The 126,419-nt window shown below is 46.9% G+C and overlaps 18 protein-coding genes across 18 annotated transcripts; 12 read left to right on the top strand and 6 right to left on the bottom strand.

The window, feature by feature from the left end:
- Nucleotides 1-36,641: 36,641 nt before the first annotated feature.
- Nucleotides 36,642-37,761, top strand: HRG_11333 (uncharacterized protein; the record flags this gene model as incomplete). The annotated part of the gene is made up of 4 exons (XM_044869803.1): nucleotides 36,642-36,825; nucleotides 36,894-37,138; nucleotides 37,186-37,508; nucleotides 37,572-37,761. 4 exons carry the CDS (start codon nucleotides 36,642-36,644, stop codon nucleotides 37,759-37,761), a joined length of 942 nt encoding a protein of 313 aa, XP_044715065.1.
- Nucleotides 37,762-44,453: 6,692 nt separating this feature from the next.
- Nucleotides 44,454-45,365, top strand: HRG_11332 (uncharacterized protein; the record flags this gene model as incomplete). Its single annotated transcript, XM_044869802.1, has 1 exon — nucleotides 44,454-45,365. One exon carries the CDS (start codon nucleotides 44,454-44,456, stop codon nucleotides 45,363-45,365), a length of 912 nt encoding a protein of 303 aa, XP_044715064.1.
- A 5,715-nt stretch (nucleotides 45,366-51,080) lies between these two features.
- On the top strand, nucleotides 51,081-52,744 carry HRG_11331 (DDE superfamily endonuclease domain-containing protein; the record flags this gene model as incomplete). Its single annotated transcript, XM_044869801.1, has 5 exons — nucleotides 51,081-51,251; nucleotides 51,297-51,395; nucleotides 51,447-52,139; nucleotides 52,216-52,436; nucleotides 52,519-52,744. 5 exons carry the CDS (start codon nucleotides 51,081-51,083, stop codon nucleotides 52,742-52,744), a joined length of 1,410 nt encoding a protein of 469 aa, XP_044715063.1.
- A 3,357-nt stretch (nucleotides 52,745-56,101) lies between these two features.
- On the top strand, nucleotides 56,102-57,370 carry HRG_11330 (uncharacterized protein; the record flags this gene model as incomplete). Its single annotated transcript, XM_044869800.1, has 1 exon — nucleotides 56,102-57,370. The coding sequence occupies one exon, from the start codon at nucleotides 56,102-56,104 to the stop codon at nucleotides 57,368-57,370; it is 1,269 nt and encodes a 422-aa protein (XP_044715062.1).
- Nucleotides 57,371-57,478: 108 nt separating this feature from the next.
- HRG_11329 (o-methyltransferase domain-containing protein) lies at nucleotides 57,479-58,276 on the bottom strand (the record flags this gene model as incomplete). Its single annotated transcript, XM_044869799.1, has 6 exons — nucleotides 57,479-57,498; nucleotides 57,573-57,584; nucleotides 57,642-57,765; nucleotides 57,817-57,956; nucleotides 58,015-58,192; nucleotides 58,250-58,276. The coding sequence occupies 6 exons, from the start codon at nucleotides 58,274-58,276 to the stop codon at nucleotides 57,479-57,481; spliced, it is 501 nt and encodes a 166-aa protein (XP_044715061.1).
- Nucleotides 58,277-60,400: 2,124 nt separating this feature from the next.
- HRG_11328 (aldo/keto reductase family domain-containing protein) lies at nucleotides 60,401-61,529 on the bottom strand (the record flags this gene model as incomplete). Its single annotated transcript, XM_044869798.1, has 3 exons — nucleotides 60,401-61,120; nucleotides 61,194-61,297; nucleotides 61,487-61,529. 3 exons carry the CDS (start codon nucleotides 61,527-61,529, stop codon nucleotides 60,401-60,403), a joined length of 867 nt encoding a protein of 288 aa, XP_044715060.1.
- A 2,822-nt stretch (nucleotides 61,530-64,351) lies between these two features.
- HRG_11327 (glutathione-dependent formaldehyde-activating enzyme domain-containing protein) lies at nucleotides 64,352-64,645 on the top strand (the record flags this gene model as incomplete). The annotated part of the gene is made up of 1 exon (XM_044869797.1): nucleotides 64,352-64,645. The coding sequence occupies one exon, from the start codon at nucleotides 64,352-64,354 to the stop codon at nucleotides 64,643-64,645; it is 294 nt and encodes a 97-aa protein (XP_044715059.1).
- An 8,710-nt stretch (nucleotides 64,646-73,355) lies between these two features.
- On the top strand, nucleotides 73,356-75,436 carry HRG_11326 (AMP-binding enzyme domain-containing protein; the record flags this gene model as incomplete). The annotated part of the gene is made up of 8 exons (XM_044869796.1): nucleotides 73,356-73,428; nucleotides 73,485-73,537; nucleotides 73,601-73,859; nucleotides 73,923-74,228; nucleotides 74,287-74,486; nucleotides 74,541-75,066; nucleotides 75,148-75,374; nucleotides 75,425-75,436. The coding sequence occupies 8 exons, from the start codon at nucleotides 73,356-73,358 to the stop codon at nucleotides 75,434-75,436; spliced, it is 1,656 nt and encodes a 551-aa protein (XP_044715058.1).
- A 1,857-nt stretch (nucleotides 75,437-77,293) lies between these two features.
- On the bottom strand, nucleotides 77,294-78,919 carry HRG_11325 (transposase-like protein; the record flags this gene model as incomplete). Its single annotated transcript, XM_044869795.1, has 3 exons — nucleotides 77,294-77,739; nucleotides 77,864-78,455; nucleotides 78,530-78,919. The coding sequence occupies 3 exons, from the start codon at nucleotides 78,917-78,919 to the stop codon at nucleotides 77,294-77,296; spliced, it is 1,428 nt and encodes a 475-aa protein (XP_044715057.1).
- A 1,751-nt stretch (nucleotides 78,920-80,670) lies between these two features.
- HRG_11324 (uncharacterized protein) lies at nucleotides 80,671-81,209 on the top strand (the record flags this gene model as incomplete). Its single annotated transcript, XM_044869794.1, has 2 exons — nucleotides 80,671-80,823; nucleotides 80,865-81,209. 2 exons carry the CDS (start codon nucleotides 80,671-80,673, stop codon nucleotides 81,207-81,209), a joined length of 498 nt encoding a protein of 165 aa, XP_044715056.1.
- Nucleotides 81,210-84,006: 2,797 nt separating this feature from the next.
- Nucleotides 84,007-84,594, bottom strand: HRG_11323 (metallo-beta-lactamase superfamily domain-containing protein; the record flags this gene model as incomplete). The annotated part of the gene is made up of 1 exon (XM_044869793.1): nucleotides 84,007-84,594. One exon carries the CDS (start codon nucleotides 84,592-84,594, stop codon nucleotides 84,007-84,009), a length of 588 nt encoding a protein of 195 aa, XP_044715055.1.
- Nucleotides 84,595-85,747: 1,153 nt separating this feature from the next.
- Nucleotides 85,748-86,656, top strand: HRG_11322 (DDE superfamily endonuclease domain-containing protein; the record flags this gene model as incomplete). The annotated part of the gene is made up of 3 exons (XM_044869792.1): nucleotides 85,748-85,964; nucleotides 86,024-86,371; nucleotides 86,517-86,656. 3 exons carry the CDS (start codon nucleotides 85,748-85,750, stop codon nucleotides 86,654-86,656), a joined length of 705 nt encoding a protein of 234 aa, XP_044715054.1.
- A 75-nt stretch (nucleotides 86,657-86,731) lies between these two features.
- Nucleotides 86,732-89,821, bottom strand: HRG_11321 (reverse transcriptase (RNA-dependent DNA polymerase) domain-containing protein; the record flags this gene model as incomplete). Its single annotated transcript, XM_044869791.1, has 11 exons — nucleotides 86,732-87,247; nucleotides 87,506-87,598; nucleotides 87,641-87,805; nucleotides 87,895-88,327; nucleotides 88,395-88,504; nucleotides 88,573-88,904; nucleotides 88,949-89,092; nucleotides 89,159-89,206; nucleotides 89,299-89,345; nucleotides 89,398-89,507; nucleotides 89,651-89,821. 11 exons carry the CDS (start codon nucleotides 89,819-89,821, stop codon nucleotides 86,732-86,734), a joined length of 2,169 nt encoding a protein of 722 aa, XP_044715053.1.
- Nucleotides 89,822-101,002: 11,181 nt separating this feature from the next.
- Nucleotides 101,003-102,705, top strand: HRG_11320 (uncharacterized protein; the record flags this gene model as incomplete). The annotated part of the gene is made up of 7 exons (XM_044869790.1): nucleotides 101,003-101,098; nucleotides 101,150-101,262; nucleotides 101,311-101,477; nucleotides 101,541-101,800; nucleotides 102,173-102,323; nucleotides 102,375-102,479; nucleotides 102,521-102,705. The coding sequence occupies 7 exons, from the start codon at nucleotides 101,003-101,005 to the stop codon at nucleotides 102,703-102,705; spliced, it is 1,077 nt and encodes a 358-aa protein (XP_044715052.1).
- A 2,766-nt stretch (nucleotides 102,706-105,471) lies between these two features.
- On the top strand, nucleotides 105,472-107,178 carry HRG_11319 (Ribonuclease H-like protein; the record flags this gene model as incomplete). The annotated part of the gene is made up of 3 exons (XM_044869789.1): nucleotides 105,472-106,375; nucleotides 106,456-106,650; nucleotides 106,715-107,178. The coding sequence occupies 3 exons, from the start codon at nucleotides 105,472-105,474 to the stop codon at nucleotides 107,176-107,178; spliced, it is 1,563 nt and encodes a 520-aa protein (XP_044715051.1).
- Nucleotides 107,179-107,899: 721 nt separating this feature from the next.
- On the top strand, nucleotides 107,900-110,268 carry HRG_11318 (reverse transcriptase (RNA-dependent DNA polymerase) domain-containing protein; the record flags this gene model as incomplete). Its single annotated transcript, XM_044869788.1, has 5 exons — nucleotides 107,900-108,300; nucleotides 108,365-108,645; nucleotides 108,697-109,223; nucleotides 109,346-109,671; nucleotides 109,746-110,268. 5 exons carry the CDS (start codon nucleotides 107,900-107,902, stop codon nucleotides 110,266-110,268), a joined length of 2,058 nt encoding a protein of 685 aa, XP_044715050.1.
- Nucleotides 110,269-115,629: 5,361 nt separating this feature from the next.
- Nucleotides 115,630-118,552, top strand: HRG_11317 (integrase core domain-containing protein; the record flags this gene model as incomplete). The annotated part of the gene is made up of 2 exons (XM_044869787.1): nucleotides 115,630-116,391; nucleotides 117,113-118,552. The coding sequence occupies 2 exons, from the start codon at nucleotides 115,630-115,632 to the stop codon at nucleotides 118,550-118,552; spliced, it is 2,202 nt and encodes a 733-aa protein (XP_044715049.1).
- Nucleotides 118,553-121,770: 3,218 nt separating this feature from the next.
- HRG_11316 (uncharacterized protein) lies at nucleotides 121,771-122,757 on the bottom strand (the record flags this gene model as incomplete). Its single annotated transcript, XM_044869786.1, has 3 exons — nucleotides 121,771-122,239; nucleotides 122,410-122,581; nucleotides 122,652-122,757. 3 exons carry the CDS (start codon nucleotides 122,755-122,757, stop codon nucleotides 121,771-121,773), a joined length of 747 nt encoding a protein of 248 aa, XP_044715048.1.
- Nucleotides 122,758-126,419: the final 3,662 nt, after the last annotated feature.

The following is a 126,419-nucleotide window of genomic DNA, read 5'->3' as shown; positions in this document are numbered from 1 at the left end:
CTCCTTAATAAAGTCCCCTTTTATTTAGTCCTACTAAAAAGTTAATAACTTTAGTTATATACCTTTATTTATATATAAAGCGACTAAGGTTAAAGTTAAGAGCGGTAAACTTAATTAAATACTCCTTATTATTTAGGCATTTATAGTACTTTATATATTAATCTTTTATATCTTTAATTATCGCGAAGCATAGCCTAATTTCGTAGTTCTTAGAGATATCCCTTAGTAAGAGGGACTAAGGAAGCTAAAAAACACCCGGTATAGAAAAAGGAAGAAGGAGCTAAAAAGAGGTATAGAAAGGAGGGTAGGGGCATAAGTAGCGATAGCTTCCTATAGAGGTAGCGATAGATAAGACGGATATACCGGTAACGGCTAGAAAGGAGGGGAAAAACTAGTAAAAAGCTCGGTAGTTAAAGGGATATTAGTAGCTTCTTTAAGCAGGATCTTTTTTATTAATTAAGATGCTAGACGGGTATAAAGAGGGGCGTTAGATAGAGGAAAGAAAGACAATTAAGAAAATATAATAATCACTCCCCTAACTTTATTACTACTCCTATAAGAATTAAATCCCTCTGCCCTACCTATCCGACCCCTTACTTCTAATTTTACCTTTATGCATTTTATATATACTTCTCGTATCTCTCTTCGCGAGAGTTATAAGCCCGGGAGGAATAGTATTCCTATACCTTCCGGCTACTATAAAAGGCACCTTCTTATATCCTTTTACCCCTCTTACTAGAAAAGCCGATTTTTAACCGACTTTTCTACCCTTCCCCCATAATAATATCGAAAAACGACTCCTCTACCGTCCCTACGGTCCGTAGGACGATTCTTATAAAGCCCTAAGATTAGGATAAGTAGGTAAAGGAGCTACGGGCTCGTGTAGATAGGACTATCTATAATTTAGTCTTCTCTAATAAGTAGGACCCTCTCGAGCCCCCTCTTCGTCCTAGGGCAACGGACTTTATAGAGGGAGCTTCCCTCTTCTCCGAGCTAACCTCCGCATAATAGAGAGCTTTTTCTACTGCCTTAGGTAACTACGAGAGTTACCGTAAGGAATACCTTTATGAGATAAAGCTACTAACTACTACACGTATAGCGATAACGGAATCCGTTAGTACCGTAAAGCTAATTACTCTTTAAGAGGAAGAGACTCCTAGGCAGTAGCTTTTAAAGCTCGAGACCTCGATAGCTCCCTCGAGAGGTTATATAACTAACCGTATTAGGAAGACCTATACGGCCTACCTAGGAGCCTTTTCTACTAGGAACCTACTAGCTTCTTCGTGGCTAGCTAAGTAGGAAGAAATCCTCGAGGAAGCTAACTAATACTTCCTTATAGAAGCTCTTTCTAGCTAGTGGCTACGGGATATATCTCTACTAATAAAGCCTATTAGTAACGGTTACTTAACTATCTTTCGAGAAGCTAGCCGGGAACTAGACGAAGAGGCTGCTAGAGTATAATAGCAAGCAGTCTTATTCCTTCGGGGCTAGCACTCGACCTAGACGGCTCGACCTATAGCTGCTGCAGCCCCTATTGCTACGGCCCCCGCTGCTGCTATTGCGGCTATTGCTCCTTCGGCTCCTCCTCCCTCGAGAGCCTTAACGCCGTCGTTAACTGCAGCTACGGCCCTAGGCCCGGTCCCGGCTCCGTATCTTGCTCCGGGCCCGGCCCCGGTCCCGTTAGTTAGACCGGCCCGACTAGTCCCCTAATAGACCTTTTAGTCCGTTAGTCGAAAAATCAGGGAACTAGTCGAAATCGAACCTCTTCGTTAAAATTAGCAATAAGGGGTAAAAAGGGGGGGTTTTTAAGCAGACCTTCCGGACCGGGACGAGGATTTCTCGAAGAAACAACGTACGAGGAGGAATCGACCTACCTACTAAGCATATAAAAAGCCCTATCGGCTGGAAGACTGCTAGCAGGTCTTTAAGGAAAACCGACTAGAAGGAGTTAACCCTTTAAAGAGACTACGAGAAATAGTATAATAGTCTCTTAAGGAGGACCCCTCGTTATAGAAGAAGATAGACGAGATTCGGGTTACTAAGAAATAGCAACTAACGCCGCTACCCTTATTCGAGCCGTAAATTCAAGGAAAAATCGTTAGTATAGCAAATCCGGCATTCGTCTTCCCTACGGATTAGCAAGACCAACCTGCTTCCCTCGATATCTATAATATACTCTTACGATTCCGGTCCTTTAAGAAGGCACGGAGGGAATACCTTATTGCCGGGGAATTAACCGTACGGATAGAGGGATACGGAAGGGTGAATTTCACGATAAAATTACCTAACGGATCTATATAAATTCTTCGACGAAAAAGGGTAGCTTTTTGCCCTCGATTTTTAACGAGCTTAATTTCCTTCCGCCTTCTTCGAGAGGAAGGAATCTTCTAGGATATAACGTCTAAGCCTATAAGGCTAGTCTAGAAGAATTAGACTATTAAGCTTATCGAGGAGAAATTCGGTTAATTTATTCTCGAATTCCGACCTATCCTTAGGAAGGAACCTCTCGAGAAGTTAGCTTTCCCTGCTAGGAGGAATAGGTCTACTATAAAGGACCCTCTTTTAGCAGCCTAAGGAGACGGCATTCTTTAGCACGCACGACTTAGTTACCCGGGCCCCCTAGCTTTATATAAGCTAGGTCAATAATAAGGCGTACGAATAAGGGGCCTAAAGACCGCCGAATGCAAACACTACGGCTAAGGAAAGACTAGGAGACGAATTTCTAGACGGACCCTAATACGGCCGGACTAGCCGTATAAGGAAATTTAGGTCGACTAGACCGACGTCTCTAGGGATTAGGAAAGCTTCGTTAGGGTAATGTTTTTTATAGACGCTTTTTTAAGGATAGTTTTCCCCTATTTCTTACGGACCTACCTAAGTAAGTATAACTAGTCTGCCCTCCGGGACTTCGTTAACTAGATAAAATCCTACTTTAGCTATAAGGTAAAGAAGATACGGTCTAACGGAGAGCTATTTACGAAGGATATCTTAAATTAGCTTCGAAAAAGGGGCATTTTACCCCTCCTATTAGCACCGAATACCTAGGCCTAGACCGGAGGGGTAGAAAGATCAGGGGGTGCTATAATAGAAAGGGCCTATACGATAAGACTTACTATAAAGCTTCTATACGACCTTTAGAGGGAAGTCGTTAAGACCGCCTATTACCTTCGGAACCGGACCCTAAGGGGACTAAGGGACTATAGGGACCTAGAGACCCTTTTTAAGACCTAAGGAATAGACTAGAAATCCCCCCTCGAGCTCTTTATAAGGAAGAGGGCCTCGCTAGCCTACCTTCGTGCCTACGGCTATAAGGCATATATAATAACTGCCGATATATAGCTAAAAAGGAAGAAGAAAAGAAAGCTTAATCCTAGAGCCTTTATTAGTTACCTCGTTAGGTATAATTCTACGAATATCTTCTAGATCTAGATTCCTCTTCTACGGAAGGTTATTTCGACTAGGGATATAATTTTCGATAAATCTAGCTTTTTCGATAGAAAGAGGGATTAATAGCCCCTCTTACTCTCTTAACGTTAGCTAATTTAGAAGATCTAAATCCCCCCTTCCTAATAGTCTTAAGAAGAGGTCCTAGATAAGGAAATAAAAGAAGAAACCGACGTCGAAGTAGTCGAGGATAACGCTAACTTTAAAGAAGAGGAAGCTACTAGATTAGATAATCTAGACGAAGAAGGAGACTATAGGAAGGCGGTAGAGCTAGAATACGCCTACCTACCTACGCCTCCTCCTACGTAAGAAGAAGATCTAAAAGCAGCTTTTTTAGTTAGTCTTCCTATCTCGACCCCTAAGGGGGTAGGAAAGGCACCTCTCTTAAAGGATTACCCGGCTGCCTTTTTATCCCTGCTTCGAGAAGCAAAGGAAGGTATAGGGCCCGATACGAAAGAAGACTAACCTCTCCCTTATTTCGATCGTTTTTCCGACTTCTACCTAACGCTAATAGAAGACGGTTCCTATAGAGCGTTTATAGTAGGCCGGCTTTTTAAGCCACTATTAGCAAGGAAGGTATATAAAAAAGACCTCCCGGACCTACTAGTAAACTAAAAGCAGCTAGAAAGACACCCCTTTAGAGACTAGTTTTTCTAGGCCTAGAAAGACCACCTAGCCTTATACGAAGAGATAGGGTCTTTTAAAGAGGTCCTTAAGGAAAAGGCAAGAGGAAAATAGGTCCTTAGCTATAAGTAGGTCTTTATCTATAAGACTAATAAACACGGCTTCCTTTAAAAGTATAAGGCCCGGCTAGTTATCTATAGGAACTAGTAGGAAAAAGGGGATTTACCTACTAGGGCAACTACCCTAGCAGGGATATCTTTTCGGACCCTTATAGCTATAGTAGCAGAATTCGACCTCGAGCTCGATTAGATAGATATAGTTAACGCCTTTATTAACTGCCCTCTCGAGGAAGGAGAAGTTATCTATATACGACTTCCTCCTAGTTTCTAATAGCTAGGAAAGGTTCTACGGCTTAGGAAAGCTCTATACGGACTACGAAGATCACCCCTTCTTTAGCAATAGCATTTAATAAGTTCCCTCGAAGCCCTAGGCTTTACGAAAGTCCCTTAGGAACCGTATATAATATAGAAGGGTAAAGTCACGGTCTTCTTTTACGTCGACGATATTATATAGGCCTACCTAAAAGAGGAAGAGGCTGCTACTAGGGAGGCTATACGAGGCCTATAATAAAGGTATAAGATAACTAGGTAAGGGGAGCTAAAGTAGTTCCTAGGGATAAGAATCCTTTAGAATAGGTCCTAACGGACTATCTAGCTTACCTAGGACGCCTATATCGATAAGGTCGCTTATAAATTCCTCCTTAATTCCCTCGATAAGAAGCTTCCCTCTACGCCTATATTAGACGAAGAGCTTTTACGTAATCCGTCCTTTTAAGCTAGGGAGCAAGAGAAATACTAATACTAATAGAAGGTAGGCTCCCTGCTTTTTTTAGCTATTTCTACTAGACCGGATATCTCTTTTACGGTCTCCTAGCTAGCTAGGTATAACTAGAATCCTAGCCCTAGGCATTAAGAAGTAGTAGACAGAGCTATCCTTTATCTCTATTTAACGAGATTATATAGTCTATGCCTAGGAGAGCTAGAAAGGAAGAAATAAGCTACCGAAATCTTCCTTTATTCGAGCGATTCGTCCTTTATAGACAATTCTTTAGATAGAAAGAGCTTATAGGGGTATATTATATCCCTTTTTAAAGGAACTATTGCTTAGAAAGCTTTAAAGCAAGCTACCGTTATAACTTCTAGTACGGAGGCAGAGCTACTAGCTCTTTTAGAAGCGTTAAAGGAAGCGATTTTCCTTAGCCGGCTACTTATTTCTCTACGACTATAAATTCCGACCCCGTTAGCTATATAATACGATAATATATAGACTATACGAATTCTTATAGAAAATAGTAAGTTATCGATATAGCTACGGTATATCGATATCTACTAGTATTAGTTACGCTAAGAGGTCTAAAGGGGACTTATTTCCGTCCGTTAGGTTCTAATAGTATTAATAAAAGCTAACGGTCTTACGAAGCTCCTACTAAAGTAGAAGCTAGCTGTCTTTTTATAGTAAATTAGGCTAGAAGACGTTCGAGAAAAGCTATCCTTAGAAGCCCGCCTTAAGAGTCTACGAGAGGAGCTAATAGTATATACGAGAAGGTAACGTCTATAGCCGAAGAAAAGGAAGAGGTTTTTCCCTTTAAAGGGCCCCCTATTTAATTAGGTTTTTTCCCTTCTAAGAAGGCCCCCCTTTCTTATAGGACTTTCCCCTTTTTAGGCCCCTTTTCCTTAAGTAGGTCTAAAAGAGCCTAGGGACCTAAAAGGGCCCCTGCTTTCCTTAAGTAAAGGGAGAAGTATAGAGCTAAGAACCTCCTTTATACGCTTACTAGCCCGAAGCCGTATTAGCTATACCCTTACTATAAGGGCAGGCTATAGCTAAGGGGGTATATCGCAAAGCGTGGCCTGATTTCGTAGTTCTCGAAGATATCCCTTAGTAAGAGGGACTAAGGAAGCTAAAAAACACCTAGTATAGAAAAAGGAAGAAGGAGCTAAAAAGAGGTGCAGAAAGGAGGGTAGGGGCATAAGTAGCGATAGCTTCCTATAGAGGTAGCGATAGATAAGACGGATATGCTAGCAACGGCTAGAAAGGAGGGGAAAAACCGGTAAAAAGCTTGGTAGTTAAAGGGACATTAGTAGCTTCTTTAAGCAGGATCTTCTTTATTAATTAAGATGCTAGACGGGTATAAAGAGGGGCGTTAGATAGAGGAAAGAAGGATAATTAAGAAAATATAATAATTACTCCCCTACCTTTATTACTGCTCCTATAAGAATTAAATCCCTCTGCCCTACCTATCCGACCCCTTACTTTTAATTTTACCTTCGTGCATTTTATATATACTTCTTATATCTCTCTTTACGAGATTAATAGGTTCCCTTTAGTAGTTAGTATAAACTAATAATAAGTAAGGTAAAGGGTATACCGTGTTCTTAATACCTCTTATTAAGATCTTAATTATTATACTAAGGCTAAAGCTTATAGCCTATTATTTATTAATAGCTTTATAGAGAAAGTTATATATATCGATAATATACTCTTTTTAGCGGGCCTTATTCCTAGTAAATCCGTTTATCTTTTTAACGCCCTTATATATTATCTAAGCGTCTTTAAAGGTAATATCCTATTATTTAATAAGGCCTATTAGTATTAAGTACTAATAATCTCTATAAATATACTAAGGCGGTTACTTTTACTTATAAACGTCTTATTAGTCTTAGTCTATAAACTTTTCCTTATCTTTAGTATAAAAGCGCTCTTTACTACCTTTTACTTTAACTTCGCTATAGTAAGTAAGTAAAATAAAGCTCTTACTCCTAAATAGTAGTATATTAAAGAAGATAGTAGTATTCTTAGGGAGGTCTATAGCTAGGCCTAAGATACTATTTAGGTTCGCCGCTATATTTTAAGAAAGGGTAAAGTAAGTAAAAGAGAGGGAGAAGATAAGATTAAATAATTAAGGTAAGTAGTTCTAAGTTATAATACTAAGAGGCTAAGAGGGTATTATATATATATATAAGAGTTATATTAATAGAGGGGATCGTTATAAGTAGGGAAGCGTATAAAGTATATATAAAAGGAAAAAGAAAAAAGAAAGAAGGAAAGTATAGCGAGAGGAATAAATAGTTATTAAAGCGCGCGGTTATTAGTTACTTTAACTAGCCTCTATAATAGTAAGGTCTTAAGCGTATTTAAGGGTTACGCTTAAATAGCTTCTTTTACTAGTTATCGATTAAAGAGCTATTTAATCTCTACCCTTTTCTTCTCCTCTTTACTCTTTTTATTCCTCTTTTTTCTTTTCTCTCCTTTATCTTCTTTATTTCTTTAGGCCGCTACCTCGTATCTTTTCTTTTTATAACTACCTCTTTTTTCTTATTATATCTTATAAGACCGCTAAACTTAAAACTAAAGAGCTATTAAATATCGTTAACCTTTTTTTAACTACTTTTCTATAACCTTCCCTTATTACTACTACTTATTTTACTTAGAATTATTATACTAAGGTCTTTCCTCTTTATATAAAGTACTTTTAAGTAATAACTATCTAACTTATTTAATCTCGCTTAGCTCGTTCTAACTATCTTCTTTTATAAATCTATAGTTACTTTAAGACCTAGGTCTATAATAGAAATAATATCGGTTATTAAGGGTTTCTAATTTATATAGAAATTGCTTTTTAGTTATAGGTTCTATTAAAAGCTCTTAATATTATTAGGATTAAAGCGCGCGGTCGCTCTCCTCTCTCTTACTTTCTTAAGAGCACGCTAGGTTAGTATAATTAAATCGTCTTCTATACCCTTTATTATAAACGTTAGCTAGTAACCTATATCCTTATAGAAATCACTTATTTATATAGATATTTCTTTTCTTAGCTTAGTTTAAGGTAGTAAGAATACTCTTAAGTAGTTTTAATTACTTTATATAGAACTTATAATCCTTACCTTTATTAAAGGTATATTTAAACTTATTAGATAACTATAACTTTTATTTATAAGTATATTATATTTCCTTTTTATAAGTATATCTCTCTTTTAAGCACTACTAGCGCTTCTTATACTAACTATATCTAGGATTTAACTAAGGCGCCTATTTATAAATAGCAGCACTTCTTTAAATACTATAAGGCTACTTATAACCTTAATAGATTCGCTAACTATATATATAGTTATAATTTCTATACTAACCTTAAGACTAATAAATTTTATAATAAGTATATTAATAATAAGACCGCCCTTTATCTTCTTTATAATATCCTTAATCCTTTTAGTCCTACTAAGGAGTTAAAGGAAAGGGAGGAAATTAACCTTATACTTATTTTACTTAAAAAGAGATTATATAGGTTTAATAAGCTCTTTCTTAAGTAATAATTAAATAGTCTTTAAGTTTACTTTATAGTAGTCTATAATAGGTTTACTAAGAGTAAGTAGCCTTATTTAGTCGCTATCTTTAATAGTAAAAGTTTTTCTCTTAAGGTTATACGCGTTTAATTTAGTAAGTTAAAAATATATTAAAATTTATTTTATAGGCGCGTTTATTTTTACTATAGTAGGTCTCCCTTTTTATAATAGATAATAAACGTCCCTATTTATAGAGTAAAAAATCCTATTTTTAAAGGAGGTAAGTAGTAAGAATATTTATTTTCTTACTTTATTATTTAATTATATCTTTATTTATCTTCTTTAAACTAATAAAAAGTAGGTTATTATTAAGGAAGGGTAGGAAATATTATCTTTATCTACTTAAGGAGCTTTAAGTAGAAAATTTAAAATAATAAGATAGTAGGTAGGGCGCTTATAAATATCTCGGCTATTATAGTCGTCCTTTAATTAAATAGTTAAATAGTACCCTAGTTAACCCTTATAGTATAGTAGTTATATACCTAGGAAGCCTACTAGCTATAACGCTAAAGTCGGTTCGAATCCGGCTAGGGGCATAATTAATTTTTAGTCGGACTAGTAGACTACGCTAACCTACTTATTAATTAGCTAATTAGCGCTTCTAAAAGCGCTTATAAATATACTAGCAGTCTAGCCCCGCTATAAGTAGGCCGGCCCGGACCTCGCCTACCCGGACCTAGCGACGAATTCGTTAGGACCTCCCCCTAACCCCGGTCCGGGCCCCTTAACCGGGAAAATAAAAACCTAGGGCCGATACTAGCAACTTAATAAGTACGGCGCGAAGCCGATACGATAACCCGACTACCGGCCCGGCTAAAGGCCGGCATTAATAAAAAATAGCCCGCTAAGCCTTATAGCGGAAAAATAAGGCAGAGCCTAGGAAGATATTATTATAGGATAAGGTCGGAGATAATTATATAATTAACTATTAATAGTTAACTAAAAACGCTCGTACTACCGATTAACGCTATATACCCCGCGTATATAAAGGGGTTACTTTTTAAGGTTACTTTATAGCGGGGCTAATACGATTCCGACTAACTATAACGATACCTAAGATAGCCGACGTAAGATTCTTATATATTATAACCGCGACCCGGTATAAGGGCGGACTAGCTACGAAAGAGGGGAGGGTTTTCCTCTAGGCACTTTAGTTTTTCCCTCTTATTTAACGTCGAAGTTCTAGATACCTCTAGATAGGTTACTAGTATAATCTTAATAATAAGTACCTTAGTTACTAGTTAGGTTCTAGTATACTTCTTATAATAGTTATAGATTTTTATTTTTACTACCTTTTCCTCCTTAGCTTCTTTTTACCTCCTCTTTTTCTTATTAAATTAGTATCTTTAGGGCTCCTATATAAAGATCCTTTTTTACTTTACTAAGTTATAGTAGCTAAACCTTAATTATATACCTTAGGCCTTTCTTAGGTATCTATAGTTACTTTTCTTTTTCTTCCTAGCTTTAATCCTTCTAAGGTTTATTAAGGAGTTATTATAAATATAGTACTATTTAATCTAAGGCTTCTCTACTTAGTAAGAGTAGTAAATTATCTACTTTATTTATTATTTCTTCTTTCTTTCTCTTATTAAAAGTAATCTTATCTTAGAGTAACTAGTTATCCTTATTAAAGTACTACTAACCTTCCTTATCCTTTTTAATCGCTATACTATCGACTAGGCCTCGGTCGTATATCTAGCACGCTACCGCCTTATATTACGACCACGGTTAGCGGGCCGTAGGAGAGCCGGCTACGTTTACGTAATAAGGCGGCTCGGAATAATAGTTAGGACGAGAAGTCACTTAGGCTTAGCTTACCTAGAGCGTACGTAAGCTAAGTAAGCCTTATATAGATAGATTACTATTTAGGAGCATAGCTTACGAGTAAGCTATAGTAAGCTACGAAGGGGATTACGGCTAGAACCGTAATCTAAGGACAGTCTCTATAGGTATATATAGCCACCTACTTTTACTCCTTTAGATAGATAGCTCTCTAGCTTTTAATATAATATAGATCTTTATTACGATTCTATCTCTAATTCTAATTACCTAGTTATAGTCTACGGTCTATAACCTCTAACTTATTACTAACGTAATATACTTATTATTACTTAGACCACGCCCTATTATATCTACTAATATAAACCCCTCGATAAGTTTATCCCTTAGGAATAACACTAGTCGTTATATATTAAAAGCTCTTATTTAGTATAATACCGCGTTACTCTAAGTAATATCGCAACTATTAATATACCTATATAGTAAACTAGATTAACTAACTCTAGAGCTACTATATCGCCTTAGGATATAATACGCGAGATTATTACCCTTCGATATAAGGTATAGTTACTTAGGAATAGAGGAGGCAATAGATAAGTTAGGGACCTCGGAGAAGCAGTTAAACTAAAATAGCTAGGACTATTTAACGGTACTTATAGCACGCTTCGAGACTTTCTTACCTAACTTAAGGCCTACTATTAGTTTTACCCTACTAAACTCTTAGACCTAGTTAAAAAGGTACTTTACGTAGGAAATTATTTATTTAGAACGGTACTCGCTTAGTTTAGACCTATTATAAGGGATTTTCTCGATAACTAATTAGCGCGACGAGATAATAAGATAGATAAAGTCTTTACTAGTTTCTAAGGATTTAAAGAAGCTATTATAAAGGTATTCGGAATAGCTAACGAGGAACGAGAAGCTAAATAAAAACTTTAAGAACTCCGATAAAGGATCTTAGTATCGGATTATATTACGAAGTTCTATTAAGTTACCTTAAAGCTTAATTAGGACGACGAACCTCTTATATTACGATTCGATAACGGGCTTAAAGAAGAAGTTAAGGACGAGCTCTATAAGGAAAATCGACCTAATAACCTCTTAGACTATATTACTATAGTAGTATAAATCGACGATAGATAGTACGCGTAATACTAAGAAAAGAAATAAGGAAGAGGAAACTAGAACCCTTCTTATAGGAATAACTTTAACCGACGCGCTAACTATAAAAAAAAGCGCGAAACTCCTATTACCTACGCCTATATAACTAACCTAGGTAGGATAGATCTAGATATAATATAGAAAAATAAAGGAAAGTGTTTTAACTATAGGAAACTTAGATATTACTTTAAAGAATATAAATAACCTCGTAAGGAGAAGAAAACCTACTAGGTACTAGCCCTAGAAGGTAAGAAATACCTAAATGCTATTAATAGATAGGAACTAAAGTATAAACTCCTTAGTTAGACTATATACTACGACGATAAATATATAGTATACTTAAGCGATAAAAACGGTATTAGATAGTTCCTAAAGTAACTAAGGAAAACCCTTATAATAATATAGCGAAGGGATCCTAAAATATAGAAATAAGTTAAATTTATTGAACTAAAATACCCCTATCCTAAAGGAGTCTCCTAAGACTAGATTAGGAAGCACGGTAAACGATTCTAGGAAGATATATAAAATAAAAATCGATAATAGCGACGGGCAGTCTATAAATAATATAATAAAGAAGATATAGATATAGCCCTTATACTTACGAAACTTAAATAATAACCTAAAGAGGACTAATAAAGTATCGATAATATAAGCTCTAAAGAATAAGAAATACCTAGAGAAACGGAAGACGAGAACGAACTTATACTACTACCCTTACTACTAAGGGAAAATACTACGATTAAAGAACACGCTCTATACTTCGAAGAATTTAAAGAAATACTTAAAATTAGAACCTAATAAACACCTTAAATTCTTATAGAAAACTAATAAGCTATATTAATTTAGTATTAACCGGTACTACGCGGAGGAGACTACGCTATAGCTATCGCTATAGTTAATACCTTTATAGCTCTATAATAAGAATAGTAACTATAAGGAGAATTTAAAGACGATCTATAAATACTACTTACTTATAAGTACTATAAGTATATTTTATAGATATTATACGTCTACCTAGATTATATAATATACTTCTAGATAAAGGCACGATATAATGCCTTCTTAGTTAGGTTCGAAGGATAAGTACTTTCGAAACCCTACCTAAGTATAGAACTAGACTACTAGAAAATCGATTAACGCTACCTAAACGACTAAGTTATATTATTAGAACCCGATTATAGTATGCTACTTAAATGCCGCAATAATTATAGTTTATTAATAAGATATCTTTCGGAGATATATAAAATCTCTAAATACGCTAAAATAAAGGAATAGTATAGCGCTACTTACTCTAAGGCATTTAAATTATTAATCTTTTAAAGACTTACGTAATAAATTAAATATAATAAAGAAGATTATAACGAATATATATACCTAAACTATAGAGTTTATAAATATAAAAAAGTATAAGTATAGTATAAACGATATAACGGTATACTAAAAGATTATTAGCGATATATATAAAGGCTATAAGCTATATTCGACTAAGGAAAAATCGATATAGAAATACTACGTAAAAAATAAAAAGACGCTAAACGAAAACTTAACCTTTAGTACGAAAACGAATAAAATTGCAAAGTATAGTACGTAATTAACTATAAAGTAGCGTAATATAAACGATATAGCGTTAAGAAATAAGAAATCTTCGATTAGCTATAAGAACTTAGTCTCTTAAGCCCTAATATAATACTACGCGACGAAAATATAAAGAAACGATACTAATAATAAATTAAAGAAGAATACCTAAATAAAATAAATAAAGACTAGGCAAAAAACAAGGTACGCTATCTATAAAAGGGCTATAGACTAGCACGATATAATAAGATCTAAGGACCCTATATATAGTAACGGTAAGCTATAGCGACTAAATAGTATTAGATATCTAAATCGTAGGATATTATATACGTATACTTTTAGACTACGGCGCGATAGGTAATTATATTTTACCTAGAGTCGTTAATCGTTACTAACTTATATAGAGATATAAGAAAGATCTATATAAACTTATAAATATTAAAGGAGAGGCCTTTAACTATAATAACGGAATTATTAATATAGAGATTAATTACCTCGATATTAATATCTAGGGCTATAACGAATAAGTTAACTTTAATATTATAGATATTAAAGAATACGACCTTATATTAGGGCTTCTATAGCTATAGGAGAGCAACCTACTAATTAACTAGAAAACTAGCTAGCTACGTTAGGACAAAGACATAAGTTTCTAGGACTAGTAGATTTAGAAGAAAGTAAGATTTTACGATAATTTAGCTACTAAATAAGATAAAAGAGATAACCGTTTAAGTAAATTATTATAGGCTTTAGCGATATAAACGAAAATAGTAACTAAACTAGTAGATATAATAAAATCGACTAATAAGACCTATATACTAACTAACACGGCTATATAACTTAGTATCCGATATAAATAGAATAAAGGATATAATATAAAGATCTAAAGAGTTATTATTACTTTAAGGAAAGACCTTAAATAAATTAATAAAGAGCTTAAGTTAAGAGAAACTAGCTCTTAAGAGAAAGAATAAAGCCTATAAGATAGAATAAAGAATATCCCTTAGGAATACCGGAAATATAATAAACTCTTTAAGGAAGAACTTAAGATAGTGTTACCCGAATATAGCTAATAAGACCACGAAATTTATCTTAAGGATAGAATAACGCCGACGTTCTATAAAATCTATAACTTAAACGAAAAGCAACTATAATCGCTACGCGACTACCTCGACGAGAATCTATAAAAAGGATATATATAAATATTAATATCCGAAGTAGGCTATTTAGTTATATTTATTCTAAAGAAAAACAGTAAGCTATAACTAATTATCGACTATAGACGCCTAAACGATATTATAATAAAGGACCGAATACTATTACCGCTTATATCGGAACTATAAGATCGATTATACGGTAAAAAATAGTTTATAGCCCTCGATCTTAAAGGCGCTTATAACTTAATATATATAAAAAAGGGATACGAATAGCCTTTAAGACGAAATTCGGACTATTTAAATATCTAGTAATACTATTTAGACTTATAAATATACTAGCTACCTTTTAATAGATAATTAATAATATCCTACGCGAATACTTAGATATCTTTATAGTAGTATACCTAGATAATATCCTAATCTTCTCGGATACCCTAGAAGAATATAAAGAATACGTCTATAAGGTACTCCGCGCACTTTAAAATACAAAGTTACTAGTTAAACTAAAGAAAAGTAAGTTCTATATATAGGAAGTAAACTTCCTTAGATATATAATCTTACTAGGAGAGATATAAATATAATAAGATAAGATTAACTTAGTTAAAGAATAGCTAACGCTAAAGAACGTTAAGGACGTATAAAGTTTCCTAGGATTTATAAATTACTACTAATAATTTATTAAAGATTTCGGAAAGATTATAGTACTACTATACGACTTAACGAAAAAGGAAAAAGAATTTATATAGGACGATAAAGCTAACGAAGCTTTCGAATATATTAAGACTACGATTATATAAGAACTAGTCTTAACTACCTTTAATCTAGAACGATAAATCGAACTTAAAACCGATATATTAGACTTTATTTTAAGAGTATAAATCGGATAAAAAGGCGATAAAGGAAGACTACGACTAATTATATTCTACTCGAAAAAGCTATATAGCGTAGAACTTAATTACCCTATCTATAATAAAGAATTCTTCGTAATTATTTAAGCTTTTAAGGAATTTCGATACTACCTTCTTAGAAGTAAATATAAAGTTAAGGTCTATATAGATTATAAGAATATCTTATACTTTATAATAATATAATAGTTAAACGGACGATAGATCTAATAGGCCGAATACTTATTAGAATTTAACTACGAAATAATCTATAGAAAAGGAATAGAAAACGGTCGAGCTAATGCCTTTAGTCGACGAAGTAACTATAATATAAGAGCACCTATAGCGAAAGGATAGCTCCTAGAAATTAACGAAAACGGGAGCTACTAGTAACGATAGCTAAATATAATATTTAAAGTATAACCTAACGACTCGACTTACTAAAAGATCCTAAAATAGATAAAAGAATATAAAGCACTAAATAGATACGATATAGGATATTTAGAAGTTCTAATATATAAAAATAAAATCTAGATACTACTAGAATTACGAGATAAAGTTATATAAGATATATACGAATATTTAATATATAGATATTAGGGAATCTAAAGAATAATAAAACGGATTAAACGATAATATAACTTCCTATAGCTTAAGGAAGTAGTATAATAAGTTATTAAAGAATATAAACTTTATATATAAAGTAAAGCTAAACGATATAAACTATATAGAGAATTATAACCGCTACTAGTACTAGAGAAACTATAGGATTCGATAGCTTTCGACTATATTATAAAGCTACTACTATTAAAAGAACCTATAACTAACGTTAAGTACGATAGTATATTCGTTATTACCGATAGATTAATAAAGTATAGATATTTTTTACTATATAAAGAAGTAAGTAATATAAAAGAGCTAGTATATATATTCCTACGAATAATTATTAGTAATTACGGACTACTAAACGAGATTATCTCTAATAGAGGAAGTATATTTATAGCTAAGTTTTAGTAAGCTCTTATAGTATAATTAGGGACGAAATATAAGCTTAGTATAGCTTATTACCTATAAATAGATAGATAAACGGAACGACTTAACTAAACGCTTAAATAATATTTACGATGCTATATTAGCTATAAATAAAACAATTAGGTTAAATAGCTACTAATAGCGTAACTAGCTTATAATAGCTTAGTTATAGAAATAACTAAGCTCTTACTAGTATACGCTAATTATAGATATAACCTAGAAGTATTTAAGGTTACTTAATAAGGACTATAAGCGGAACGAGCGATACTATAAGTAGATTAGTATAAGAGTCTTTAACTATTATAGGTGATAGGCTTAGGCCGCGGCCTAAGCCGTGTAGTCACGTGCGGAGGGCCGGATCCCGTAAGTATAGGGGCGGGCCAGCCGCGTATAGAAGAGCTCTATATAGCTTATTAATATTATCCTACGGACGGCACCTACGCATACGCCTCTGCCTACTCCGTGATAGTATAAGCTATTAACTAATAGATCTAATAGATATCTCCCCGGAAAGGGTGCCGCTTCCTTAAGGGAGCACCCCGCTAACCCCTAGGCGGATAGGAAGTATTATAGCTATCCTAAAAGCGATTAGAAGCGCGACGGCTAGCGAGAAGAACGAGGTTCTCGCTATACTAGGGGAGCCGTCTACGAGACCAGCGTTAACCCCTACGACCTTAGCAACACCGGTTACGGCGGCGGCACCACCGATACGGAAGCCGCTTCCTTAGCCGACTTAGGACGGCAAGCCTAAGTCCTTCTACTTCTTCCTTAGCCGGCTATAGACGAAGTTTATAATAGACGAGAAATAGGGCCTAAACGGCTATCGTAATATAGCGTAGTATTCGCTCCTCTATACGCTGCCGGAGCCCTAGATACGGCGGATCTCCGGATTCTAGGATAAAGGCGGCCCTAGAGGCAGACGCGACCCGTAGGAATTCTTCTAACACCTTATATATACGTTCGGCAACGTGTAGGAGCGGGAGAAGGCGTAGGATAGGCTGCGGACCCTTAAGTAAAGGGACGGGCAGACCTTTAGCGAATTCCTCCCCGACTTCGAAGAGACGCTCTCACGAGTAGCGGGAACTACGGTATAGGAAGATAGCGCGAAGCTTATATAGTTACGGAACTCGATTACGCTAGCCCTACGGGAGCTGCTTATCCCCGTAATTATGCCTACTAACTACGGCGAGTACGTAAGCTAGTTAATAAAGGTAGTATAGGGCTACGAGTAGACGCCGCGTTTCTAGAAGCTTCGTAAGCGCACGCCGTATAGCGGTAACGGGATCACCGCCCCTCTATAAGAGGAATAGCCGACTATCGACACTAACGGAGACACCCTAATATCGGCTACCCGCACGGACCGAGCTAAACGCGGTAGGAAGTCGTCTTCGAATATCCCCTATACTGCCCCGCTCTCTAAGCAGCGGGCGAAGTAGGTAACGAGCGAGGAAATCGGGAAAAGGAAGGCTAACGGCCGCTGCCTACGTTACGGCGCGTCTATATACTTTATATTAAAATGCCCCTTCCTTTTAGCTAAGCGGCCTATAGTAGTTCGAGTAGCGAAGATAGAACCGCTCCTTGCCTTAGACGACGAAGAGGACTCCGCTCCCTTAGGCCCGGAGGAAAAAGAGTAGCTCCGGAGTAAAGACGGGCTCTAGAGCCCTAATTACTAGCACTAGCAAAGGAGAAGGAGGAATTATCCGCCTATATAGAAGAGGAGCCTACTTTAATATAGGTTATAGTTAATAACTCCTTGCCCGTCGCCGCCCTTATAGACGAGGGCTGCTAGTGCTACGCCGCAGTTAACGAGGCGCTTATACGAGAGATATAAGTACCGGTAGAAACGATCGCCCTAAGGCGAGTAAAGGGCGCCTTAGGCGCGATAGAGGGTGCGGTAATTAGGGGCATTACGTAGCTAGCTATAGAGGTCGACGGTTACCGTAAGCTTATCGTGGCCTATATAATCCCCTAACTAGAGTTTCCCTTAATCCTTAGGAAACCCTAGTTATTATATACGGAGTTATACTCGGTTCCGTACTAGAAGAAGCTATGGTTTAGGCCTACGCAACGGTAGGTCCGCTATAACGACGGTTCCGTAGGCGTAGGACTAGGCGTGCGAGCTTTATACTCGGCATAAGAAGTCCTTGCCTCTATCTTTATAGGAACCGTGCGACGGTTAGAGCGGGAGGAAGGCCAGGCAGCGGCTAACGCAGCGGTCTGCGCAGTTAGCCTAGCGGACATCGACAAGGCCCTCCGGGCGAAGAAGCTAAAGTCGCCCTCTAAGCTACGGTAGCAGATACCGGAGCGCTTTTACGACCTCCTACCGCTATTCGAGTCCTAGGAAGCGGACAAGCTTAACCCGCATAAGCCGGGGGTAGACTATAAGATTATACTCCGCACCGATAAGAAGGGGCAGGAACTACCCGCACCGTTCGGACCGCTATATAGCATATTATACGCGGAACTACTAGTGCTAAAGAAGACGCTAAGGGACCTCCTAGATAAGGGTTTTATTTAAGTAAGCAGCTCCGAAGTAGGAGCGCCGGTCCTATTCGTGCGTAAACTAGGGGGCGGGATACGGTTCTATTACGACTATAGGGCTCTAAACGCAATTACGAGGCTAGACCGCTACCCCTTACCCTTAATCTTAGATACGCTCTATAACCTTTCAAAGGCGAAGTAGTTTACGAAGCTAGATATAAAACAGGCGTTCTATAAGGTGCGGATCTCGGAGGGTAACGAGTAGAAGACGGCGTTCTATATACGCTACGGCTTATTCGAGTAGCTTATAACGCCCTTTAGCCTCTTAGGAGCGCCCGCTACCTTCTAGCGTTATATTAATAACGTACTTCGGGACTTCCTCGATAAGTTCGCCTCCGTATATATAGATAATATCCTTATCTATATAAGCGGCTCCTACGAGGACTATATACGGAAAGTGCGGAGGGTCCTAGAGCGCCTCTAACTTTATAGGCTCTACCTCGACCCGGATAAGTACGAATTTAAGGTTAAGAGGGTTAAGTACCTAGGCTTTATTATCTACGCTGGCATAGGTATATAGGCGGATCCCGTAAAGATCTAGGCGATTCGGGACTAGGCTGCCCTAACTACGTAGATAGGCGTGCGGAGCTTCCTTAGGTTCGCGAACTACTATAGGATGTTTATTAGGGGCTTCTCCTATATTATAATGCCCCTAAACGAGATTACTGGGAAGCGGACCGCCTTTTGCTAGGGGCCCGTATAGGAAGGAGCGTTCCGTACGCTTAAGGACCTATTCTCTTAAGCCCCGGTGCTGCTCTAGTAGGACTTCGACCGGTCTACGTTAGTTAAAGCGGACTATAGCGGCTAGGCACTTAGAGGAACGCTCTCCTAGGAGGTAAACGGGCGGAAGCAACCGGTAGCGTTCTACTCCCGTAAGCTAACCCTAGCGGGCGAATTACGCTATTTACGATAAGGAGATACTAGCGATTATTAGCTACCTCGAGCAATAGTAAGCGGAGCTCCGGGCTATAAGAGCTTCGAGGTTCTTATAGACTATAGGAACCTCGAGTACTTTATAACCCGCTAGCACCTCTCGGGCGGTAAGCCCGCTAGGCGGAGTATCTCTTACGCTTTAACTTCTCGATTAAGTACCGGCTAGGGCGGGACTCCGTAGTCCTAGATACGCTTTCCCGGAGGGATTAGGACCGGCCGACGGGAGCGGATATCGAGGCCCGGGATCTATAGCTTATCCCGCAAGAAGCGCTACGGACTTATATAGGAGCTTCCCTAGTAGAGGAAGGCGCGGCGCTAACGGATAAGCCTTCCCCTACACCTTCGCCTCGGCCCGGCGAGGAGGGATAGACCGGCCTAGGGGCGCGTGCGGCGCGGGTGTTCTAAGATAAGGTCCTCTAGCGCTTATAGGATAGGATGTCGTCTCTAGACCATACCTACGAGAGCGTGCGCCGCGCCGTTAAGTCCGGCGCTCGATGCCTCGATCCGAAGCTAAAGCTAAAGGTATAAGTAGCCGACTATCACATCGACCTACGGGGGCACCTGCGTTAGCGGGGGAGACTATAGGTGCCGGGCGCGCCGTATACTATAGAAGCTAGGGAGAAGGATAGACCGCCGGAGCTAGATAAACGGAACGAGCTCCGAGGGAAGCTAGTCTAGCTCGTCTATAACTCTAGTATCGTAGGCCACCCGGGTAGGCAGGGCATAGCAGTAGGCCTCGCGAGGGATTTCTACTAGCCCCTCCTATAGTACTACGTTCGCCGCTTCCTCCGTAACTACGATATTTACGGCCGCACTAAGATTTAGAGGGCGTAGCTTAAGGGGCTACTTAAGTAGCTTCCGGTGCCCGACCGGTTCTATACGTATATATAGATAGACTTTATAACGGACCTCCTACTTATAGAGGGCGGCAACCGCTATATATAGGTAATTAAGGACCGACTTAGTAAGTCTATAGTATTAGAGCCGATGCCGTCTATAGATATAAAGTCCTACGTAGAGCGCTTCCTATAGTGCTAGGCCCGCTCGTATAGCTAGCTAGCCTCTATTATAAGCGATAGGGGATCGAATTAAACTAGCCGCTTTTAGCAGCACCTATGCTAGCTGCTTTAGATTACGTAGCTGCTTAGCACGGCATATTACCTATAGACCGACGGAGGGCCCGAGAGGGTTAACTAGGAGGCGTAGGCTTACCTATAGGCCGTCGTAGCCCGCAACTAAGTAGACTAAGACCGTTAGCTCCCCGCGGCCTAACTTACGTTAAATAGTAGACTATATACCTCTATTAGGATAGCCCCTTTCTTTATAACGTATAGCTTCGAACTACCTTTACTAGTTCCCTTTACCGTAGGCATAGTAGCGGAGTAGTATAGTAATTTATTACCGGAGGGCCGCGCCTCCGCGTTCGTACGAAAGCTATAGGAGACCACGGATTATTACTAATCCGCGATAGCCGCCGCGGCGTAAGATTAGGAGCGGCACGCTAATAAGACTAGGGCCCTAGTAGATAGGTTTACGGTAGGAGATAAGGTATAGCTAGACCTCCGTAACTATAGGTCGGCACGGCTAAAGAAGAAGCTTAACTAGCTATACGCGAAGTTTACGGTACGGAGGGTTATTAGCCCGTAGGTTATAGAGCTCGATAGTCTCCTAACGGGGGTCTATAATAAGATTAACGTAGACCTCCTTCGTAGAGCCTCCTTTAACCTACTGCCTAGATAAGAAGCAGCGGACGCCTAACCGCCTATAATCGAGGTAGAGGGAGAGGACGAGTTCGAGGTCGAAGAGATACGGGCCGCGCGCTAGAAAAAGGTCGGTAGGGGGAAACGCCGGGAGGTCCTCGTTAAGTAGCGCGGGTATCTCGACCCTACGTAGGAACCCGCACGTAAGTTTACGGGAACCATAGCCCTCGATAAGTTTAAAGCCTTATTCGGAACGGTAGACGAGAACGACGGACTAGCGGACCACCGATAGTAGCCCGGGCTAGGACTATAAAGTAGGTATAGCAGAGGGGGCAGTTACGGCAATATAGGCAATATAAGCGTAATAGTATGGGCGGAGATAAAAACAGCGTTTATTATAGGGCGGAGCCCCTAGACTACCCGGGCCTATTCCTTATCGTTATTATTATTATTATCTTCGTTATCGTCGTCCTTATCGGCCTCCTCCTTCTTATTAGCGGCGGCGGCGGTCTCTAGGGCGCTAAGGCGGCCCTCTAAGCCTATAAGCTAGTCGGCGGCGGCGGCTCCGGGGGTAGAGGGGCGGCGGCTGGCGGCGGGGGTGGGGGCAGCGGCGGTAGCGGAGGCGGGCACGGCTAAGGGGACCGCCGATAAGGCGACAGAGGTAGTATCCTTAGCGCCGGGTGCGTTAGAGGCGGAAATAGGGGAGCGGAGGAGTAGGACTTACCAGGTATAAGGCCCTATCGCTCGAGGCGCGGAGGTTGCGGTAGGCGGCGGCGGCGGCGGTGGCGCTTAGTAGCCCCGCGCCTGCCCGTGCGAGCCGGCCTTCTAAGCCGACGCCGCAGCGAGCAGGACGGGAGGCGCCGCCTTATAGGCGCGGCCGGCTCGCGCGCACTAGTAGCAGCTGCCGCCGCGGCGGCGCCCGGCCTAGTCGGAGCAGTCGAGCTCCTGCGACGCACAACGTATATAAGGGGCCGAGCGGGCGGCGCCGGCCTATACTTAGCGCTTATACTATAGGAGGTTAGCGGACAACGTCTATTACGCTTGCCTAACTACGGACTTACGGGGGTAGCGGAGACGGAGGCGGGGGGTAGCGGCGGGGACGGCGTCGTTACCTGGGGCGACGTGAGCGAATAGCGTAGTAGAGGCGGCGGCGGCGGCGGTGGGAGCGGTGGCAGCGGCGCGGGCAGGAGCGGCGGCAGCGGCGGAGTCGTCGTCGGCCGCGGCCAGCACGGCGTCGACGAACGACTCCGCACGCTCCGAGAAGGAGGAGGTAGGAGAGGGAGAGGCGGATATATCTATCGCGGAAGTTAGCACGATAGAATACGGCCTCCCGCTCTATAAGGCGCGGAACTTACTAGTTAGAGTTATTATTATTATTAGGGCTATTATTACTGCTACCGCTACTACTACGAGTATATATTAATAGAGCGGCCCGTATAGCTAGGAATAGACTAACGCCCCGGGTAGAGCGGAACTTACCTATTAATACTACTGCTACGGTTAAAGAAGGGAGAGAAGGAAGGGAAGGGGGAAGGGGGGGATGCCGCCTTATATACCCCTTAGTAGAGGATGCTGCCTAAGGTAGAGGGGACGGGCAACCTAAGGCTTACGTAGGTCCGGACTAGCCGCCGGCCACCTAGGGGCGCATATAATAGGTTACGCCCCTATTTAAACGGCCAGCCGGCCGACGAGTATAGAGCCGGGTCCCGGCTGCCTAGGCTAACGGGCGCGGGGATAATAGGGCTAGTAGGGCCGGCCCTATTAACGGGAAAGGGCAGGGAAGAGCCCGCGGCACGGGCCTAATTATACGGGAGCCGTTAATAGGGCAGCGCTGCGCCGCGCTCGAGGGAGGGCATTATATAAGAGTCTTTGACTATTATAGGTAATAGGCTTAGGCCGCGGCCTAAGCCGTATAGTTACGTGCGGAGGGCCGGATCCCGTAAGTATAGGGGCGGGCTAGCCGCGTATAGAAGAGCTCTATATAGCTTATTAACATTATCCTACGGACGGCACCTATGTATACGCCTCTGCTTACTCCGTGATAATTAGCTATAAAAATTATATAAAGAAATATAATAAGAACTTTAATTCGTTAAAGAATAAATATCTACTTACTATAATTAGAAAAGATTATAGGGACTAATCTTTTAAGAGGGAGATATAGTCTACCTTACATAACGAAATATTAAAATAAAACGACTAAGCAATAAATTAGATTTTAAAAAACTTAGACCGTTTAAGGTTAAGAAAACTATTTTAAAAGTTAACTACGAACTTTCGCTACTAATAATAATACGGATATACCCGATATTTTATATCTTATTATTAAAACTAGCGCTATAAAACGCTAAACTATAAGAAAATATTAAAGTCGACGACGATTAAGAATATAAAGTAGAATAAATACTAGATATAAGAAAATAAGGTTAGTAATAAGAATACCTTATTAAGTAAAAGGGATATAGACTAAAGGAAAATACCTAGGAACTACTTAAGCACTTAACCTACTACGGTTCTCTGCTTTAATAGTTCTACTAGTAAAATCTACCCTAGGTATTATAAAATCGCCTAACGAACTAATAGCATTCTAATTAATTATATTAAATCTACCTATAGACTAAATATCGACTACCGCTTTAGATTCTTAGCGCTTAGCCTTATTAAGGTTATTTAAGGAATAAAGGCCCCGACGGACTATCTTAGTACCCTTCGTTTTTAGCTAGCGCTTTTAACGGCGAAGCCGCGCTAAACGAGCTAAGGCTTCGTTTAGGTTAGCTTAAGCTTTTAATATTCGCTCCTTAGCAATTTCTTCTTCTTTATCTAATCGATCGGACTCTAGATTTATTCGGGATACTAGGAAACACGTTAGCTATAAATAATAGGTAGGACAACGAAGTTACCTATAAGAGCTAATCGCTACGCCCGATATATTATAGGAACGACCCCGCTATATATATTCGGTATACTTAGAAGATTTCTCTAGCATTTTATAGCGGAAGCTACGCGACGAATAAAAAGAATATAGTATAACGTCGAAACTAAGACGATTAATAGACTTAGCTAAACGAATGCGCTTAAGGGTCTTACGAGAACGATCCTTCGATATACGACTAAATATACTATTAGCAGTATATCCTAAGGGATAGAAAGGACGAAACGGGGAATATATATACGCGCGATAAGGGTATATTTATATACGACGGCTAAGGTAGTAGTAGGTCTTATAGATAAGACTAAAAGGAGGGGAGACATCGTATTACGACTATAGTTAGCGGGCCGTAGGAGAGCCGGCCACGTTTACGTAATAAGGCGGCTTAGAATAATAGTCGGAACGAGAAGTTACTTAGGCTTAGCTTACCTAGAGCGTACGTAAGCTAAGTAAGCCTTATATAAATAGATTACTATTTAAGAGTATAGCTTACGAGTAAGCTATAGTAAGCTATAAAGGGGATCACGGCTAGAACCATAATCTAAGGATAGTCTCTATAGGTATATATAGCTACCTACTTTTACTCCTTTAGATAGATAGCTCTCTAGCTTTTAATATAATATAGATCTTTATTATAATTCTATCTCTAATTCTAATTACCTAGTTATAGTCTATAGTCTACGACCTCTAACTTATTACTAACGTAATATACTTATTATTGCTTAGACCACGCCCTATTATATCTGCTAATATAAACCCCTTAATAGGTTTATCTTTTAGGAATAATACCGGTCGTTATACCTCGCCCCTATTTTTAAAAAACACCCTTAACGCTTAGTTCTATAACAACGCCCTAGGAGCATCCTATTATACCTAAATTAAGATCCTTTTTAAAACTTATACTTATACTTTAAATAATTCTTTTCTTATCTTTACTTCGTTTTAGTTAATTAGTCGCTAAGTTAAGTATTCTACCTTAAAAGGTAGTACTAGTTCCTATTTATATAGTAGGTAGAAAGCTAATATTCTATAAGACTCTTTAACTACTATTTAGTCTATAAGGATTACTTAGTTAAGGTATTTAATCTACTTACCTTTTTTCTTTATTATTTTTATAAGTACTATTACTAACCTTTAATACTCTTATTTTATTACTATATTCGCCTTTAAATTATATACTAAAGTTTAAATAACTTTAACGCTTATATCCTCTAGGATATATATAAAGTCTTTTTTTATTTTAGGCCCTCTATTAATTATAGTATATAATATTATACTATACTTATAAATAATAAAGAGTATAAATTTAGTTATAGCTCCTATAGTAATTTCTTTAACTAAGGTTACTTCTACCTATTTAGTAAGGTCGTCTTATACTTTTATAAGGTATAAATACCTATAATTAGATAGTATATACTAGCTATTAAAGTAAATCTTACTTATAAGGTAGCTAGGCGCGGTCGCGGTTATAACTTCCTAGGGTCTCTTAGTTATAAAGTATTAGTATTCTTTATAAGAAGAGATTACGCTATAAATATCGTTTTAAAAGCTAGCCTACTAATACTTATTCTTTATAAATATATATATAACTTATCGTCCTTTATATCTTATTTACGCGTAGTACTTTACGATAATCCTTTTCTATTTTTTTAGGTTATCTATAACTAGTATAGGTCCCCTTTCTTTCTTCTTAGGGAGTTACTAAAGCTTTTAATCTTTAATATAGAAATTTAGACTCTTTAAACGTAGCTTCCTATAGTCTTATTTAAAAAGGCCCTCTAACTATTTTAATATTTAAAGAAAGTCTGTAATTATCCTCGATTCCTTTAAGTAGTCCCTTTATAGCTTAGTTCCTTATACTACGTTTAAGTAAAAGTTTATAAATTCTTTAATATCGCCTTTTATTTTCTTATTTAATACGTTAGAATATCCTTTAAGCTTTCTTAAGAGTCTATTAGCTATATTATTCTTCTTACCTTCGACGTATTATATAGTAAAGTTAAAGAGGAAAATATAGCTTATTTAGTAAGTTACTATAGCTCTAAGGATATCTTTAAGGGTACCTTTTAGTTAATTAACTAAGACCTATATATTAGTTTCTAAGATAAAATATATACTATATAGGTATATTCTTAGTCTTTTAAGCGTACTTAATATAGCCTTATACTCCCTCTTTATTATATTATATTTAGTTTCTACTAGTAACTATATTTTACTTTCGAACCTTATAAGGCGCTTCTTTCTATTAATAAATTATATTAAGACTGCCCCTTAGCTAAGTAAATTAGTATTATATATAAAAATAATATCTCCTTTTCTTAAGCTAATATCGAGGGATACTAAAAAGACTAAATTAGTAATAGCTTTCTTAAGGGTAGCTATCGCTTTTACTTATTCGTCTCCTTATTTTTAATAAACTTCTTTCTTTAATAGGTCTATAAAGGGTTTTACTAAGATAGCGAACTATTTAATTTAGATTCGATAGTATCCTACGATACTAAGGAAAGCTTTAATATATATTATATTAAAGTATCTTATTTATTCCTTAATTTTAATAACTTTAGCTTTTATATAGCACCTTTTATTTATTTTATAGATATAATTAATAACTTTAGTTACTTACTAATAGAATTTTAATTTAGCCCTTATAATTATATAATTAAAGAGTTTAATATTAACTAAGACTTTATTAAGGTTAATAAGGTATTTAAAGATAAATCTCCTTACTCTTAGCGCTACCTCTTTATTATTATATATATATTAGGCCCTTTAATACCTATATTATTAAGGAAATTCCTATAAATATTCGGTATAATGTCTTATAGGATTCTTTATAGTATCCTTATAAATTAGCTAACTTAGTTTATAGCCCCTTAAGAGAGTATATATATATATAAGAGGCTAATAAGTATCGCGAATATTATTAAGTTATAGCTTTTAATATTAAGAGGGATTTAATTATAGCCTAAAAAAAAGTCTAGGAGGGAAAGGATCTTATATATTAAGAAGTAGTTACTAAACCTATTTATATTTAGTAGTAGGTTTATATCTCTTATTATAATAGTATTTATATATATAGCGGAATTAACTAAGTATAGTCCTTTATCTTTCTTTATTACTAAGAAAAAGGGGTTCTTATAGGGCCTATACCCTTTATTAAAGACTCTTATTTTTTATTTAATTTTAAGGATATTAATAACTTTCTACTTTATTCCTTTTAAGATTAAGATTAAGGCTACTTACTATACTTTATATTCTATTATCCTAATAACTTATAAGGGGGCTATAGCTAGTATTACGACTATAGTTAGCGGGCTATAGGAGAGCTAGCTATATTTATATAATAAGGCGGCTTAGAATAATAGTTAGGACGAGAAGTTACTTAAGCTTAGCTTACTTAGAGCGTATATAAGCTAAGTAAGCCTTATATAGATAGATTACTACTTAAGAGTATAGCTTATAAATAAGCTATAGTAAGCTATAAAGGGGATTATAGCTAGGACTATAATCTAAGGATAGTCTCTATAGGTATATATAGCTACCTACTTTTATTCTTTTAGATAGATAGCTCTCTAGCTTTTAATATAGATCTTTATTACGATTCTATCTTTAATTTTAATTACTTAGTTATAGTCTAAAGTCTATAACCTCCGACTTATTACTAACGTAATATACTTATTATTACTTAGACCACGCCCTATTATATCTACTAATATAAACCCCTCGATAGGTTTATCCCTTAAGAATAATACCGGTCGTTATATAGGTAAGCTATAAAGGGGATTATAGCTAGGACCGTAATCTAAGGATAGTCTTTATAGGTATATATAGCTACCTACTTTTACTCTTTTAGATAGATAGCTTTCTAGCATTTAATATAGATCTTTATTACGATTCTATCTTTAATTCTAATTACTTAGTTATAGTCTACGATCTACGACCTCTAACTTATTACTAATATAATATACTTATTATTACTTAGACTATACCCTATTATATCTATTAATATAAACCCCTCGATAGGTTTATCCCTTAAGAATAATACTAGTTATTATACGTTAAAAGCTCTTATTTAGTATAATACTATATTACTTTAAGTAATATCGTAACTATTAGTATACCTATATAGTAAGCTAGATTAACTAACTCTAGAGCTACTATATCGCCTTAGGATATAATACGCGAGATTATTACCCTTTAATATAAGGTATAGTTACTTAGGAACGGAGGAGGTAACGGATAAGTTAGGGACCTTAGAGAAGCAATTAAACTATAATAGCTAGGACTATTTAACGGTACTTATAGTATACTTTAAGACTTTCTTACCTAACTTAAGGCCTACTATTAGTTTTACCCTATAAAACTCTTAGACTTAGTTAAAAAGGTACTCTATATAGGAAATTATTTATTTAGAACGGCACTCGCTTAGTTTAGACCTATTATATAGGATTTTCTCGATACCTAACTAGCGCGATAAGATAATAAGATAGATAAAGTCTTTACTAGTTTCTAAGGATTTAAAGAAGCTATTATAAAGGTATTTAGAATAACTAATAAGGAATAAGAAGCTAAATAGAAACTTTAAGAACTTTAATAAAGGATCTTAGTATCGTATTATACTATAAAGTTCTATTAAGTTACCTTAAATCTTAATTATGATAATAAACCTCTTATATTACGATTTTATAATAGGCTTAAAGAAGATATTAAGGACGAGCTTTATAAGGAAAATCGACCTTATAACCTCTCGGACTATATTACTATAGTAGTATAAATCGACGATAGATAATATATATAACGCTAAGAAAAGAAATAAGAAAGAGGAAACTAAAACCCTTCTTATAAGAATAACTTTAACTAACGCGCTAACTATAAAAAGAAGCATAAACCTCTTATTACTTACGCTTATATAACTAACCTAGGTAAGACAGATTTAGATATAATATAGAAAAGTAAAGGAAAGTGTTTTAACTATAGGAAACTTAGATATTACTTTAAAGAATATAAATAACTTAATAAGGAGAAGAAAACCTACTAGGTACTAGCCCTAGAAGGTAAGAAATACTTAAACGCTACTAATAGATAGGAACTAAAGTATAAACTCTTTAATTAGACTATATACTACGATAATAAATATATAATATACTTAAGCGATAAGAACGGTATTAAATAGTTCCTAAAGCTATTAAAGAAGACCCTTATAATAATATAATAAAGGGATCTTAAAATATAGAAATAAGTTAAATTTATAAAACTAAAATACCCCTATCTTAAAGGAGTCTCTTAAAACTAAATTAAGAAGAATAGTAAACGATTTTAGGAAGATATATAAAATAAAAATCGATAATAATAATAAGTAGTCTATAAATAATATAATAAAGAAGATATAGATATAGCTCTTATACTTATAAAACTTAGATAATAACTTAAGGAGGAATAATAAAATATCGATAATATAAGCTTTAAAGAATAAGAAATACTTAAAGAAATAGAAGATAAAAATAAACTTATACTACCCCCCTCGCTACTAAGAGAGAATACTATAATTAGAGAATACGCTTTATACTTTAAAGAATTTAAAGAAATACTTAAAATTAAAACCTAATAAACGCCTTAAATTCTTACGGAAAACTAATAAGCTATATTAGTTCGATATTAACTAGTACTATATAGAGAAGACTATACTATAGCTATCGCTATAGTTAATACCTTTATAGCTTTATAATAAGAATAGTAACTATAAGGAGAATTTAAAGATAATCTATAAATACTACTTACTTATAAGCACTATAAGTATATTTTATAGATATTATACGTTTACCTAGATTATATAATATACTTTTAGATAAAGGTATAATATAATGCTTTCTTAGTTAGGTTTAAAGGATAAGTACTTTTAAAACCCTACCTAAGTATAAAACTAAACTACTAGAAAATCAATTAACGCTACCTAAACGACTAAGTTATATAATTAGAACCTAATTATAGCACGCTACTTAAATACCGCGATAATTATAGTTTATTAACGAGATATCTTTTAGAAATATATAAAATTTATAAATATACTAAAATAAAGGAATAGTATAGCTATACTTACTTTAAAGTATCTAAACTATTAATCTTTTAAAGACTTATATAATATATTAAATATAATAAAGAAGATTATAATAAATATATATACTTAAACTATAGAGTTTATAAATATAAAAAAGTATAAGTATAGTATAAACGATATAATAGTATATTAAATGATTATTAGTAATATATATAAAGGCTATAAGCTATATTTAACTAAGGAAAAATCGATATAGAAATACTATATAAAAAATAGAAAGATACTAAACGAAAATTTAACCTTTAGTATAAAAATAAATAGAATTATAAAGTATAGTATATAATTAACTATAAAGTAGTATAATATAAATAATATAGCGTTAAGAAATAAGAAATCTTTAATTAGCTATAAGAAATTAGTCTCTTAAGCCCCGATATAATACTATATAATAAAAATATAAAGAAACAATATTAATAATAAATTAAAGAAGAATACTTAAATAAAATAAATAAGGACTAGGTAAAAAATAAGGTATACTATCTATAAAAGGGCTATAGACTAGCACGATATAATAAGATCTAAGGACCTTATATATAGTAATAGTAAGCTATAGTAACTAAATAGTATTAAATATCTAAATCGTAGGATATTATATATATATACTTTTAGACTATAATATAATAAGTAATTACGTTTTACCTAGAGTTATTAATCGTTACTAACTTATATAAAGATATAAGAAAGATCTATATAAACTTATAAATATTAAAGGAGAGGCCTTTAACTATAATAACGGAATTATTAATATAGAGATTAATTACCTTAATATTAATATCTAGGGTTATAATAAATAAGTTAACTTTAATATTATAGATATTAAAGAATATAACCTTATATTAAGACTTTTATAGCTATAGGAGAGCAACCTACTAATTAACTAGAAAACTAGCTAGCTATATTAAAATAAAAACGTAAGTTTCTAGGACTAATAGATTTAAGAGAAAGTAAATTTTTATAATAATTTAGCTACTAAATAAGATAAAAGGGATAACCGTTTAAGTAAATTATTATAGGCTTTAACGATATAAATAAAAATAGTAACTAAACTAGCGGATATAATAAAATCGACTAATAAGACCTATATACTAACTAATATAGCTATATAACCTAGCATCTAATATAAATAGAATAAAGGATATAATATAAAGATCTAAAGAGTTATTACTACTCTAAGAAAAAACCTTAAATAAATTAATAAAGAGCTTAAGTTAAGAGAAACTAGCTCTTAAAAGAAAGAATAAAGCTTATAAGATAGAATAAAGAATATCCCCTAAGAATACTAGAAATATAATAAACTCTTTAAGGAAGAACTTAAGATAGGGTTACTTAAATATAGCTAATAGGACCACGAAATTTATCTTAAGGATAGAATAACGCCGACGTTCTATAAGATCTATAACTTAAACGAAAAGTAACTATAAATATTACGCGACTACCTCGATAAGAATCTATAAAAGGGATATTTATAAACGTTAATATCTAAAGTAAGCTACTTAGTTATATTTATTTTAAAGAAAAATAGTAAGCTATAACTAGGTATTAACTATAGACGCTTAAATAATATTATAATAAAAGACCGAATACTATTACTACTTATATCGGAACTATAAGTTTAACTATATAGTAAAAAAAAGTTTATAGCCCTCGATCTTAAAGGCGCCTATAACTTAATATATATAAAAAAGGGATATAAATAGATAATAGCCTTTAGGACGAAATTTAAACTATTTAAATATCTAGTAATACTATTTAGACTTATAAATATACTAGCTACCTTTTAATAAATAATTAATAATATCCTATATAAGTACTTAGATATCTTTATAGTAGTATACCTAGATAATATCTTAATCTTCTTAGATATTATAGAAGAATATAAAGAATACGTTTATAAGGTACTCCACGTACTTTAAAATATAAAGTTACTAGTTAAACTAAAGAAAAGTAAGTTCTATATATAGGAAGTAAACTTCCTTAGATATACGATCTTACTAAGAGAGATATAAATATAATAAAATAAGATTAACTTAGTTAAAGAATAGCTAACGCTAAAGAACGTTAAGGATATATAAAGTTTCCTAGGATTTATAAATTACTACCGACGATTTATTAAAGATTTTAGAAAGATTATAGTACTACTATATAACTTAATAAAAAAGAAAAAAGGATTTATATAGGATAATAAAGCTAACGAAGCTTTTAAATATATTAAGACTATAATTATAAAAGAACTAGTATTAACTACCATTAATCTAAAATAATAAATTAAACTCGAAACCGATATATTAGACTTTACTTTAAGAGTATAAATCGGATAAAAAGATAATAAAGGAAGACTATAACCGATTATATTTTATTCGAAGAAGCTATATAGCATAGAACTTAATTACCCTATCTATAATAAAGAATTCCTTATAATTATTTAAGCTTTTAAGGAATTTTAATACTACCTTCTTAGAAGTAAGTATAAAGTTAAGGTTTATATAAATTATAAAAATATCTTATACTTTATAATAATATAATAGTTAAACGGATAATAGATCTAATAGGCTAAATATCTATTAGAATTTAACTACGAAATAATCTATAGAAAAGGAATAGAAAACGGTCGAGCTAACGCCCTTAGTTAATAAAGCGATTATAATATAGGAGTACCTATAGTAAAAGGATAGCTCCTAGAAATTAACGAAAATAGGAACTACTAGTAACGATAGCTAAATATAATATTTAAAGTATAACTTAATAACTTAATATACTAAAAGATCTTAAAATAGATAAAAGAATATAAAGTATTAAACGGATATCATATAGAATATTTAGAAGTTTTAATATATAAAAATAAAATCTAGATACTACTAAAATTATAAGATAAAGTTATATAAGATATATACGAATATCTAATATATAGATACTAAGGAATCTAAAGAATAATAAAACGGATTAAACGATAATATAACTTCTTATAGCTTAAAGAAGTAATATAATAAGTTATTAAAGAATATAAACTTTATATATAAAGTAAAGCTAAATAATATAAACTATATAGAGAATTATAACCGCTACTAGTATTAGAAAAACTATAGGATTTAATAGCTTTTAACTATATTATAAAGCTACTACCGTTAAAAGAACTTATAACTAACGTTAAGTATAATAGTATATTTATTATTACTAATAGATTAATAAAGTATAGATACTTTTTACTATATAAAGAAGTAAGTAATATAAAAGAGCTAGTATATATATTCCTATAAATAATTATTAGTAATTATAGACTATTAAACGAGATTATCTTTAATAAAGGAAGTATATTTATAGCTAAATTTTAGTAAGCTCTTATAGTATAATTAAGGACGAAATATAAGCTTAGTATAGCTTATTACCTATAAATAGATAGATAAATAAAACGACTTAATTAAACGCTTAAATAATATTTACGATATTATATTAGCTATAAATAAAACGATTAAGTTAAATAGCTATTAATAACGTAACTAGCTTATAATAGCTTAGTTATAGAAATAACTAAGCTCTTACTAGTATACGCTAATTATAGATATAACCTAGAAGTATTTAAGGTTACTTAATAAGGACTATAAGCGGAACGAGCGATACTATAAGTAGATTAGCTACGAAAATTATATAAAGAAATATAATAAGAACTTTAATTTATTAAAGAACGAATATCTACTTACTATAATTAAAAAAGATTATAAGGACTAATCTTTTAAAAGGAAAATATAGTCTACCTTATATAATAAAATATTAAAATAAAATAACTAAGTAATAAATTAGATTTTAAGAAACTTAAGACTATTTAAGGTTAAGAAAACTATTTTAAAAGTTAACTACGAACTTTCGCTACTAATAGTAATACGGATATACCTAATATTTTATATCTTATTATTAGAACTAGCGCTATAAAACGCTAAACTATAGGAAAAAATTAAAGTTAATAATAATTAAGAATATAAAGTAAAATAAATACTAGATATAAGAAAATAAGGTTAGTAATAAGAATACCTTATTAAGTAGAAGGGATATAAACTAAAGGAAAATACCTAGGAACTACTTAAGTACTTAACTTACTATAGTTCTCTACTTTAATAGTTCTATTAGTAAAATCTACCCTAGGTATCGTAAAATCGCCTAATAAACTAATAGTATTCTAATTAACTATATTAAATCTACTTATAGACTAAATATTAACTACCGCTTTAGATTCTTAGCGCTTAGCCTCGTTAAGGTTATTTAAGGAATAAAGGCCCTAATAAACTATCTTAGTACCCTTTATCTTTAGCTAGCGCTTTTAACGGCGAAGCTACGCTAAACGAGCTAAGGCTTTATTTAGGTCGGCTTAAGCTTTTAATATTCGCTCCTTAGTAATTTCTTCTTCTTTATCTAATCGATTAGACTTTAGATTTATTCGGGATACTAAGAAATATATTAGCTATAAATAATAAGTAGGATAACGAAGTTACCTATAAGAGCTAATCGCTATACTTAATATATCGTAGGAACGACCTCGCTATATATATTTAGTATACTTAGAAGATTTCTTTAGTATTTTATAGTAGAAGCCGCGTAATAAATAAAAAGAATATAGTATAACGTCGAAACTAAAACGATTAATAGACTTAGCTAAATAAATACGCTTAAGGGTCTTATAAGAACGATCCTTTAATATACGACTAAATATACTATTAATAGTATATCCTAAGGGATAGAAAGGATAAAATAAGGAATATATATACGCGCGATAAGGGTATATTTATATATAGTAGCTAAGGTAGTAGTAGGTCTTATAGATAAGACTAAAAGGAGGGGAGATATTATATTACGACAATAGTTAGCGGGCTATAGAAGAGCTAGCTATATTTATATAATAAGGCGGCTTAAAATAATAGTTAGGATAAGAAGTTACTTAGGCTTAGCTTACCTAGAGTATATATAAGCTAAGTAAGCCTTATATAAATAGATTATTACTTAAGAGTATAGCTTATAAGTAAGCTATAGTAAGCTATAAAGGGGATTATAGCTAGGACCGTAATCTAAGGATAGTCTTTATAGGTATATATAGCTACCTACTTTTACTCTTTTAAATAGATAGCTTTTTAGCTTTTAATATAGATCTTTATTATAATTCTATCTTTAATTCTAATTACTTAGTTATAGTCTATAGTCTATAACCTCTAACGTAATATACTTATTATTACTTAGACTACGCCCTATTATATCTATTAATATAAACCCCTTAATAGGTTTATCCCTTAGGAATAACACCGGTCGTTATAAAGGGCTATAGCTAGGTTAACTTTACCTTTTTTATAAAGTCCTATAATAACGCTACTTCCTTATTAAATAGAATACTATTAAAGATCTAGATTTCTACCTTTATAAGAAAGCCCTTAAATTATTCGTAAATTACTTTAAGTCTTTCTTATATTAGCCGCTTTCCTTTTTATATACTAAGAATTATCCTATTAAGTATTTTAGGTAGGGTCTAGGCTATATCTTATCTTTAATAGTATTTTATTTAGTCTTCTTTTAGTTAAGGTCCCCTTTTAGTATTAAGCCGTTTAATAAAGTATTATTAATAAGGTTAATCTTATTTACTTTTCTTTTAAAGAGAGTATTAACTCTTAGATTATATAATCTAATAGGTTATTTCCTCTCTATCTTAACTTTAACTTATTAGATCTTTTTAAAATTTCTTTTTAGCTTTAATAAGATTTTTCTTAAATTCTCTTATAGCCTTTATAACTATAACTTTAATAACCTCTTTTACTCTAATAAACTATGAGACGGCGGATTTACCACCCGTTTGGACGGTCTCTGCCACCAAAGGTGGCGGCCAATTTGCCAGGAATCCAGAGCGAGAACGGACAAATGTATCGCCGGGCTCATCCCTCCAAGTATCTCCGATGTACTTGGCATGTCACCCATCATGCTCAGCCCGCAGAGCCACGTCAGGACGCCTCCGCGGCCCGTTTAAGCTCTGTGCCCTTCCGACACCTCTTTCTAGCCTCAAAAGAAGGAGCCACAAAGCGCTCAGAACGGTGGCGTCGCATAGGTCATACTTAAGCTCTTACTCCGCCTCAAATTTTGGTAGCATCTTACCTATTACACAACCAAGCATTACTGTGGAAACTCTTTCCTCTTGCCAGCTCACGGAAAGCCGCATCCCGCTGACTTATACGATCCATTGTCAACCATGACGCGCCGAGCACGCCATTCCGCCATCTCTTACGACTCGGACGCGTCTTACTCCCCCGAGAACGAATTTGACGATGGTGGTCTCTTTGACAAAGTTGAGCCCTTCACTCGGATACGTATGCGGAGGCAACGGATGTAGAGGACTTGAACTTCGATGACGCAGACGGATTCGTCGACGCTGACGTTGAAGACCAAGTCCAGCTCTTCGGTGGCAACGTTCATCCACCTGAGTACTACCGGGAAGCCGTTGAGAAATTCAACGAGACCGCCTACGAAGCTCAAGACTATAGCGACGGTAGTCTACTGCTCCTCGATGCCTGCGACGCACAATGGCGCCAGTACGTCACCAACGACATCATGTCCCTTATGACTCCCAGCCTCTAACATGTAATGGTCCTACCCTCAGGTACTGCGAGGTGCTGGGTTGTGACCCCCAAAAATGTTTGGAGTCTGTCTCGAGTCCAGCTCCTGCGGCTTTTGTATAACTTTTTTGACTGGTCCCTCAACCAGAAGGTCGGTAAGGATGGCAGGAAAAGGCGAGGAACGAGGAAGAGCAGCTCTTTGAGCACATACTGGAAAGTCTTCCGACTCGTCTTCGAGAGAGCCACTGGAGACAAACTCGACCCGAAACTAAATCGGCGTATGCACAAGGTACAGCCCGATCCCTCCGAATAATAGGTCAAAAGGTAACCCTGCAGGTTCTCCGAGACCTCTCCAAAAAACATGACTTGAGCGACCAGAGGCGAGCGAATCGATGCATGACGATCGAAGATCTCAAGGAGCAAATCGAAACGACAATTAGCACGACAAAAAAATCGTTCAGGCTTGGGGAACTTCGGATCCTTGCTGTTCTCTTTCTCCTTCTTCTTGCACCCGCTGGAGCTCGCCCCACATCCATCCTGCGTCTCCGGTTTGGAGACATCCGGCTCGCACTGGTGAAAGACCCAGAAGGTGGACCGCATAATATTTTGATTCGCTTCACCTTAGCCTTCACGAAAACGTACCTCGGTGTCAAAGATGCGTAAGGACGCCAGAAACGCCGTGCTTCATCTGCTCGTAGGATATGGCGCTGACGCGAATCTAGGAAAACATTTCCTCTTCCAGAGACCTTAGCCGACCCTTCCTTGCTACTCAATCCTCACATCTTCCTGCTAGGCATTCTTTTCCGCCATCGCGCGTTCCGAGCAACAAGTCTCAATTCACCCGCACAGCTTGCCAATCTTGATATCCACCCTGAGGAGCGGAGCTACCTCTGCCGCTCAAGGACGATCTAAAGACACATATATATTCCGACGGGCTATGAAAACCTTTACCGGCTATGAGCTATCCCAGGACAAGCCTCTTTCTTACCAGATGATTGCACAATGGATCAGAAGGGTTGGCGAAATATTGGGGTTGGAATACCCCACCATCCCCTACAACTTGCGTTATAATGCGGCCAATGAGTTCGATCGAAGTGGTTCGTCAAGTCCTCCTATCACGATAGCCTTGTTGCTTACTCCAGCTTCAGCCGATATCAGCGAGTCGCTGCGAAATCTTGCTCTAGATCACGCCAATTCGAATCCTTTCAGAAGCACTACCTGGGACGGGAGGTTTGCGCGGATACTTGGGGTATTCTCCGGCGACAAAAACCACAGCAGGCGCTCATAAGGCAGGCCTGCAGCGTCGGCCACTCTATCAGCAAGCGGAGACCCACGGATCTCACAGCTGAACAAATAGCATCCGTGTCTACTGATCCTATCATCAAGCGACTAGAGCAAGACCTTCGGCATCATCGCCCAGGTTCAAAGAAGCACATGGAACTCCGCCGTCGACTGAGGAACGAGAAGCAAAGACTGAAGAGGGTGCTTAAGCAGAAGATTCGAGATGAATGGACTGCCAGACAGGCGGTGGACGACATTCAGGGGCAATTGCAAGGTATTGGGTTTGTCAAACAAGCGACTGTGAACACTCCCATTTGTCCTCAGCGACCGGCTCAAAAGCGATTGGTTGAGGCCCTCGCCGCTCCACTTGGCAACACGCTCGAAGGTCAATATCGACGGAGAGACAATGCTATCGCCGCCATCGTAGCTTATTGTATGGTCGAGGAAGGGCAGACAATCCGCGGCGCTCGAGCGTCGGTCGACTCAACTAGGCCTACTCTCATGAACGAACCGCCTATCAACAGCCCTCAACACACGGCTCTGATGTCCACCTTCATTAAGACAGTCACGGACAGGCCTCGAAGATGCTTCATCTGTGTCGGCAAGGCCCTTGATTTGACATCAGATGATGGGGCCGTGGAGGTTCTCATTCGCGAGTTTTACACTCCTGGAGACCTGTCAAAGCACTTCCGACGCAAGCACTTGTCGAATTTACGCGAGGGCGATGAGATTAGATGTTCGATCTGCGATTTGCCACTGGACCATATGGAGCATCTGCGGAACCATGCTCTACGAATACACGGAACAGTGTCCTAAGCTATGCCTTTTGACCAATCGAAGTTGTTGGTCTGCAAGGTAGCAAATCGAATGTATCGCTTGGTATCTCCACGGTCAACCTGCATCGCGCGAAATCTATGTGTGTGGCTAAAGCAGTCACCTTGTTCTCAACCAGACTTCCCTAATCAGGAGAATATCCTTTCTTTTTAGTATGAGACAAGGAGAACTTACGTTCCTCGAGCTTCAGCCTTCTACCGTAGTTGACGTCCATTTTCGCGCGGTGGTGATAGAGGAACTTTTGCGGTGGAAGTGTTCCAATCGTTCTTACGAGGAATGTCGGGTGTTAGGCTATTAGGTGTTATCAAGGACCACCTGAAAGATCATTATAAGGCCATGTATCAGGACCTATAGTGACCTCACGTGTATGGCTAATTTGGTGCCCATGGAAGTTACCCAACGGCATAAATAGGACCGTTGGGCCGCACCTTTCTAGATCTTCATAACAACTTGTGTACTTGGCTCCTACCTCTTCCAATGTGTATTGGCGTAATCGTCGTTAAACATTAATTCTGTCTTTCGCTTGAACGGCCGTCGGGCCACCTAAAAATCCACACCTAGATAAAAGGCGTGCATGATCGAGCGTCCAGCGTCCTTTGCAACAAACCAATTGTCAAGGACAACCACGTGGGCGGCATCGTATCGGGTCTCAGTCGCGGGAAGTGCATCGATCGTCAATGTGACTAGAACACAACGTAACTAAGGAACGAGCATTCTTGAAAAACGTCAATTTGCTCCTCGAATGTTTGCCTGCTCATTACTTCTTACGGCATGATGGAGGTCAATTGGGCTATCGTGGTGCCTTTAACAGTTACCTAGGGGAGGCACGCAGCTATCTTACTTTTTCCCAGCAAGCTAGCGAGCAACCAGTCTGCCATGAAGGGCTGGCCGCGAGAATCCTCCCGAAGCTTCAGGATACACGCTCCTCAGATCTATTCCAGCCGCGCGACAAAGCAATCATGGTCTACCCTTGAAAGTTCACACTCTATTGTATTTCCATTAGCACCACCTGATCCACCTTGAGTAAGTACGTGCCGAACCTGAGCAGGGACTGAGCTACCCTGAGCAGGGGCTGAGCTACCCTGATCTGCCCTGAGCTGCCTGAGCCGCCTGAGCCTGTCCTGAGCTGCCCTGAGCTGCCCTGGGTTGCCCGCTCCGGCGTGTGGAGCATCGAATAAGCCACTGCCAAGCGGTTGAACGAACATTGTACAGCCGCTGCATTTTTTCGCTGCCGCAATACTTGTGATATCCTGGCTTACACGCGTCGCCAAGTTGTAGCGTATTTAGGAATCTGGTGTACCGGTCTACGCTTCAAAGTCTTCGATGCTGCGCGAAATACATATCGTGTAATTTTTTTCCGGCCCTTCCATAATCTGCAGATACTCCCCCTCTCATGCTCTTTGAACTCTTCAAATAACAAAAATTCGAGATGCGAAATTACAGTATCACGCATCGAGGAGAAAATTAACTTACCAGTTGCTTGCCGTAGGTACATCTCAAGGCTTTGACCGTACCGTACTTGCGTTCTGGCGAAAGGTTTCTACCGCCCTGTCAAGATCAAGACGCTCATTCACGGTGCTGCCTAAAAGGCAGCAAGCAGTTCGTAATGCCATATTAGTGATGGATTCGAACCTTCTAGGTGACATCGTCATCTATGCTGTGTGATGGGTTCTAATAGTGTAAATTACAGCTATGTAGTCCTCGTGCGTTTTACATTCGAGCTGAGGAAAGAAGAAGGAAAGGAAAATAGAAGGACAGAAATCCTCCAACAAAATAGACTAAGCCGTTACTGGAGCAACAGTGCTTAGACCGACAAGGCACTGCCTTGTCCAGCAGGGCCTAGCCCGTTACATGCTGCCTAGGTGGCGACATCGCCACTCAGCCCAAAATTCCAAGTATAAGAAGCCAACTTTTCACCATCACTTAGATAGAGAATCAAGAGTCTTTCGTTGCCCGATACACAGGGGATCTTCTTCCCGATCGTTGTTCAGTCATCCACACCAACCGTGCCCCTTGTTGTGTGACCCTGTCTCTTACGATCTGTGACTGACTGACTCACTCTGTTCCGTCCCGCAGGTCCTAACGGCCATCAGGTGCACAGCCTCTGATGCAGCTTGGCGTCACTTGACCAATCATACGCGCAGCCCAGAGTTATTGATGTTCTAAGCTCCAGTTCTCATTGGTCAAAATCGCTTCTACTAAGAGGACAAGATGACGCCATCCAGACGTGCGCCGTCTCTCGAAACATGCATGAAGTTTGTGCAAAGCCCTCCTGCCCGGCTGAATTCTGCCTCCTCCTGGTAAAAGACCAGCTCAAACGGAAATAATACTGTAGTGTACACTATGTTACATAGTAAGCCAGTCAGGACAATAAAGGAGCACTTCGGCGCTCATTAGCTCCACAGGAGTATGAACTACTCGCGCATGTCCACGACCGTTGCCCACCAGACTTTCTCGCGAAGGAGAGAGCAAAAGTGGGCATAAGAGTGGATAAAAGGACTTTTCGAAGGTCGAGTATCACCCGATCAGATGTTTTTCTTCTATCTCTCCTTCCCCCGTTGCCTCCTTTCCCGTCCAAGCAGCCCCTTTTATATCCCTCCAAGCTTCTCCCAAGTTGATATCCCGTTTTCAGGTATAGTATACATTCTATCAGGAAGAGGGCACTTCTTGCCACTTACTGAAGGCCACGTAAGTCATCTACGTCAGCAACATCAGCTCCATCTCCCCGATCGAATAGCTCTTCTAGCTATGAAATCGATAGTTCAGTCTCTCGAGGTCCCGAGCCAGTAATAGTTATGCCGGACTCCTCAAAGGGTCCCCGTTCGAATAGGAGATCCTCCGGACCCCTAGGAAGAAGAAACAACAGTCTGCAGACTTCCTTCTTACTGGTTTCAAGCTGTATTACCTAGAGAGACCTAGAGACCTCAACTCGTTCGGACCTTCTTCTCGACAGACTTACCTGAGCCTGCTTTTGCCCAATCTAGACGCTATATTCTTGGCTCGGCGGGCGGGGAGGCGGGAAAACCTATGTCGCAGAAGAATCGAAAATGTCTTAACCTTCTTCTGGGCGTAGTTCACAAGCACGTTTCAGATCAACAGACAGTGTTGGAGCCGCCAAAAGCGGCAATTCTGGAGGTTGGGGTAGGTAAATAGCCCTTGCCGCACCTCGAACGTCATCATCGCGGTTTGTGCCCATGTACCTGGAAGTAGTGTCGCTGAAATGCGCCCAAAAAGGACGCGGTTTGGTGACGCAAGTTGTGGCCCCTCACCATTCTCTCGCATACGTCTCCGAGACCCCACATCTCCCACCCTCGCCTTCACTCCTCTTCTCTCTAGCTCTACTTTAAAGTACTTCTGCACTATCCCGCTTCATCGCGCTCCAACCGAGCTGCTGCCACGAGACCCTCCACTACGCCCACCTTCGGGTTTCCCCTCCATATGCCTCTAAACGCAGCCATCTCAAGAAGAGGGCGTAGTGCCTGGTACAACGCAAAATCTGGCAGAAAAAGTGCTAAGAGAGGTGGAAGCACACTGTGGCTGCGGCATAGCAGCTCGTAGAACGAAGACGTCAGGTCATTGCTGTGTACATATTGCAACCATCTCGAGAATGTCGGGTGAAGCAGAAGCGCGATTCGGCCGGCAGTGCAATTTCATGGTTAACTAATCCTTTCTGGGCTGTGGCGGCAGCCATCCGAGAACAGGTGGTAGGATTGATGACCTGCAGCAAAAGATGCAGGACGCTGCTGACCAACGATCTCCATGTGCAGGGCACCCTTCTTGAACGAATCATCACCTATGCATGGCCCTAAACCAGGACCCCCTTAATCGTTCTATGCGCGATATTTATCTTCCATGTGTCTAGCCGTATTAGGCAAGGGCGCCTCACACCTAGCGGTAACTTAGCTATGCGCGTTTCCCCTCTGGAAATGGCGCTGTCGTAAGTCACGATTGGTGAGGCGCACTTACACTATCGACAAACATGTCTGACATAACATAGAGGTGTCGCGAAGCCAGATACTTAGTGTCATCTGAATCATTAGACAGTAGCTCCAACTTTTCGTAACATAAGGCAAAGGCAATTGGCATCCAGAAAGTGAGGTTATCGCGAGATTTAATTACTATAACTAGTAACTTAGTAGTATTGATTACCGTTTGGGACATCCCTATACGAGCAAAAGACGTGCTAGGCTAGAGAAGACTAGATACATAAAGTATCCTGAGTATCCGTACCTGGGGTTGCCTCGAGCTAGTGGCGGTGTGTCACACACAATACGAGTCAGGGGTAAGCTTACAAGTGGGGGTCTAAAGACCCCGCCCTTGGGCTAATGATCGGCTGCAGTGAGATCGTGCTCGAACTACCCTGCCAATTAGTTTGGGCCGCCACGACATGACGGGGGGACAAAGACGAGACAAGGCAAGACAAAATGTGGCGCGACGTGACAGAAAGCGACCCACCTGCGCGCCATCGAGGTCGGCATGACGTCTGCGATGTTGCGTTGCAGCACGTCGGTGCTGTAGTGACCCAAACACCAAACCTTGTTCCCCTCTACTCCGAGCTCATGCAGACCAGGGCAACCATATGTACATACATATATACATACATAAATACAAGATATATATGCATGTACGTATGCACAAACATGCCTCGGGGCCGGCACGTTAAACCTTGCCATGGACAGCACGTGGCGATCGCGGCCCTGACCACCATCTCGCCGTGACGCCTAAGCCATCATCATAGAAGTCACTTGATGAACTTATCCGCGAGGCATACCACACAGACGAGCTCTCCCAGGACATGATCGCTGCGTTACACGACCCAGAGACCCGACGATGGCCGGAGAATATACGCAAGCTCCTACGATGCGATATGTCTGAGTGCCAATTGGTTGACGGAAGGATCTTTTTCCGCAAACGCCTCTTTATCCCGAACGCCCCCAACCTCCGCCTCGAAGTCGTCCACAGGTCTCACAGCAGCGGCCCTGCCGGTCACCCAGGCAGGATAAAAACCCTAGACCTGTTGAACCGGACCTACTGGTGGCCTGGGATTTCACAATTCACCGCTACGTTTGTTAAAGACTGCGCCCTCTGCCTCCGCACGAAAACCCCCCGCTCGTCCCCGCCCGGATTCCTGAAGCCCCTTGAACTGCCTGTTCGCCCGTGGGCGGATATCTCTATCGATTATGTCACAACGCTTCCGAAATGCCTCCGAAACGGCAAGACGTACGAGAATGTCCTTGTTGTAGTTGATCGTCTCACAAAGATGCGTCACTTCATCCCAGTTACTGGCCTTTCTACAGAGGAACTGGTAGAAGCATTTGTTCAGACTGTCTATAGGCTGCACGGCGCCCTGACACAATCGTCTCCGATAGAGGACCCAGTTCGTTTCAGACTTCTGGAAACGCCTAAGCACACGCCTTAATACGACCCTGAGACCAAGCTCTGCATGGCACCCTGAGACTGACGGTCAGACTGAGATCGTTAACGCCGCAATGAACAAGTATCTCAGAGGATTTGTGAGCTTCACACAGGACGACTGGGTGGATTGGCTACCCCTTGCCGAGTTTGCAACAAACAATCAAGTAAACGAGACCACTGGCATCTCCCCGTTCTTCGCAAACTACGGATTCAACCCACGCCTAGGAATTGAACCTCCCGGACCCCAGCCCTCAACCCTCTCACCGCTGGCAAAGAAGGAGTTCCTACGCGCAGACGCAATTGCAGGACGTTTTGACCGTATTCTCACGCAGCTCAAGGCCCTAGCCCGCATCTCACAGCAACGGTACGAAGATAATGCTAACACAAGGCGCGATGAGGGCCCCCTGTTTCAAAAAGGCGATATGGTAATAGTATCCCTTGAAAACATGAAAACCAACAGGCCAAAGAAGAAGTGGGATGACAAGTGGGATGGACCCTACCCAGTTCTTGAAGCCTACCGCGGTGCGGTCGTTGTAGACCTGCCTCAGCATATCCGAGTCAATAAGTCTTTCCACACGTCAAAAGTACGCCTTTGGCACCCTGAGTCGATACCAGGCCAAGCCCAGATCAACGCCGATGAACGACGCAATGTTGCTGGCCGCGTCGCGGAACGAGACGACGACGGCAACATTGAGGAAAAATGGGAATTCGAGAAGATCCTAGACGTACACGACGAGGATCCCGAGCATGGACTGACCTACCTGATAAAATGGAAGCACCACGACGAGCCAACCTGGCAGCCGGAGGATGACCTGAAGGGATGCGAGGGAGCCGTAAACGCTTCCACGAACGAAACCCAGAAAAGCCTGGCCCCTGCTTGGGCAACAGACGCCCCGCACGGCCACGCCGAAGTCGCCCCGCACTGCGCCCTAACGATGCTTGTCTTTTCAACTGGTTTGACGATTTGGGGACCAAATCGATTTTAGAGGAGTACTGTCACAGTACCCATCACGTATCACGTGTCATGTCACGTGCTACGCCTTATATACACGTAGACCTCCTGGCTACTAGTTCTTCCTCTCTTCATAGATCAACAAGGTTATCTGGCCACTTCCTGGTGCCGTGACACTTACTTCTATTCAATTCTGTCTGACAGCTCTCAACATACATATATACATAGTGTTGCACTGTCACACTGGCACATCAGTATCTACAAGCCTCACCAACCTTCCTTTTGCCTACGCTTTACACAGCCACAACCCAACAGCTGGGTTAGAGGCATATTCGGCCGTATACCAGCCAAGGCTCATTTGGTCTTCCAGTCAACCTAGGCTAATGCAGGCAATTAACCTTCCTTTGCCTACGCTTTACACAGCCACAACCCAACAGCTGGGTTATTCATTCACTTCCACTGTTCTTCTATCTATATAAGATCATCTACACTCCCTCTCTAGATAGAAGAATCAAGAGCTTTATTCCACTCAAGATCAATGCTTGCTGCCCATCTCGTACTGCAATAGTTATGAGCCCGGTTTGCACAACTGGGTGATTATATTATTTTCACGGTATCGCTTCCACTTCGCATCATCACGCGACGACAAGATGGCTCAATCATCTGATCACGAGAGCTCTTCCAAGGTCATCATTCTCAACGGACCTTGTGACTGGAAACAATGGATTTCCGTCATCCAGAAATTCGCCACATCTCATAACATCTGGGAGTTTGTGGACCCTGCGAATGACGACAAATCAACCATTGTAAGGCCATCAGAGCCTACACACATCCAGGTGAACGCCCAAGCATCTGATCTTGGTGCTCTAACCTCAGAAGAATTCCGTCGATTGGAATATCTTCACACATCATACCGATCTAGGCTCCAAACCTATCGGGACAACACGAAGGCCCTCGCCAGCCTTCAAGAACACATCGTCAAGCATATCGGCAATTACTACAGCACAATTGCTGACGAACATGACGTTGCCAAGCAACTATCTCTCCTCCAAGCCAGAGTCGCACCGACTGACTGGGCCCTTGAGAGAAGTCTTGGAACGTTACCGAGCCGTTCTTCGAGCCCCTGACAGGTCCGAGATTGAGACCTGGGTCACGAAGTGGCAGAAGACCCTCACCGAAGCCAAGAAACTAGGGCTCCCTGACACACAGGGTCTCCGCCCTACTCAAGACTTTCTTCAGGCAGTCTCATCCATCAACGAACCATTCACTGACTACTGGATCAACAAAATGGAGGATGAAGCTGTCACCGGAAAACCCGACTGGAAGGACCACTTCCCAGACGGCATTAAAATCTCTGAGATCTTCGAACGCGCCCACCGCATTAAGAATGCCGGTTCCAAGGGCAACAATGATAAAGGCGGAGCATTTCCAGCTGGCTTCCAAGGCCGTGACAAAGATGGGAAGCAGAAGCCTACTTCAGACGATGAGAAGAAGGAGAACCGTTGCGTTTGTGGTAACAAATTCCACTCAATCAATAAATGTTTCTACCTCGACAAAACGATCAGACCAGAAGGATGGGTCCCTCATGAACCCGCCCTCAAGAAGATCAGAGATAAGCTTGAGTCCAACATTGATTTGAAACGCAAAGTTGATACTATCTTGGACCGCACTGGCACTCTCCTGGAGTCGGACAAGAAGGAAGAACCCCTCAAAGGTGCAGCATTTGCAGGACTTCCGATGGAAGAAGCATCTGATCACGAGCCTGCCCCTACGCCGGATTCATTCCCTACTCCACTCACTCATCGCACGAGCTTTTCAACTTTAAAGGCTCCATATCCTCTTCGAGACTCATTTATCCTGGATTCCGGATCCGATACGCACATCTGCAATAACGAATCCCGGTTTTCCAACTACGTTCCCCTTGATCAACCAGAAGAACTTTTCGCAGGCGACTCACAGCTATGTATTCTTGGTTACGGCACTGTAATGCTACGTATCACAGGTGGGCTATTTCAGCTCAACAACGTGGCATACATCCCGAACTTCCATACCAACGTTGCCTCGCTCGACCTCTTCATTCAAAAGGGATACAATTGGGATCCTGCTTCAGGAAAGGTATTCAAGCAAGATGACGGTACAATCATATGCATCACAAAGCGTGTGCATCGTCAGCCCGTTCTTGAGTACAATGAACTCCCAAAATCATCATTTGCAGCCTCTTCAAGCCCGCGCACATTGCAGTCAGCAGAAGCCAGCCTTTGGCACAAGCGACTAGGCCACTTGAACGCTGATGCACTTCAACACGCTGTTGAAAACACTCTCGGATGCAAGATCAAAGGCCCATTGCAATTTGACTGCGAAGCTTGCTCCCCTAGGCAAAGCAAAACGGCTTGTTTCGAGACGGAAACCACAGACGAAGGCGCCGCGACCCTTCTGGAGAATCTACATAGATATCTTCAGTCATCACCCTTCCTTCAACGGGAAGAGAGCCGCCCTTTTGGTCACAGACGATTTTACAGGCATGATTTTCGTCTATCCTCTCAACGACACCACGCAAGAGTCCCTCATGGGTGCTCTCAAAGCATTCGCTGCCTTCATTTTCCGTCAATGGAAGCTACAAGTCTGCATCATCCACAGGGACAACGATCCTGGGCTACAGACAGCCTACGATGAATGGATCACACACGAAGGCATCAAGGATGAGCCTTCTGCTCCCTACACACCCGCACAGAATGGATCAGCTGAACGATCTGGGGGGGTAATATCCACCAAGTCTCGCACTATGCAAATAGGAGCGAATCTTCCCCATGATTTGTGGCCAGAAACTTGGAACGCCGCAGCCTTCCTTCACAACAGATCGCCCCAGCAATCCTCTGACTGGAAAACCCCGTTCGAGAAGCTTCATCAATGGCTCCTTGACGAAAAGAAGGATACAGGATACCTTCAGGGTCACATCAAGCCAGACACCACCTTCCTCAAAGCATATGGTTGTAAAGCCTATCCTTTGACAGTTCGGGCTCTAAACAACACCCAGAAGAAGGATCTTAAGACCTCTCCTCACGCCGAAGTCGGCTACCTTGTCGGCTACGATTCTACTAACATCTTCCGCATTTGGATTCCTTCCCGAGATGAAATCAGACGAGTTCGTGATGTCAAATTCACTGAGGACTCTTTCTACGACCCGGACCTATCAGAACCATCTGATCAGGAGCATTCACGTCTAGAAGTTCAACTTCCAGCTCATATTGAAGACGAATCTGACTACGAGGAAATCAGCGAAAATATCACTCAGACCCCTGAATCGCCTACTGAAGTTCAGCCCGATGACACCATCGTGGTTCAAACCGATGAACCATTTGATCATAAGGACACGGATCAGAATCCCTATCCATCTCCTGCTCCCACGAGAGATTCTCCACCAGATTCTCTTCAACTCACACCACTAAGTCGGCAGCCAGCAGCCGCAGCGCCGCAACCTCGCAGGTCACAAAGACCCCCACAACCTCGAAAGCACGGAGCATTCTCAGCTCTCACAACAGGACGCTTTCATAGCAGCTTCTTTCTCGGCAGAGAAGAAAAGCTTCATCAAAGATCCTTCCTCCTGAACCCAAGACCTGGAGAGACCTCAAGAATCATCCCTTTGGACCACAGTTCAAAGAAGCCGGAAACGTCGAATGGAGATCCCTCCAACAGAGAAGAACGTTCACTCCGATTCCACAGGCCGAAGCCGTAGGCCGTGTTATACCCCTGACCTGGGTGTTTAAATATAAGTTCAACAAGCACGGGTTCCTCATCAAGTTCAAAGCCCGAATCTGCGTCCGCGGAGACTTGCAATTGCTAGGAGACAAAGACACCTATGCAGCAACCCTTGCAGGCCGCTCCTTTCGCATTCTGATGGCTATCACAGCCAAATTTGACCTCGAGACTAGGCAACTCGACGCGGTCAACGCATTCACAAACAGCCTCCTTGATAAGGATGAAGTCATCTTCGTCCGGTTCCCCGACGGCTTCATGCGAATCGGATGGGTACTTAGACTCAACAGAGCTTTGTACGGGTTACGAAGGTCCCTCTTCTTTGGCAGAAAGATCTCACAGCAGCCTTTGAAGACCTCGGACTAACCCAATGCCCTGACGAACCTTGTATCTTCCAGAACGACTGGCTCACTGTCTTCTTCTTCGTTGATGACATAGTCTTCCTCTACTGGAAAGCAAATACAGCTGCAGCAGATCAGCTAGCAGCAGCCCTTCGAGCCAAGTTCGCCATGACGGACCAAGGAGAGCTCCAATGGTTCCTGGGAATTCGCGTCCTTCGCGATAGGCCTAATAGGAAGCTATGGCTCTGCCAAGATTCCTACATCGAGAAGATCGTTCAGAAATACGGTCTCAGACAGCTCGATGAAGTCAAAGGCGTCCCTTTCCCCACAAATGAGTTACAGCCTAATCTAATGACGAAATTCAGCTCTACCAAGGCAAAGTCGGCTCTGTGAATTACGCATCAGTGATCACTCGCCCGGACATAGCTAAGGCAGCTTCAAAACTCTCAGAATTCCTCCTCAACCCCTCGGAACACCATTCCAAGGCGGTAGACCATTTGATTGAGTATCTCTACGCCACGAGGTATCTCGCAATTGAGTTCTCAGACTCAATGGAACCCATTTCAATTTCGGATCCCGCACCCGCAGGTATATCCGCCCCAACATCATCCCTCGAAACCCACTACACAAGTGATTTCGAAATCGCGTCTGATGCAGCCTTTGCGGACGACAAACAAACCAGAAAGTCATCCCAAGGATGCATTCTCACCCTTTTCGGCGGGCCAATCATTTGGAAAGCAGGCAAACAGGATACCGTCACAACGTCATCCACTGAAGCCGAGCTCCTCGCCCTCACTCACACTGTTAAGGAAACCATTGCAACCATGCGCCTCTTCATGCAGCTTTCATTGAAGCTCGACGGCCAGCCAATGATTCAGTGTGATAACCTTCAGACAATTCGTCTTGTATCCCAAGACATTCCACGGCTCCGTACAGCACTCAAGCATGTTGATATTCATTCCTGCTGGGCTAGGCAAGCCTATCAACGGAAGCATTATGACATCAAATACACTCCAACAGCTCTCATGCTTGCTGACGGTCTCACCAAGCCGCTTCCAGGCCAGAAGTTTAAAGACTTCGTCAAACGCCTCAACCTCGTCGACATTTCTTCGATTCTTGAACTATCAGATGATTTAAATGATTCGGACTACTAGTTTTCTTCAGTCTGACCCTTCAGCCCTCATCTTCAGGCTCAACCTGAGGGGGGTATGTTGCACTGTCACACTGGCACATCAGTATCTACAAGCCTCACCAACCTTCCTTTTGCCTACGCTTTACACAGCCACAACCCAACAGCTGGGTTAGAGGCATATTCGGCCGTATAAGGGATTTCCCGGTGATCTGCCGGATCGGGCGATTCGCCGGATTCACCGCCAGTTCACGTCTCCACTTCAATCCTGAATTTCTCCACCACCATGGCCCCGATTGATGAAGCGCTTGAGTTTCTGAAGCTGTGTGACACTGTTAACTATGCCAAGACTGCGCGTCAGTTCAATTGCGACGAGACTACCCTGCGACGGCGACACCAAGGCAAACAGAGGTCAAGACGGGATGCCGACAGTTTGTATAAGTCACGTCTCTCAAAACAGCAAGAAAGGGATCTTGTTGCGTATATTCGCAAGCTTTCATCACGTGGGATTCCGCCTACGCTGCCGATGATCAAAAGTTTTGCCCAGGATATCGCCAAAATTGAGGTCGGAAAGGACTGGCCGTATAGCTTCGTCCGACGTAACAGCGATGAGCTCGGTTGCACTTGGTTCGACGGTTTTGATATCGCAAGAAAGAGAGCAGACAATGCTTCTAGATACAGAGCCTACTATGAGCTTGTAAGTAGGTGCCCAAGTCCATCCCTTCATTGCTGATCGTACAAGATTGGCGAGAAAATCGAGAAATACGACATCCTGCCTTGCAACACGTATAATGTGGACGAAAAGGGCTTTCTCCTCGGCGTCATCAATCGTACCAAGAGAGTATTCTCTGTTCGTGCCAAGAAGCAAGGAAAATTGATCGGTGCTGCGCAGGATGGCAACAGATCATGGATCACGTTCCTGGCATGTGTCTGTCAAGACCTGACCGCGCTACCCCCGTTTCTCATCTACCAAGGCAAGCCAGGGCAAGTTCAGGACTCCTGGCTCACGGAGTTTGATCCGGAGCACCAAGCGGCGTTTTTCACAACCTCAGAAACGGGTTGGACGAACCATGAACTTGGAAAGGAATGGCTCATTGGTGTTTTCGACCGGTTCACGAAAGAAAAGGCGCGAAACGGCCGGGATTACCGCCTCCTGATTACCGACGGACACTCTAGTCATGTCAATATGGACTTCCTGGAGTGGTGTGACCAGCATCGGATAATCGTTGCCGTGTTTCCGCCGCATTCCACGCACAGGCTGCAGCCCCTTGATGTGTCCCTTTGGCCCTCTTTCGACCGCATACACCAACCAGCTCATCCAGTGGACTGCAAAGACACAGGGACTCATCGGGCTATCGAAACGCGAGTTCTGGTCGTTATTTTGGAACGCATTCGGGTCATCTTTCTCGGCGGAGAACATCGCAAGTGGTTGAAACGGACCGGACTCCTCCCATTTGACCCTGAAGTCGTTTTGTCGCAGATCGCGGAGAAAACAGAAGATGAGTCTGAGTCTGGCGACAGCTCCGTTGACTCGCTCGCCCTGCAGCAGCCCACTGCTCGGGATTTGCGCCGACTTGTCGACAAGGTAGTCGATGGATCCTCAAAAACGCTAGCCGAGACAGTCGGAAGCTCAAAGTACTCTCGAAAGTCTCCAATCTCAGAACGAATTGCTTCGATATGAGAATCAGGGACTTCGGGAGACTATCTTTCACGAAAAGCAGCGCAGAATGCGCGGTAAAGCTCTGAAGGATTACCTTTTCGATCGTGTAGATCCTAACTCGGCGCAGGTATTTAGCCCTGCAAAAGTGGCCCAAGCGCGCTTGAAGAAAGCAGCCATGGAGACTCAGAAGCAAGAAGAGGCCTTGGAGAAAGAACGACAAAGGTTTGAGCGACAGCAAAGGCGGCAAACCTCAAAGTTCTCGCTCTGGAGAAGAGAAGGCAGCGGGAGGCAAAACTGAGCAAAGACGTCAGGCAAAGGAAGCCAGACAACAAGAGCGGGAGAAAAACAGGCAGATACGGAAAGAGCTCAAGCGAAAGAACCAGAAAAAATGTCGGAAATGGGATCCGGACCTCTGTTGCTCCACAGACTCGCGAGAAGAGTCCGGGCGTTCGAGACGAGATTGTCGTCGCCATTTCGGCTCCACCAGAACCGACGACAGCTCCGGAACACTCAAAATCGCCAAACATTAAGTTGCGTAAAGATCCAAAGCCGGCATTGACCACTTCCTCACGTCCCAAAAGCCATCATTGGCTGTCGAGCGCGACCAGGAGATGGTAGTCGCAATGCGGGGACTTGCGCGATCGGGACGCCACAGGAAGCGGCCACGGTGGCTTGATGACTGCGAAGTAGATTGAATGGAATTGCTAGGCATCTTTCTTGCTTCTGCTTTAATGTGAGATTGTTTCATATTATTTTCGTGGAGTTTCACTCAAATCTTCACCGGAATGCAAGGAACCAAAATCCGGCGAATCGTCCGATCCGGCAGATCACCGGGAAATCCCTTACCAGCCAAGGCTCATTTGGTCTTCCAGTCAACCTAGGCTAATGCAGGCAATTAACCTTCCTTTTGCCTACGCTTTACACAGCCACAACCCAACAGCTGGGTTATTCATTCACTTCCACTGTTCTTCTATCTATATAAGATCATCTACACTCCCTCTCTAGATAGAAGAATCAAGAGCTTTATTCCACTCAAGATCAATGCTTGCTGCCCATCTCGTACTGCAATACATAGTGGCACGTCCGTGCCACTATCCAGTGACTCACCACTTGTAACTGCTGCCTAAACATGTCTTGGTCCATGTCTCAACAGAACGTGTACGCGTTCTCGCAAGCAGCCGATCCGAATGCCAGCTTCATCTTCATTCCAAATCTCCGATGCCCCAATGCGAAACTTCTTGATAGTCTCGTCGAGGTTAGAGAAGAAGTCATTCACTTCCTCAACACTCTGCGCTTCAAAAGACTTCCGTGCTCTCTCGACGGCCTTCAAGTAAGTCTTCTTGACCTCAGGGTGACTTTGGCGCCAGCCTGCGAGCCAGTTCTGAGACATAGGTCTTGATGATGGATCTCGTCGCTGCCTGATTGTATTTGCGGCAGCCTCAAGCTGCTCCTTTCCCGCTGGAATACCAATTATACCAGTACGCTCCATCCACTGTATGTACGCCACAAGGGCGTTATCTTCATCCTCAGTCAACGCAGTTGGGCGCCCCTGACCTCGGGCAAATGGGTTTTCCAAAGAACGGATGGCCCTCTCGACAGCGCCTCTATTGACTTTGTACCTAGAAGCCGCTTTGCGGATAGAAAGGGGGGTTCGTTGTGGTGTTGTGGCACGACGTAGGGCCGCTCTAGGCGGCCGGCGAGAGGCGATGACGGCTCGCGCGGCGGCTAGGCATTGTCATTGGGAGTCATACCGTATGAAATAGAGAATAACCTCTCAAGTTGGTTTGGGTTGAAAATACGCGTTGACGGCAATTGAGACGGTACTCAAAGAGAGGCGACTGTCACGGAATTTTGTGATGTCACGGATTTTTGTGCCAACTAAAGGGCGTAAGACCTTTAGTGGGCTGCCGTGGCCCCACCACGCTTAGACCAACGGGTAGCTCTTACGAGATATCAAAGTGTTGCCAGGGCAGAACGAGCCTCTGCGTGTGTGTGTGTGTGTGTATTTTCCGTCCAGCGGCCGTAAGGCCGCTCAGGTCCCGGTGGGGCACAGGACGTGCTGAGCTAGGCTATCGAGAAAATCCTGCCACAGTAGGCCTCACCCAGCGCTTCTTGCAAGGCCTCGCAAGGGCGAGCTGTCGGGCTCAATCCCCGGAGACGGCTTTCCTACCCTCCACCGGTAGGTTGTCGCTAAGCCCGTCAATACAAGTGTCCGTGGCTATCCTCTGCAGCCAGCCTTCCCGAAGTCCATCCAGCATTTCATCGGCTCTAAGGCGCTCAGTGTCGGAGCCTGGTGCCCGTCAGCGGGTCGTCCAGGCGCGTGGCGATTGCCACAATGGTCAACCCTTGGTTTTGTCCGGTCAGAATTCTCTCGCTCTCTCGCTAACGCTGCTGTCGCAGTCCATGCTTCGGTAACCAGGCGATGGAAATAGCGCAGGAGCGGCGGCAGAAAAACCCTCGAAGGAATCAGAGGCTGTCGTGCAGCTTGCCTTCAGGGAGAAAAACCTGCGCAACCAGCCACCGTTGTTTAGAAGGGCGGGCCTTCCAATACCCACAGCTCCTTGGTTCCGAAGGAAGCTGTGAGGTCCGTGTGGACGTGTTGTCGAGACCGGCTTTGCAGAGGAATATGAACTCTCCTAATGTCTTCCTCTGTGCTGTTAGGGCCACGATGGACCCGGGCAGCAAAAGCGCGGTCGGGTGGCCTGCAAATCCGGCCCCCTGCTAGCGAGCCGCTAACAGCTCTGACGGGGGAAGAATTTTTACAGGGGAGAGTTAAACGAGCCTCTGCGTAGCTTTCATCTCATGTCTTTAGGGTAGCATCTGGTCACACTTCCCATACTCTCTGCTAGGCAGAACTTGACGTTGAAGCCTTTCCTCAGTTCACCTTGCCCCCCGCCGACAAACACGAAACAGACGCGACAGGGTAAAAGCAGATCAGATGTGCAATATTTATTGCGCTCTCCAATCGCCAGACCGCTTCACGATCACTGAACTTTACCGCTCGACTAGTCTTGATGAAGCAAGCCACCGGCTTCCAATCATCCAACCTTGAGGATGTGATTGGACGTCAAGCTCATTCTGGGACGCCCGATTTTGGCCTTAATCTGACCAACTTGACCAATAGCGAGCCGGAACAAAGAGCTGCAGTACGGTCGCACATTAGGCAAGGTTGGCAAAAACCGCACCAAAAAAATACCGGCCACCGCATGCGTCACATCAGGCTACACCCCACTGTAGTATACCTGCATCGCCTTTTGCAGCAATTGCGCATCGCACATTTATCATACCTCTCGCATCAATATATGAGGCTTGAAGCAGATGCATTAGTCTTATGGAGCCTGCTGCTATTATATGCTGCTGCCTCTAGCAACGTAAATTGATATCTTTTCCCAATTCTGGGGCGGACTGTAAGCTGCAACTTTATTATTAAAATCTTAAAACCATCACGTCCTCAAGCCCCGTACCGGTACACAACACCCAAAAGAGATAATTCTTCGGTGACTCGATCGTGCAACTTCTTGCGCCTTTTTTGGGCTATAATCTAATCTGACGATGTGATACTACTCTTGCCTGGTTTGTGCAAATTGTGTCGAGAAGAAGGTCCGAACGAGTTGAGGTCTCTAGGTCTCTCTAGATAATACAGCTTGAAACCAGGTAAGAAGGGAAGTCTGCAGAAGGCTCTGCAGGGTAGGGCTCCTGGAGCCTGCAGGACAGATCACGATGACTTGCTTGCGAGATTGAAAAGCGGGCAAATATTTGGCAACTATTCGGAGCCACAGCGCGAGGCGATGTGGCCCAAAGTCTGCGGCGCTTCTCGCACACAGTTGATTCCGTCACTGTTCGCTTTCTTCGAAGACCGCAAGTTTCTGGCATGTGCTGCGGAGTGCATGAAGAAAATCGTGGATACAGGACCACGCGACACCATTGCAGGCCGCCTGGAAGACATGTTTACGGACGTCAACCAGCAGAGCGACCGGTGCGTGATTCAGATCTCAGATGGGAGCTTTGGAACTATTGCAGGAGATGCCGCGCTGAGACTTGACTTGGGGATGCGGCAGCTCTGGCTGGCCGCGTTCCGCATGTATCAAGACCTGCCGACCGACGCGCAAAAGAAAGACCGCTTGGCGAAAGCGCGAATGAAACCAGACGAAAGTGCACTTCATGACCTCGCCTCGCTTGCCTCGCGACTTGGTTTCGAGTCGGAAAAAGTGAGAAAGATATTGCAGGCGTCACCGGACAGGGCCATCGCTGAACACGCTCTGCTGGCCGCTCGGAAGCCAGGGCGGTTCCGGTACGCAAATCGCGAGCAGCGCATCCAACAAGTGGTTGACGTGTTCGCGACGGCCGTTCCGATGTCTGACGCCGAAGCATCGGAGCATGCGGATACCAGCGTGCGCGTCCAGCCTCCAAACCGATACGGAATACCCCACGATCTGGATCACGAACGCGATAAAACCCGGCTGTTCCTTCCGAAGCTGGACGAAGCGGCAGAATCGGATCAGACCGAGCTGCGCTCGTTGTTCATCAGAAGGTCGGTGTATTTGGCCTACTTCGGACAACCTCCATCGACCCAGGGCTGCACTGCAGACCGCGACGCGACAAATCGAGATGTGTCCATGACTGACCGGACATCCCCACCATTGGAGGTCTCAAATCATGTGGAGTTAAGCAGGGCTCTCATCGCACGTGCCCTTGACCCGGAGCTGGACGCGCCACACGACGACTCGCATCGAGCTGATGACCAGAGGTCCACGCTGCAGCTATTACGGCGAGACATTGAGAATGAGCGGTCAAAGTTAGATCAGCTCAATGCTCTGCTTGCCGCAGCGCAGGCCAAGATCGAGGATAAGGAAACGCTGTTGGGGATGCTCGCTAGACAAGAGGAGGAACAACACGCCAAGATCGAGGAGACGGAAACTTTGTTGGGACTACTCGCTACACAAGAGGAGGAAAAACACGCCAAGCTGCGACAGTTGGAAGAGATGCAGCAGGAGCAACAGGAAAAACTGGATCGCTTGACACAAAGGGTTGCATCCTCTCTTCGCGAGACCTTATCCTGGCAACGAAATTCGGCAAATCACTTTTATGTTAAGTCGACGCATTACCTGCCCTCCGACTGTCAAGGAGCAGCCTTTTTATCCTCCAATGCATCATGAGTCGAAGACATAATTTCATGGCGCGAGCTTGGCACCCATTTCGCAAGGGTTACGCCGTCGAAGAGAGGCAGGAGAAGAACGTCGATGCGTTTGTCTTCGCGGCAAAAGTCACAAAAGCCTCGAAGTGCCTTGCCGTTCTCCGTCCAGTAAGAGCGGGACTCTCCAGACAGCAGAGGGTTGGCATTCGTGGAAATAGTCATACCCCTAGCAAAGACTATTGAGTCATTTGGTTAGTATTCCGACCCTGGATATTTCTGAACTTGCTTCTCACCATTGTCACACATGATCAACCCTTCAGGGGCTAACAACTTATGATCCAAAATATATTGTACATAATTTTGGTAGCCCTCCTTGTTTGCATCAACAAAAATAATGTCAAACTGGCCGCTCAGCTTCTTCAGCGAGTCTTGAGCAGGGCCTTCGACGAGAGTTAGTCGGTCGTTGACCTTGTATTTGTCAAATGTGTTGCGCGAGGCTGCAATCATCTTCGGGTCGGCCTCCAGCGAGATGATCTCTGCATTAGTTTTTCTAGTGCCTTCGTACCAGGCCAAGGCGCTGTAACCTGTATAGCAACCTATTTCAAGAACTGCCTAGCACGTTAGCTCACTCGGGTCTCAGCTCGGGGTATTAAGCGGCATATGTACTGCGACGAGCTCTCACAAACTCTGCCAGAAACGTCATTGTTGCTCCTTGCAATGGCGAAGACATCTTGTCGGCGTCGGCAAAATTTTGGCAAGTCCAGTCCCAGAGTTCATCCATTTGCTCTGTGACCTTCTTCGAATGCTCAGTGCAGTAGTTGGTCACCTCCACCGCCATCTCGGGCTAAGACCAGGGCTTTAGCACACGATTCGAAAGCTGCTATTCTGGCAAGGAACTAACTGTGAACGGTAAGACGCTTGACAACATCTTTGGTGAGCGATGGGAATTGGTTGCTAGTTGGGTTGGCTCTCAATAAACAATGCAGATTTGGAATTGACCGTTGCAGATTTGTTGAGAAGAAGCCTGTCGAGGGGAACACTTGTTGGTCGGAAGGTAGACACGTCGCCAGATATATACGTTACTTGCAGGGCACTTGTTGGAGTGCATTCCACTTTTGCCTGAGTGGCGTACTGTCTTCGCAACAGGTATGAGCCCGGGAGGGGATGGCACACCACCCCTGCAACTTCCGGTTAGACTGCGCGCGCGACACACTCGAGTAGGCCCCGTGGTTCGAATCCCGTCAGCGTACGGATACCCATAGGATGTCGCGAAGACCGTTGCGCCACGCAGGCAAAAGCGGAATGCACACTCCAACAAGTGCGCTGCAATCAACACATACCCCGCCTTCCCGACAAAAGTGGAACGCGCGCTCCGACAGGTGCGCTGCAATTGACACATATCTGACAACCGCGTTTTCCGACAATGTCGGGAAGGCGGGGTCAGATATGTGTTGATTGCAGCGCACTTGTTGGAGTGTGCATTCCGCTTTTGCCTACGTGGCGCAACGGTCTTCGCGACATAGGAGACTACGTTGGAAAGGGGTGACTTAGCAGTTGGTCCAGGCATCCCGGTATGGCCCGGCATCCCTGAGGGATGTGTTGGAAAGAAAGACATATGTGTCAATTGTAGTGCGCCTTTCGGAGCGCGCATTCCACTTTTGCCTGATTGGCGCAATGGTCTTCGCGACAACAACGGGGAGGTAGCAACGCCAAGGCGGGGATAATATCCAGTATGTCTGTTCAGATATGATAAGGCCAGTCGTACACTCGCCACATGATATGACAGGTGGCAAAAATTATCCGTGGTTTCTGTTGCAAACCGGGCAGAATCACGGGCAGGATCCACCCCAGGTGTGCAGGGCCAGTTCACTGCACAAACGCTGGGTGCAGCCCTAGCCCTTATTTGCAGGGATTGCAGCCTCGCACAGGTCTATAGTCTGCGCGCCCCTCCACTAGGGATGGGGCTAGTAGCTAGCATCAGCATCATCAGAGCTTTCCACACCCTGCAAGTAACATATACCGTATTAACTCACTAAATTGAGCCGGTCTCAACGTCTGGGAAAGAGGGGGCCCCGCATGTCTCAGCGCCACTAAATTTGTATACGCTACGTACCTAGCTGTCCCCGCCCGAGCCATCCTTAGTCGGCTCGACGCATTTTTTGCCCTATTTTCTATTTGAGCCGACTAAGGATGGCTCGGGCGGGGACAGCTAGGTACGTAGCGTATACAAATTTAGTGGCGCTGAGACATGCGGGCCCTCTTTCCCAGACGTTGAGACCGGCTCAATTTAGTGAGTTAATACGGTATCTGGCGACGTGTCTACCTTCCGACCAACAAGTGTTCCCCTCGACAGTCTTCTTCTCAACACACCCCCTCAGGGACCACGGCTCCGCCGGGATTCCTGGACCAAGCCAAATATGCGGGAGTCGAACACACGCGCCAATGCCCGGGTAAGGGGGAATCCAAGAGGGGTGCCGCCTACGGGGATTGAACCCCGCACCGCACGCAGTCACCGGAAGTTACAGGCCGTGCCACGCCCCCTCCCGGGCTCATAACTCTTGCGAAGACAGTACGCCACTCAGGCAAAAGTGGAATGCACTCCTAGAAGAGAGCAGGGCAAAGGGCATGATTTTTTTTGGGGTGCATGTGTGTTCATTCTTCCCTTCTGTCATAGGCCCTTATTTATCCCCTTGCCCTGCTTCTTCTTCCGTGTTCCATCTTCTTCCTTGCGGACTTACTAATCCTTAGGCACCCAACACTCCGCGTCAGCGTGCCACCTCCCTGTTCACCCTGTCTCGCCCCTACACCTTCAGCTAGCTATCAGGCTTCAGGATCAAGTCTTAGACCCTTCTTCTCGACATCAGCATATTTTATCTTAATGCATGTCGTCATTCGCGATAATATCTGGCAATACGAAGTAGTCCACGTACATCCGGATAGAGAATATCGATGACAACACTCTAAGTCGGGGAAAAATTCTATCTTTGCTTGATATCAAATCTGCTAACTCACTTCGCCGCGCTTTGCTTTTTTTTGCAGTCGTTTTTCGCGCCTACTGCGCGCCAGGCCCAAACAGAGCCTGTATCGTGTCATAACCATAGTCCAAGTCACCGTGCCAGTAATTTGGTGAATCAGCCCTGGAGATTTGCCAGGCCTCGTCGAGAGCTTTGACGACTTCTTCCGGCAGGGGTCCCTTCTCCAGGTAGGTCAAGTTATCGTCCAACTGTGCGACACTTGATACACCAATGAGAATACCATCGTTACCGTCATTGATCTTGAGCTCGGAGTGATGCACTACCCAGCGCAGCGCTGCCTCGATCATGGTCAAGCTGTGCTTCTCGACAGCCCCTTCAGCCAACTGAATAGCCTTGAATGTGCTCTCGCGAAAGTAGCGCTTTCGATACATTCCACCCTGACCTGAGCTGGTATCCGAGAACCGACCGCTCTCGGGTACCATGTCATGCGACTTGATCTTGCCAGAGAATAGACCGCCAGCGAGAGGGTTGTATGCTACGATGTCCAGACCATAGCGGCGACAGGCAGTAAAAAGCTCGGTCTCAATATTGCGCGTGATGCAGTTGTACATACCCTGGAAAATACTGGGGCGCACCCAGTTGTTATATTTGCAAATCATCATGACCTCGGCCATCTCGTACGCGGTGAAATTGCTAATACCGAAACGAACGAACTTGCCGGCCTTGTGAAGCTTGTCCATGGCTCCAAGTGTCTCTTGGAACGGCGTAGTACGGTCTGGTTTGTGCAGGTAGAGGATCTTATAAGCAGGTTATGATTAGTTTTCAATTTGGCTTCAGCATTTCAAGAGTGAGATACCAGAAACGACTTACATCTACGCAATCCGTACCCAGCTCCTTGAGACTGGTCTCCACCGAAGCAATCACTTTCTCAGCCGTGTTATCCCCTTGTGATACTGGGTAGTGCACCTTGGTGGCTAAGGTCAGTCCCCTCTCCTTCCACTTGGCTTCCCTTGTAAAAGCTTCTTGTTTGGTGCCAACATAGAGACGAGCTGTGTCTAATTCGCTGTATCCTCTGGTCTGGAATAAGTCGAGAACTTTGTCGAATGTTTCTAATTCAGTGATTCTTGCACCATCTTCCAGGCTGGGTCCAAAAGTCATCAGACCCAGGATGATGCGTGGCCCCATCTTTTGAACTTCGAGGGGCATCTCAGCATATATGTAACTGTGCAGCTGAGAGAACTGTTAACTGGTCTTCTTGTCCAACTATTACGCAGCCAGCTGGCGTGGATTGATGCGATGTGATGTAATATTATTTAATATCGGCGTTGGTTTGGATTGAGTCAGCGCTGACTTCAATTCAAGTATCAATTCAAGTATATCAAGTAAGTCAAGTAAGTTGACCGCTGAATTTATTTCAAGGAAGTAAGTTTATGATGCCCGGAACTTGATATACTTGATATACTTGAAATGATATTTTTCCAGGTTTATCGACTCAAGCTGTAGGGTATGTGATGAAGGCTTCCAGCCATCGCACCAGTCGCAGGTGGTAACCTTATCCTTGGGGCGCAGCAGAAGTCGCAAATCGCGCGTGTTTTTGCTTTTGCAGAAAATGTGTCTCGGTGCAGATCGGGGGTCTACGCGTATCGCATCCCCACTTAGGTGGGGCGAATTTTAGTGCTCCAAATAAAGTGGAGCATAGCACGGTTTCACCCCGTCAATTTTTCCCCCTCAAGACTTCAGTTCGCGACGAGAGGCATGTTGATACCTATGCCTGAACGTGACCTGACCTCAGATATCAAGTATATCAAATATATCAATTCAATTCAAGTTAATCAAGTTGACAGGTGATTTCATTTCAAGTAATCAAGTTACACCCTCAAACTTGACTTACTTGAATTGAAGTCAGCGCTGGATTGAGTGGCCTTTTTGCAAGCGCTACAGGGTTTCAAGTCAAGTCTGGCGCACGTTGCTGGATTTATCATTGCAGTGGGAGAGGTTTGGCAACGCCGCGTTGCCAACCAGTGTGGCTAACAAACCGACAGACCTAGACCGGCACCTGCGGGCGGTCGGTCTGGGTTCCTCAGGGCTCGCGGGCGGTCGGTCTAGGTCTGTCTGAGTTAGCAGCTCAGTCGGTCTTGGTCTGGGTTAGCTGATTTCTCATTGGCTGTCCTTGCAGCGACCCACTTAATTTCAAACCGCAAGCTCACACCCGCAAAACCAAGAGGGCGGCCTCCATGGCGTAGTGGTGACACGTCTGGAGCCTCTGCGTCGCAGAGGGGTCGGTTCGAAGCCGGCTGGAGGCACCCCTGGGCGAACAGGGTACACCCGGGTTCCCGCCCGTCAACAGGGAACAGCGTCATGAGAGAACACAATCGGCGTACCAACCACCATCAATGACTAACACAACCACGCTTCAACTTCGACACATCGCGCTTCAGTTGCTGGGAATAGGATGCTGAACACTTGGAGAAATTGACCTTCAAGCAGGTCTGTCATGGAGCGAACAGTGGAATGGTTGGCGCAGCGTAAGATGATATGTGGGGCTTGGGGTGTCATGCATCAGTGTATCGAACCGTCAATAGCCAGAGTGTCTAGGCCCTATAGGGACCTCCCTCCGGGCGGAATAAATCCATACCAACCAAGAGGGCGCCGTGGGGCTTAAGGTGTTACGCATTAATGTATTGAAATGTCAGTAGCTTTTACGTCTAGGCCCTATAGAAGAAATCCTCCGGGTGAAATACACAAAAAAAAAACCAAAAAAAAACCAAGAGGGCGAGAAATCATGCTTCGATATGCTGGCGGAAAGATGGGAGACCTGTCCTTCTTCCTAGGTGGCAAGACAGAGTCAGACGACGACAAGTGGCAGCCCGATACGGGGGCTGTACATGCGACAATACAGTTCGCATTGGCAACAGAACGTTTCAGTATGGACCGGCAACCGGCCATGTACTGATCAAGGGACAATCATACTAACACAACAGCCTTCAACTTGGCAGACCGCGCTTCAGCCGCTGAAGGTAGGACGCTGTACACTTGGAGAAACTGACCTTCAAGCAGGCCTGTCATGTCACAGTGAACGAGGCTGGAAACAGATGAAAAGAAGCGTGGGGCTTTGGGTGAAGATGGAACCATGTACAGAAGGTAGACAGGCTAGCGTAGTGGCTCTATGGGGGAACCCTCCGGGCGTAATACAAGTAAAAAAATAAAACCAAGAGGGCGGTGCAGGTACCTGGATATTCAGACTGGCCAATGGTAGGCCTGGAAACCCGGAACCCAGACCGACTCAGACCACTCAATCCGACCGGCAGCTCTGGTCGGTCGCCGGTCGGTCTGATGAGATTCCTGGTCGGTCGGTCTGCGGTCTGAAGGTGGTCTGTCAGACGGTCTGTCAGACGGGTCGGTTTGTTAGCCACACTGGCAACGCCCTCCTCAATGCAAAATCTGGCAATCGTCGATGTGAGCTAACGAGCTAGTGTCATATGATGCTATGCTTATGACGCACAGCACTAGCAAAATCACCACCCTTGACTAGATCTACTGAGCAATAACACTTATTGTACAGTAGTGTGCCTGCATGGTAAAAGCATGATAGTGACTCTGCTGCTGGAAGAACAATACAAAGTAGTAAATAATTTCAAGATACAGTGGCTAACTTACCGTCTTTGTCGAGATGGTGCCGCTGCACAGTATTTCTGAGGGTGGATTGCGTAGCTGCTGAAGTGGCACTTTGCACAAGGCCATATAACTACGGTAATTGGAAAGACATGCCGGTAGCAACCAGGGTCTTGGGCAGGCTGATCGTGAGGGTTCTGGAACCCGCGGACTAGCACCCTGACCGAAAGGCTGTGTAGCGTGTTGGCTCTCGTGGTGTCAGCTTGTGAGCGACTGTGATTTGACTTCCATCTCTGGGCTAATCGCCGAGGTTTTTATAACCCCGGACGGCCTGGAATGCGAGCCCATCCACTTTGTCCAATTTCCTTGCGCTCGCTCTCGCCTCAAAAACAGACCACCACACGTCCGCCATAGTCATGGCTTCGGTGCAGATACAAGCATACAAACCGGTAGTAGGCACCTGCCTCTGCGGCTCCGTTTCCGTTACCATCCTCGATGAGGAGTGGTCTTCCACGCAAACGCGCGGCCACCTTTGCCACTGCAGAAATTGTCAAAAAGCGTCTGGCAGCGTAGTGGCCGCCAACCTCATCATCGAAGAGAGCAGAGTCGACATCAGTGATAAATCTGGCACTCTGAAGACATATAATGACCTTGACACTTCGTCGGGCCGGCCGGTAATACGGACGTTCTGTGGCGTCGATGGCAGGTAACACAGAATTTTGAGTCAAAGGGCAAGGTCATGAAGAAACGATGTGACACTAATATCTGTCTCACGTTTTTAGCCCTATCATGTCACACAGTGAGCTACTCCCAGGCAAGGTAATTTTGAAGTTGGGCCTATTTGAACAAGTTCCCGTACCGGAATTGGAGGCGTTCTGCCAGAATCGTCCGCGTTGGAAGCAACCTGTTGCGGGTGCGGTACAGTACCAGCTTGCACGTGGTGGAGGGTATTTTGAAGCTTGAGTACACTCTATTTCATCACTTGTATGTCTTATTATCTGTTGCGATGTGAGTCAGAAGTCAGGGCACATGTCGAACTGCTACCCGTGCCACGCCCCACTTTTATTTGGAACTCGCAAGCTCGCACCACCTAAAGGTGGTGCTCCCAGCAGATGACGAACTAACCACAGACCGAAGACACACAAGCATTAAACAGCCTTCCACGTGACAGACCGCGCTTCAGCCGCTGAAGGTAGGACGCTGAACACTTGGAGAAACTGACCTTCAAGCAGGCCTGTCATGTCACAGCGATCGAGGCTGGAAACAGATGAAAAGAAGTGTGGGGCTTTAGGTGAGATACAGAAGGGTTAATAGCTTAGCGTAGTGGCTCTATAGGGGGAACCCTCCGGGCGTAATACAACTAAAAAAATAAAAAATAAAAGTGGTGCTCACCACCGATATAACCACACCACCGCAATAACCAGAATTTCGACCCCCCGACCTAGAATCGCTTCAACCACCGCGTACCACGCTCAGAATCGCGTATTTCCACTCGTTCTAACCTTCCTGAAGCCCTCCATTGGCGTGCCTTTTTGCTGCTTCCTCAAACCATCGCTTGCGTCCATTATGCGCCTTTTTCTCCGCGTCTTCGACTACCTTCCTTGCTTTAGCAATCTGATCATCTTCCCTTTGTTGCACCATTTCCCGTCCTTGGGCTACCGATAGCACTCCTCCTGATTGTAACTGTATATTCTTCATAGCCTTACGTTGTTTTTGGATCCGCTCCGCCATTTTGGTTCGTCCCAAGTCCCTTTTAGTCTGCACGAGCTCAGTAGCCAGAGATCGCGATCCTCGAATAAATCGACTGAGATCATGAGAAAAGTCGGGATCCAGGCTTTCATACTCTTCAAGGACGATCTCTAATTTTTCCGCTACTTTGTTTATTTGTCGTAGAGTCAATGGTGTCCCGAAAGGTGAAGAGTGTGGTTCTGAATTGGGAGGAGGTGTGGGTGTCCTGGCTTGACGAGCTTCCAAACATTGAAGTACTACTTGTGGATTGAATGGGAATATTCCTGTCTTGCGAAATGCGGAGCGTATAGTACTCTCCTTGAAGGCTTGCAATCGTACTTGTTGAATGCAGGAGAGAAACTCAAGCTTGGTTATGTTGATGAGGCCATCTGATGCGTTTTTGCGTGTCCCTACGCACACTGGAGCGTTGGGCACGGCACCAAGCATCAAGGACACCGGCTGCCGCACGCACAGCCATGTGAACAGGCAGCCGTGTGAACAGGCAGCCGTGTGAAACAGGCAGCCGTGTGAAACAGGCAGCCGTGTGAACAGGCATCGGTATGTGGCTGCCTTGTAAACCGGCCGGATCGCCTAGATAGTCCGACCTGGCTGCCTCCTACATAAGGATGAGGCAGTCATAGCTTAGTTGGAGAGACATCGATCCCACTTCATCTCATCCATATGCAAAATGCATCACCATCTCGAACCATGAGATCTAAGGCCTTGGCGTGATAATGCTTTAGTGGCTGGAAAACCACAACGTCCAAAGGCTGAAGTACATGCGTGAGATTCGGTGGCATCCCGAAGGGGAATAATATTGTGGTTGTCGCAGTATTCAATGAACTGCCTGGTATGGTGAGAGCCATGACCATCGAGAATCAGAAGACGCTTCGAGCTTCTTGAGCTTTTTTTCCGAGTGCTTGTCAAAATGCTGGAGCCACTCCAAACTAATCACGTCGTTTGAGTAACCAGTAGGCGTGGGTCGAATAACTGTGTCAGGAGCCAGCTCAGGTATTTGATACCATGAAGCCATGTGCATCTGGCCAGCGAGTATCAAAAATGCCGGAACAACCTCCCCATTCGCTGAGATAGCTTCGATCGCAGTGGCAGATTCCCTATTCTCAGGAATGCCAAAATAATGAGCTCTCCTCCGTTTTGTCACAATCAGCTGGTCTTTGCCAACCCCGATGCGAAAACCAGTCTCGTCCATATTCCAGATGTCCTCGGGAGGTATACCATTGTCTTGGATAACCTGCTGAAGACACTGGAAATACTGGTTAACTCGTGTAAGATCCTCAGAGACTTGACGCTCTGCGTGAAGCTTCTTTTGGCGCTTTTTGAAGTAGCCGTGACGCTTCAAGAAGCGAGAAGTCCAGTTTGGCCCCACGGTAGGAGCGTCGCTCTGGCCAGACCGCTCACGCAAGATGCAGTTTGCCGCGTCAGTAACGAACTCGATGCGTACCGCAAGGTTCACATTGTCCAGACGATCGATATAGCGACACAATGCATTCTCTTCTGGTCGCGAAAGCCTCGTGTTCTTGGCTGATTGGGCAGTTTTAGGAGGACGGCCTTGAAGACGGTATCGCAATCGACCGCGTGGTACACCGAATTCTCGCGCCACCGTAGCCACTTTGGCACCAGGAAAATTGTCAATATGTTTAAGAGCGTCTTGAATACGTGCTTCCATTTTGGCTAGTCACAAAATCGTGAATTGGTTGAGATGCAGGGATGTTGAAGGCCTGGGGTCGAAATTCTGGTTATTGCGGTGGTGTGGTTATATCGGTGGTGAGCACCACTTTTATTTTTTATTTTTTTAGTTGTATTACGCCCGGAGGGTTCCCCCTATAGAGCCACTACGCTAAGCTACGTACCTACTATACATGGTTTCTTCTCACCTAAAGCCCAACGCTTCTTTCCATCTGTTTCCAGCCTCGTTCGCTGTGACATGACAGGCCTGCTTGAAGGTCAGTTTCTCCAAGTGTTCAGCGTCCTACCTTCAGCGACTGAAGCGCGGTCTGCCAAGTTGAAGGCTGTTGTGTTAGTATGGTTGTTCTTGATCAGTACATGGCCCGTTAACGGTCCATACTGAAGCGTTTTGTCGCCAATGCGAACTGTATCGTCGCACGCACAGCCCCAATATCAGGTTGCCACTTGTCGTCGTCTGACTCTGCCTTGCCTCCTAGGAAGAAAGACAAGTCTCCCACCTTTCCGCGCGCATATCGCAGCATGGTCTCTCGTTGTACCGTCCATCTTCTGCATCGAAAGAGGAAATGCTCCACTGTTTCTGCAGACTGCCCACAAGTGCACTCATCCGATTCCACCGCCCCGATTTTGCAGAGGTAGCTATTCAGCCGCGATTTGCCAGTTCGAAGTTGTATCAACACTTCGGATTCCTTTCTTGTTAGCTCGTCGTACAACTTGCGGGTGTGCTTGCCCGGCAATGCCTTATCGATGCGCTTTGAGTGCTTTCCAACCCCTTCCGGGATCTGACGAACGCGAGCGTGTTCGTTGAGCAGCAGTCGTAACGTCGTTGATCTTGCTTGAAACGTTGCTGGTTCGGCGATGCACTCGTCTCGCGTCGCTCTTTTCGCTTGCATTTTGGCCAGTGGCCCTAGAGTGAACTCCTCATTCTTTGCAGGCACCCAACGAAGAGCACCACCTTTTTTTTTTTTTTTAAGTTGTATTACGCCCGGAGGGTTCCCCCTATAGAGCCACTACGCTAAGCTATTAACCCTTCTGTACATGGTCCCATCTCACCTAAAGCCCCACATGATGGTAGGCACCTATGTGCCTACAGATACGCATGCGCACAAGCTGTAGGCTGAGTCACAGTCACGACAGGTAGGGTAACCGGTGATGACTTCAATTGTAACTAACTAGGGAAGAGGAAGCTATTCACAAGAAACGGAATGTGCACCCGGTAATGGGGGCATGCAGCCGGGGCTGCGTGCCCTGATCGCGGGGTAGGGTGTCACGTGGGAGTCGTGCATGAACCGTGATGGTATCCCGATTGCACGGGTTACTCAGCAGGTTAGTATTCCAACACCACACTTCTTTTCATCTGTTTCCAGCCTCGATCGCTGTGACATGACAGGCCTGCTTGAAGGTCAGTTTCTCCAAGTGTTCAGCGTCCTACCTTCAGCGGCTGAAGCGCGGTCTGTCACGTGGAAGGCTGTTTAATGCTTGTGTGTCTTCGGTCTGTGGTTAGTTCGTCATCTGCTGGTCCATGTTGAGGCGTTTGGTTGCCAACGCGAACTGTACTGTCGCTCGTACAGCCTTCATATCCGGCTGCCACTTGTCATTGTCTGATGCTGCTTTGCCTCCCAGGAAGAACGATAGGTCCCCAATCTTGTCGCGTGTGTACCGAAGCATGATCTCTCGCTGTGATGTCCACCTATTGCATCGGAAAAGGAAATGTTCCACTGTCTCTGCTGTCTGTCCGCACATGCACTCATCCGAATCCACAGCTCCTATCTTGTAAAGGTAATTGTTCAGTCGAGATTTGCCGGTGCGAAGTTGCCCCAGCACGCGTGCTTCTTTCTTTGTCAGTTCGTCATATAACTTTCGAGTGTGCCGACTGGGTAGCGCCTTGTCAATCTTTCTCGACCACTTCCCGACTCGTTCTGGAATTTGGTTGATCTGTCTCTGTCCGTTGAGCAGCAGTCGTAGCGTCGTTGACCTTGCTTTGAATGCCGCTGGTTCGGCAGCGCATTCGTCCCTGGTTGCTCTCTTCGCGGCTGCTTTAGCCAGCGGGCTCATCGTGAAGTCTTCGTGGGCGGGTACCCATCGAAGGGCAACGCTGCATCCTCTTCTCCGCAAAGTCTCGACGCATTCGTATATCTCGCGGATCGTACGTTGTCCCGACTGCTGTCGCGGCCGCGCAATGACTTGCAGGACGGACAGGTTGCTTGTCACGATTGTCATGCCTCCACGACGCAGACCAGCCGGTAAGCACTTATGTCATCGCAATCGATGATGATGTTTATTTCGCCATTGACGATAGTCAGAGGCACTGCGTCAGACTCGCTAAGCCTAATCTAGAGTTGTCCATTCTCGGTTCCGAGCCCAAGGAATTCGTCCCGATCGAATGCCTAAATTTCTCTTACATCCTTCAATCCGTCTCTTGCTCATTTGACCTGTCCTTTCCAATTCTGGAGCCTGTCTGATGAGTACAGACCACTCTCCTCCGCCGCATTTGACGAAGAGTCCACCTGCCTTTAGCCGTCCGGTGTAGCTAACCTACCAGCTGTGGGGCAACCACAGGTATAGGTAGAGGGTTTGTGCTGAAAAGAAAAGGTTAAGACAGAGGATGTATGTTAGTAGGGCGACGGTCGTAACTTGGCGAGTTCCCGGCGATATACCGGGCACCCAGGATCTGTAGCCTTGTGTGCTCCTTTTCCACCGCACGCTGCACACTTAAAAACGTTCGAGGTGCAAGTCGACGCAGAATGGCCCGGTTGGCCGCACTGTCCACAGATCGGAGCTGGGGCCTTGCAGCGATAATGCAAGTGTCCGTAGAGGTGGCAACGGTAGCATCTCGCTGGTTGAAGTCCCTGAACGAATGGTCGCGTGTATGCACACTCGCCATTCGCCATCTCAACCGTTCGTTTTGCAAGCAACCTGTCCACCTCCTCTTTCTTATCCAGGTGTACCACCAGAGAGCGGTACTCCTTGTCGACAGACGCTGTCCCGAGCCATCGCATCTTGTGCACTTTCACCCCGTTCATCCGCCCAAACACGGCGCATCCGATATCATCCGTCGCAACCCCACGATGGGCTCTATCAACCCGTAGAGGGTACCACTGCTCCCCATATAGCGTTCCCTTGTCGAAATGTGTCCTTATCCAGGTGTCGTTCTGCCGTACTTTATCGACGTCCGTCTCTCGAAAGAGAAGCCGAAAACGCCCGTTTCCTTTAGAATTGACGCCAAGACAGGTCACACCCAAATTCTCAAGGGCAGCGTTCGCGCGCCGACGAATAGTGCCGGCATTGCCTTCCTTTATGTCACTATCTAGGACCCGACTCACGTCCAACCCAATGCCTGGCAGTGGTCCTGGGACTGGAGAGGGTGGTGGCGAAGGTGGCAGGTGCTGTTGCTGTTGCTGATGAGGCGCATTTGGAGTGGACTCCGGAGGGCTAGCGACGCGTGGGAAGAGCTCGTTTCGAATGAACTCTTCCAAGGACTCGACGCGTTTCCCTGCCCTTTCGGCCCGCTCCTCGACGCGTTTCAAGAGAGCTTCGATTCGTGCCAATGAATCCTCGTTGGCACCGGGGTCGGCATTCGTCGATTTCGCTTTCGGGACGGCGGATTTCTTTCGTGATGGGCGCGGTTCTGGGTCGAATTGCAGTGTCGGTTTCAGAGGGCGACCGCGAGCGCTGGTCCTTGTCGCGTCGGCCGCGCTTGTCGAATTGGCCACAATGATGCTACAGGCCACATTGTCGTTCGTACCGTCATCCTCGTCATCGAGCAACTCGAATTGGTTCGAGTTGCGCTTGGTGCTGTTCTTGCTTTTCCGCGGCATTGTTCCTGGTAATCCATCGCAATCGAGGTGGTGCGAGCTTGCGAGTTCCAAATAAAAGTGGGGCGTGGCACGGGTAGCTGTGGTAGCGTCAGCTATTAAAATGGCAATTGATATGCGCGCCGAACCACTTTACTACGGACGCCGTCTTATGGACGCCGTGTGGCTAGTGCTCCCGAATGTGGCTACCCATCCTCGTCTGGCTTGCATCTCGCCCCTTCCAGTAGGGGGCTGGAATAGCTCCAACGGTTGTACTTTTCGGGATCATGAGATACAAAGTCTTTCCTCGTTCCTTTTCGACGTTTGAACATGCCTGAATCCCGACGAACGAACCGTAAGCCCTGCCATTTTCATCGACTTGGATCCGGCGACAGTATGAGCAACATTGTAACGCTGACTGACCTGCCTTGGGGTGATGCCCCAATACGCGCGTCCAGTGCCACATTCGACCCCGAGCTTCAATACGGCAAAGGCGACGACAGTGCCTTGTATAATCTGTTTGCAACATGCCCGGAGAGTTACTTTAGTAGCCTTCCTCAGCCACACAGAAATTGCGGCGCCGATGAATCTCAATGGGAACTGCGGAAGTCACAAATCTTCCTGGACGAGAGCGTGGCAAATCTGGAGGACATAGCGGGCCATGGGGACTGTATTAACGTAAGAGTTTGATCAGAAGCGCAGGGCCAGAGATGTCGAGAAGAAGGTCCGAACGAAGTGAGGCCTCTAGGTCTCTCTAGGTAAAACAGCTCGAAACCAGGTAAGGAGGAGGTTTGTGGTCCACTGAGGGGTCCGGAGGATCTCCTATTCGATCGGGATCCTCCAAGGAGCCCGGTATATCTTTACTGGCTCGGGGACCTCAAGAGATTGAACTATCGACCTAATAGCTTGGAAAGCTAATTATTGATCGGGGAGATCGAGCTGAATGTGCTGACGTAGATGGCTTACGCGGCCTTCAGTGAGAGGCAAGAAGTGCCCTCTTCCTGATAGAATGTACATTATACCTGAACACGGGATATGAACACAGGGAAGGCACAGAGGGATATAAAAGGGGAGGGCTAGACGGATACAGGGCAACTGGACAGAGCAATGAACACATGCATTTCACATACCATCTGATCGTATGATACTCGACCTTCGAAAAGTCCCTTTATCCACTTTTATGCCCACTTTTGCTCTCTCCTTCGCGAGAAGAGATGCCACGGGTGTTGAGAAGATAAAGCAAGAAATCGAGGACCCTATTTACCCGTTGGCTAGCTTGGGCGCGGGGCGCCCAAGCTAGCCAACGGGTAGGCCCATCAATTGCCATTAAAATATGCTGACACCCTCACCGGCGGTGGGAGGGTGTAATACAGTCCGAAGGATGTATCTCTATGACATGATATTTCGAACTACTAGCTCTGGCTGTGACAGTTTCAGCTGGCGCCAATCTAACAGCAATATTCTAAAATAACTCCTCTTTACGACCTGGTGGCGCATCAGGTAAGGACGGAGACAGTTGGTTCTAAACAGGCATTCCCTTACGAAGTTTCACGCGACATGAAACAAAAGGGTTCAAATTCGTCATGACTCATTGTTCTGGCCAAAATATGTACCACCCGGACGTTCAGCAAGCAATAACCTCTAGTTGCGCTCTGCCGTTCCGACAAATGAGGCCTTCGGTTTCATAGGGTTTTTTCAAGACGATTTTTATCTACAGGTGTCGAGAAGAAGGGTCTAAGACTTGATCCTGAAGCCTGATAGCTAGCTGAAGGTGTAGGGGCGAGACATGATGAAACAGGGAGGTGGCACGCTGACGCGGAGAGATGGGTGCCTAATGATTAGTAAGTCCGCAAGGAAGAAGATGGAACACGGAGGAAGAAGCAGGGCAAGGGGATAAATAAGGGCCTATGACAGAAGGGAAGAATGAACACACATGCACCTCCAAAAAAAATTATGCCCTTTGCCCTGCTCTCTTCGCGAGAACAGGTTCATCATGTCAAACAGTGCTGTAAAGAAAGAAATTCACCCTGTCTTCAGCCTCGAAAGGGCTTCACCATGCCGCTTGATCCACCTCCGACCACAAGAACTCGCCTGTGTAGTTCCCAACCATGTTCTTTTCGCATTTCCCCGGACTTCGGACCCTCGAGACGGCTTCCTTGAGGTCAATAGCCGCTGCTTTGCAAACGCAATCAACATGGCGAGTTGGTATCTCGTAGAATCTTTTGGAGAACCAACCTTTGTTGAGTCAATAGCTTACATTGGCCCTAGTAAGATGATTTTTCTGTAAATTTTATGCACAAAGCTTGGGCTAAGTAGGCGGCAGATGATATTCGATATCTCATATTCATGTTTGCTGCCATTAGGGTGGGTTACAAGGTACTTGCCGTGTCCTGCTCCCGGTGAATATATGTGACCAGGATTTTGATAACATTGCGATAGATGTTATTCACATCACCACGAAACAATCTAGATGGTCATTTGAACATTCTCGCTCAAGGTGACTGCGAAAAGTTTCTACAGGCGAAAAACACCGACATCTCCCGGATAATCCAGAGTCGACCAATGCGAACAATAGAGGCACCGGACCTGGAGCAGCTCCTAGATGATTCCAGGATGGTTCCTGTGCACCCCTATCTCAAATCGTTTGATGAGGCGCAACATGACCCTTGCCTGGTGTTGCATACCACAGGATCAACAGGTCTGCCCAAAGCCGTTGCGTGGAAGATCGGCATGCTCAGCACCTACGAAGCGTGGCGGACAGTGCCGCCTATCGGCAGTTTCAGGCCGACTACAGAAATCTACCAAGAGGCAAAACGAGCGTATACTTCAATGCCGCTTTTCCACACGAGCGGTATAAACGCCACCATCACCTGGGCTTTGTGTCTCGGAGTGACCCTCGTTTTCGGAGCGCCGCATGTTGTGCCCAACGCTGCATACGTGGACGCAATGCACCGATTTGCTGATGTCAATGCTTCAATGGGAGCGCCCTCCCTTTACGAGGATATCAGTACACAACCAGATTGGTTAGAACACATGAAGGGCTTTTCCTATGTCGTTGTTAGTGGTGGCATGTAATCCCCCTCAAACCCGCAATTCGCCGTTCTTAGAGCTGACGGAACGAACAGCGCCGCTATCCAAAAGTGCCGGTGACACTATTTCTCAATATACGCGAGTAATTGGGAATCTGGGTGCTACAGAGACAGCCAATCTTCCTCGACTGGCTCCATCCGCCGTCGACTGGGAGTACTTTTATTGGCATCCCACTCATTCAGGGATTCAAATGCGGGAGTGCCAGGATTATCCTGGCTTATTTGAACTCATCATTGTTCGAGACGCCAAAATTAAGAATTTTCAGGGCACCTTTTACGCCTTTCCCCAGATATCCGAATGGTCGATGAACGATCTCTACGATCAGCACCCCGATCCGAACAAGCCATTCTTGTGGCGCTATCGCGGGCGAAAGGATGACGTTATTGTATTGAGCAATGGAGAAAAGCTTACTCCTGTGCTAATGGAGACGGCCCTCGCGAGGAGTTCACTCGTCCGCGGTGCTATTATAGTGGGGCAGGGGCGATTCCAACCCCTCGCATTAATCGACCTGGTACCCGGCGTCGAACACCCGGAAGATCAGCAATCGCGCCATGAACTGATTCAAAGGTTGCTACCTGTAGTAGCGGAGGCCAACAAACATGCTCCTCGTCATGGCCAGCTGGACCGCCACCACATCCTGTTTGCAGACCCGTCTAAGCCCTTGCATTTTCTTGGCCAGAGCAAGATCCAGAGGCGCATTACGAATGAACTCTACAGCACAGAGATTGAAGCATTCTATAAGCACATTGAAAGGCGGAATATAGCGCCAGAACGACCTCAACTCCTGACTAGTCAACCTTGGCGAGACTATGATAGTGTGATGGCCTGGCTGAGACAATTGCTGGCTGAGCATTGTCACCATGGTAGGGAAGCAACGCCGCGACAGCTTGATCCAGACGACGACTTTTTCAGAGCTGGCGTCGATTCACTTGAAGCTACGATGATAACGCGAGAAATCAACTTCAATATAGCAGGCGGCATCACCCCAACCGATATCTATATGCACCCGACCCTTTCTCAGCTTGCCAAATATGTCGTGGAACTATCTTCGGCGGCAGACGTCATTAATGGAAATCAAAAGGCGTGCAACAGCACGAAACTTGAAGCGGCAGAGGAAGTTCAAGTAATGAAGGCGCTCTTAAGCTCATGCATTTCTGATCTTCCTCAAACCAGAGCCAGCCCTAGAATGACCGTGCTCTTAACTGGAAGCACTGGATCTCTGGGCTCATATTTACTAAATTGCCTTGACCGCGACCCTAACGTCCAAGGCATTGTCTGTCTAAACCGGACAGCTGACGCAGCAGCTCGTCAAGCGGCTCTCGCTTCTGCCAAGGGCCACAACGCTGATTGGAACTCGAAACGCGTTACGTTTCTACATGCTGATCTTTCAGCACCTTTCCTAGGTCTGAGGCCCAATGTGTACCAGCAACTCACAGAGACAGTGACACACGTCATCCACAACCAATGGCCAGTCAATTTTCAGTGGCCTCTCTCGTCCTTCGCACCCCATATCCAGGGCGTTCGAAACCTTTCTGATTTCTGCCTGGGCTCTGCAAAATCGGCCGTGTTGCTTTTGTCTCCAGTGTCTCCGCCGTTGGCGGCTGGCAAGCATCCGAGCGTGTGCCTGAGGACGTCGTTCTCGACCTCACGGCGGCTGGCCCGATGGGTTACAGCCAGGCGAAGCTTGTTTCTGAATGCGTTCTGCGGTATGCGGTTTTGGTATCTGGCTTACGAGCAGTAATTTGCCGAGTCGGCGTGATCACTGGACCAGTTGATAACCAAAATGGTGCCTGGAACCAAAACGAATATATTCCCGCGGTATGTATTGATACGCCTTTCGCATGACACAGAGTCAACTGAACTTTCTCTTGCAACTAGTTGTTCATTTCCTCAGCACGACTCGGCCTTATCCCTGGCGACTTTCCAAATCGCGAAAGTGTCGAGTGGCTACCTGTTAATAAAGTAGCCCAAGTACTTCTAGACATTGCGAGGTCGCATCCCGTGAGTGCTGCGTCCGGTATTGACGGCAAAAGCACTCCGGAACTACCAGTATATCATATTATTCATCCCGATGTTGTTCACTGGTCAGACATAGTGTCCTGGACCGTCGAAATGATGCCGGAGCTAAAGGTTATCCCATATAATGAATGGATAACGGCGATTGATCAAAGAACCCCCTCCAGGTACGAAGTGGAACGGCTTCCAGCTATCAAGCTCATTGGATTTTACAAAAGTTTACAAACCAGCAAGAAGCCTCGACAGCTGGTCAAGCGCAACGCAGCACTAGTCAGCCAAATTCTCAGAGAGCTCGGCCCGGTAAATAAGGAATGGATAGCCACTTGGCTCAGTCAGTGGGGTTTGCTTCCAGATAGTGAGGCCTCAGCAGCCCGCGGATGCGATGTAAGTCCCTGCACATAGAAATCGGCACCCCCCTGTTATCGGCACCCCAAAAAATTTCCATCTGTTTTGACAACCACCAATTCAATCGCCGTTTACTCGCCACCAACACGCACTACGATACATTCATCACCAATGTCTGAAAGCTCCGCCTCGGTTCCATCAGGGTCTTCATTCTCAGCTGCATTGACCTCCTCCTGCGCCCGCCGTATCGCTTCAATGTCGGCGAACCTGGAATTTGGACTCTGATGCATTTTGCATATGAATGAGATGAAGTCGGATGCAGTGTGGCTGTCGCATTCAGGATACGCATGATGAAACGCGCGATTGTTAAGCGACGAGATGGAACTTTCTAGATAGCATCACAAAGCAGCCTGGGTGGCAAGTGGCAAATTCGCCACCGCAAAGCAGTCATATTCCCTCAGGACTATAAGAAGACAGAACTTCTCACATTCATTTTAGATAGACGACAATGAACAGATTGACTCTTACCCTCATTTTATTGCGAGAGTGGCTAACAATCAATCGAGTTCAATTTCGACCATCGAACTCGATTGATTGAAGGTATGTCCAACTCGATTGAAGCTTGACTTGACCAGTCAAGGAGCTTGATTGACAACTTGTCAAGTACTTGATGTATTATACCTAATCCGGTAATTTGTATAGACCTCGAGGTGTCGCAATCCGATGCAAAATCTTGGAAGTAATCCAATTCTTCTGTATCATCTCAGCTTCAACTGTGTCATCGCCGAGGCCGTTGCGCTTGTCGGTGATAAGCTCGCCGCCGTCGGAGAATACGCGCTCTGGCTCTGCGCTCATCGCCGGCGTACTGAAGATGTTAAGGGCAAGTTTGCTGAGAATGGGCCAAACGTGGCGTCGGTCCACCCACCACGCAAGAGGATTCTTAACGTTCATGTCGTCCTTCGACGGCACCTGCTTTATCCAGACCTCCCACTCGGTCTCCACCTTCCTCCTCTTGCCACGGTGTGGTCGATCTGTTGTATGGCCCCAAGCATCGAATTCGTCGTCGATTGTCGGCGAGGAACAAGGAGAAGTCTCGGCCTGGTCGACGTGGTCAGTGGCCACCGTGACTGCGGCGAAGCGATCGTAATATGCAGTTAGCTCCTTCTGTGCTGTCCTTATCCAATCCTCGCTTCCACCACTTCGCCCTGAAGTATTCGAATTGGTAGGCTGGGTGGAGAGCGATGGCCATACGGTAGATCGGTGATCGGTCGGTGAGCTCGTAGTACGTGTTGATCTTCGACCATGCAGCGAGCACGCCTGCGGAGTAATAGGGCGGAAGTTCGTCCTTGTTATCAGCATCCATTGCGTGTATCTCTTCTTTGACGCTCTCAAGCTTCGTGAGCAAGAAGTCCATGGCGTAAAGTACTTGCCACACCGAGCCTTGGCCGCCCTCGTTGCCCTCGCCATCTGCACGGCATTGTAGTCGCTTCGTGAGTCGCTCGAAGGGCTGCAGGAGCCTATAGAAGAGCTCAAGCTCGTGCCAATCAGCCTCGGTGAGGAAGTCATTCTTGTGCTTGTCGTTTTTATCTGGAGGCTTCCACTGCGCCTGGTAAAGATCGATGGCAGGCCGACACTTAAGAGCACGCTCGATCATGTAGAACGTCGCGTTCCATCGAATGCCACCGTCACTGAGGAGCACGCCGACGAACAGCATGCCGTCGCTTGTCTTCGTGACGCGCATGCGAGCTCTCAACTGCTCACGGCGTGCGTCGTTTCGATTAATGTAGACAACGAGGTTGTGCAGCTTGCCAATGACGCCTTTGAGGGTCCAGAGAGCTACACGCTGCTCCTCCGAAGCCTCAATAAGATTCACCCGAGCTTCTCGCCGATGCCGTATTGTAGAATTACTGGCTTTACCAGTGCTGCGAGGTCGTCGCCAGTGTGACCGCCATAACGTCGTGGGAAGCCGAGGAGGAGTGTTCGAGGATGGCCTTGGCCATCGACGAAGTGTCCGCAAACAGCGATGTACTCTCTGCGATTGTGAGCCCGCCATCCGTCGATCAAGAGGTTGATGGTGCTGAGTGCGGACTGCACAAATTCGATGATGAATGGTAAGCGTGCTGCCATCGAATCCTTCACCCACCGCGAGAGCGTTGAGTGATGCGTTGGCAACAGGCGCGCGAGCGGAGGCTTGCCGTATGTGAGTAAATCAGTGGTCGACTCGTCCGTGACTTCTCGGTAGCTAAGGCGTAGCTTGATGGCCCAGTCAATGAGCTTCTGCTTGTACTCATCCTCATTAAATGGCATGACGAGCTGGAAAACTTCTGCGGCGTTGGTGGCGTCGAAATCATCGTCATCGGTGGTCGAATTCGAAGGCCGTTTGATCTTGTGGAACTCTAAAAGATGCTGGATTGCGGCTGTCGTCGATTCTGCTGCGAATAACTGACTGGTATACCGCTTCTTGGTATGGCAATCGGCGCACAGGAAGTACTTGTCATTACTATGCTCCAGCTCTGCTCCATATGAATAGATCCACGAGACCTTCACTCGTCTGCCCACGTTCCTCTTGTCCCGTATGCGATACTGTATACCCTTGAGAATCGTGCCATCGTGCCGCCGAAGCACGCCCCAGTCAATTGGGAACGCCAGAGAATGTGGAGGGCAGGTAGACCGATGGAGAGGTTGCTCCACGCCTGACGTTTGCTCGGTCGACGGTATCGGCTCGTTTAGATCGGTAGATTGCCTCGAGGAAGACGTCACAGATAAGCTTCGCGTACTTGACGACCGGCTTGGGCCCCAAAACGCGTGTAGCGACATCATAACGCGTCGATTCGACGCGTTGTGGATAGCGGCTTGGTGGAGCAGGAGTAGGTAGGGTTCCACTTCGCCTGGGTGAAGATCCCAGTGGGGGCAATGCGCTAAGTTATTTTACGTTCCATAACCGCACAACGGCCGCACAATGGGCAAAGTACGTCGATTCTAAGCAATGTAATTGGCCAATTTCGCACCGGTCCAGGGTAGTCATCTCCTCTTACATCAAGTACTTGACAACTTGACACTCTTGCAACTTGATTGATTGACGACAGCTATTAAACTTGACTTGAGAACTTGACTTGATGGGAAGTCAAACTTGATTGAGACTTATCAAGTTCGAGCTTGATTGTTAGCCACACTGCTTTCGGATGGTTGTCCCTCCAATTAAGCTATGACTGCCTCATCCTTATGTAGGAGCAGGGTTGAAAGCCACTCCACTCAATCCACGTAGTGGATCCACTCGTGGATTCCACTGGCTAATCCACTGGCAAAATGTCGGTGGATTAGCTAATCCACCGAATCCACTTGGAGCTGGAGTGGGTGGATTGGTGGATTGGAAGTGGTGTAGTTAAGAACGCCCATGTATTTAGCAGAGCCCTCTAACAGCTGCAGATGCGCCTCTCTGATGCTGCTACCCTGTATTAATCGAAAGAATCATAACGCTTCTAAACATCGTGATTTTATAACACATATAATAATAATAGTGCAGTTCGAATTTCCTAGTCTTCTCATTGGAATAGCACAAGTCTTGAAACGTGTGCTTAATATTTGGTTAATGAGTGCTATATCGTCATTAAGGCGGTCAATAGTTCACATATTTTCCTCCCACATAATTACATTTCAAGCACGTTTTGAGCCCGATTGCCCATATTTGGTATTTACAGTGCAACACTTACACCCTCAGGTAGCGTCTGGCAAGCTAATTCGAAAAACGCGTTTGGATCCTCCGATATCTCGATACTGCGCGAGCAATTGCAAGCGACATTAATCGTGTCAAGTTCGCGATCTAAAGGCTGTTAGGAACTTATCTAATACTCGAGCTCAATTTGGCACTCGCTACTTGCTTATCCTCACAAATTAGCCTGAAAATAAGTATCCGAAACATCCGGAGGATAAGGGTATAATGTGCCAACTAGTCGCGTTGGACGCGTTATTCGCGTTTACCTGGACCTGTTGTTGACCCTTTACTGCCACCATCTTTGTGGTTTCGTCGTTTCGACATGATAGACAGATTATTTTTTACCATGACCTCGCCTGACCTTTGCGTCGATATCTCCGACAGCGGCTTCGGATCCGTCCCGAATCAACGCCCTGCCCAACGTCGTATCCTGCCCGTTCAACCTCGACCCCTGTATCGACTCCGGCGACCCTTTCCACAAGCGATGAACACTACGAACGTACGCTCTGGAGGCATTTCCCTGGCTGGGCGTTCTCTGAGCGAGCCAGAGAAACGCGTTGCTGGGCCTGGCAATTTGGATATGACATCCAAAAGGAAGACGACCGCAGATGGATCTGCCAAGCGTGCATTCGCAAGAACACACTGCATCCACGTCATTTCGAAGCTGATGGCATCCACAACGCGTACAACCATCTGTTCAACGACCACGGGATTCGCGCTCCGCCTGGTAGGACCAAAGGAACTGCCGAAAAGAAGGCAGATTCCAAGAACAGGAGGCCTACGGGGCAGCGGACTCTCGCGGAATCCTTGAAACTTGATCTACACGACCCCCGAGAACAAGCAATCGCGAACGACTTTATCAAGCGCTTCGACAAGGAAGTGTGAGCGTCTTTTCTCGGCAGCGGGTCGGATGGTGAACCCCTTGCGCCACCAACTTGAAGCCCGGATTATCGGGATGTGCCAGGTATTGCGTTCATGGTTAAGGGCTGGTATTATTCATGATTTAGATCCCTGCTTTATATCGATGGACGAAGAGAAAGTCAATGTCGAATTGGCTCAGATGTCAGATGAACAGCTTGAGGGGTGGGCAACAAAGTGGCTTACCCAGGCGGCGAGCGTTCAGGACGAGATAGAAGCCAATTGGAGATAGCCTCGCTTGGAACTTGGATGGGGGAGGTATGGGCCGTAGGGTGGCAAGAACTTCGGGAATAGCTTCACCATCACGAATGGAGGCACTTGCCAATCCACCCAATCCACCTAATCCACGATAGCTCCCAGTGGATCCACTATACTGAGATACTCAGTGGATTATGATCTACCCACTCCACTCGAGCAGCCAGTGGATTGAGTGGAGTGGCTTTCAACCCTGTCTGTGGGAACCAGCAAAAGGAGACCTTCCGACTAGAGCCACAACGTTAGCAGGGATGTCATTCCGGACCCTGATGGCTCTAGCAGCTGAATACGACCTTGAGCTTGACCAGATGGACGCGATCAACGCATTTGTAAACTGCCCTCTTGAGGAAGAAGAAGTTGTCTTTATGAAGATGCCACCTGGCTTTGAGAGGAGGGGTAAAGTTCTACGGCTACGAAAAGCCCTCTATGGACTTCGCCGTTCCCCCCTTCTTTGGCAACAGCATCTCACCGCATCCCTCGAGAAGCTAGGCTTCAAGACAGTCCCTCAGGAACCATGCGTCATGATGAAAGGAGCCGTCATTGTCTTCTTCTATGTCGACGACATCATCTGGGCCTATCGAAAAAGGGATCAGCAAGTCGCTACGGAAGCTAAATCCGGCCTGCAGCAACGATACAAGATGAGCATACTAGGGGAACCTAAGTGGTTCTTAGGGATCCGTATCCTTAGGCACCGACCTAGTCGGACGATTTGGCTGACGCAAGATGCCTATATCGACAAGATTGCGCATAAGTATGTTCCGGACAAACTAGGCATAAAGCTTCCTAGCACCCCGATGGCCACCAACGAAGAGCTCCTTTCAGAACCGATCCAAGCAAGAGACCAAGACAAGCATAGCTACCTTCAGAAGGTCGGATCTCTCTTATTCTCAGCAATTTCAACAAGACCAGATATCGCTTTTGCAGTCTCCCGACTAGCCCGCTTCAATCAGAATCCAGGCCCGACACATCAGAAGGCAGCAGACAGAGTGATCCTATACCTCTATGCCACACGATCATATGGTCTACGCCTCGGAAGTACCGGAAGCACAAAAAGGGGCAGCAGAAAGCCGGCTGCAGCAGAGATTTTCCTCTGTTCAAGTGATTCATCTTTTGCAGACAATTCAGTCGACAGGAAGAGCTCCCAGGGATATGTCATGACCCTGTTTGGAGGCTCTGTCGCATGGAGAGCATCAAAGCAAGCTACTGTGGCTACATCAAGCACAGAGGCAGAGCTGCTCGCTCTTTCAGAAGCATCAAAGGAAGCCATCTTCCTCAGCAGACTGCTCCGTTCTTTGCAACTACAAATCCCGTCGCCGTTGGTAGTCGAGTGCGATAACACGCAGACTATAAGGCTCCTAGAAGAAGGAAGTCCGAAGTTGTCAACCAGGCTACGGCATGTTGATATACACCAACACTGGCTACGTCAGGAAGTGCAAGGAAGCAGAATACGCCCTCGTTGGGTTCCAACAGCTGAAATGCGAGCCGATGGGTTGACAAAGCTCTCCCAAAGCAGAAGCTAGCGGAATTCCTTCGGCTGATTGGGCTTGAAGAGATTGGTGAAAGGTTGAGACTGGAGGCTAGGCTGGAGGCGCTGAAGGACAAGATCAAGGACTGTAGGGAACACCGAATGAGGCCGTCTCACGACCTACACGAACACTAGCCCGGCTCAACTGAGGTTGCCCTTGCAAGTCTGGTTGTATCTGTTCCCTCTGCTAGGGATAGGCAACAGCTAAGGGGGTGTGTCGAGAAGAAGGGTCTAAGACTTGATCCTGAAGCCTGATAGCTAGCTGAAGGTGTAGGGATGAGACAGGATGAAACTGGGATGACGTGGCAAGCTGACGCGGAGAGAGGGTACCTATGCATTAGTAAGTCAGCAAGGAAGGAGATGGAAGACTGAAGAAGAGAGGGCAAAGGGCATAAATGGGAGAATGGTACAGCAGACAGGAGGGAAAATAAAAAGAGAACACATGCATCCTAAAAACATTATGCCCCTTGCCCTACTCTCTTCGCGAGACATTTACGTTAATGGCCAGACGGAAGACAAATGGATATTTAGGTAAATACTTTTGCCTGGTTCTGGAGAGCAAGAAAGGAGTCCTTGTCATGACCTGGAATAATTTGGCCTTTGGTAATTCTTTCCAACTGCTTCAGTCTCTGAGTGCTTCGAAACCAAGCTGGGTGATCCCTTGCTAGCCAACCTTGGGGAATACCCTCTCTCCACTGAATATTACCCTCCGTTAGACGCGAACGAATCATACAGGTATGGTCAAAAGTGCTTACATTCTCAATAACATGACAGTGGTCGCTAATGAAGATGAACGTCCCTGTATTGACCATGTTTACTTGCATCCCGATAAGGCCATCCGTGTGTCCTGGTATGTGGTGTAATGTGATGCCTTGACAAAAGGCAAAAGTCTGCTCGTCAAACGTTTTCCAGTTACTGAGAAGGGAGGAGCGAAATATCGTTAGTTCATTGTGACATTGTAGATGGTTTGTACAGCAAAGCAACCTACAGTGAGAGCTTGAGGTAGTGTTCCGAGTAGACGCCGTCGTCAGCACCGGTTGCAACGGACCAAAATGCAGATCGTAGCTCTTTGTCATGCACCCATATCTCAACATCTGTTCTGTCAAAAAACTCATCGAGACCACCGGCATGATCCAGATGTAAGTGTCCTATAATGACTTTCTTGATATCTTTGATGTCGTGTCCTGTTGTCTCGATCGCTGCACGAAGCTCATGTCGCGGCTCGTATCTCACGCGAGCGAAAACATCAGACAGAGCAGGCCCCCATACCGTGGGATAGTCCTTTCCGGGGCCAGTTTCCCAGAGAATCAGACCGACATGTGGATGGTCAATTAAGATACAGTACATTGGAAGCTCACGTCGTTTGTTGATGAACGGACGGCCCTCTGTACTCTTGGTACTGCAATTGCCTCCGCGAACCACGAAGCCCTCATCGCACTCTAGCCAACCAACCTCAAGAACATGGAAGGTCGTACCATTTGGACAAACATTGGCCACAATACTTGAAACAGCACCTCGATTTATTTCGTCTTGAATCTTTGAGAAGGTTGAATTCTGCGGTGCTGAAAACATTTTGCAATTGGATGTACAACTGTTGAGAAGAAGTCTGTCGAGGGGAACACTTGTTGGTCGGAAGGTACACGTCGCCAGATATATACGTTACTTGCAGGGCACTTGTTGGAGTGCATTCCACTTTTGCCTGAGTGGCGTACTGTCTTCGCAACAGGTATGAGCCCGGGAGGATGGCACACCACCCTGCAACTTCCGGTTAGACTGCGCGCGCGACACACTCGAGTAGGCCCCGTGGTTCGAATCCCGTCAGCGTACGGAGTAGATACCCATAGGATGTCGCGAAGACCGTTGCGCCACGCAGGCAAAAGCGGAATGCACACTCCAACAAGTGCGCTGCAATCAACACATACCCCGCCTTCCCGACAAAAGTGGAACGCGCGCTCCGACAGGTGCGCTGCAATTGACACATATCTGACAACCGCGTTTTCCGACAATGTCGGGAAGGCGGGGTCAGATATGTGTTGATTGCAGCGCACTTGTTGGAGTGTGCATTCCGCTTTTGCCTGCGTGGCGCAACGGTCTTCGCGACATAAGTCCCTGCACATAGAAATGGGCACCCCCCTGTTTTGGGCACCCAAGATGGGTGCCCAACCTAAACGGCTGCGTCAACTTCAACAGCAAATTTCACCGCGGAAACGCATCCAATCTGCTAAAAAATTGACGCATGTGTCTTCAAGCCACTACTGATGAAATATACAGAGTCTGACATTCACAGCGCCCTTGAGGCAATCGCCAATGGCGGATCCGCCAAGAAGGCTGCTCGCGATTGGGGCGTCCGAGGGCAACTCTTTACAATCGCATGCATGGTCACGAATGCAGAAAGGATGCATTTTCTGCTCTTCAGAGGCTTTCTCAGACACAGGAAAAGCAACTTACCGAATGGATTCTCATTCAGGACGCCTTGGGCCTTCCTCCCACTCACTCGCAGATCAGGCAGTTCGCGCAGCATGCTCGCCGTCAAAGGAGACCACACACCGCTCGGAAAACACTGGATGCAAGCATTTTTAAGACGAAATCCTGCAGTTCGGACCCAGAAGTGCCATCACAGAGACTCTGCGCGTGTCAACGGCGCTTCTACCGAGGTAATTCGGCCTTGGTTCAACAATTTCTTCCTTCCGAGATTCTGGCTATTAAGCCGGAGAACAGGTACAACATGGATGAAGCAGGCATCATGGAAGGACTTGGGGAGAATGGCCTGGTCGTTGGCAGTGCTGAAAAACGATCTGTACAAAAGAAGACGCCTGGTTCTCGGGTCTGGACGTCGTTCATCGAGTGCGTGTCCGCTGCCGGCACCTTCCTCCCTCCACTCGTCATTTTCAAGGGCAAATCGGTCCAGCAACAGTGGTTCCCAGAAGATCTCAGTACTTTTAGTGACTGGCAATTCACTGCGACAAAGAACGGCTGGACTTCGGACCAAACTGCGGTGGAGTGGCTCGAAAGGTGTTCATTCCAAGAACCCAGCCACCCGACCCTTCGGAGCGAAGACTGCTAGTATTGGACGGCCACGGAAGTCACGAGACGGTTGACTTCATGTATCTATGCTACCAGCATCAGATTCACCTTCTTTTCTTACCTCCCCATACCTCTCATGTGCTGCAACCGCTCGATTTGTCTGTCTTCTCCGCTCTTAAGCACTACTACCGCAAACAGGTCGGATTTCTCAGCCTCCTGACCGATTCAAGCCCAGTCGGCAAGCAAAACTTTCTTTCCTGCTACCAGAAAGCACGCGAGCAAGCGCTCACTGTGTCAAACATCAAGGGTGGCTGGAAAGCGACGGGTTTGTGGCCGGTGTCGATGGCGAAGCCACTTTTGAGCCCTCTTCTGCTGGAGAACAGCAACAGACGCAAAAGAACGCGAAAAATGTGGCCAATGCATTCAATAGCCACTTACCCACCAGTGACTGGCAATCAGACACATCCCAGATTGCGTGGTCGACCCCGAGGCGCTCGCAAGATCTGAAGGTTCAGGTAGTTCAATTCAACCAGCTAGACGACGACGTGCCCACGAAGAGATTGCTGTTCAGGAAGATCACAAAGGGTTTGACGAGAAGGATGGCCTTTAGCAAAAGCTCAATTGCAGATTCAGGCACTGGAAACACAATTGGCGGCCGTCAAGCCGAAAAAAAGGAAGAGGGTGGTCACGAGCCCGATTTCTCCCCGACAACGAACTTTTGACTTGGCCGCCGCCCTTTATTCGCCTGGTGTTCCATGATTTGTTGTGCCGTCGCTTTCGCTGCTTGGGCTAATTCTTGACCCTCTCGTAGGCGGGCAATGAAGTGGTCGGCACGGGCCTTGGGGTCGGTTTTGGAGCGAGATGAGATTTGGTTTTGTTGGATAGGCTCGGCGTGGTACCCGTGAGTGAGGAAAAAGGGGCTGTAACCCGTGACAGAGGAATCGCGGTTGTTGATCGCGAGCATGGCCATTGGCAGAAGACCTGCCCAGTCGGTCTGGGCGTAGGCGACGAAGATTCGTAAGTAAACAAGGACCTCTTGATTCATCCGTTCGGTAGCGCCATCGGTCTGAGGGTGGTATGCCGTGGATAGACGTTGCTCAATGCGCACGAGTTCACAAAGCCGTTGCCAGAATTTGCTAACCCAGTTGCTGCCTCTGTCAGATGTCATCGTCTTTGGAAAGCCGTGGAATCTGTAGTGGCACTGAACAAAGCGCTCGGCACAAGCCTCAGCTTCCATCGAATCCATAGCTTCCAGTGTACAAGAGCCGAGCAGCCGATCACAAATTACCATCAGAAATCGGGGGCCTTTGCCGTTAGCTGGCAGGTCAACCATGAAGTCGACAGACAATTCGCTGTGAAATCTGTCCGGAATAGGCAAAGGTCGTAGGAGACCCTGTGGGCTGTGGCGCCACGACTTTGACCGTGAGCAAACATTGCAGTTCCGTACGAATTGGCGAACCATAAGGTATTGCTGGGGCCAAAAGTAGCTCCGTTGAAGAATGTTGAGCGTAACGTCGCGCCCAGGGTGACCCGTAATGTGAGAGTCGTGTGTCTGTTGTATCAGTGCCGTCCGAAGTGGTTCCCAATTGGGCACCCATAAAGCGCCGCGCCGGAGCAATGCTCCGCGGTCGTCGATTTCGCAGTCAGGTACCTGGACAGAAAGGTTGTATTCCGAAGGGAAGGTGGCGTTGCCTTGGACAACAGAGGCGTGTATGTTGCGGTACTCGCCGTCTTCGATCAGGCCGCGGTCCCAGAGCAACTGAAGCGCGGAGTCGAAGAAGAGTTTGGCGCCTCTGGGCGGGGCTTGAGAATCGTCGATGGGTGTGGTTTTGAGCGGCGCGTCTGTACCGCGCTGACGAGTTGGTTAAGAATGTAGTCGCCTTGGTGATGCTTGACGGTGCGTGGAGGTAGCCAATGATCTTTAAGCAGCTGGAATTCGCGGTTTTTAAGGCGCTCGTCGTCGCCGTTAGCGGGCAGGTCTTGGGCGCGGCGAGAGAGGAAGTCCGGCTGTGTATTGTCCTTCCCAGCGCGAAAAACGATCTTGAACGTGTACCGAGAGAGTGTTTCCGCTAGGCGGACCTGGCGTTCGGAGAGGCGGCGGTTGGTCATGAAGTATTGCAGGTTCTTGTGGTCTGAGACGACTATGAATTTGTCAACGCTGCGTAACTCGCCTGAGAAGTGCTCCATTGCCGCGACGATGGCGAGAAGTTCTTTGTCGTGAATGTCGTAGTTCACCTCCGCAGCGGAGAATTTGCGTGAAAAATAGCCGACTGGTCGCAGTCTACCCTTTCGTCTCGCTGAGAGAGGACGGCGCCAACGGCCCATCCGGAGGCATCGCATTCGAGTACAGTCTCGCGGTCGGGTGAAACATCGCGAGGACGGGTGAGGTGATGAGGAGTTCCTTGAGCTTGTTGAAGGCGTTCTGCGCTGAAGCGTCCCAATTCCATTTGGTCAACTTCTTGGTAAGGTTATTGAGGGTTCAGAGACAGCTGCGAAAGTCTCGATAAACTCCCGATAGAAATTAGCAAATCCAAGAAAAGAGCGGACACCTGTCACTGTTGTGGGCGCCTCCCAGTCACGAATAGCCTGAATTTTCTCCGGGTCGACCGTCACGCCCTCGCCGGCTTTGATGATGAATCCTAGGTATTTGACTTCTTTCACGGCGAAAGCGCACTTTTCGAGGTCGAGTTTAAGACCGGCATTGCGGAGGCGTTCCATCACTGTACGGACCTTGGTCATGTGGTCAAGGTAGTCGCCGTCGCTGTAGATGATGACGTCGTCCATGTAGGCTGAGCAGAATTCGTCGAGGAGGTCGTGGAGGTGCGAGTTGATATAGCGCTGGAAGGTCGCGGGCGCGCCTGTGAGACCAAACGGTGTTACCAGCCATTCGAATTGGCCATACCGTGTGCGAAAGGCGGTTTTCCATTCGTCGCCGTGTCGGACTCGAAGTCTGTGAAAAGCGGCGCGGACGTCAAGCGGTGAACCATCGGGCAGTGGCGAGGTTGCGGAGGGTCTCTCGGATCAGCGGCAAAGGGTAACGGTCGTTCTTCGTAATGGCGTTGAGGCCGCGGTAATCGACGCAGAAGCGAAGACCGCCACTTGGTTTTCGTGCGAAGAGGACAGGCGCGCTGGCGGGTGAACTGCTGGCGCGGATCCAGCCCTTGTCAAGATGGTCAGTCAGAGTTTTTCGTAGCACGAGGAGCTCGTCACGGGACATCTCGTAGAGTGGTCCGAACGGTGGGCGTTTATCACGACCATCGTCGTCTTTCTCGAGGTTGATGGCATGATCCCAGATATCTCTGTGCGGTGGTGTGATATCGACGTCGTCGTCGTCAGGAAATCGCCAGCTACATCTTTGATCTCTTGTGGGATTCGGCCGTCTTGCTGGAGTTGTTCAAGGGTCGGTTTCGCTTTCTTCTCGCTGAGCTTGGCGAGAGCTTTGTTGATGTCGGCGATGGTAACTGAGAAAAGGTGGGCGTCTTTCTTGAGGCGGCGCATGCGCTTCGTTGTCGCCATGAAGACGCTGGCGGAAACGAGTCTCGCGTCACGCAGGTCTTTGGTACGATCGATGACCTGTTGCTTGTCCATCCAGCCACTCACGAACCTTCACGCGACTGTTGCCGCGGCCGATTTGCAAGCGCTTTCCAGCTTTGTATACGACGTCATTTCGTTCCGCCCAACCCTTTCCAAGGATTAGATCGAATTCAAGGCCTGGGATCACATAGCCGTAGAGACGCTCTGCGCGGCCGTCGATATCCATGGTGATAAAAGCCATGTCGGTGATGGCGTGTTGTATTTCGTCTTGCTTGGCGAGTTTGAGAAGGCGCTTCTCGACTGGGATACGTGGGATGTGGTGTTTTCTGACAAATTCCTCACTGAAAGCTGCATATGGGAGACACCGGAGTCGAAGAAAGCTTTGATATACGAGGTGTTGTTGATAAGCACATCGAACAAGAACGGCGTGTTGTCTAGCCGTCCTTTTGCTAACTTTATATCCTTCTCCGTAGGCCCTTTTGTGAGGTCTTCACCGAAAACATCCTTTTCATCACGCCCCTGAGCACGATTTTTCTCAGGGGCTACTCGTTTCCGCCTTCGTGTTGACGCCGTTGACACCGGCAGGGCGTTGGGTGGAAAGCTCTTGTATTCACATTCTCTGAAGCGATGAGAGGAGTCTTGCCACAGCGAACACACTGGCGGTTCTCGGAACGGCGGTCACGCGTGGTTTGGTCGACCCACGGAGCCCGAGGGCGAGTCCTCGGTATACTTGCTGCGGCCCGAACCGTTGTTGTTGGACGAGGACCTGTTAGACCCATTTTGTTGTTGTCCAGCCAGTGCGGCCACTATAGTTTGAACAATAGAGACAAGGTCGGCGGAGGAGTTGGTCTTGATTTGGTTGACCTCGCTCATCATGGTGTCACCGTCTTGGTCAACTTGGGTCTGGGTGGCCGGGGTGCGGATAGGTGCTTGGGACGTGGGGCCGTTGGTGCGGTTGGCAGGGAGATCCACGGTGATGGAAGAGTCATACCATTCGACCTGGTTCTGAACGTTGGCGTTGGCTTGAAATCGGGGCAGTGCTTCTAACTGGGTGGCGAGAGCCTGGGCAATGGTGACAAAGCTGTTGTAATCGGTAGATGACACGCCCAACTGGAGGGCGAGGCATCCCGGAGGTACGAAGAAAGTCCGCGGAGCAGAGTGTTGACTTTGGCGGCGCCGGTAGGGGCAAGGATGTCGGCGTCGGCGCAGTATGTCTCGAAGACATGGCGATACTGGGCAAACGGCTGGGCCACTCCTTGGCGGACCGCATACAGACGTCGGGCTGCGCGTTGGGTGGAGTCTTTGTCTTCGAACGACTCGTTAAGGTGCTTGAGGAGGTTGTCAGAATCCCAGGCGCCGTCCGTGTGGCGCAATTTCATCCAAGCCTTGGTCCGGTTGGCGCCATTCGGGGGTAACTCGGTGAAGATAGTGATGCAGATGGTACGCTCATCTCCGAGCTGATTCTTTTGTGGAGGTTGGCAAGGATGTTCATCAAGCCGAGGAATAGATGTCGAATTCGGCGAGATTTCCGTTCCATTTCGGAAGCCGAACCTTGGGACGACTGGGGTCATAAGAGGTAGGTAGTACGGGCGGTGGGGCGGAGAAGGCTGTGCCGTCAGGGGTATTACTGGTTTGGGACATGATGTTGAGAAAGTTGCCGATAGTGGTGATAACGTCGGGGAGTGCGTGTCGGTCCGTGGAAGGCAGCGCAACTGTGGCGACTGGTGAAGACTGGCGGTGCAGGTGCGCCTGATTAGGGCGTCACGGGTGGCGAGGAAGAAAAGCGAGGCAGCCGAGCGGCAGAGAACTCGTGATCAGAGTCGTCCAGAAAAGTATCAAGGTTTCAGTAAAGTCAATGCCAGAAGTAACTGAAATTCAGGGCAATATGCGAGACGTCGCGGTGCCGCTGGAAGGGGAAAAGGTGTTCAAAGGAGGATAGATATCGCTCCATCGGAAGTGAAGAAGTCGATAATATGTTACGATCAAGGCCGATATGGATAACCAGAAGGGACTTGGAAGAATAGTTAATTATCGACTTCTTAAGGAAGAGGGAAGAGGAAGAGGAACTGAAGAAAAGGAGGAAGCGGTCTATATACGTAACGGTATGTGGAAGTGGATACCGTAAGGTATGTGGAGGTGGATACCGTAACAATGTGAGTGGGGATGCACGGCGTATAATGAACTCTGCGACATGAATAATGTCAAACCCGTGCAGCCACTGAGCTCAATTGTACCAAGATGGCATGACGACGGGATATTGAACGACTCGGTGAAGCAGCACTCGGGAGGAGGTGGATTTGGCGTATCCACAGGCGAAACCCACGAGAGGCGCCGACAGGCAGCCGCAAACGAGCCAAGCCACGCTGGAGTAATTAGTAGAGGATCTCAATAACATTCGTCAAGACCAACCTGGAAGTCTACAGTAACGCCAGCGAATCGCTCAGTCTCTTCAAGTACGAATGCGTCAAAGTCGGACCCCATACCATGTCGTGGTTTCAGCTTGCCCAGTCTCTCGATGCGCCGCAGGCCACGCCAGTCAAAAGACAGACGTATCATGGGGTTCATAGAGCCAGAATGATGCCGCACCTCGCCGCCACGAGACCACGACTCAATATCGAGAAGGGGGATGGAAAGCTGTGCGCAATGCTCCGCCGCAGCCAGGTCCTTAGTGTCCAGAATCGCACTATATGCCCAGCGCCGGCTCGACGAGCAGAACTTCCATATAATTGATTGGAGCTCTGGAGTCAGTGCCAAGACATCCGGCGTGTCGTTCAATATCCCTTTTGCGTTTTCAAACCTGGCCGAGGGTTCTAGGTCGAGTGGCAGAGCACCTTGCCAAGGAGTGTTCCAAGTCGCCGCGAGCCATAGAGATCGAAGCCCCTTACTAAAGGTACTGAAGGCGGAAAGGACCACCCTTAGGCACCCTGCATGAGCCACGCCACTATTTGGTGATGAGCGGCAGTATTTGCAATGAGGTAGGCGGCAGAACGTCCACGGTGAATCATCATCATTTTCACAGTATCCGGATTCCGGAAAGCGCAATTTTTCGAAGACAGCGACAGAGACTGCTCAGGCATCAGTCGAGATTGACATCGAGTGAAGGGCGCAACTGACATGCGTAAACCGAATCACCGGGGTCGAAGCGGAAACCACAGGCTCCGCACCGAGAGTGTACGCGTACATGCCGGTCCAAGGCCATGCGCTCGATGTAGTTGCAAAACACGATAGAATCTGGCGTGTCACTATCGGGGCGGGACTTTCGGCAGGTTTTAAGCAAGGTGATGGCAAAACCTACCGCTTAAATATTGATCCGAGACAACCCCCCTTCTCCCTTTCCCCAACTACACCAACCAAACACCAGCGACAAGCACGCAGCACCCTCAGAAATATTCCATTGGCTTGTACGAAATTCTACTCTTCTGAAACCCCATTTTCATACTCGCAAGATGATCGAGCGAGAGTTGGGGCAATCAGTGGACGGTATCAACCAAGTCCAAACCAAGTCCGTCCGTCTCGAGTCTCGACCCTCCAGGATTCCCTCCCTAGAAGGCGGATCTCCTCCAACTTGCTCGCTATGTACGAGGTGTCTTCGCCGACCAGCCGACGCGCCGATTCGTCCACGCGTTCTCGCTCTGCTCTTCCAAGATGGAGCTCTGGGTCTTCGATCGGTCCGGGCCGTATAGCTCAGGGTTATTCGATATCCACGACGAGCCAGACAAGTTCGCGCGAGCTCTTGTTGGCTACGCTACGATGAGTGACGATGCGATGGGCCTGGACAGGTTCATCGAGCGAGAGGGGCCATCGCCATGCCACTCTGGACGACACAAGCGGCAACGAAACAAGAGTCAGGCTGGAGCAGCTGATAGTCAGGCAGCGCGCTATCGTGTGTCGCGGGACTACTTGCTACCGGACTCGAAACGGTCATGTTGCCAAAGTATCCGATGCTGGGCCAAAATTTGGACTGGTATCCGTACATTGGGGCCCAAGTTATCTATACACCTCCTTTTATTAACTGTACACCAAAAAGTGGATCAACTGTGGCTGACGGCCGAAGAGGGCCGATACCGCCAATTTGTATGCACACATTCTCTACGATAAGTAGAGCCAGGTAGTAACAGTTCTCCTTCAACGATAAGGCACCCAAAATTGAAGCTATTCGTACTGCGCTTTCTATGCTGATGAGACTATTCTTTGGTGTTTACAACAGGCCTCCTTCTTCGAGTGCACTACGTGCCTGATCCGCTTCATCTAACTGTGATTCCAATTGATCCCATACATCCTCAAGGGCGGCATCGTCCGTGAGGCCAGCGACGAAGATGCAGTCTTGGGTCTCCCGCCGTACCGGCTGATCGTCATCATCAGAGACTGGCGTTTGACGCCCGGCTTGTTGATACGCCCGTTGCATCCGTGTGCCTGCCTCGTACGTATCGCCGTTTTCCTCGATGTGCCGCAGCCCTCGTTCCGTTGAAGTCATCGCGGCCGTTACCGTACCCGTCATCGCCGCTGGTGCCGTTGAGGAGGAGGCAGTCGTATAGCCTCAGCCCGCTCATGCCGTTCAGCGATCTCGTGATGTGACGGATCCCGCCGCGTTGATCTTGACCGCCGTGACTCTTCGAGGTTGAGTGAGCCCTTGGGGCGGCCCTTAGCCCTGATAACTTGTGGCTCGTATGGTGCCCGAGTAGGGCTTGTGCCCTGAGCGCTTGGATCGATCGGAATATACCAAAATGGGTCGAAGTCGTCGAGTGTAAGGGAGGTATTGGTGTTGATAGACTCGAAGATTCGATGGCAGCACGGTAGCCCTCGACTAGTAGCCCAATTACAAGGACATTGACCTGGCGGCGGTTTGGCCCGTTGACTTCGGGGTCTAGAGGATCTTGCGATGCTCATCTATTAGTAGCTTTAACGCATATGACGATACTCGCTCGCGGATCGGCATATACGGCGCCTGTAGGAGAACGTTGATATCTTGTGGAGGTTTCGATTCTCTATCGCTGTGATCTGAGCAGCCTGATGGCCCCAGAAGCGTTCGAATCGTTGGAAAACGGTCGTCAAATCGCCCGTACAGGACCAAAGGAACTTCTTCATATGAGAGTGAAGTCCCTCGACGATCGAGGTCGTTGTACGCCCGAAGTGGCGATATTGATTAACGAAACAAGATACAAACTTCTCCTTCCAAGGCGTTAGCCACGTATTGCAACAGTATTGTATAGCTGCAAGCGGGTGGCGGCCTGGTGTCTCAAATTGGCGTAAACGTTCGTTGAAGCTATTCACATCTTGTGACTTGACGATCTCGTTCCACTCTTGTAGAAACGCTTGGAATGCCGGGGCCCGTACGACTCGATTGCCGATTTTTGATGCCTTAGGAAAAATTGCTTGCATTTCGCAACGACATTCTGGTTAATATGCCACGTGCAGAGAAGGTTAGTACTGTTTTGAAGCTCGCGAAAGCTATCTAACGCCTTAAGCAACGCAGTATCTCGGTCCGTGACAGTGACCCTTGAAATGGGATCGACTCCTTCTCGCAAAGGACTAGCAGCAACGAGATAGCCCAATAGTAATGGGACTCGGTCTCGCCGTTCAAGAAGATAGAGGCAATAGAGAACGTTTTGTTATCTCGAGTGGCCGCGCAGATATTCAATAACGGCATATTGAATCGGTTCGTCTTGTAGGTACAGTCGAGGACGAGGACATCGTGATGCTGACGCCATCGATGGAAGGTAGCACGAGGCGCGAGAAATAGCCCAGTTAGCCGGCCCTGGGGATCACGACTATCTCGATGAAAGAAGTCGGACTTATCTAGCCGGTCGTAGAGAAACTGAAGAGGCGTACGGCCAGCTAGTTCTTCCTGACGGTGCCTAGCCAAGGCGTTACTCACGTCTTGAGCCGTGATACCGGCTAAACGAGGATCGTCGTGAACCAGGTCACGAAGCTCGCCAGCAATATCGGTCGGCCGGGTATTGTTATTAAACTTCCGGATAATGTCGTCGCGATACTTCTGGATAACAAGCGCCCGGTACTTCGGAAAGACCATCGGGTCATCAACAAGGCGATGATTGTGAACATCGTGAAGATAAGAGATAGTCCAGTAACCGCGTTTTTCCTTCAACGAGAGGCGAAATTCACAGTCTGTTTTCTGGGTTGCTGTATTGAGGCGACGACGAGAGATATGAGCAGCTTTATCCTTCCGATTTTCGTAGGGGCCGGCCTTGATACAACGAACAAGTGCAGACTTGCGTTGGCCAGCGTTATCCCGCTTCGATGTTCGAATGTGTAGGGCGTAGCCTCAGCCTCAACAACGGTATCGGCGGCTTCCATCGCGGCCTGGAAGGTCGGGAATAGTGTCTTCGTAAGCGACTCCATGATTCGGGCTCGTAAGGGCAGAAACGCGGTGCGAATAGCTTCAGTTTTGATGGTATTGCTGATAGTTACGGTTACAGGATGTTGTTACGCAAGCATCACGAACTGGCCAGCTGGCCGGCCGGGAATGGGCGCACCAAAATTAGCGGCATCGGCACTGCGCCTGACCCAGCCACAGTTGATCCACTTTTTGGTGTACAGTTAATAAAAGGAGGTGTATAGATAATTGGGCCCTACATTGGTCGGGGAATGATTCGCCGAAATGTTATTCCGCAGCGTCCCGCTTTTTGTTATGTGCTCTTCTTCACACGTCATCACGCACGTGAACCAAACCATCTACCCCACTTGGGGTCATGGAGCAGGAATTTGTTCGCGGCCCGAGGTAATCATGTGGTCTTCCACTTGCTGTTTGATGCTGTGCTCTTCGAAAATATTAAACCGTCGTGCCCCCTAGATAACGCACAGCACACCTACTTTCAGGAGCGAACGTGAAACAACGATACTTAGGTTCTTGCGCGGCCCCTAAGGTTGCTTGTGTTCGAAGCATGCCGTCAGGAGTTATGCACCACATCGATGTCAAGAGGCCATGTTCAGACAATGCGCTCATCCAAAAATGCAAAGACGACGTATGGGAATCTCTAACCTTTTCTTCCACATATCCTCCAAGCTGATCAGGTAGCAGATGGGAAAGGACTGCTCAGTTATCACGTGGGAACCCCGCGCAGACCTTTACCTGTCAGCCCTGGATGACAAGTTGTTGGCGATAGTTGTCGACTTGGATCAGTCTACCCCAGGAAGCGTGCGTGTTTACAATGGGAAAGAATTTGTTGGAATGGTTGGAAATACTGATGACTTGACAATTATTCCATGGACAAATGGATGGCGCTATGTCTGTTTTAGGACACAACGTATTGGCGAGGTGAGGTAGTCGAGCAAAATACATTACATTATCTGTTTCCCCTTCATCAATAACTCGAAGACTACCGTGTCACTACAATCAAATGTAATGAAGGCGGGTAACCCATAAATGTTTGGTATCGTGAGCTTCCCTCTTGGGTGTTGTTCATCGAGAAGAGCGCGAATGATATCCAAGCGCTTCAACGCGTAGACAGATCCTCCCATGGGCGCTAGATACCCATCAGCACGGTTTCAGGGACGGGGCAGTGGTAGTGACACACCATCTGCATGAAGAGCTTCCGTCCCGACAAGCTCTTCGCCGTCCGTGATCTCGTCGTCTTGGCGTGATGCTTCGTTCGTTGTTCCAGTCAATAAAGGGATGCCGCCAACGTGATAACTTGAGCCTGCTGTCTGCTGATTGCGCTGATCGTCGACGGAGCCGCATCGACGTTTCGCCGAGGCTAGCTCAATGACTTCTGCACTGGAACCCGTACCACGTTTGCGATATGTTGCCGATATCTGATAATGACAACAACCCAGAACAGTGGCACACAAGCCAAATGCTCTGCCAGCAAGCCTTCAACCATCTGATCACAGGGGAAGACGTGTATAGCATGTTGCACTGTTACACTGGCACATCAATATCTACAAGCCTCATCAACCTTTCTTTTGCAAGGCTTATTCACCATTCCCTCAGCCGAGGCATATTCGGCCGTATACTCAGCCAAGACTCATTTTGTCTTCCAGTCAATGTGAGGGAACGATCATGTGACTTTCATACTTTATGAAATGTCTCACTTTGATTCATGTAAATAGCGAAAGTCAGAGTCTTCCTTAGGAACCTCCTTCTCTCTTCGTAGACAATCACTTTACCCAAGTCGCACCCGACCTTGTTCGTGCACTTGTACCGTCACATATTGTCTACCAACTACCCCTCCTCAATAGATCACCGTCCGCGACGTGACTATTGATTTCGATAGTTCTAAACCGCACTTGTCGCTTTCAAACCTCACCAAAACACCCTGCAACCAAATTCTCACCTAAACCACCACACCGTCAACAACCCAATGGCTACCGCTGCCCCACACCCGTCGATCGAGTGCCCCCTGCCCCTCCTCAACGCCAGCAATACCAATGAAACGTTCCGAAATGCCTTTGTTGCTAACCCAGCCGGTCTCATGAAAGAAGTCTTCCTCGTATGCAATGCCGCATACAGTATGCAAGCGGTAATCGATTCACTACGTGCCTCGACCACGACGACAATAAGGGACATGGAGGACCTCCAAACCCGCCTAGAAAACACGCTCATTTCTAAAAGTGATGGAGACGCAACGATCGCCCGTCTTATGGCAGAAAATGAAGCATACCTAAAGATCATTCAGTCAAAGGAGCTTCACACCGCACACCAGAACACCCTGATCCTGAGGCCTTCACCGGAGAGGACCCCACGCTTCTGCCGAATTTCCTCCAGCACCTCGAGTTGAAGCTCGAAATGAATAAAGATTGGTGGAACTCGGAACCTCAACGTATGGGATATGTCGTCTCATGCCTTAAAGGCAAAGCACATGACCAAGTCCGCTACAACATTAAAGATGGGGTGGTTCTCTTCGACGATGTCAATGCCATAAAAGCACCCTTCAGTCAGCCTTCGGGGATATTGACGCTAAAGCTACCGCCCAACTCAAAATCTTTGACATGAAACAAGGCCATAGATCCTTACGACATTCCTCCCGAATGGTATGCCGTCGCCAAGCTCACCGAGTGGGATAGTGGGGCGCTCATTGCTCACCTCCGACGTGCCCTCCACGACAACGTTATCTGGAGACTTTCTCTCACTAAGGGCAAAGATACACCTACCGAACTTAGTCAATTTATGGACCTTGTCCGTATCTGCGATAACGAATGCCGTCAAGTCAATGCCAATTACTTCAAGAAAAACACCGACAACTCAGCAAGTCACAAAGCAACCTTACAACCTCCACCACGCCACAATCGACGACCTCTAACGGCGGGGATTCAATGGATTTGAGCGTCATCACCTGGGGCCAAAGATGTCGCCTCTGGTCGTAGACCCCAAACGGAAGCAGAGAGCGGCACGCAGAGCCTATTGCACAACGCATGGACTCTGCCATTGGTGCAGCTCGGGCAAACATCGTTCCCTCAATTGCGACACCGCACCATGGAGGACGGAAAAAGTGTAGTCTCCGACGGAAGTCGCCGCAGGAGACGCAAGAAAAAGGGCGATCTACTGCTCTCTTCTCTGGACACCAACCAAGCTCATTTGCTACTGCCTTGTAACCTAATCGAAGACAATTCCCTCCGATTAAAACCGAAGCAATGCTTGACTCAGGTGCCACCGGAAGGGGTTTATAGACGAATCCTTCGCGCACACCAACAAACTCACGCTTTATGAATTACGAAACCGTCGCCGGCTGAACGTAGTCGATGGAAGACCCTCCTCGGCTGGCGACATCACTCATGTGGTGAAGCTCAACATGGACATCAAGGGACACAAGGAGAAGATGCTTTTACGTAACGAAGCTTGGGAAGTATAATGTCATACTTGGAAAACCCTGGCTAACAGATCACAACCCAATCGTCAATTGGAGCACGAATGTGGTCACTTTCAACTCTGATCACTGCCGCAAATACTGCATGGAGAAAGGACAATACCAACTGCCTGTTTCTGGAGCTCCCTCTTTGTCAAGTTCTGCAACCACGACTATACTGCCACGCCCATCAATCCCCCGAAGAGTCGGCGCAGCCGCATTCCACATGCTGACCAAAAACCGCGACGTCGACGTATTCTCATTATCACTGTATGAGATCGACAAAGGCTGGCTGAACTTGGGGTCATCACAGAAGCCTCCACCTTCGTAGAACCTAAAACACGCCGACGGGTCCGATTCGACTCTGCACTCACAGACATGGACAAGATGAACCGAGAGCTCCAGCTACAGGACGGAATCACCTCCCTTAACCCCAAGGACCAACAAACACAGGAACTCCGAGCTTCCCGGAAAATAGCAGCCGATATGTACCTTTCAGGGGCATCACTCGAAGACATTCACAAAGCCCTCGAACCCAAGACTTTGATCGATCCTGCAACAAAAGTACCACAACACTACCATGAATTCTTGAAGGCATTCGACCAATCAGAGGCGGATAAACTCCCCCCACACCGAGACTGCGACCACGAAATTGAACTTCAACCTGGAACGACTCCACCACATGGACCTCTGTACGGGATGTCCCAAGACGAACTTCTCGTCCTCCGGAAATTCCTTCAGGAAAACCTTGACAAGGGTTTTATACGCGCTAGCACCTCACCGGCGGCCTCGCCGGTGTTATTTGCAAAGAAGCCAGGAGGGGCCTTCGTTTTTGCGTGGACTACCGAGCTCTTAACGCGATAACCATCAAGAACCGCTACCCGCTACCGTTAATCCAGGAGACACTTTCTCAGCTAAGCCAAGCCAAGTATTTCACCAAACTCGATGTCGTCGCAGCGTTCAATCGAATACGCATCAAGGAGGGTCAGGAGTGGATGACGGCGTTCAACACAAGATATGGTCTCTTCGAGAGCATGGTGATGCCTTTGGACTATCAAACGCCCCAGCTACCTTTCAAGCTCGAATCAACGAAGTCTTACGCCCATTCCTTGATAGATATTGCACAGCCTACATCGACGACATTCTCATCTACTCAGACGACCTCGCCACCCACAGACTCCACGTCAAATCAGTACTTCAAGCACTTGAAGCCGCAGGCCTACAACTTGACGTCAAGAAATGCGAATTTGAGACTACTGAAGTTAAATATCTGGGCATGATCATCTCAACCACTGGAGTACGGATGGACCCAGAGAAAGTCGACTGTCTCATCAACTGGGAGGCCCCTATCAACGTCAAAGATGTTCAAGCCTTCTTAGGATTCTCGAATTTCTACAGACGGTTCATCAAGGGATTTTCACGCATCGTACGACCACTTGTTGCCCTGACACGGAAACTAGTCAAATGGAACTGGACTTCATCGTGCCAAGAAGCATTCGATATGCTCAAAAATAGCTTCACTTCAGCGCCAATCCTCAGACACTTCGACCCCGCAAGAGAAGTGTTTGTCGAATGCGACGCATCCGATTTTGTCTCTTCGGGCATCCTCTCCCAGGAAGATGATCAAAGTGCTACACCCAGTGGCTTTCATGTCCAAGAAGTACGACCCCGCTGAGTGCAATTACGAGATCTATGACAAAGAACTTTTGGCTATTGTACGCTGCTTCGAATGCTGGAGACCCGAACTCCAAGGCACGCACCACCAGATTACAGTCATCACTGACCATGCCAACCTTCGATATTTCATGACAACCAAGCAACTTTCAAGACGACAAGTCAGGTGGAGCGAATTCCTATCACAGTTCCAATTCGCTATCAAGTCAGTGCCTGGGAAAGAGAACGGAAAACCTGACTCACTCACACGAAGATCACAAGACTTGCCGAAAGATGAAAATGACGACCGCATCCAGTACCAACAACAGTCGCTGCTTAAGCCTTGCAACGTAGACTCCTCCGTACAAGAACAACTAAAGCTTGACCCCGAGCTCTCAGAACTCTTTGCCAATCTCTCCTGGGAACAAGAAATTGCACTATGTCCCGCCATTCTTGACGAAATTCAGCCAGAACCAATCAACCACAGAATCACAAGACTTCTAGACAAGGGCTATGAGGAGGACGAATGGTGGATGAAAATCAGGGACGAGATGCTCAAACCCCATGGCACTCCTCACTCGAAGGAAGTTTCTCTATCGGAATGCATGATAAACGAAGGCCGATTATATTTCCGAGAGAGGCTATACGTACCCGCAGGCGAACTACGGACCCTTCTCACTCAACTCGCCCACGACAGCGTCGAATCAGGCCACCCGGAAAAACAAGCTATACGAACTCATTTCACGCTCTTATTGGTGGCCAAGGCTTAGCGCCGATACGAAACAATTCACACGCAATTGCCACGGATGCCTGAGGAACAAGACCTCCCGGTTACGGTACCAGGGGACGTTGAAACCGCTCCCAGTTCCCTTGCAAAGATGGAGGGACTTGTCCGTTGACTTCATTGGCCCAATTCAGCGCACAGCTCGTGGATTCAACGCAATCATGGTGGTAGTCGATAGGCTGTCAAAGGACAGACATTTCACGCCTTGCAAGACCGACATGAAAGCACATGACTTGGCAACGCTCTTCGTACGAGATGTCTGGAAACTCCATGGACTACCGGATTCAATCGTATCTGATAGAGGACCACTGTTTGTCTCGAATTCTGGAAAGCGGTTTGCCACCGCCTACAGATCAATATCAGCCTCTCCACAGCATATCACCCCGAAACTGACGGCCAGACGGAAAACGCTAACTCATTTCTCGAACAATACCTTCGCCAGTATGTTAGCTTTGCTCAGGACGACTGGGACGAGTGGCTCCCATTGGCCGAATTCGCAGCCCGTAACGTTGTTAGCGATTCAACGGGAATGTCTCCATTTTTTGCGAACACAGGCTACCACCCCCGAATGAGCTTTGGTCCCCCTCGCGCAATACCACTCGCGGCATCCAAAGACCTGGCAGAACGCTGCAACGAGGGAACGAATTTGTCGCCAAGATGCAAGAAATCACTGATCTACTTCGGACAAACCTGCTCTCAGCTCAAGCCTCACAAGAACAGTTCGCCAACGCAAATAGATCACCGGCGCCAGCGTATCGAGTTGGAGACATGGTGCTACTTAGCACACGCAACATCGATTCGACCAGACCCATCCCCAAACTAGATCATAAGTTCATTGGCCCTTTTCGAATCGAGCGCGTGCTCAACCTCACTCCTACCAACTGAAGTTGCCACATGAATTAGACTCAATTCACAATTCATTCCACGCCAACCTCCTACGACCGTCACCAAACGACCCGCTCCCGGCCAATACAACACACCGCCCCACCAATAACGCTAGATGCAAAGGGAGAAACTCTGGGCGATTGAAGCAATACTGGACTCGAAACGCACAAAACAGAAAGGCTTCCAGTACCATATACTATGGAGAGGCTTCGACCTTGAGCAGGCAACATGGGAACCACTACAGAACGTCGTCAACGCTCACATCGCCATCAGAGACTTCGAAGCACAGCAAAAACAAACCCAGACCCACGAAACAAGTGCAAAATGCTCGCCTACAGGCTCAGCAAGACGTGGAAGAATCAGAAGCGATGGAGTAAGGGAGGCCCATGTGTGAGGAACGATCATGTGACTTTCATACTTTATGAAATGTCTCACTTTGATTCATGTAAATAGCGAAAGTCAGAGTCTTCCTTAGGAACCTCCTTCTCTCTTCGTAGACAATCACTTTACCCAAGTCGCACCCGACCTTGTTCGTGCACTTGTACCGTCACAGTCAACCTAGGCTAATGCAGGCAATTAACCTTCCTTTTGCCTACGCTTTTCACAGCCACAACCCAACAGCTGGGTTATTCATTCACTTCCACTGTTCTTCTAGCTATATAAGATCATTTACACTCCCTCTCTAGATAGAAGAATCAAGAGCTTTATTCCACTCAAGATTAATGCTTGCTGCCCATCTCGTACTGCAATAGACGATAGTCAAACAGAACGACAGATAGCTCCTGCGATGACAGTCCCAGCTATAAAGTCTACAAATGGATTACGTCAACTCGTTACGGCCACGAACGAGGGCAACACCCATCGCTCTGAGAGTGCGCAGGCAACAAGAAAGCGATCAATGCTCCAGCCCTTCGATCTAACGGTGAACTTTTATTGTGCGTCCTTTAGAATCATCGATAATACAGGATTGCCTGTAAAGAAGTATCACATAGGATATCCTAGTCTTGTACGGAAGGTTACACACTGTTTCTTTTCCGAACCAGCCAAGCAATTCCCGTCACATTCCGACATGATTCAACAGATTATTCGCAGAGCCATTAACGACGAGACTTTAATCGATCGCGACTGGAAGCTCCTATCAGCTTGCTTAGCAAACAATCCAGGCTCGATCTCGTATTATCCATCACAAGCATACGAGACGACATCCCTGCTTGACCTTTTCGCTCGGTTTCCCCAAACAAGGCGATTGCATCACCTTTAAGTACTCTTTAATCTTTTGTTCTCTTACGAGAGCGACAACAACCCAGACGACCTCTTCGAACCCGCACATATTCTTAGCGCCAAGAACGAACCTTTAGTTAAAAGAGAGTGCGTCTTCGAAGAAACGCAAGCAACTCCTAAGACTAAACCGACGCCGAAGAATACAAGCAAGAAGTTTAAGGTAGAGGCTATCAAGGAGGAGGCCGAGAATAAATCTACGATACAAGTAGCATCTGAGGCGGATTTTGACTTTTCACAGGACTTTAAGTCAGATTTAGGGAGCCCAGGTCAGGTCTTAGAGGATATCAAGGAAGGCGAGACTCAAGAAGATGGTATCTCTAACGCGGACGGGACTATAGGGAGCAAATGGTTACACGTCGTCAAGCTCATGTAAAATCGCAATCTTAACCGTTCACTTGCTTTTTTCTTTAATTACCATCGTCACTCCTAAAACTCAACTGTTCAAGATCGTCTAGGCTAATATTAGACTGTGATAAGACTTGTTGTAGTCGGTCCCGACCATTTTCTGGGCGACTAAGTAACGTGACTTCCGGTTGCTTCTGATCAGTAATATACTGATGCAGATGTGTCGGAGCGAGTTGTACTCGTCAAGCCATGGATATTCCGGGTTCGGAGGACTTGAAGATATAGTTCCAATGCTTAATTGAACCAAATAATCGCATATCTCTTTAGTTTTAAGCGGTAGGTAGTCGTCTAGGTTCGTGGTATCCTCATCGAAAAGCTCGGTGCATATGCGAAGCCGATCCGGTGGTATCTCCTCGGCATAATTCTGTTCACCAGCAGAATCAAGCTGATGATATAAGACCGTAGGTTGCCCGCTTCGAACGTGTGGACGATTTGGCTGATGTCGAATAGTATGACTGTTCCACATATGAACGAATTGGACTAGCTCTTGACGGATAGTATCCATATAGATATAGAGAATTGCCACTCGATCCGCCCTTGAGCTACTGTCAAATAAGCCATGTTCGGTGAGCCATTGAAAGTATTGCTAATGGAGAGTTAGTATAACTAGGGTAGATGATGGATAAAATTATACTTACTCGCCAGAACCCAGCACGATTACTGCCTAACCGATGCCACCAGCTCTCAATCCGGGTGTTATGAATGCTTCGGCCAAAGTACCAGCAGTCTCCAAATGCAATTGGGACGAGATCAGAGCCCTGTTCCTTCGTTCGCATGCCGGATAGGTAATAATGTATCCCGCATAAGAGGGATGTCTCATTGCCATGGTCCGATCGCAAGATACGAGGCATAGCGTGCCGCTGGTTTAGTACGTGGAGGTACTGTTTTGCAACGTTCCAGCTCGTACTGGACGAAAACCCACAGTAAAAGGGCCCAATTATCTATACACCTCCTTTTATTACACACACTCCCTTGTATTCTTACTTTCTTGGCACCATCTGTTAAGGACTTCGCTGTACACAACACACATCCGCTAACAAGGGCGTTTAACACCACGCTCAGCGCAAGCTGAGGGCGGCGATGGCACCCAACCCCGCGGACCAGGCGCGACTGCCGCCCCAGGAACAAGAGCCGATGACTCCACGAACGCCCCAGGAGCTAGAAGCGCTCCTCCGGCAGGCCCCACGCGCGGGTCTTGCCGAATTACTGTTGCCACGACGCGCACAGCAACCCGACGACTCTCCATTCGGCTCCACGAACAGCGACAATGCCCACACCGACACCGACCAGCTAGACGCTGTAATGGGAGACGCAGCAGACGAAACCGAGACCGACGAGCCGGACGACCTGCCCGAGGCTCAAGGCCCAGCAGTAACGGTTGCCCACGCGGCAGAGAGACTTATCGCCAACCAGATGGAAGCACAACAGGCAAAGCTGGCCGTCTTCCGCGCATTCTGCACCGCCTTCGACAAGACGGCTGCCCAGTTCAACTCGGGCCACGCGCTCAGCTTCGCGAAGGAATTCTCGCGCGGCTTCATTAGCTACTGGGACGACGCGCTCAACGGCGCGCCCACACGCGCCGGTCAGAATGTCAACAGCCGCCACGGCAGAGACGGGACCGCACCGACCTACGCCGCTATGGCCCAGAAGGGGATGGCACAGACAAGGGCCCCCCTGCCGGCACGCCTCGGCCCGAAGCCCTGGAAGGCGCCTCCGGTCCAGCCGCCTAAAGATGACCTGCGTGTCTTCGTGCGGCTCGACGACAAGTCCCCAGCATGGGGCTATCAGGGGCATGCCATCAGAGCTCACGTAGCTAAGACTCTCAACCTAGGGACAGAACGCATGCCACAGATCGCCCGGGTTAAGACTGGATGGGCTATACGGGCCTCAGACCGGGAGGCGAGGGACCTGCTTGTGGAACGGCAGGACGACTGGGCGGCCCGCCTCGGGGCCGTGGCGGTTGAAGGCTTCAGAAGTGGCACACGTACGCTGTGGCGGACTGCCCCAGGCAGCTCACGGATATCTGGGGGGCCGCCGTGGACTATGACCAAGCTATCAAAGAAGAGATCAAGCTCCAGACAGGTGCCGAACCAATTGATGTGCACATTGCTAAGAGATACTCCGAAAGCTCCGACCAGCCCACTGTGACAATGATTGTGTCCTTTCAGGCGGCGATACAGAGGAGATGGCGGCTCTTCGGCACCAGCCGACTAGCCCGACTGATCGCCAAGACCGCCCGGCCCGCGCAGTGCGACACCTGTTGGGATTATCACCCGCTACGCCTGCGACCGAAAACAAGCCTGCCGACGATGCGGCGGGAAAGACCATCGCGATAACGACTGCAAGCAGCCGGAGAGGTGCGCGAACTGTTCCGGACCCTTCCCGGCGGACCATAAGGAGTGCCCTGCCAGACCCAGGCGCTCTCACGGCCAACTCGTGCGGCTCTCCAAGATCGAGAAGTACGCCGTAAGGAAGATCGGCTCTCAGCTATACCGGCAAGCCAATATGGAGCTCGAACGGGCCACGGCGACCGCCTCCCCCCAACCCTCCCAAGGACCGACCCCGTCGCCCTGCATGAGAGCTGCCGAGGCCCGCCTAGGCAAGCAACAGGACCAGCAGCAGCAACAGCAGCAGCAACAGCAGCAGCAATGTCGACCCCAGCGGCTGCCCCCCACTAGCGCGCAGGCGCCAGACTCCACAACGCTCCCTCCACCACAGGAAGACAGATCCGAGTCTCCTATGAAGAGGCGCCGACGAAACGTATCCCTGGACCCCTATGAACAATAGGCCCCTAACACTAACAACTCGCGACAGGAGGACGATCCGAGTTCTCCAGGCCAACGTGGCCAAAATAGGGGCCTATCATAGCATAGCCCTACGACTAGCGGAAGCAGAAGACTACGACGTCGTGCTCATCCAGGAACCGAACGTTTGGATAGAAAAGAAGGCGGAGCCTGCAGGACCCAGACGCACCGCTCCTTCCACGCATTCGCCCCAGAACGCGCCTGGGAACCGGATCAGGCCCCGAGTGATCTCGTATGTCCGGAACCACCCAGATATACGGGCAGAGCAACTCTGCCCCGCCCCTACGCGTGATATCCTGTGGCTCCGGGTAAACAGCACCCTTATTATCAACTTCTATCGACACGCGAAGACACCGAGCCACTCGACTACCTCCTCCACCAGCAGGACGTCCCCGAGAGATGCCTCATCGCGGGCGACTTCAACGCCTGTCATTTCTCCTGGCAGCCTGGAGCCCGGGTGCGAGGAACGGAAGGACATCGCCCAGTGGGCGGCCGACAAGGGCTCGGACTGCTCACCACGCCAGGCGAGGCCACACACGCCCGCGGAAATACCATTGATCTAGCCTTTGCCAATATCCCTCTGCTGACGCGCTTATCGAAGAGCACCTTCATACCGGCTCGGACCATTACACGATCAGCATTACGCTCCCCGGCGGATTCCCCCAAGGACGATAGCTAGACCAAGGGTAAGCTCCGAGGAAGAAATGAAGCGATTCGAGGAACTTGTGCGGGCTGGGGCCACAGCACTACCCCGGCTGGCCGTTGAGCCCAGAGGCCTGGAGAGGCTGGCCGAGGCGCTGTCTCGCCTACTCCAAGAGGCGGCCGACGCAGCGGGCCGACGGCCCAGGAAGAACGCGAGAGGCACCCCATGGTGGAACGATCAGTGCGCCGGTGCAGCGGCCGAACTAAGAGCTATGCGGCGGATCTACCCCACAGGGCACGGCAGAGAGGTCCAGACTGCCCGGCGGGAGCTGCGCCGGGCGGTACGGCGGGCTAAGAGACATTTCTGGCAGACTGTTCTAGAAGGCGCCGAGAGCAACCAGGATATCTATAAGATCATGCGGTGGTCGAGGAAACCGAGCCGTTCCGGGCCCCGCCTATACAGGTAGGCGACCAGGTCTTCGAGACCCAGACGGAAAAGGCAAACGCGCTCCGAGTCGAGATCCTAGAAAGGCGCGGGGCCGCGGACGACATCCCGGACCCCTGGGCCCCAGAGGTGCTGGCCCCAGGAGGACTCTCGACTGCAGCGTCACGCTCGCGGATGCGGCATGCGCCTGCACCTCTACGGGCAACACCTCCCCGGGGATCGACGGCATCACGGTCCGAATGCTGCGTCGCGTCTGGAACCACATCGGCGAGGCGGTGAGGGGACTATATGAAGGCTGCCTACACCTGGGCTACCACCCCGCTTGTTTCCGCGCAGCAGAGGTCGTAATGATCCCTAAGCCTGGCAAGAGGGACCTGTCTATTCCGAGAGGCTGGAGGCCGATTTCTCTCCTAGCTTGCCTCGGCAAGGGACTCGAACGCCTAATAGCCCGGCGCCTAGCCTGGGCTGCGATCACACAACGAGTCATCCACAGCCAGCATGCGGGTGCCCTGCCCAAACGTTCAGCGCTCGACCTAGCGCTAGCATTGCTCCACGACGCGGAGACGGCCCTCACCGAGGGGAAAGTCGCCACGCTAATCACGATGGATATACAGGGCGCCTTTGACACGGTTCTGCGGAACCGGCTCCTCCTACGCCTACGGGAACAGGGCTGGCCAACAAACCTGGTCCGGTGGGCAGGTTGCTTTATGGAGCAGAGATCGGCCAGAATACGGCTCGAGGATATAACGACGCCGACAACCCCCCTGACGTGCGGGCTGCCACAGGGCTCCCCGGCCTCCCCGATTCTCTTCCTCCTCTATACAGTGCCCATCTACTCGATAGGGGAACCGAACTCGCGCTTCGGCTACGCAGATGACGTGGCCACCCTGATCCGGGGCCGGTCCTACAGGAGACGGCCGCCCGGGCCACGCGCGCCGCGGGTGAGCTCATCCAGTGGGGAGCCGATAATGGCGTAGTGTTCGACCCGGGCAAGACAGAAGTCATCCACTTCACGAGACCGAGATACAAGGGGACCTGCCGTCGGTCTGGCACGGGTCCGTAGAAAGAGCCACAGCAGGACCTGCGCTGGCTCGGCGTCTGGTACGACAGAAAGCTCTCATTCCGCACGCATGTGGAGAAGTGGGCCGCGAAGGCGATGACGGCCGCAGGGTTCCTCCAGAACCTCTCAAACACCCGGCGCGGAATCCTCCCGGTCGACACGGCATGCGGTCACGGCCTGCGTCCTCCGATCCTTTTATACGGCGCCCATGTATGGTACCCGGGGGCGCTTCGGCCTGTGTGGGGGACTGCCCGCTTAGTTCCGTCGCGGATCACCTACCTGAAGAATAGGATCCAGCTGACCTTAAACGTCGCGATGCGCGCCATCGCGCCCGTCTGGTGTACCATGCCCATTGTGCCCTCCACCGAGAGACCGGGATCCCCTGCCACGCTGCTCCTCGCAGACGCTCAGAGACGCGCCGCGGTCCGTCTACGCTCCTAGATGAGCGGCACCCCTTGACACCCCGTATGAGCATCCTCCCAACGCCTGGCCGGGAGCTAATGAAGAGGCACGGTATGCGGGCCCCTCGCGCGGCCCAGAAGCAGCACGCCTCGAGACTCCTGCGTCTTCACCAAATGACGGCCCATGCTCCGAGGCCCCGACTTCTCCCCCCAGCACCCCCTCAGCCCGACCCGACAGGGGGCGTAGACAAAACGCAGGCGGCGAGAGACTTCAACTCGTGGCTCCGGGTATGCCCTGAAGATACCCTCATCGTCTACACTGACGGCTCGCAGAGCGAAGACGGCGCCTGCGGGTATGGGTACTCAGTGTGGCTAGGCCCTAGCGAAGTGACCTACGGCAGCGGTCGGGTCCTACTCGCTGAGGTCTACGACGCAGAGGTGGAAGGCGCCCTCGAGGGCTTCGAGCGGCACTCACGTGGTCCCCAGGACCCCGGACCAGCAGTGCCGGATAGTCGTCTGCCTTGATAACTCTGCGGCTATAAGAGCCATACGAGGCAGCCCATCGATCTCGTCGCAAGCGGCGGCGGAGAAGTTCGCTGAGGCCGCGGCTCGGCACGGAGACGTCAGGACGCGCTGGTGCCCCGGCCATACGGGGATCGCCGGCAACGAGCGGGCCGACCAGCTAGCAAAGGAGGGCTGCCGGGCCTCGGCCGGACAGGCCGCCGACGTACGCGAACATCAAGAGACAGGCCAAGGCTGCGGCCAGGCGCGACTTCCAGGACTGGTGGGCCGCGGGGGCCCCGAGCAGCTACAAGAGCCTAGGGCTCAAGGCCTCGCTCGGGTGCCCCCCGGAGCTGCACACCAAACGACAGCACCTCCATCACCTGCTCGCTGCGAGGAGCGGGCACGGGGACTTCGCCGACTACCACGAGAGGTTTAACCACGAAGAGGCCCGGATCGAATGCTCCTGCGGGAGGAGAAAATCACCGACACCAGCTTCTACTGCCGGAAGGTAGGTACTCGACACCGCCTAAGGCTAGCCCCCACGGCGGGCAAGGCTATCAACCAGGCACTAGGAAGGGGATTTGACCGGTTCCTCGGGCTAGTAACGGAGGCAGGATTCTTTGATCGGATTTGCCACCGCCACTAGCTCGAGGCAACCCCCCAACCTAATATGTACAATTCTCTCTTTTCTATGTTTTCTGCCCGTAGGCTCCCCGTGGGCCTACGGCCCAGCTGACTGCGTGGGCTTTCTCAGTCACCCGGCTCTGACCGAAGACTGACTAATATTACGGCTTTACCGCCGTGCCCGGAACCCGCTGACGGGGGAAGGGACCTGAGAATCCGAGCGGCCACAGAGTCCAAGAATTGCTAGATAGGAGTAGAAGTAAGGAAGGCGCGACGGGTTTCCGGCGAGCACCCTCATCTTGTACTATACCTAGCCTAGCACGTCTTTTGCCCTTATAGGGATGTCCCAGACGGTAATCAATACTACTACTACTACTACTACTACCTCCTTTATTAACTGTACACCAAAAGTGGATCAACTGTGGCTGGGTCAGGCGCAGTGCCGATGCCGCTAATTTTGGTGCGCCCATTCCCGGCCGGCCAGCTGGCCAGTTCGTGATGCTTGCGTAACAACATCCTGTAACCGTAACTATCAGCAATACCATCAAAACTGAAGCTATTCGCACCGCGTTTTCTGCCCTTACGAGCCCGAATCATGGAGTCGCTTACGAAGACACTATTCCCGACCTTCCAGGCCGCGATGGAAGCCGCCGATACCGTTGCTGAGGCTGAGGGCTACGCCCTACACATTCGAACATCGAAGCGGGATAACGCTGGCCAACGCAAGTCTGCACTTGTTCGTTGTATCAAGGCCGGCCCCTACGAAAATCGGAAGGATAAAGCTGCTCATATCTCTCGTCGTCGCCTCAATACAGCAACCCAGAAAACAGACTGTGAATTTCGCCTCTCGTTGAAGGAAAAACGCGGTTACTGGACTATCTCTTATCTTCACGATGTTCACAATCATCGCCTTGTTGATGACCCGATGGTCTTTCCGAAGTACCGGGCGCTTGTTATCCAGAAGTATCGCGACGACATTATCCGGAAGTTTAATAACAATACCCGGCCGACCGATATTGCTGGCGAGCTTCGTGACCTGGTTCACGACGATCCTCGTTTAGCCGGTATCACGGCTCAAGACGTGAGTAACGCCTTGGCTAGGCACCGTCAGGAAGAACTAGCTGGCCGTACGCCTCTTCAGTTTCTCTACGACCGGCTAGATAAGTCCGACTTCTTTCATCGAGATAGTCGTGATCCCCAGGGCCGGCTAACTGGGCTATTTCTCGCGCCTCGTGCTACCTTCCATCGATGGCGTCAGCATCACGATGTCCTCGTCCTCGACTGTACCTACAAGACGAACCGATTCAATATGCCGTTATTGAATATCTGCGCGGCCACTCGAGATAACAAAACGTTCTCTATTGCCTCTATCTTCTTGAACGGCGAGACCGAGTCCCATTACTATTGGGCTATCTCGTTGCTGCTAGTCCTTTGCGAGAAGGAGTCGATCCCATTTCAAGGGTCACTGTCACGGACCGAGATACTGCGTTGCTTAAGGCGTTAGATAGCTTTCGCGAGCTTCAAAACAGTACTAACCTTCTCTGCACGTGGCATATTAACCAGAATGTCGTTGCGAAATGCAAGCAATTTTTCCTAAGGCATCAAAAATCGGCAATCGAGTCGTACGGGCCCCGGCATTCCAAGCGTTTCTACAAGAGTGGAACGAGATCGTCAAGTCACAAGATGTGAATAGCTTCAACGAACGTTTACGCCAATTTGAGACACCAGGCCGCCACCCGCTTGCAGCTATACAATACTGTTGCAATACGTGGCTAACGCCTTGGAAGGAGAAGTTTGTATCTTGTTTCGTTAATCAATATCGCCACTTCGGGCGTACAACGACCTCGATCGTCGAGGGACTTCACTCTCATATGAAGAAGTTCCTTTGGTCCTGTACGGGCGATTTGACGACCGTTTTCCAACGATTCGAACGCTTCTGGGGCCATCAGGCTGCTCAGATCACAGCGATAGAGAATCGAAACCTCCACAAGATATCAACGTTCTCCCTACAGGCGCCGTATATGCCGATCCGCGAGCGAGTATCGTCATATGCGTTAAAGCTACTAATAGATGAGCATCGCAAGATCCTCTAGACCCCGAAGTCAACGGGCCAAACCGCCGCCAGGTCAATGTCCTTGTAATTGGGCTACTAGTCGAGGGCTACCGTGCTGCCATCGAATCTTCGAGTCTATCAACACCAATACCTCCCTTACACTCGACGACTTCGACCCATTTTGGTATATTCCGATCGATCCAAGCGCTCAGGGCACAAGCCCTACTCGGGCACCATACGAGCCACAAGTTATCAGGGCTAAGGGCCGCCCAAGGGCTCACTCAACCTCGAAGAGTCACGGCGGTCAAGATCAACGCGGCGGGATCCGTCACATCACGAGATCGCTGAACGGCATGAGCGGGCTGAGGCTATACGACTGCCTCCTCCTCAACGGCACCAGCGGCGATGACGGGTACGGTAACGGCCGCGATGACTTCAACGGAACGAGGGCTGCGGCACATCGAGGAAAACGGCGATACGTACGAGGCAGGCACACGGATGCAACGGGCGTATCAACAAGCCGGGCGTCAAACGCCAGTCTCTGATGATGACGATCAGCCGGTACGGCGGGAGACCCAAGACTGCATCTTCGTCGCTGGCCTCACGGACGATGCCGCCCTTGAGGATGTATGGGATCAATTGGAATCACAGTTAGATGAAGCGGATCAGGCACGTAGTGCACTCGAAGAAGGAGGCCTGTTGTAAACACCAAAGAATAGTCTCATCAGCATAGAAAGCGCAGTACGAATAGCTTCAATTTTGGGTGCCTTATCGTTGAAGGAGAACTGTTACTACCTGGCTCTACTTATCGTAGAGAATGTGTGCATACAAATTGGCGGTATCGGCCCTCTTCGGCCGTCAGCCACAGTTAATCCACTTTTTGGGTGTACAGTTAATGAAAGTGGGTGGATAGATAACTTGGGCCCAGTAAAACCACGTAATATACCGTGAGTACGCGTCAATACCAGCATAGATCTCAAAACCCCAATTCTTAAGTTTGTCGTAGCCATCAATAGACCAGACCCAGTCTGGGCCATGGATAGAGAAGTCACGTCGTGTGTAACGTGTTCGTCCCCATCGTTCCCTAACGTTCTCAGGCGTGAAGTCTCGATACTCTGCGTATAGGGCATCACGACTAATAATATGATGTTGCTGGCGCATATACGTATAGAGATAGTTCCGGCCATGTCCTTGTAGAGTTGTAGAGATCTGTGCCTGGCTGTTAAAAAAGGACCGGGCGCGTTCTCTTGCGACTTGGAGCGCTTCAGGGGATTGGCGGCGGTAGAGCCCCTCTTCAAGCCGAATTCTTTCAAGACGGAACTTTGAGATCGTAAACCCTCGTCTCTAAGTCGTTTAAGCATGAAATCATCCTTAAGACAGTCATCAAAGAATAGCGACCTAATTCGGCCCCGTAAGGTATCTGAAGTGATCGTACGTGCTTGGCGAAGAAGTCCCAGTCTTTGATCGATCGATAGAGACTGGCGCGGCTTACTTGAAGCTGATGATGCTCGTCTCACGAAGAGAGCATGCAAGTGGGCATTGATTGTTTTAATAATGGGTGTTTTTTTTTGTTGTATTCCGTCGTGTCTTTTCTTCTTGCAATTGCCTCTTCTAGGCTCCCTATTTATATCCCTTTTCAGTTGTATAGGTACAATATCTAGGAGGCTGGGCTCCTTTCCCAGCCCCCTTTGCATACTGACTTTCCCTAGTCGCCGAGGGCTCTTTCAGCTTCCCCCGTATATGCAGTCTCTCTACAGCCTGTGTGGCTGCCTAATGCGGTCTCCTAATAGTCTTCTGCAGCCTCAGAATTCTCTGCAGGCTGCCTTTCTGTCTAGCCCGTCGGGGCCCTTAGCTGTATGCCCCTTATGGTCACCCCGAGCTCAAGATCTCAGACGTGCTTCGCGACAGCTCGAGAAGATGCGTACGGATTGTATTAATAGAGGATCCATCTCGATGCAAGCCGGTGATTTCCTCCTGAACTGTGGAAAGATCAATTTGTGGTCGAGGCATATTTGTTTAACTGAGTAAAGCGCTATTCGGGCTCAATGATATCGTAGAAGGGAGAAAACGTCGAGAAGAAGGTCCGAACGAGTTGAGGTCTCTAGGTCTCTCTAGGTAATACAGCTTGAAACCAGGTAAGAAGGGAAGTCTGCAGACTGTTGTTTCTTCTTCCTAGACCACTGAGGGGTCCGGAGGATCTCCTATTCGAACGGGGACCCTTTGAGGAGTCCGGCATAACTATTACTGGCTCAGGGACCTCGAGAGACTGAACTATCGATTTCATAGCTAGAAGAGCTATTTGATCGGGGAGATGGAGCTGATGTTGCTGACGTAGATGACTTACGTGGCCTTCAGTAAGTGGCAAGAAGTGCCCTCTTCCTGATAGAATGTATACTATACCTGAAAACGGGATATCAACTTGGGAGAAGCGTGGAGGATATAAAAGGGCTGCTTGAACGGGGAGGAGAAAAAAAAAAAAACATCTGATCGGGTGACACTCGACCTTCAAAAAGTCCCTTTATCCACGTTTATGCCCGCTTTTGCTCTCTCCTTCGCGAGAGTTATGAGCCCGGGAGAAACAGAACTGTTTCTGTAACTTCCGGTGGCAAAGTTGCAACCTTGAGAAAGAACCCCTCTTCCCCGCACGCTTCACACCACCTCGGCTTATCTTCGCCACCTTTTCGGCCCCTCTACGGCAGTTGAAGATGTCGAAGACCTCGGCTATGGCTACGACGAAGCGAACGATTCTAACGGAGCCCCAGGACTGGGACCGTTGGGTTAAGGAGATTAGAGCCCGTGTGGATAGAACTATCCACAAGTTGATCTTTCGAGACGGATCAAATGCTCTGGAGCCCCCTAACCGACCTAGCTTCACTGACTTTGCTGAAGAAGCTACCCACTATGTCGACCTTAACTCCATAAATCAGAGAGCTTATTCTGTTGCTACTGCTGACTATGAAAGCAGGCGTAGGGAATACCTTTACGAGACTAAGCTAATCACTGCAGCCCGTACAGCTATTACGGAGTCTATCAGCACTGCTAAACTTACCTCCCTTCGAGAGGGGGATACGCTTCGGCAGTGGCTGCAGAAGCTGGAAGCATCGACTGCTCCTTCACGCGGCTTTATGACTGACCGAATTAGGAAGCAGTATTCTAGTCACCTTCATGCTAGTACTAAGACTAACATACTAGACTGGCTGACTAAGTGGGAAGAGATTATAGAAGAAGCTGACCTTTACTTCCTATCTGAGGCACTAACAGGCCAGTGGCTACGAGATATAGCTAGCGTCATCCGACCTCTTAGCGACGGATACGCTACTATCTTCTACGAAGATAGCCGAAGAATCGATGAAGAAGCAGCAACTGCTCAATATAGGGTCTATCAAGCTCTTCGACCAGACTCTATAGGAAGCACGCCTACTTTGGCAGCAGTACCACCTTCTTCGACTCACTGGACCTTTCAGCTTGTTGCTAGAAAAATCAGAGAAATTGCAGAGCAACAGCCGCACCAGCAGAAAGGAGGAATCAAGAGAGGTGCCGGCTTTCTAGCTGATAAAGAAACTGATGAAAACAACCCTTCTGAAGAAAGACCGAAAAAGAGAGAAAGGGAAGAAACCTGACACAACCAAAAACACTGAGAAAACCGATAAAACCGATAAAAACCGATGCCCTGCGTGTGGACGGATAAGTCATGTTCTTTCTGACTGCTGGGCTCTCTTCGAGGATAAACGCCCCTCATGGTGTGATTCGAATCCTCGAATAGAAGAAAGGGTGCAAAAGGCCCTTGAAAAAGACCCAGATTTAAGAAAGAAGGTGGAAAAAATCCGTCATGAGAAGGAGGCCTAGCAACTACCGAAGAGTCGGATAGTCGGAAGAATCGTTGGGCACGCAAACCCTGCCTTTGTCTTTAAGGCTAGCCAAACGACCGCCTCTAACGACTACCCTCTTCGAAAGTCGACTCTGCTAGACTCAGCAGCTTCTTTACATATTTGCAATAACCTATCGAAATTCCGATCTTTTAGAAAAGCAAGAAACGAATACCTAGTCACAGGGGATTCAGAAGTCCGGATCAAAGGTTACGGCAGAGTCAACGTTACGGTCACGGCCCTAGACGGGTCATTACGGTCTTTACGATTAAAGAACGTTGCTTATTGTCCGAAATTTTCAGCAAGCCTGGTATCTTTTCAGGCTCTTCGAGACGAAGGAATCTACTGGGATACCTTCACAGAGCCCACAAGGCTAGTCTACCGAGACAAGAGACCGATTTGTATTTTATTTCGGAAATATCGCCAGTTTGTTCTCGATTTCCAGCCTATTCAGAAGGAGGATATTGAAGAAGCGGTTTTTCAAGCCTCTAAGCCGAGAAGAAGAGGCTCCCGGGACCCAAGACCGACAGCGACAGCAGAAGCTAGCCTTTGGCATGCCAGACTAGGTCACCCGGGACCCCTAGCTCTTTATAAGCTAGGATTACGAAAAGGAGTGCATATTCGAGGCCCAAAAACCTACGAATGCCAGCACTGTGCTCAAGGGAGGGCAATACGACAGGTTTCTCGAAGAACCCCTATTCGAGACGAACGTCAAGAGCCCTGCCAAGAGATTTGGATCGACTGGACCGAGCTTACCCCTGATTTCGAGGGCTATGTCCGTGTGATGTTCATCACAGACGCATATTCGGGCATGGTTTTCCCCTACTTCCTTAAGACTTATCATTCAAAGCACCACCTAGCCGCACTTCGAGATTTCGTTAGCTGGATGAAGCTTCGTTTTGACTACACGGTGAAAATTGTACGGTCTGACGGAGAGCTATTCACTAATAAGATTAAGAAGTGGCTACGAAAGAAGGGAATTTCAGCAGAAAAATCAGCCTCGAATACACAAGCCCAAAACGGAGGGGCAGAACGGTCCGGTGGAATTGTTATTGAAAGGGCTCGCAAGATGAGGATCGCAGCAGGCCTTCCTCACGACCTTTGGAAAGAGACCGTGGAAGCATCCTGCTATCTACGGAATCGAACCCCTCGAGCCCCTAGGACTACGAATTCAACTCCGAATTCGTCAGAAGACTGGAAAACACCTCTTGAGCTCTTTACGAAGAAGGATCAACCTCAACAGCATGCCCAGCTCAAGGCCTACGGCTGTAGGGCCTACGCTATGACTTCTAACGCACAGCTAGGCAAGAAAAAGAGGCAGAAGCTTGATCCACGGTCACATATAGGATACCTGGTTGGATATAATTCGACTAATATCTTCCGGATCTGGATTCCGCAACGAAGAAAGGTTATTTCGACAAGGGATGTTATTTTTGACGAATTTACCTATTTTGATGGGAAATTCGAGCAGCCGCAGCTGCTTCCTAGCATCAATGATCTTATTCAACGCGTTGAGATACCGGAGGACCAGAAAATCAACCAGGAAATCCTTGACGAAGAATCGGAGCTTGAGAGCGTGTTCGACGAAGACTCAGACGAGGAAGACGAAGAGGAACAGACCGACCCAGACGAAGAAGACTATAAGAGGGTTAAGGCGCTTGAAGAAGCTTCTCTTATAACACCTCCACTGACAGAAGAAGATCCTGAGGCAGGCTTCTTGGTCTCTCTTCCGGTTGCTACCCTAAGGGGTGGGGCGGTTTGACAACTCCTGGCAAGCTTCCTTTTATCAATCAACGAGTCAAACAGACCTCTTTCTACATTGTCTACCAAGGAATCGTCTGATCAGATGATAGGGTAGACCGGAACTCAAACCACTGCCGATTTTGGACAGATTTAATGACTTTTATCCTACTCCTATAGAGGACGGGGTGCATGGAGCCTTTACTGCTGGAAGACTATTTAAACCAAAGACTAAGGTACACAAGAAGGACCTACCAGGCCCACCAGAAAACACCAAGCAGCTAGAAAAGCACCCTTTAAAGAGGAATTCGTTAAAGCCCAAAAGGACCATCTAGCCTCGCACGAAGAGATGGGGTCCTTTATCGAAGTTCCGTGGAAAAGGGCTGCTGGCAAACAAGTTCTATACTGCAAATGGGTCTTTATCTATAAGACTGACAAGCATGGGTACCTTCAGAAGTGCAAAGCTCGACTTGTGGTCTGCGGCAACCAGCAGGAAAGGGGGGATCTACCGACTCGAGCAACGACCCTAGCAGGGATGTCTTTCCGGGCACTCATGGCTATTGCAGCAGAATTCGACCTCGAACTTGATCAAATGGATGCAGTAAACGCCTTCGTTAACTGTCCACTCGAGGAAGAGGTAGTCTTTATGAGGATGCCTCCCGGATTCTGCAAGCCAGGCAGAATTCTTTTACTCCGGAAAGCCCTATACGGTCTACGAAGATCCCCTCTACTTTGGCAACAGCACCTTACCCGATCCCTAGAGGAATTAGGATTCGAAAAGGTCCCACAAGAACCTTGTGTGATGAAGAAGGGGCAGTCATTGTCTTCTTCTACGTTGACGATATTGTCTGGGCCTATAAGAAAGAAGATCAAGGAATAGCTATGGAGGCTATGCGAGGAATGCAAGAACGATATAAAATGACATTGCTTGGGAGCCCCGCTGGTTCCTAGGCATACACATCCTTCGGGACCGGACTAAGAAGACGATTTGGCTAACGCAAGATGCCTATATCGAGAAAATAGCCCACAAGCTATTAGGACCGGACCGACTTTCCTCAAAGCTTCCAGACACACCAATGACAACAGAAGAGCTACTCCTTCTATTAGCCAAGCAAGCGAACAGGAAATTCATAGGTACCTACAGAAGGTAGGATCTATCCTCTTTGCTGCTATTTCAACGAGACCAGATATCGCCTTTGCGGTCTCTCGGCTAGCTAGACACAACCAGAACCCCGACGAAACACACCAGAAGGCAGCAGACCGGGTTATTCTTTACCTCTATAATACCCGTTCCTTTGGAATTCGCCTAGGAGGATCAATCGATAAGAGAGCCGATATATTCCTTTGCTCTAGTGATTCATCCTTTGCCGATAATTCCTCGACAGAAAGAGCTCTCAGGGGTATATCATGACCCTGTTTGGCGGATCTATTGCGTGGAGAGCTTCGAAACAAGCAACAGTCACTACTTCTAGCACCGAGGCTGAATTGCTAGCTATTTCAGAAGCAGCAAAAGAAGCTATATTCCTTAGCCGGATGCTACGGTCCTTATACCTTCAGATTCCGGACCCGCTACAGCTAGAATGTGATAATAGTCAAACGATACGACTGCTTGCAGAGACTAACGCGAAGCTATCAACGAGACTACGGCATGTTGATATCCACCGGCATTGGTTACGCCAAGAGACTCAAGAAGGAAGAATTCAAGTCCGTTGGGTTCCTACGGCACAGATGAAAGCAGACGGCCTAACCAAGGCACTCCTCGTCAGAAACTACAGAAATTCCAAGAGATGATTGGAATAGTTGACTTAAAAACCCGGCTTCAGCTTGAGACCCGGATGGAAGACCTACGAGACCGGATTCTAGTAAGACGGTTAGGAGAGAGGCCCTTGACCGCATAGGAATATTAGGGGAGGTCTCCTGGCCACGACTACACGGTAACCTCGTTGAGGACCTATAACCCTTTGGCTGTAGCTTTGACCCGTTGGGACGGCTCATAGCTAAGGGGGTGTGTCGAGAAGAAGGTCCGAACGAGTTGAGGTCTCTAGGTCTCTCTAGGTAATACAGCTTGAAACCAGGTAAGAAGGGAAGTCTGCAGACTGTTGTTTCTTCTTCCTAGACCACTGAGGGGTCCGGAGGATCTCCTATTCGAACGGGGACCCTTTGAGGAGTCCGGCATAACTATTACTGGCTCGGGGACCTCGAGAGACTGAACTATCGATTTCATAGCTAGAAGAGCTATTTGATCGGGGAGATGGAGCTGATGTTGCTGACGTAGATGACTTACGTGGCCTTCAGTAAGTGGCAAGAAGTGCCCTCTTCCTGATAGAATGTATACTATACCTGAAAACGGGATATCAACTTGGGAGAAGCTTGGAGGGATATAAAAGGGGCTGCTTGGACGGGAAAGGAGGCAACGGGGGAGGGAGAGATAGAAGAAAAAAAAAACATCTGATCGGGTGACACTCGACCTTCAAAAAGTCCCTTTATCCACGTTTATGCCCGCTTTTGCTCTCTCCTTCGCGAGAGGTCTTGGACCCCGACCGTGGACTACGCCCAAAGGCGTTATTTCAGCATCCATTTATAGTAGAACTCGTGGGATCTGGCCTCGACAAGCCCGCAAATGCACGGTACTATACTCTACGGTTTCCACGAGTGTTGAAGATACATGGCGATCGCTCGTTCACTGCTACCACTAGCTTCGACGAACTGCAGGGAATGGCTCAAAAATGCTCAGAGATACCTGACAATTGCGAAGGGGAAGAAAATTCTTGGCTAAGGAGGTTGCGAGGTCACAGGCACTGGCTTGGGTCATCAAGCCTTGGGACATCAAGGCGATCTCCTAGCGTCGATTCAGTTTCTTTGGACATTCAAGCCACCAGCCCAGATCAGAGGCAACAGGAAAACGGGGGAAGCGGTTGAGCTCCGAGCCCTGATAATATTTCCGTCGATTCATCGAAGAGAAGGGTGGATTCGGACAGTGCATGGCATAGTACAGTCAAACGCGTAAAACAGGACTAGAAAATATGTGTATGCATATTGAAGACTTACGCAATGGGTGGGTAATTATCAAGATTCGGCGTTTGGCAAGAGAGCAAAAGCACTGTGGCTGCCTTGTCCAACGGCGTTCGAACCCGGTGAGGCGATTGCCTTGCTACTTGTACTGAAGCGCGCCCGCAAAAGACCCCGGCCGATGCGAGAACCCGTTAAGTTACAACAAGACTCTGTCGAGTCTACTCTGCATCACCATAACTCGGTAAGATATCCTCGAAGCATCTTCTCTATGGATGAGGCCATTCGACGGTTGGAGCTCATCTCTGCCAGCAATTGGCTCGCGTGGGCCATTATGGGCACTTTGGCGGCAGTCGGGGAGGGGGACACGTCTTGATAGGTGCTAAACCCGTCCACGCTTGAAACATCCGAGATGGTCGCCAAGGACAACTTTCTTGGTTGGAAAGGTTGCGAGCCAGCCAAGGCCACAGAGTTGCATGTTGACTCAATTGTAAGCCATGCAAGGGCAGAGGCACAAACAAAATAGGGGACGAATGGGGAGACGCGTCTAAGGGTGAAGAGCCTGCTGTAGGACTGCGACAGGGTGAGGATAGAGTCCGCAGCCTGGAGACAGATTTCGCGGGGTCGGACGTCGGAATCAGCCAGGACAAGGTTGGCGAGAGGGCGGAACAGGCAGAGTAGGCAGAACTGATAGTACATGCTACATGCGGGCAGTCAGCCGAATGATGCTGTCTCTTCTCCCCTCTGTGTCTCTCGGCCCCCTCCCGAGTCCTGTGAGCCGGGTTCTTGTGTCTGTGTACATACTAGATAAAGAGTACAAAGGGGGTGTCACTGCCGCCGGTTTTGGGTAGGGAGAAGAATCCTTCGTACCAATCGAGACACTCGGTATACACTGCCATGACCTCGGCTGTGTCGAATCGTCCGTTTGGGGTATGGGTTGCTGATGAGAGGAGCTTGTACACCCATTCCGTGAGCTGGAAGACTCTTGCTGGAATGAGCTGTAGATTGCGCAGTTGCGAGCCGCGTGCTTTCAGGGCAGGGTCTGCAGCCGTGTTACGGTGCGACTCCTGATTGGATACAATTCCTGGGTATACCTAACTTGATGCATTCACCTGGTGTAGTTCCGCTGCCGCACTGGCCGCCAAACAGGTACTCGGCACCGCAGGCGGATTGGTCTAGAAATATTGAGTCGTCTTGTAGCTTGCAACTCGTAGACATGGTGAAGACTTGGCCCGTCGTGAGACGAAGTATGCTGTGTGCGGAATCCCATCAGTTTATGCTTCGGAGGAGTCGGGAATAGGGGCTGCAAGCGGTTTACAGACCGAATCAGGGACACGGCGCCGCGGTACGAAGTAGCCCAAACTTTGGCATATTTCGGCCTCGGAGCCCATCAGGGGCTCTTGAGGACAAAGATTGACTATCCTAGCGGCAAAGGAGTCGGCAAGCGCTTGAGCTTCGGCCTCGCGCCCGCAGGTAATCTGGTAGAGCGAGGAATCCCGATGGCCTGTATATCTGGGAGGTTGGCCGAGGGGCCGGTTCTGCGGATAATGGCCTCGGCCTTGTCGAAAGTGGTTTGCTTCCGCACTTGAAGCCAGGCCCGGGCTCTCCGCTTCGTCGCTGATCTCGTGGACCACCCGGGTTGCCAGCGCGATGAGCGCGTTTACCAGGGCAGAGGAGCAGTACCGGCTCGAGCCGCTGCAATAGTCTCGGAAGAAGGGGTCCTTGCACATGAGGCAGAAGGGAGGTAGTCCCAGGTGAGGAGGGCGTCGAGGATCTGCCGAACCGAAGCCACCGTACACCCGGCGCACGTCCACCTGTCGGTTTGCGCGTGTGATGCATCGTCAAAGGGCAATGACGGGGAAACAGGAGCCGCCAGGGCCGGTGTCGAAGTCGCCTTGGGAGCCTCGGTCAGTGTGCTGAGGTCGCTCGAGCCCGAGGCAGAACGGTGCATGGTGGGCGACGGCAGTCGGCTCAGGCAGTGCGGGCAGACGGCTTCGTCGAGAATGGAGCTGGAAGAGCCCGCCGATGATTCCTGTTCACCTCCATCTGACGAGCCACGCCCGTTTTCACCGTTCAGGTGCGCCAGCTCCTGCAGAATGGCTTGGTGAGACTTGGTCCCCTCGACCAAGTCTTGTATAAAGGCATTGCTGACTTCGACGTCGTTGATTGAACATATTGCGCGGAGTAGTCGGTCATGCTCCTCGTTGTACCGCCGTAGACTATCGATCTCGGCCCGTAGATCGTCTTTGGACTTGCGTCGCGGGTGGTCGTATACGCGTCCTTCTCCGGCCTCGTCGCATCTTTTGCACGGTGCCTGGCCATCATCACACTAGAGAGCGAGAAACCAATCAGTGAAAGTATCCAGCTAGGCAGGATATGGGATGAGACAGACGACTGGGGGCTCTTTGGGCTTTGGCTTCGGGTGGGCTATCGACTGACCTTTGCTCGTTTCTTGCGGCACCTCTGACAAGCCATTCGTATCAGCATTCGACGGGGCATTGTCTTTGCTGCCAAGTGCAGTAGGGGCCCGTGGAAAGGAACCGCCTCCTTATGTAAGGTACGCCTATCGTGCCCGGGGCCAGTCGAGGTCAGACCCTGAGGTATCAAGACAACATGGCTTAGGCGTCACGGCGAGATGGTGGTCAGGGCCGCGATCGCCACGTGCTGTCCATGGCAAGGTTTAACGTGCCGGCCCCGAGGCATGTTTGTGCATACGTACATGCATATATATCTTGTATTTATGTATGTATATATGTATGTACATATGGTTGCCCTGGTCTGCATGAGCTCGGGTAGAGGGGATCAGGGAACAAGGTTTGGTGTTTGGGTCACTACAGCACCGACGTGCTGCAACACAACATCGCAGACGTCATGCCGACCTCGATGGCGCGCAGGTGGGTCGCTTTCTGTCACGTCGCGCCACATTTTGTCTTGCCTTGTGTCAGAACGGTGGTTCTGCGGCTCGGGCCTAATGAGGAAATAGGTGGGTATGTACGATGGATCAAGGCTTAATGCAGCAGCTTGTGTGCAGCTGCAAAAGAGGTTGTATTGATTGTGATGATTGTGTGTGTTTTTTCTTCTTGAGGCCTCCTTGGAGGCCTCGTCCCTAAGGGGGAAATTGGCTGCCGGATTTGCCCGGTGTCTGCACGTGATGATGCACGTGATCCGACATGTGTTTCTACCCGTCAGTTCCGACACCTTGTCTCGTCTTTGTCCCCCCGTCATGTTGTGGCGGCCCAAACTAATTGGCAGGGGTAGTTCGAGCACGATCTCAGTGCAGCCGATCATTAGCCCAAGGGCGGGGGGTCTTTAGAAAGCTTACCCCTGACTCGTATTGTGTGTGACACACCGCCACTAGCTCGAGGCAACCCCAGGTACGGATACTCAGGATACTTTATGTATCTAGTCTTCTCTAGCCTAGCACGTCTTTTTGCTTTTTTGGAGATGTCCCAAACGGTAATCAATACTACTAAGTTACTAGTTATAGTAATTAAATCTCGCGATAACCTCACTTTCTGGATGCCAATTGCCTTTGCCTTATGTTACGAAAAGTTGGAGCTACTGTCTAATGATTCAGATGACACTAAGTATCTGGCTTCACGACACCTCTATGTTATGTCAGACATGTTTGTCGATGTGTAAGTGCGCCTCACCAATCGTGACTTACGACAGCGCCATTTCCAGAGGGGAAACGCGCATAGCTAAGTTACCGCTAGGTGTGAGGCGCCCTTGCCTAATACGGCTAGATACATGGAAGATAAATATCGCGCATAGAACGATTAAGGGGGTCCTGGTTTAGGGCCATGCATAGGTGATGATTCGTTCAAGAAGGGTGCCCTGCACATGGAGATCGTTGGTCAGCAGCGTCCTGCATCTTTTGCTGCAGGTCATCAATCCTACCACCTGTTCTCGGATGGCTGCCGTCACAGCCCAGAAAGGATTAGTTAACCATGAAATTGCACTGCCGGCCGAATCGCGCTTCTGCTTCACCCGACATTCTCGAGATGGTTGCAATATGTACACAGCAATGACCTGACGTCTTCGTTCTACGAGCTGCTATGCCGCAGCCACAGTGTGCTTCCACCTCTCTTAGCACTTTTTCTGCCAGATTTTTGCGTTGTACCAGGCACTACGCCCTCTTCTTGAGATGGCTGCGTTTAGAGGCATATGGAGGGGGAAGGTGGGCGTAGTGGAGGGTCTCGTGGCAGCAGCTCGGTTGGAGCGCGATGAAGCGGGATAGTGCAGAAGTACTTTAAAGTAGAGCTAGAGAGAAGAGGAGTGAAGGCGAGGGTGGGAGATGTGGGGTCTCGGAGACGTATGCGAGAGAATGGTCAGGGGCCACAACTTGCGTCACCAAACCGCGTCCTTTTTGGGCGCATTTCAGCGACACTACTTCCAGGTACATGGGCACAAACCGCGATGATGACGTTCGAGGTGCGGCAAGGGGCTATTTACCTACCCCAACCTCCAGAATTGCCGCTTTTGGCGGCTCCAACACTGTCTGTTGATCTGAAACGTGCTTGTGAACTACGCCCAGAAGAAGGTTAAGACATTTTTCGATTCTTCTGCGACATAGGCTTTTCCGGCTCTCCGCCCGCCGAGCCAAGAATATAGCGTCTAGATTGGGCAAAAGCAGGCTCGGGTAAGTCTGGTGGGCAACGGTCGTGGACATGCGCGAGTAGTTCATACTCCTGTGGAGCTAATGAGCGCCGAAGTGCTCCTTTATTGTCCTGACTGGCTTACTATGTAACATAGTGTACACTACAGTATTATTTCTGTTTGAGCTGGTCTTTTACCAGGAGGAGGCAGAATTCAGCCGGGCAGGGAGGGGCTTTTGCACAAACTTCATGCATGTTTCGAGAGACGGCGCACGTCTGGAT

This window comes from Hirsutella rhossiliensis (assembly GCF_020360975.1).
Source record: "Hirsutella rhossiliensis strain HR02 chromosome Unknown scaffold00020, whole genome shotgun sequence".
Lineage (NCBI taxonomy): Eukaryota > Fungi > Ascomycota > Sordariomycetes > Hypocreales > Ophiocordycipitaceae > Hirsutella > Hirsutella rhossiliensis.
Note: the sequence above shows the minus strand (reverse complement) of the source record. Positions and strands in the feature narration are given on the sequence as shown.